The sequence below is a fragment of the Cervus elaphus genome, chromosome 4, assembly GCF_910594005.1.
Source record: "Cervus elaphus chromosome 4, mCerEla1.1, whole genome shotgun sequence".
NCBI lineage: Eukaryota > Metazoa > Chordata > Mammalia > Artiodactyla > Cervidae > Cervus > Cervus elaphus.
In genome coordinates this window covers 27005636-27136478 of record NC_057818.1, presented here as the reverse complement: position 1 = coordinate 27136478, position 130843 = coordinate 27005636, and the positions used below count along the sequence as shown (strand labels likewise).

The 130843-nt window shown below is 50.4% G+C and overlaps 4 protein-coding genes and 1 pseudogene across 9 annotated transcripts; 2 read left to right on the top strand and 3 right to left on the bottom strand.

The window, feature by feature from the left end:
- Window positions 1–4490: 4490 nt before the first annotated feature.
- USB1 (U6 snRNA biogenesis phosphodiesterase 1) lies at window positions 4491–19550 on the bottom strand. 2 transcript variants are annotated; one of them, XM_043898608.1, is made up of 7 exons: window positions 19348–19550; window positions 17959–18125; window positions 15079–15262; window positions 10521–10574; window positions 7979–8084; window positions 6659–6742; window positions 4491–5601 (listed from the first exon to the last, which is right to left on the bottom strand). In XM_043898608.1, exons 1-7 carry the CDS (start codon window positions 19443–19445, stop codon window positions 5497–5499), a joined length of 798 nt encoding a protein of 265 aa, XP_043754543.1. In that variant the 5' UTR covers window positions 19446–19550; the 3' UTR covers window positions 4491–5496. The 2 variants fall into 2 exon arrangements, with proteins under 2 accessions (XP_043754543.1, XP_043754544.1); XM_043898609.1 differs by lacking the exon at window positions 7979–8084.
- LOC122691415 lies at window positions 12258–15016 on the bottom strand (annotated as a pseudogene).
- Window positions 19551–20407: 857 nt separating the features above from the next.
- Window positions 20408–26384, top strand: ZNF319 (zinc finger protein 319). Of its 4 annotated transcripts, none has more exons than XM_043898605.1 (3): window positions 20408–20546; window positions 21293–21464; window positions 22557–26384. In XM_043898605.1, the coding sequence occupies exon 3, from the start codon at window positions 22784–22786 to the stop codon at window positions 24542–24544; it is 1761 nt and encodes a 586-aa protein (XP_043754540.1). In that variant the 5' UTR covers window positions 20408–20546; window positions 21293–21464; window positions 22557–22783; the 3' UTR covers window positions 24545–26384. The 4 variants fall into 4 exon arrangements, with proteins under 4 accessions (XP_043754540.1, XP_043754541.1, XP_043754538.1 ...); XM_043898606.1 differs by lacking the exon at window positions 21293–21464 and having other exon boundaries at window positions 20409–20546; window positions 22557–24523; window positions 24748–26384; XM_043898604.1 differs by having other exon boundaries at window positions 20411–20546; window positions 21288–21464.
- A 4627-nt stretch (window positions 26385–31011) lies between these two features.
- On the bottom strand, window positions 31012–38925 carry LOC122691778 (testis, prostate and placenta expressed). 2 transcript variants are annotated; one of them, XM_043898610.1, is made up of 8 exons: window positions 38819–38925; window positions 37799–38057; window positions 34754–34815; window positions 34357–34531; window positions 33884–33945; window positions 33598–33662; window positions 33214–33246; window positions 31012–31934 (listed from the first exon to the last, which is right to left on the bottom strand). In XM_043898610.1, the coding sequence occupies exons 2-8, from the start codon at window positions 38019–38021 to the stop codon at window positions 31904–31906; spliced, it is 651 nt and encodes a 216-aa protein (XP_043754545.1). In that variant the 5' UTR covers window positions 38022–38057; window positions 38819–38925; the 3' UTR covers window positions 31012–31903. The 2 variants fall into 2 exon arrangements, with proteins under 2 accessions (XP_043754545.1, XP_043754546.1); XM_043898611.1 differs by lacking the exon at window positions 38819–38925 and adding an exon at window positions 33784–33835 and having other exon boundaries at window positions 33598–33721; window positions 37799–38036.
- Window positions 38926–46895: 7970 nt separating this feature from the next.
- CNGB1 (cyclic nucleotide gated channel subunit beta 1) lies at window positions 46896–121065 on the top strand. Its single transcript, XM_043897555.1, has 32 exons — window positions 46896–47045; window positions 48091–48148; window positions 48455–48527; window positions 49269–49389; window positions 49495–49540; window positions 49959–49995; window positions 51525–51600; window positions 51861–51900; window positions 52264–52423; window positions 53668–53743; window positions 54925–54961; window positions 60846–61014; window positions 61912–62145; window positions 76244–76445; window positions 77110–77146; window positions 85587–85749; window positions 89248–89355; window positions 91428–91585; window positions 92673–92828; window positions 94160–94368; window positions 95395–95445; window positions 95705–95791; window positions 96201–96265; window positions 97103–97225; window positions 102596–102737; window positions 103505–103664; window positions 106081–106178; window positions 106273–106356; window positions 109309–109427; window positions 109995–110141; window positions 117248–117464; window positions 120597–121065. Exons 1-32 carry the CDS (start codon window positions 46896–46898, stop codon window positions 121056–121058), a joined length of 4065 nt encoding a protein of 1354 aa, XP_043753490.1. The 3' UTR covers window positions 121059–121065.
- Window positions 121066–130843: the final 9778 nt, after the last annotated feature.

Sequence of the window (130843 nt, the reverse complement as noted above, 5' to 3'; positions counted from 1 at the left end):
ATCCTAGGCAGGGGCATGGAAAGATCCATTTCTATCTTAAGGGATAGCTTTCCCCTCTTCTTGAGGTCTGGCCACTTGTAGACTCAAGCCCTTCTTTCTTAACAATTTCAGAAGGAGGGAACCATGATTTTGGAGCTTGCCATAGATTAAAATTTTCAGGTCCTTCTAGCTGTTTTAACTGCAGTGCCCTAAGCTTGCAATTTTCTGGAAATACCATCTTCATAATGCTGGGCTAATGCCTGGAGTCAGACAAGTTTGCATTTTGCCTGTTAATACTATTTCTCTGTAATGTGTCATGGAGCTCTGGCCTGAGGCCATTTACAAAGCTTGTGGTCAGAGCAGAGGCCGTTAGGGAGGCCAGATCCAGCCCCGGGTGCTCTTACTGGGCTGTTTCTAATTGATGGAGATGGCCATCAATTAGATGGGCAGCCACAGCTCATCTCTTTGCTGTTTACAATTTTGAATACAGGACCCCTCCCTTTTGGTGGGATGGCTTCTGGTGACTTTTCTCTTACTTCCCTCATTCTCCCTTGAGAATCAGGGTCGTCTGACACTCTTGAGAGTCTTCAGAAATGGGGTTCCCTTTGGCCTTCCAAACCAAAGGGCAGCATCCCTAGGGTCAACTGGTAGGGGGATAAGTTGACATCAGTTGGGGAATCTGGAGAGTATGCTCCCAGGACAGTCTTCAGTTCTTCAATAAATATTTCCCTTTTCATTCGGCAGATCAGGAAAATGAAAAAAAAAAAAAAAAAAAGGTTATTTATTTTTGGCTGCCCTGGGTATTCCTTGCTATGCATAGACTTTCTCTAGTTGTGGCGAGCGGTGGCTACTCTCTCTTCCTGGTGCACAGACTTCTCATTGCCGTGGCTTCTCTTGTGGGGTGTGGGCTCTCGGCACACAGGCTTTGGTAGTTGTGACACATGGGCTTATTTGCCTCATGGCATGTGGAATCTTCCTGGACCAGGGATCAAATCCAAGTCCGCCGCTGGTGAAGGACATTTTGGGGAGAAGGACAGATGTCAGAGAGAGCTGGGAGGGGGGACTTGGGCACTGTGAAGGGGTCTATGGGGTTTACTGGATCAGAAAATATTTTCCGAAAACATCGTTGAAGAACTTCAATAGTTTGAATAATTTAGCTGCTTTTTGACTTCTTCAGAGCAAGTGAAAAAAGTGGACCATCGTGCATCAGAAATTTGAGTTCTGTTTTGCCCTAGGGCTTCCCCTTAGGTAGGCTAATTTGAACAGATTCCAGGAACCCCAGGAGGGGCTGTGTTAGCTCTAGAGTTTTGGGTAAGATATCATCAGTGAAGACAGATAGTACTTGGGCCGTAGAAGCGTGTGGTCCACAGGAATATGAAGACAGTTTCAGTCAATCAATAAGCCCCCATGTTTATTTTTTTTTTAACTAATGCTTTTTAAAAAAAATTAATTAATTTGGCTGCACCGGGTCTTAGTTGTGGCAGTCAAGATCTTCCATCTTCATTCTTAGGTGTGGCATGTGGGATCTAGTTCCCTGACCAGGGATGTAACCCAGGACCCCAGCATTGGGAATGCGGAGTCTCAGCCACCGGATCCCCAGGGAAGTCCCAAGAAGCCTATGTTCTCAAACATGGTGCCTTTCCACTTACAAACAGAGAAACATGGGCTTCTAACTCAGCCTCTGTTCCTTGTTAGGGAGAGGGTTCAAGAGAACGTGACTAAAGTTTGGTCAAGCACAGAATCTTGGTCAGCCCCAACAGTGGACATTACCTGGTGTTGAACAGAGCATCTGGAGAGAAAAGAAGTCGAGGTTTGGACAAAAGGGGACAATTTCATCCATTTCCATGAACTTTTGTGCGGGGTCCCTCATTTGGGAAGTGGATTTCTAAGGTTTTCACTTTGAAATTTCCTTCTGGGAAATGTAGTGTAGTCATCAGAAATGGACAACAGGGTTGTCTCCATTTAACTGATTGCACTGCAATCTTTCATAATATTTATTCACAACTGGCAAACTAAAAAAAAAAGCTTGCTTTTAGGGGGTACCTAGTAGGGATGGGAGCCCAGGAACTGTAAGCAGTGCTGTCTGCTACATGGTCAGACAGGGCTGGTCACTTTTCTCGCTAGTGACTGGTTTCGGCCCCTACCGCTACCTCAGGGCTCCAAGGTAGGTATGTACCTGCACCCATCACAGGGGTCTGCAGTTCTGTGGCTCTGGCCAGACCCCAAGGCCTGAGGGGATCAGTGGGACTAAGCCCTGTGAACTCCGACCTTTCAGTCACCCAGTTTTTTTTTTTTTAATTGGAGTATAGTTGATTAACAGTGTCACGTTAATTTCAGGTGTATAGCAAAGTGACTCAGTTATATATATATACATCTATCTATCCTCAGTCACCCAGCTTTGAAACACCACCCACATCTTGCCTCAGTCTTTTCATCTAGCCCCTAACCCTCCCCTCCTTTTCGTCCTGGAGTCTTTTTGAATTAAATCCCAGACACCTCATTTCACAGCACAGTTTCACTCTGAGACCCTGCTGGGGTGTGACAAGTTATACAAATAGCTCTGGATCCAAAGCCAGGCCAGGGGTTCCAGCCCAGCACAAATTTACTTACTGGGCAACCTTTTTTAAACTTTTTATTTATTTACTGGGCCATCTTGAGCAGGTGATCTCTCCTTTTGGGGTCGACCTCCTTATTTGTAAAAGGCAGATTCTGGCTCAGGTAGAAGCCAAGATCCCTCGTTCAGTAAAGGAAAGGCAGGGTGGGTTGGAGGCAGGCCTGGAGCCTCTTGCCCCCAACCCCTGGCCGCCCTGCTGCGGGCCCCTCGGGGCTCCTGGTACCGAGACCGGGAATAAACAAAACAAGCTGGGGTAATTTCTCTCTTCCTTGGAAACAAAGCTGGGGTGGTCTGGAGAGGCGTGTGGAGAGAACGAAGAGTGCCAGGTGGAAGGGGGCCAAACGGGCCGGGAGATGATGATTTCCCTGCCCTGTGGGGAACATCTAAGGACACCGAGGCCAGATGTGTTGATTTTGCACCCTCCCTGGTGTGATAAAACCCCCCTCGAGAGCGTGTCTTTATTCCGAGCCAGCCTGCCGAGGGGTGGACCCCAGCTGGCTCCGGTCTCGCCTCCCGTCTCCTGAACACATCTCCTCTTATGGAAGAGCCCCAGCTGCTTCTGCACTGTCAGCGCGGCGCCGGTGATCGCAGCCTCTCCAGCGGCGCACTCAGGGTCTGGGTGCCTGCCAAGCCCTGCCGCCCGCCGCCCCTCCCCGCTCGGTGAATCTCCTGCTTCCTCCATCACCACCTCCATTCTCCCTCGAAGAGCCGGTTATTGATCTTGGCCCGTCTCTCAAAGATGCCGCACTCTAATTCCATCCTTGCACCACTTCCTCCCCCAGGGGACCTGCCGGTCAGTCAGTCCCCCTGGGTTTGTCAATAGTGATGCTACATGACATGGGGGGTGAGGGGGACCCTCCCAGGAAGAAGGAGTGCCTGAGATGGAGGCTCCAGGGCCCTGATGAGGAGGATCAGGTGGTCCATGCCCTCAACACCCGCCTTGTAAGATGCTGGTCTCTATCCTGAAATTGAAACCTGCAGGAAATTGGGTGGTTTTGCTTGCATCTCCCAGATGGGAACGGGTATTCTCTGCATCCTGTCGGCCCCACCCCCTCATGAGCATCCAGAGGGTTGGAGGAGGCTGATTCACTCAGCTGCCCAGGTCAGGGGCTGGCACGGAGCAGGTGTCAGCAAGCGCTGGCTGCACAGCTGGCTGCCAGGAAGGCTGGCCTGCATCTCCCTCTCCAGCCCGTGTGACCTCAAAAGCCAGCACACCTGACTGGCCAATCCCGGTTGAATCAGCAGCTCCATGCAGAGGGCTTGGGGAAGAAGGCACAGAATGTGATTTCCTGGGTCTCTCCAGGGTGGTGATTTGGGAGCAGGCCTCAGGAAGAGGCCAGGAGGGAGGTTCAGGAAGGAGAGTGGGAACCAGAGCCACAGGCCCCCTTCTCCCCACATCCTTCCCAGTGGAAAGGGGGTGGTCTGGGCTGGAGCAGGGAGAGCGGGCCTGGCAGGTTGCAAAGGCCAGCACTGAGGTTAGGGCCTTGTCTGACATCTCACGTGACCGCAGACAATTCATGGAACCTGCTTTTCTGGGAAAGCAGAATAATCACTCCTACCTAGTTTAATCTCCAGGGGGTTCCTGGGAGGAACAGATGGGAGGGTCCTAGAAAGGACTCCGAAAGTGTCACGAAAGTGTCACAGGAGGATCGTGTCTAGATGTCTGTGCTTATGCCTTGGTCCAGGTACCGTGCGTGCCCGCCTCTGGCAAGCAGGCCTGGCAGGCCAGGTGCCCACCCCCTGTACTGACGCATCGTCACGGCCTCTCATGGCCACCTTAAGAGGTCATAACGGAGACTCCCAAGGGTACATCCCCACCATGAAGCAGGCTAGAGAAGATGGGGGTAGAGGAAAGTCATCTTTGCACCTGGTTGAACAGAAGCAGTCCAAAACAAAGTCCAAAATAAAAACCCTAAGTTTTATTTGCTGAATATAATTTAAAACTGAAACATAAAAGTGTCTCTTCCGCCATCACTAGAAATCCAGGTGGAGCTGGAGAGAGGACTGGCCCTTGGCTCTGGTGAGGGCTCAAGGAAAACAAAAACGCCTGTGCAAGCCCTGACCCTTCCTCCGCGTGCCCCCGGAACGCCCGCCGGCCGCAGCAGGCAGCCGGAGGCGGCAGAAAGAGAGCTCTTCCTGGGGAAGGCGCCTCGGCTTCTTTGGGAAGCTGATGGGAAGCCAGAGGTCAGAGCGTTGGAGGCCTGGCTTAAAGCCATCAGTCAGGCCAAGATGAAACATCTGCTCAAGTCTCCCCAGGCACCTGGCTGGGGGTGAGTGGGAGGAAGGAATGGAGAAAACTGATGCTAAACCACAAATTAGCACCCTGGGCCTTGGCCCTGAGATGGCCTCCACTGGCATAGGAGGGGGAGAGACTAAAAATAAATAAATAAAAGCGACACTGCTTCAAGGAGCAAGCATGACAGGCCCGTGGAAGCACCCTTTGTCAGGCCTGAGCAGAGATGAGACAGGGCATGATGGCTTTGAAAAGCCCTCGTCTGGGGGCCAATGGCATCCAAATGCAGACAGCCCAAGGGGGTGTGGGGGAGCGGCCGTTTGTTGGCAGGACTACTGTGGGGGTTCTGGCTGAGTATGGGTGGGCTCACCAGGTGACCCCTATTTTTGGTTTTGTTTTGCTTTTTTGCATAACCACCACAGACCTAGAACTAGGAAGCCCAGGCTGCCCTCTACTGGTGATTTCTGGGAAAGACCACAATGCAGCAGTACCCGACCTGCAACCTGAAGGGGCCAAAAGAGAACCAGCTCCCGGAAGGCACCTGGAGCAGCTGCGCCTCCTCCGGCCAGGCCCCCCAGTGGAGGGCTGGCCGCATCCCCAGCGATCTGAGTGGGTTCTTCCGTCTCTGTTTGGCTGCAGAGGGGCCCAGGACAATGAGGACCTCTGGTGCTCACTTCAAAGGCATGGAGAAGAATTTGTTCCCAGACTTGCAGCGGATCTGCTCGGCATATGCACGCAGCAGCATCTCAGAGTCTTCAAACTCATCCACGATTCCCTTAAAAGCGGGAGCCAGGAGAGGACAGTCACGTTAAGGGGAGTCAGGGACCCAGATGGCGCTGCTAAGAAAGCCAGCCTACCGAAACCCTTCAGAGGTTAGGCTACCTTGTCTAACCAGCTCTGCTATCCTGCGAGGTCAGTGCTATCACCCCACCTTGGCAGATGAGGAAATGGATGCTCAGAGTCTTGGATCACAGAATCCAATAAAACCAGGCTTGGGACCTGGGTCTGCTGGAGCCGGAGCCCAGAGCTCCTTGCCGCCTCCAGCGTGATCAGGCCAAGAGCAGACTTGGCTACCTAATAGTGGCCCAGGGGCTGTCTTCTGCCTGCATGTGTTTCGTTTGGCTCAAACAATATTTTCTTAAAAAATACATACTGGTGGCCAACATTTGAAAATAGGGGGATTACACATTAAAAAAAAAAAAATCTAGGTTTCTGGCTTCTCTTGAAAAACAAGTGCTTGCACCACAAGGTCCACATTCCTGCACGGCAACTCCCCACCATCGCCTTTCTGCGAGGTGAGGATCAGCTCCTCTGAGGGCACTGACGGGAAAGTGGAAGTTACCCCCTGCTTATCACAAGATGAGAAAGGCTGTGAGGGTGGACGTTCTGGATACTGGGCACGTTTCACTCATTTCCAACCCCTGCCAGGCCCCTGTAAGCACCCGAGCCTTTGACCTCTGAGCGAGGGGTTGCGACTTGAGGGGAGGTCGGCAGCATCCTCTCAGATCAGTGTTCTCGGGCAGGGCCTCTCCAGTTTTAACGTGCACACAAATCCCCAGACATCTTGTTAACTTCTGACTCTTTAGGTCTGGGTTGGGGCGAGTGAGTGAGTGTCGCTAATAAGCTCCCAGGTGGTGTTCTGCCGCTGGTCTGAGACTGCGCTGAGAGGAGCAGGATGAGATGTGGGTCTCTCCAGCCAGGCCAGTTCATCTCCCAGGGATTCAGGTTTGGGGGCCTAACCCTCAGGGCTTGTCAGCCCCCGTCCCACCCCCCACCTTCCACAGCATCACTTCCGGTTCAGCATCTGCCCAGCTCTCACGCCAGGAATTCACCTGTAGTTCCTGCAGGCATGGCCCTTCCATCTGGAGACGCGCGTCACCCACGCACCAGGCCAGGCTGATGTGGAAGGAGGGGTCCTGCAGAGGAACAGCAGGGAGGCAAGCGGCCACCTGGATGCCGTGGCAGACATCACAAGAGCTCCACGACAAGAGTTGTCCCAGTATCCCTGCTGGATCCTTGTGATCCACGGAGACTAGATCCTTGGTGTTGATCCCAAGTGCCTCCACGGATAGATACAATAGCCCTGGGCTGGTCCTTGCTATGGACTGAATTGTGTGTCCCCCTCCCTCATCCCAATCCATATATTAAAGTCTTAACCCCCAAGGTGATGGTATTTGGAGAAGGGGCCCTTGGGAGATAACTGGGTTTAGCTGAGGTCATGAAGGTGGAGCCCTTGTGAGGGGGTTAGTGCCCACGTAAGAGGTGGCAGATGGCTGCTCCCTCTGTCTTTCCATCGAGTGAGGACACAATGGGAAGATGGCCATCGACAAGCCAAGAAAGGAGGCCTCACCAGAAACTGACCATGATGGCACGTTGGTTTCAGGCTTCTAGGCTCCAGAATTGTGAGAAAATAAAGATCTGTTGTTTAAGTCATCCAGTCTCTGGTATCTGGCTATGGCAGCCTGAGCTAAGACAGTCCTGTTCTCAAAGGCTCTCCTTTACATGTCATAACATTGAGTCCTTACATTTAGGACATGGAAGAGAACCCATGTCCCAGATTTAATGTTTCCTGATGTAAAACATTTCAATAGATGACATACTTTTTAAGGTGAACAAAACCCGAAATATCTAAAGTTATGATAAAACTGTAAATTAGCTCCATTCAAATTCATACTTCTATATCACAGCATGATTTTAAAAGAATATATCAAGCAAAACCACCTGCCCTTTAAAGCCATAATATTCGACTTGGGCAGGTTCAAGTTCCCCTGGAGGGCACAAGGCAAGATACAGGAAGGGATGTGAAGCTTCGACTCCACCTGGAGTGTCAATGTGACTAAAAAATACTAGGGAAAGCTACTTCTTAAAAAATACAAAGATAAGCATGGATACATCAGAATCGAAGGCATAGATCTCGTCGAGCATACTGAAGAGATAACAAGATTTGTAAGAAATGCTGGACTATGGCTGGGCAGTATCTGACCCCACATCAGACCCTCAACTCCCCAGGGGTATGGGTCCTCTGAGGGCCAGCTGAATGGACGCTTCCCCTGGGAAAGTTCTGGAGGGCTCTGCAAGGGTTTCTTTAAGGCTGGTTTTATTCCCATTAGAGATGGGTTGGTGGAGAGGAAAAAAGACGCCCCTTGATTTACCTGGTAGAAAGTGCTGAGGTCAAACTCCTTCATGACCCTGTCTACCTCTGCAACCAGGTCCAGGAAGTGGGCATGCCCTGAGGTGACCTCCAGCCCAACAAAGGTCCTGGGGGAGACAGCAGTGGAGGCAACACGGGTGTGAGACACGGCCGCTGAGGATGTAAACCAGCCGTGAGGAGGGCAGAGGATGCGACAAGGAAGCCGGGAGGTCTGGGTCATGAGCCCGGTTCACTGCCCTGCTCTCTGAGCTGGCTCTCCCATCCTCTCCTAGCTCTAACCACACACCTCCCCTCTTTCCCTAGGGTCTGAGATCCCCTGTAGGACCATCTTCATCTGCTGCTGCCAAGTCTACAGACCCGACGCTTCTGTGCCCAGGCTCACCATCATCGCTCCCAGGTGGGTCCCTTTCTCCAGGGCTTCCCTCTCTGGCACTGACTCCCTCCCAGTAGCACACTCTCGTCTTTATTCTCTTATTTATTTTTGGCCCCGCAGCACAGCATGTGGGATCTTAGTTCCCCCCACTGGAGATCAAACCCGTGCCTCCCGCAGTGGAAGTTCAGAGTCTTAACCACTGGACCGCCAGGGAATTCTGAGCACTCTCATCCTTAAAACCCCTCCTTTGAACCTGAGTTTTCAGCCAGTCCCCATTCCATCCTCAGTCAGATTTGATGTTCAGATGCTCTGTCTCCCTCCGCTGTCTCTCCCTCCTCCCCTCTCTCCCGCCCCCGCCATCTTCAGCCAGCTCCCATCAAAGCTGCCGCCCACCTCCAGGTTACTGCACTTGGTGGACACTTCTCCGGCCTCACCTTGGCCTCTCAGCAGGGTCGGACACGGCTGGTTCCTCTCTCCCTGAAACCCATTTCTTTCCTCTTGGCTCCAAGAGACCACCCACTACACGGTCCTGGTGCGACCCTGTCTCTGGCCTCCGGTTCAGCCTCCTCTGCCGCCCTCTCTTCTTCCCAGCCTCTAAATGGTCAGGGGCCGCCGAGCCCAGCCCACTTCCTCGGATCTGCTCTGTGTGCCCCTGGCCCCCACCCGGGCCCTGGTTTCAGCACCACACAGCCTGGTGGCTCCCACGTTTCCATCTCCGGCTGGCACCTCTCCTGTCTGTCTGACTGTGTATGTACCTCTTCCACCCACGGGTACCCGGGGGTATCATCAGTGGCAACATCTACTGGGAACAAAGAAAAACTGATTTTCCTCCCACTGGTGTTTCCCACCTCGGGACGTGGGACCATTTATTTACCCAGCTGTTCAAACCCCAAGTCCAGGCATCTACTTTGGTTCTTCCCCTTACTGTGCACAGATCGGACTCACTGCGGATGCTGGCTGATTCTACCTGTGGTGTGTCAGGAATGCGCCTGCTTCTTGGCCCTTGCACTGCCATCACCCTGAGTCACGACACCCTTGGCGCCTCACCTGGATGGTGACACCTGTCTCCTCTCTCTCTCCCCCTGCATCCAACCTCCTTTACATCTTGTCTCCACACGGGAGCCACAGACACGATTGGGCCAGGCCGACATTTACAAACATAAGTTGGATCACGTCTCTGTGCAGATCCCTCCAGTGGCTTCCATGACCCTGCAAACTCCTGACCTTGACCTTGAAGGCCCGGCAGGAGCTAACCCGGCCTGACTCATCTCCTCCCGCTCTCCCACTTGCTCCTGGGTTCCGCTTCATTGGCCTCCTCAAACAAGCCAGGCTCCTTCCTTCTCAGACCACCTCCTCGGCTATGTCCTCTGCTTGAAGGCTCTCTCAGCAGCATTTCCCAAGGCTCATTACTTCTCATCCTTGGGTTGCTGGCAAATGCCAGCTCCCTAGGGCCGTCCTTGGCTGCATGATCCACACTCACATCACACAGTAGTTTCTAAGAGTCTCATTTCCTTGTTCATTGGTTATCTCCCCCTGCAGAACGTGAGACCCCAAAGAGCAAGGACTGCTGACCTTTTCATTGCTGATCTGCGGTGTACAGCAAGTCCTTGGCACCAGGACGTGCTGAACCAATTTTGCAGAATGAAGGAATGAGCCGTCCTCTCAGAGGTGCTGAGAGCAGAAGGCAACTCAGTGAGTGGATCTGACAAGGAGGTTTGCTTTGAAGCCTTGTTAATAAGAATTTCTTTTGTTCATCTCATCCTTGAATGCTTTTATAAAACTCATTCAGTTCATTTGAGCCTCACAACTGCCCACTGATAGATGTGTCAGGGCACGCCTGTGACAGCTTGGAAATGACAGGTCACAGAGGTTGAAGGTATGAGCTCAACGTTAAATTGGAGACAGAGCTGGGCTGGCACCCAGGGATTTTTTGAGTCTCAGGCTTTTCCCACTAAACCAAGATGTTATTCTCTACCTCTGCTCCTCCTCTTATGCTCCCGGAGTTATTTTTCTTAATGAAAGGTTCAGATTTGGGGACAACTGCCTGGGTAGTCATAGAGCTGGTTAAAACACAAACAAACCCAAAAATGAGACAGACAAGGCCCCCTCAAGTCTTTACTGCAAAGAATCCTTTTCTGGCAACAACTTGGGGCACAGTAGGGAGACCCACCTGGTTTTCTCTTGATTGGTGTAAATCTTTACTCGGTCGGCAGTAAAGCAGAATCTGAAATTCAGAAGAAGAACCACATTTTAGGAAAAATGCTAAGAAAAAAATTTTTAGAGAAAACAGTTTATATTAAAAAAATGTCACTTTGAAAAAAAAAAAAAAATATCACTTTGAAACTACAGTTAACTCATTTCACATGTAGTACTCTCACCCTATTATACACGTGGTTAACTCAACCCTAAAATACAAGAGCTGGGCAAGACCTTAAATAATCGCTGAGTCCAGGTAACCCAGAGCTTCCTTCAGATGCTAGCAAAAATTTTACTTTATTAAGAGCAGTTGATTTTTGATAAGCAATTTGAGACTATCTCAGCTTTACTGATGGGAACTGAGAAAGACATCATCAGGTTGGTGTTAATAGATGACTTAAGGGCCAATTTTTTCCTTGCAGGTTAAAAAAAAAGACAATTCTGACCCTGGCTAAGCAACAACAGGGGGCTTCCCACATAGCTCATATGGTAAAGAAGCTGCTTGCAATGCGGGAAACCCGGGAAGGAATGGCAACCCATTCCAATATTCTTGCCTGGAAAATTCCATGGACAGAGGAGCCTAGCAGCTACAGTCCATGGGGTCGCAAAGACTCGACCACAACTGAGTGACTAACACTTTTCATTTACTTTATTCTCTAACAGAACCCACGCTATCTGTATCTGCTCTGAATCAGCAGACACATATGGTGCTGATTCTCCCGTAGCCAGGATTCACGGGGCCAGGAATCAAGGGGTGGAAATGGGAGTGGAACCACTAATATGAGTGATCCATTAGCAAAATGTTTATTTTCTGTTCCCACAACTTCATGCTCTGGTAGCCCAGAGGTCTTAGTTCCAGAGGGAGGAATGCTTCCCACAGGAGACATAGTGATTTCATTGAACTGGAAGTTGAGACTTGCCACCTTGGTGGTCCAGTGGCTAAGACTTCACACTCCCAATGCAGGGGGCCAGGGTCTGATCCCTGGTTGGGGAACTAATCCCACATGCTGCAACTAAGATATGGTATAGCCAAATATGTAATATTAAAAAAAAAAAAAGACTTGCCACCTTGGGCTCCTGCACCTTTGAATCAACAAAGAGTTCCAGTGTTGGCTGGGGTCCTTGATCCTGACTACCAAGGGGAAACTGGACTAGAACTCCATGATGGAAGTAATGCAGAGGGTGTCTGGGATACAGGAGATCTGTTAGATCTTTTAGTATTAACCATGCCTACTGACTTCAGGCCAGTGGAAAATTATACCAACCAACCCAGGCAGGACTAGTAATCGCCCAGACCCTTCAGGAATAAAGGTTTGGGTCACTACCCCAGGTAAAGAACCATAACCACCTGAGGTGCTTGCCAAAGGCAAAGGGAATAGAGAGCTAGGAGGTGGAAGGTAGCTGTAAAAATCAGCTGCGATCCTGTGACCAGTTACAGAAATGAGGACTGTAATCATCATGAGAATTTCCTTATTTTATGAACACATCTGTGAGTATAGATACAGGACACCTCGGGGACACTGTGAGTTTGGATCTAGAACACGGCAATAAAGTGAATGCTGCAATAAAGTGAGTCACAATGTTTCGGCTTCTCAGTGCATATAAAAGTTCTGTTTATACTACACTGCAGTCAACTCAGCATGCAAAGGCATTATATCTAAAGAAACAATCTACATACTTTATTTTTAAAATACTTTATTACTAAAACCTGCTAACCATCATTTGAGCTTTCAGTGAGTCATAATCTCTTTGCTGGTGGAGGGTCTTGCCTCAGTGTAGATGGTTGCTGACTGGTTAAGGTGGTGGTTGCTGAAGATGGGTGGTGATGGCAATTTCTTAGAGTAAGACAATAAGGCAAACTATGAAGTTTGCTCCATCAACCTTCTTTTCCTTCCATGAACAAGTACTCCGTAGCATGCAATGCAATGCTGTTTAGTGGCATTTTACCCACAGGAGAGCTTCTTTCAAAATTGGAATCAATCCTCTCAAACCCTGCCATAAACTTATCAACTAAGTTTATGTAATATTCTAAATCCTTTGTTGTCATTTCAACAATCTTCACAGCATCTTCATCAGGAGTAGATTCCATCTCAAGAAACCACGTTCTCTGCTCATCCATAAGAAGCAACTCCTTAGCCATTAAAGTTTTATCATGAGATGGCAGCAACTCACTCCCATTGTGAGGCTCCACTTCTAATTCTAGTTCTCTTGCTTCTTCCATCACATCTGCAGTTACTTCCTCCACTGAAGAAGTCTTGCATCCTTCGAAGTCACCCATGAGGGCTGGAATGAACTTCTTCCAAACTCCTGTGTATGTTGGTGTTTTGACCTCTTCCCATGAATCACAAATGTTCTTAATGGCATCCAGAATGGTGAATCCTTTCCAGAGGTTTTCAATTGACTTTGCCCAGATCCATCAGTGGAATCATTACCCATGGCAGCTATAACCTAAATGAAACGCATTTCTTAAATAAAACTTAAGGGTTGAAATTTACTCCCTTGATCCACGGACTGCAGAATGGATGTTATGTTAGCAACACAGAAACGACACTGACCTCATCCGTCCATCTCCATCAGAGCTCTTGGGTCTCCAGGTGCATTGTCACTGAGCAGTAATATTTTGATAGGAATCTTTTTTCTGAGCTGGGTGTCTCAACAGTGGGCTTGAAACATTCAGTAAACCAGGTTGTCAACAGATGTGCTGCCATCCAGGCTTTGTTGTTACATTAATAGAGCATCAGCAGAGTAGCTTTAGCATAATTCTTAAGGGCCCTAGGATTTTTGAAATAGCCAATGAGCTTTGGATTAAACTTAAAATCACCAGCTGTATTAGCCCCTAACGAGAGAGTCAGCCTGTTCTATGAAGCTGTGAAGCTAAGCACTGACACTCCCTTTCAGGCTATGAAAATCCTAGCTGGCATCTTCTTCCAATAGAAGGCTGTTTCATCTACACTGAAAAATCTGTTGCTTGGTGTGGCCACCTTCATTAATGATCTTAGCTAGATCTTCTGGGTAATTTGCGGCAGCATCTACACCAGCACTTGCGGCTTCATCTCACACTTTCATATTATGGAGATGGCTTCTTACTTTAAACCTCATGAACCGACCTCTGCCAGCTTCAAACTTTTCTGCAGCTTCCTCCCCTCTCTCAGCCTTCACGGAATTGAAGAGTTAAGGCCTTGCTCTAAATCAGGCTTTGGCTGAAGGGAATGCCGTGGCCAGTTTCATCATCTGTCCAGACCACTAAAATTTCTCCAGGCTCTCTTGCTTTATCATTCCTGCATTTGTTGGAGGAGCACTTTTGATTTCTTTCAAGAACTTTCCCTTTGCAGTCACAACTTGGCAAACAGGGACAAGAGGCCTAGCTTCCAGTCTCCTTCCACTTTTGACATGCCTTCCTCACTAGGCTTAATCATCTTTGGCTTTTGATTTAAAGTGAGAGACGTGTGACCCTTCCTTTCACTTGAACACTTAAGAGGCTAGCATAGGGTTATTAATTTCAACACTGTTGTATCTCAGGAAATAGGGAGGCCCAAGGAGAGGGACAGAGATGCGGGGGATGGCTGGTCGGTGGAGCAGTCAGAACATTCACATTCATCAGTTGTCTGCCCTCTTACATGGGTGTGGCTCCTGGCATCCCGAAACAATTACAATAGTAACGTCAAATATCACTATGACAAATATAAGGATAATGAGAAAGTTTGAAATATTGCAAGAATTACCAAAATATGACAGACATAAGAGTAAATGTTGGAACATGATGCTGATAGACTTGCTCAATGCAGGCTTGCCACAAACCTTCAGTTTGTTAAAAGATGCTGTATCGGTGAAACATAATAAAGCAAGGTTTGCCTGTACATATATTAAGCAAATATCTTTGTTTTCTTCTCTTACTCCCTTATCACATAATATAAGATGTAATGACTTTAGTTTAGTATTTAAGTGTTGTTAATTGGTATTCAAGTTATGGGCTTCCTAGGTGGCTCAGTGGTAAAAGAATCCACCTGCCAATGCAGGAGACATGGGTTTGATCCCTGGGTTGGGAAGATCCCCTGAAAGAGGAACAGGGGAGGACAAACTCCCCTTCCCTGCGTGAGTTGAGACATCCATCTTCTCCTACCCTCTGACATCAGCACTCCTGGTTTTCAGGCTTTCAGGCTCGTATCAGGACTTACATCACCAGTCCCCTGATTTTTTAGGACTTTGGAGTCAAACTGAATTACATGACCAGCTCTCCTGGTTCTCTCTCTGCAGATGGCAGATAGTGGACTTCTTGACCTCCATAACTGCATAAGCCAATACCTGTAATAAGTCTCTTCTTATCTACATACATCTTACGGGTTCTGTTTCATACATCAAAGTCACATGGGATGACGTGTACAGCGCATAGCTCTGGGAGATACTCAGTGCGCTAACCTCTAGGTCTGGCCTGCTTGCTGGGGTGACACCATCCCACAGGTCCATCCCCATGGGAACTTGGGACGGGAAGAGGAGCCCTGGAGGGGAAGCAGACAGAAGCATGGGACACTCACCTCTGGAAGGAGGCCACTCGGTCTTTCAGAGCCTGCACGAAGGGGAGAATCCAGTGGTGGCGCAGAACCACGCTCTGGGACAGGCTGAGGTGGAAGGCTTCCATCCTCACCAGCCGGGGGACGTATGTCTGCGCGCGGCACAGCAGTGCGTCAAGCAGGTCCAGGAACTCCTCCCCGGCCTCATCTGGAGGGGAAGAGTGGAGAGGGTGGGCCATTCTCTTAGCAGGATGGCCACATGATGGCCAGGAGCAGAGAAAGGCTAGATTTTAAACCTAAACTCTAGGTTTTAGGAGAAAGTTACTTTGAGAGCAGCCTACATCTTGTTGTTGTTTAGTCGCTAAGTCCTGTCTGACTCTTTTTGACCCCATGGACTGTAGCCCGCTAGGGTCCTCTGTCCATGGAATTTTCCAGGCAAGAATACTGGAGTGGGTTGACACTTCCTTCTCCAGGGGATCTTCCCGACCCAGGGATCCAACCTGCGTCTCGTGTACTGGCGGTGGATTCTTTACCACTGAGTCACCTGGGAAGCCCAGCCAATGTCTATGTATTCTAATCATATTTTAATATGTATTTATGGTTATAGAATACACATATAGCTTGCTTCTTGGAAGGAAAGTTATGACCAACCTAGACAGCATATTAAAAAGCAGAGACATTACTTTGCCAACAAAGGTCTATCTAGTTAAAGCTATGGTTTTTCCAGTAGTTATGTATGGATGTGAGAGCTGGACTATAAAGAAAGCTGAGGGCCAAAGAACTGATGCTTTTGAACTATGGTGTTGGAGAAGACTCTTGAGAGTCCCTTGGACTGCAAGGAGATCCAACCAATCCATCCTAAAGGAAATCAACCCTGAATATTCATTGGAAGGACTGATGTTGAAGCTGAAACTCCAATACTTAGGCCACCTGATGCAAAGAACTGACTCATTTGAAAAGACCCTGATGCTGGCAGAGATTGAAGGCAGGAGGAGAAAGGGACAAAAGAGGATGAGATGGTTGGATGGCATCATGGACTCAATGGACATGAGTTTGAGTAAGCTCCAGGAGTTGGTGATGGACAGGGAGGTCTGGTATGCTACAGTCCATGGGGTCGCAAAGAGGTGGACATGACTGAGCAACTGAACTGAACTGAACTGATACATATACATACATATGCTTTTTGAAAGGAATTTGAGTAAAAAGAGAAATATGTGACAGAGAAAGCAGGGGTCCTTTAAGTCCACATCTAAAGCAGGGGTATCCAAACCACTGTGATCACACGTGCCATTAATCAAACAAGCTTGCACACATACCTACAGTCAATGTGCATTTATTAATAAATTACAAACATGCGTTCCACTGCAAAATTATGTTATAAAATGTACACTCTGAAGAATACAAACTTAAAAAGTTGAGATAAAGAGAAATACATTAAAAAGTCTTAATGCTTTTCTTTCTAAGAGGTCACCTTGATCTCTCCCTCAGGGCACATACCCCACTTTCAAGACCACTACTCTAGAGACAAAGACTGTCAAACATGATGCTTACTTCCCTAGCTTTTCTCAGTGCTGTGCCAATGTATATATTCTATTTGTTAAAAAAGATGAGGGCATGCAGTTCTTCCCCGACCTTTCTCCATATAACACTACATGTTGGACAGCCTTCCTCTCATTACAGAAGGCAAGCTCATGATTACAGCTCCACAGTAACCCATCCTTAGATTAGAAACAGTGCATTTCTTTAATCAGACATTTATTAGACCTCTAGAATCTCCTGACAGACATGTAGAATGTTCCTAATTGTTTATAAAGACAAAGAACACAAGAAGGAGACCACTGTATGTTCACATATCTTTTTTTTAAGCCAAATATATGACTAGAGCGCCATGGTTAATAATCTGCTCACACCTGATGAGTTACTCAATTTGCCCAGATGCCCTGTGGAATGAAAGTGCCACAACTAAGCAACTTTCACTTTAGGACTTCCCTAGTGGCTCAGACAGTAAAGCGTCTGCCTACAATGCGGGAGACCTGGGTTTGATCCCTGGGTTGGGAAGATCCCCTGCAGAAGGAAATGGCAACCCACTCTAGTGGGTTTGGAAAATCCCATGGATGGAGGAGCCTGGTAGGCTACAGTCCACAGGGTTGCAAAGAGTCAGACATGACTGAGCGACTTCACTTCACTTCCTGTGGAATATGGAATATAGAGAATCATTCCCATTCTGTGGATGGGGAAATGGAGGTTCTAAGAGTTTACCTGATCTAACACAAAGTAGTAAGAGCCACCACGTACTCTGTGTATTGTGCTAAGAACTTGACATTGATTATCTCATTTAATCATCACAGAAGTCCTAGAGGTATTTTACTGTCCCCATATAGGTATTACTACCGTCCCCATTTTAGAGATGAGGAAACTGGGGCTCTGAGAACTCCAACAACTTAACTAAGGGACACCCAGAGTAGTGGGTAATGGAATGAGGTCAGATTCTGAAGCCTGGGCTTTTTCTGCCTGCCACTCACTCATTAGGGCTAGGGTGGGGTGGGACTTGAAGCCAGCACACCTATAGCCCTCTTAGAAACAAAGGACCAGCTACAGTTGCACTGTGCGATGGCCTTGACACTCTGTCCTAGACCCTCCCTTGGTCACATCCCCACAAGCAGGGAGAACAGTATACACAGGGTTAATAAAAAAAAATTTCAGGCAATGAATTCAAAACTAAAATCAAGTGTAACAGAAAAATTCCCTAGTTCTTGAAACTTGTCCTCTCTCTGTTGAGTTGATCTTTTTCTCACTACCAGTGTCAGAGGTTGAGGTTTCTGGCTTCCTCCTGGTTGGGGCCAGCCTCCTCCCAGAAGAGGCACCTTGTCGGTGTCAGCCACGTGTCTCTCAGGCATTACTTACAAGGTACGTAGACATGGGTGGCCCAGTTGCCACGCTCGTGGGGAAATGTGCGCACCCGGCCCCCGTGTTTTGCACTATCATCCACAGGCCCCTCCTCAGTGCCAGGGAACATATGCAGCACACTGTCGGGTACTGGCAACCTCTGGCTGGGAAGAGGGCTCTGGCCCCTGCAAGAGGAAAGAAAATAAGCCCAGTTAGCTTCCTACATTGTCTATGTCTGTACACACGAGGAAAGTTGTAACCCCTCGTACAGGGTGACTCTGCATGTCTTTCTCACCAGGTACCATGTGCAGCTTCTAGATAACGACAAAGCTCTTTCCCCAACACTCTTTCATTCGTGTCTCCCAACAAAGTTACGTTTTTTCCAGTAGTCATGTACAGATGTAAGAGTTGGACGTTAAAGAAGGCTGAATGCCGAAGAATTGATGCTTTCCAACTCTGGTGCTGGAGAAGACTTTTGAAAGTCCCCCGGACTGCAAGATCAAACCATCAATCCTGAAGAAAATCAACCCTGGATATACATTGGAAGGTCTAACGCTGAAGCTAAAGTTCCAATACTATGGCCACCTGATGTGAAGAGCTGATTCATTGGAAAAGACCCTAATGCTGGGAAAGATTAAGGGTGGGAGGAGAAGGGGATGAATTGGTTGGATGGCATCACCAACTCAATGGACATGAGTTTTAGCAAGCTTGGGGAGATGGTGAAGGACAGGGAAGCCTGGGGTGCTGCAGTCCATGGGGTTGCAAAGCATCGGACACGACTGAGTGAACAACGCTCCTGGAAGCAGACTTTGGAAGGAACGTGGCCCCCATGGGAAACAAAGGAGCAGGTGGCAACATGTGGAGGCCTAACTGGACAGGCCTGAGCCAGACTGACACTTCCTAGCTCTGTGGTCTTAGGCAAGTCATATGCTCTCTGGGGACCTCTGCTTCCTCATCCATAAAGTGAGATGAACCAAGGTGCTGCTTGAAAAGCACTCAGCTGGTACCAGGCCTGGCAATTAAGAACCAAAGCTCCTCCACAAAGTAGGAGACTTCCTACTTTGCTAACTGCTGAGTACCCAGTTCCCAGCCTGGCGCGGAGACAGTACTCCATGAATATTTATTAGATTAAAGAAAACACTTTCCAAATGGGGAAACAGACCTAGGGTGGTACAGTGGTGCGTGCCAGGAGACAGAGTGGGCCGGCGCCCGAGGCTGGACCCAAACCCACCCCGTTTCCTGCCTACTAACCTTGACCCAGCCAGGTAGGGGCACACCGGGGCTCTGTCTGGATCCTCCTTCCCTCTCCCCCCGCCACAACCACCCCGTGCCCCTTTTCCTTCCCTCGCGAGCAGCCCCGGACCCTCCCCAATCACCCTTCCCCAGAAAGACTTCATCGCTCCTCACCGACTGCTGCCTTCAGCCCCCGGCCGAACCCGGGCCCCGGCCTCGGTCTCATCCTCGGAGCCGCTGCTGCTGTAGCCCACGAGGGGCACCGCACTCATGAGGCACCCCCCCACCCACCTTCACGACCGCACAGAGAGGGTCGGCAGGCAATCTCACCGCACCCGGAATTCCTCTGTGCCGGAAGTGCTCTCCCGGGGGCGGGGCACGAATTAGCACCGCCTCGGGGCGGGGTGCGGGGGCGGGGCCCGGCAGGAAGGGAGCAAAGATTGTACCCACCCAGACCACGCTGCATGCCGGCTGGCCTCGCTGACACCGCTCGCTTGGAGCCTCCTGCCACGGCCATCCTCCGTTTGCCCATTTCAGAGATCGCTCTGGGTCCTGACCTCTCTGTCCGCTGCGCAGTCTGCAGCAACTCGGGACCTCCCGGCAGCCGATGGTCTCTGGGTCAGAGGTCAGAGCGCTTGACCCAGCGGAGATCCTTGCCCTAGCGGTCCGGACGGGGGTCAGAGGTCCCGGGGCCCCTTCCTCAAGCCCCGCCCAAAGTCCGAGCTCTGGGGGCCCTCCTCCCCTAAGAGCGAGCTGAACAGTCACAGGCGGGGTCCGTTCCAGAAGATCAGAGGGTCTAGGAGGGCTCTCCTCTCAGGCTCAGGGGTCGGGCCGTGGGCCGGACCCTGGGAGCTCGCTCCCTTAAGGCCGAGTAGGGTGGTTCGAAGCAGAGCGCCCTTCCTAGGTCAGCAGAGACGTGCCGGCCGAGCGACCGGAGAGCCACCCAGCGCGTCCGGCTGTCCGACCCGGCCCGGCCGCGGGGTCCCCGGCAGGGGGCGGCCTCGCTCCGTGCCGCCCGCTCCTCCCGCAGCCGCCGCCGCCCGGGCTGCCGCTCCTCCCCCGGCCCCGCCTCCCTGGCCCCCGCGCCGCCCGCCTGTCCGCCGGTCTCTGCAAGGCCATCGTTCCGTCCGCCCGCCCTCCCAGCGCTCCTCCGCCCCGGCCCCGCTATCCCGGCCGCGCACGTCGCTTCCTCGGTTCCGGCCGCCGCTAGCCCGTTCCCCGCCCCCGGGCCGGCAGCCGCCGCTACGCGAGGCCGGGGATTGGCAGCGCGCGTAGGCCGCGCTGCCGCGGATGGAGTCGGAATAAAGGGGCGGCTGAGAGAGCAGCCAGTCGCCACTCGCCCCGCGCCTGACCCCGCGGGCGGCCCGGAGCAGGTGAGCGGCGGGGCGCCCGGGGCCGCGTCTGGGGGCCACTCCCGCGCCCGCCGCACCCCTTCCCCAGCCGGCTCGGCAGTCCCCCCCCAACCCCACCTCCGGCCCGACCCGGCGGCCTCCTGAGCTCTTGGGCGGCCCAGGCCGACCTCGACACGCAGCTACCTCCCGGGCCCGGCCTGCAGCCCTGGGGCCTTTCTCGGGCCCACTCGCCCGCGGGTCCGGCGCTGGGGCCGCAGCGTCCTGGCCATTTCCCGGCGAGGGCTGACAGGAGGCAGCCCAGCTGGGCCGGCGGGCAGTGCCGGCGGGGAGGTGATCGGCTTTCATTCGGTTTCCCAAGGAAGAGGAAGGGCTGGGGTGGGGCGCAGGTGGGGGCCTCCCCTTGCCTCCCTAACCCTAGTCTCTCATCCTCTTTGCCGGGTGATCAGAGAGGCCTCCTGACCGCACCTTCCTGGAGGGGGGGCCGGAATGGGCAGCGGACCTGGGGGCCCGGGACTGGGGACCCTGGGTCTGGCAGCCATTCATGCCAGGGGAAAAAAAAAAAACAACAGTTGGGTTGGCGCAGTCTGACCTAGACCTGGCTCAGAGTAGTCCTGCTTCCCTCTTTCCTGGGGAGGCTTTGGTACCTGCTGGCTCATGCAACCTGCTGCCTCCACTCAGAGCAGCGGCTTCTTCACTTCTTTACTTCCCGGAAAGATGCTGAGGCTGACAGTTTTTAGCCTGACTCTTATGTTTCTTTGGCAGAACAGTTAGAGGCCAGGCTGGCTTGTGAAGGCATCCCCTTCCTTCTCTTTTCATCCGGAGAAAACTTACAAACTTTTCAATGTTAGAAGCAGAGGAGCTGGGAACCTGAAAGCGGGTTGCATCTGATTCTAAAAGTTCCTCCCTCTCGCTGTCATTACCTTATGCTGCCACAAAGTGGTGAGTTAGAGATTTGCCTGGGCTGGGTGGTCTTTACCTTCCATGGATTATCCAGAGTGTTACAGACTTGGAGCAAGGGAACAGGGTTGTCTCCGGAAAGGTGACAGGGATGGTTAGCATGCTACATCCCACATTGCAGAGGCAAACTCAAAATTGCTTACATTTCCTGTAGGCCTTGACACTATCATATTAACAGGATTTAAGGCTTTTTTTTTTTTTGGTGCTCTGGGAGATGACTAGCCTGGGGAACTTCTGCTGAGTAGCCGTCAAGGCTGTGTGGGTCTGTGGGTCTCATCCTCATCAGGCATTGGCTCAGGTCCCTGCAAGACCATCCCTCTTATTGTGTGAAGAGAGAACAGGCACACAGTCAGGGGGGAGGACCTGGGGACAATTGAGAGAGGTATGGGCCAGCCCCTCACAGGAGAAGTTTTCTGAGATGGGCCTCCATTCCATGCTGGTGTTTTAAATATTGATTGACTGAGGGGCCTTCAGATCTGGGAGGTCTGGCCTTTTAGATCTACAGTCTGTTCTTATGAGCAGTTGTGTCCTGGGTTGAAATTCAGGGCAGCGACAGGAGAGGAGCTGGCAGGTCTACAGGGAGGCCTCAACTAGAGCCTCTCTGCTTTTATCTATCTTCTGTATTAGGCTTCCAATAAGAAGCGTTTTGCACACATATAAAAAAAGGTTATGTTACTAAAATTCTTGTTTTATGCACCAAGGCCCTCACTGGTCAGTCTTTCCCTCCTTCTTTCCTGGGAGCATGAACAGAACTTGTGACTTCTTTGTATTGTGGGCAGATCACCCCAGACTCACTTGTGAGACAGCTAATGGAAGCGGGTTGGCAGTAAGCTGGGAGATTGGGATGCCTGGCCAAGGGATGGGGAACTGAGGATGGGTGGGTCTGGAGACAGCCACCATCCCCTTTACTGGAGGACTTGCGCTGCCAGCAACTGAAGATCTCCCAGTCCAGAGCCCCCTTCACTTCCCTGATGTGTTTTATGTCAATGTGGCGAGTGCAGGCAGATCAGGGAGAGGCCCTGGGAACAGCTGTGTGTCCCTGCCTCAAGCTCACGATTTCTTTCTTCTCTGCAGAGCCTCCCTGCCACTCCTGGCACCCTGCCCGAAGACCCCCGTCCTGTAGGCACAGCCTTGTAGTCTGTCTTGGTGAATGACTTGGACTGCCTGACCAGTCCCGCTCCGTGCCTTGTCCGAGTCCTCGTCCATCCCTGATCCTGCGCAGCTTCTCTCTCTGGTGTGGGTCACCTTAAGCAGGGAAACTGAAGCCATTACTCTCCAAACCCTGTTTCATCTTCCCAAGCATGTCGGAGAGCTGGCAGCAGCCGCCGCAGACGCAGCCGCAGCAGCCTCAGCCCCCACAGCCGCAGCACCATGCTGAACCCCCACCGGCCCTGGCGGAGCACACGCTGCCTCCAGGCACGGCTGAGAACCCCCTGGGCTGCGCGGTCTATGGCATCCTCCTGCAGCCTGAGCCGGGCCTGCAGCCCCCGCAGCACGTGCCCTTGCAGGCCGCGGGGGAGCCGGGCCCCAAGTGTGGCGTGTGTGGTCACGACCTGGCGCACCTGTCCAGCCCACATGAGCACCAGTGTCTGGCGGGCCATGACCGCTCCTTCCAGTGCACGCAGTGTCTTAAAATCTTCCACCAGGCTACCGACCTGCTGGAGCACCAGTGCGTGCAGGCCGAGCAGAAACCTTTCGTCTGCGGCGTCTGCAAGATGGGCTTCTCGCTGCTCACGTCGCTGGCGCAGCACCACAGCGCCCACAGCAGCGCCGGGGGCCTTGTGAAATGTTCCATCTGCGAGAAGACCTACAAGCCCGCCGAGGCGGCCGAGCCCGAGGCCACCGCCGCCCCCTCCCTGCCCCCGGCACCCCCGCCTCCGCCCGCCGTGGCCCCGGCGGAGTCGGCCGACAAGCCCTACAGCTGCCCCATCTGCCAGAAGCCCTTCAAGCACCTGTCGGAGCTCTCGCGGCACGAGCGCATCCACACGGGCGAGAAGCCCTACAAGTGCACGCTGTGCGACAAGAGCTTCAGCCAGTCGTCGCACCTGGTGCACCACAAGCGCACGCACAGCTCGGAGCGGCCGTACAAGTGCGCGGTGTGCGAGAAGACCTTCAAGCACCGCTCGCACCTCGTGCGCCACATGTACGCGCATTCGGGCGAGCACCACCTGTTCCGCTGCAACGTGTGCGAGCTGCACTTCAAGGAGTCGTCCGAGCTGCTGCAGCACCCATGCACGCCCAGCGGGGAGCGGCCCTTCCGCTGCGGCGAGTGCCAGAAGGCCTTCAAGCGGCCGTCGGACCTGCGGCAGCACGAGCGCACGCACAGCGCCGAGCGGCCCTTCAAGTGCGACCTGTGCCCCATGGGCTTCAAGCAGCAGTACGCGCTCATGCGGCACCGGCGCACGCACAAGGCGGAGGAGCCCTTCAAGTGCGGCCTGTGTGAGAAGGGCTTCGGGCAGCCCAGCCACCTACTCTACCACCAGCATGTGCACACCCTCGAGACCCTCTTCAAGTGCCCCGTGTGCCAGAAGGGCTTCGACCAGTCGGCCGAGCTGCTGCGGCACAAGTGCCTGCCGGGTGCGGCCGAGCGGCCCTTCAAGTGCCCCGTGTGCCACAAGGCCTACAAGCGGGCCTCGGCCCTGCAGAAGCACCAGCTGGCCCACTGCTCGGCGGCCGAGAAGCCCCTGCGCTGCACCCTGTGCGAGCGCCGCTTCTTCTCGTCCTCCGAGTTCGTGCAGCACCGCTGCGACCCGGCCCGCGAGAAGCCGCTCAAGTGCCCGGACTGCGACAAGCGCTTCAAGTACGCCTCCGACCTGCAGCGGCACCGGAGGGTGCACACGGGCGAGAAGCCCTACAAGTGTCCCAACTGCGACAAGGCCTTCAAGCAGCGCGAGCACCTCAACAAGCACCAGGGCGTGCACGCCCGCGAGCAGCAGTTCAAGTGCGTGTGGTGCGGCGAGCGCTTCCTGGACGTGGCCCTGCTACAGGAGCACAGTGCGCAGCACAGCGCCGCGGCCGCCGCGGCCGAGGGCGCCTACCAGGTAGCCGCCTGCCTGCCCTGAGTCCCGGCTGCGGCCCCGGCCCGCCCGGCCCGGCCCCCTCGCGCCCACCCCCGGACCTGGCCCTGGGCGTGAGGATGAAAGGGCACCCGGGCAGGTGGAGGGTGTGGGTGCCTGGCACCCCTGGTACCGGCCCGGAGGAGGTGGGGGTGGGGGGCAGATGGCCGTGGCTGGTCTTGATCCTGCAAACCTCTTTCCCCTTACAGGATTCGCTCTCTTGAGAGACCTCAGCCTCCCTTTTCTCAATGGAACCAGGCTGGAAGTCGAACTGGCCTCTCTCCACCCCAAGGAGGGGGTGGTGCTAGCCCAACCTTCTCAAACCTTTCAGCCTCCCTAGAGAAAGCAGATAGGTTAGGAAAGAGGAGGGTCACGGGAGGGCCTGGGCGCAGGGTGGCCCCCTTCAGGTTGCTGTTTGAGGGGGAAGGCTAACTCCAGGAGGGAATCCTGGGGCCAGGAGGGCAACCTGTGAGCCTCAGGCCCCTCTGTCCACTTCAGCTAGGGGCAGCACACCCTCCAGGGCTCTGACAGGCGAGACACAGCAGTGCTGCACACCTGTGGGCCGGGTCTGCTTGGAGAGCGATTGGCCCAGCCGGAAGGGGGGAGGCAAAGAAGTTCTTCCATGACACGCTCAGCTGGGGACAGCGCTGTCCCGGGGGAAGGAGGAAAGGCAGCCTTTGCAACGAGGGCTCATCCCAGTGTTTTGGAAGCGCCCCTCCCACCTTTGAGGCAGAGTTCCAAGCGCAGGTGGGGAATGTGCCCTCAGCCAGACAGAACTGCTGATGTGAGAAAAGGGGATTGTTAGACCCCCTGGTGCCCGGGAGGTGGAAGGGCCAAGCCCTTCATCTTCCCAGTGGATGGGAACAAGTGTCACTCGCTCACTCGAATCAAATCGTGTGAACCAAAGCCTCAAGGGCGTGGCCCTAATCAACTCACCCCAGCCCTGCCTCAGGGCCAAGACCATGCCTGGGTACCCGGGGTAGGGGAGGTGGAAGGACCGTGGGCATGCCTCTGACCCCACAGCACCCTCCCAGCCCCCGGGCACCCTCCCCCATCGGTCTGGCTGCTGGCCTGTACTCCAGGGGTCTTGTGCCGCCAAGATGCTCTGGACAGCATCCAGCTATTTCCAAGACCAGAGTGCTCTCCCTCAGGTCCTTTTAGGGTCCCCCTAGGTCTCCGGCTACCCACAGGGCTCATGGAGCCTTGGGTGTCCCGGATAGGGAGTGGGCAGGGGAAGAGGGTTGTTAAGGAAACCAGTAGGTGGATGGAGTCAGCTGTTACCACTTGATGGCTGGGGATCTTCTCAAGAAGGCCAGAAGATCTTTACTGTCAAAATCATTCTTCTGAACCCAGCTCTGCCCCTGCCCTCTCCCTAGCCCCCTCCCAGGTTGTGGGTCTTAAAAGGAGACTTTAATCAGTGCCCACCCCAAAATCCCAGAGGAGCAGGGAGACCCGCCTTGTCCCACTGTCACCTTCAGAAATCTGAGAAGCCCACGTCCACCTCCTCCTTCTGGTTTCCCTTCCGGTGCCCGCAGAGAGGGGCAGTCCTTCCCCTCGGTGCTGGCTTTAGTCACAATGCCTCAAAAGACATGGAACCCAGGCTGACAACAGTCCCAAGTGCTCATTTTCTTTTTCTTTTCTTTCATTTTGCTTTCTAAAAGCAGTTGTTATACTATTCATAACATTGTATAGTTTAATTTCATGTCATTTTGGATCTTATCTAAAAATGTGAGGATTTGAGTTTTTAAAAAGAACGACTCCATTTTAGATAGCCCCTTTTGATGTTAATATATAGTGAGTCCAATGTATGCTTTAGAAGTAAAGACATTGACCTTCACAGACCAAAGCACAGCTTCTTCTGGTCATTCTTCCACAGAGGGATGTTGGGCCATGGGGAGGGGGTGGTGTGCAGGCTGGGGGGTGCAGGCTGGGGACTGGGATCTAAGGCCGGGTTCCAATCCGGAGTCTGGAACACTCTGGTCATGTGACTTTGGGCAAGCCTTCAGTTGCCTCGTCTCTAAAATGGGGAGGTTAACCCTTGTTTGGTTCTTGTGAGAGTTAAGTGGAGTTGCATATGGAGCTTCCCCGGGGGGAAGCTGTGACGATGCTGACGGTGCCAACCACAGGACGCTTGGAACCCTCAGGCTGCAACCTCTTGGGGTTTTGCTGCAGCTGCTGTAGAGGGAGCTGGACTGAGGGACCAGCAGCTCATGGATGGTCAGAAGCTGGGGCCTGGGCCTGGTAAGCAGGAGAGCTTCCTTGGCTCTAGTGGAAAGCCAGGGCCTTCCTGGAGCAGCCTGTGGGCCCCGCCCCCAAGGATGGCCCGTTCTGGCCTCATTTCCACTCACCCTGTCACAGGCTGATCCCTTTGCATGTCCAACCCAGCCACCTCCTCAGCCTACCTGAACCCTCTCTGCCCCCATCCCTGTCCCCCAGGGAGCCAACTGCAACTCAGGCTCCTTCTGCTTCTCACAGGCAAGGGTGGAGGTGGGGAGAGGAAGGGAGAAGCAACTACTTCTGCCTGGAGTCTGAGAGCTAGTGGAGTGTGGTCAGCAGGGATCGCTGCCCTGAAGGTGGGGTGGAGGTGAGGGTAGAAAGGACCAGAAGCTGTCCCCGCTGCAGGGGACTCAAAACGCTGCAGGCTTAGTGGGGAGGCTGGAGGACCCCAGATGTGACCAGGACACCATGCTTCTCTCCGTGTGTGGCCATGGGGGACCTGCCCTTGAAAAGTTGGGTGGTTCCTTCCTCTCATTGCCTCTCAGCAATGATGCCCAGGGCCCCTTGTGTGTCTGCCAGGCTTGAATCCTGGCTTTCTTTCTAGCTGAGTGACCTTAAGCAAAGCCCACCCACCTTGCAGGAACTCCTAGGAAGCACTGGCATGTGTTTGGTGCTTTATAGCTTCAGGTTGCCCTTCCTGGACAGACGGTGATTCGCGTATGCCAGGGGCAGGAGCAGCCCTGGCAGATCTCACATAGAGGCTGTAATGACTTTTTCTTTCTTCTTTCCCCACTCCATCTCTCATGAAGCAGTGGGGCTCCCACCTGGCCCTCAGCCTCTGGACTCCAACCTGGGCCAAACCCAGGGCAGTAAATGGAGCCCTGGCCTGGGGGTTCAGGTCTTAGACCTCTGATAGCAGGTGGTCCCAGGCAGGTTCTGCTTCTCTCGGGATCTCAGTTCCATCTGAAGCAGAGGTGTTGACTCTGATCTCTGAGGCTCCTAAGAGACCTGAATCTGGGAAGGTGACGGGATCAACCTGTGGCCCCCTTTCCCCTCCCTGCCTCTCCGGGCCTCCAGTCTGCTCCCCACCTGCCTCATTCTGCTCTCTTGGTTGTAAGTGACAGAATCAGCATAAACTGGCTTAAGCAGCTGCCTTTCACTGTACCTGACCACACACAGATAACCTCTCCCACCTACCTACCCAGGAACCTCACAGTCTCCTGTGTTCCAAAACTCCATCCTTAGAGCATGGAATTTTCATGGGCAAACGGCCAGCATTATGGCTAGGGGTACAAACTAGCACTGTCTTCTTCTTTCTTAAAAAATATATTTATTTGTTTTATTTGACTTTGCTGGATCTTAGTTGTGGCATATGGCATGTAGTTCCCTGGCCAGGGATTGAACTCCGGAACCCTTGCACTGAGAGTGCAGAGTCTCAGCCACTGGACCACCAGGGAAGTCCCAGGCACTATCTTCTCTAGTCTCTGGCTTATCATTCTCTCTGCCCCAACCACTGACAGCATAGGGAGAGGGTGGTCCCTTGAGGTGAGGGGTGACATCTGGATGAGAGCCAGAGGACTAAGAGGGAGAGGCTAACATAGGGACTTCCCTGGCAGTCCTGTAGTTTGTTGCGCTTCCACTGGCTGCAGGGGTCGTGTGTTTGATCTCTGGTCGAGGATCCTGCATGCTTTATAGCTCAGCCAAAAAAAAAAAAGAGAGAAACACTAACATAAATTTCACATTTTGGGGTTAATAATACCCCCTGCATGGCTTGGCTGGGTGTACATTTTCTTGGGTCCTCAAAGTCATTGCCAGGGCAGGCTGGATCACCAGAGACAACTCTCCCAGGGAGCCCACCATCTTGCTGACTTTGTGTGGCCGGCTCTGGGCTCAGCCCCATAGCGGGGCAGTGGGAGAGGACCCCACTGTCCCAGAGTGGATCCTGTGCCCATGAACCGAGGTGGCCCTGCTGTGCTCTCGTGGTTAAGAGCACCACAGTCAGGCCTGGCTGGAGTCCTGCCTCTGCCGTTCATAAGCACCAAGGCTTTGGGAAGGTTTTTGAATCTTTCTGGGCCTTATTTTCCTCATCTGTGAAATGGAGCCAGTAACATTCTCTTCTGGGCTTAGGATGAGTCCCGTGAAATGACCCATGTGGAATGTTGGACATGTAGCAGTCACTCAGGAAAGCAGAGGACTGGGATATCCAAGGCAGAAGGGAGCCAGCCCCGCTCTCCTATCCGAGTGTCAGGGTTGTCTTTATCGCATCCCCCCCCCCCGCATCACTTTCCTATCTACCTGTTGGTTGGAGCCTCATACCATCTCCATGAGACGGGGCGGGCAGACCTGAAGATCTGCTTTATGTTGACCCTTGAGAAGTCCAGAGGCTTCCCAAAGCCAGACAGTTTGTGATGAGAGAGGCCTGGAATTGTGGGGGTGGGCCAGGTGGGCCAGGCGGGCCAGGTTGGGGATAGGCAGTGGGGCGGGCTGTCCTAGGCTCTGAACCTCACAGGCCTCCACCTCCAGCCACTGGAGCCCGGGGTGCTGGTTCCAACCTACTCTTTGCTGGCCAGGAAGCTGGGAACAATGGCCGGGACTGGTGCTGGCACCCGGGCTGGCCAGGGGAGCAGGAGAGCTCTTCACCAGCAGTGGGGGTGGGGGGCGTGGCATGCTCTCAACTCCTTGAGGGATTGGAGCCACCATTCTGCATCTTCCCATCTGTGCAGAGGCAGCTCCATAGAGAGCCTTCACCTGACCTCCCAGCCTCCAACTTCATACCTTCTCCAGAGCAGGCCCCAGATGAGGACCACAAACTGCTCAGACCTTGGGAGAGTTGCCCAGGGCCTCCCTGCCTGGGCCAGACTCGCCTGTGATAAGCTCCGCATCCCATCCTCAAGCCGGTGCATTCTTTGTTCCTTGACGGTTATGCCTCTAGGAAAAGCCTTGGCTGCTGTTGATTTTCGTAGATCTACAAAGATTCTGGCAGGAATGCCCAGTCGTCCTCACAGGGCCTTGAAAAGGAGGTCGAGGGGAGGGGTGGGGGTGGGCCAGGGCTTGTGGGATCTCCCTCTTCACTCTGTGTGCATGTCCATCCCCATTCTGGGTCTGCATTCCTGCCTTTGTTCATCTGTAAGCAGCACCAAGCACCTGCTGTTTGCCAGACCCCAAGCTGGTGCAACTGGGCACGAAGGTAGGACTTGGGATGAGAGAGTTTTGAGGTTTTCATGTATATCAAAAGATAGGGTCAAAAATGTCAAAGCTGCTGGAATACAGTACAAAATACTAGGTGCAAGAGTCTTCCCCGACCCTCCCACCACCCTCCCTCAGCCAGGACCCTTTCTCCATCCCGATGCTCCCTATTGCCAGGCCCAGGGTGAGAGTATGTGTCTTGTGTGTTACTCTGTAATAAACACAACTATTACTTTGTAGGAGTTGTTTCATTTCATCCAGGTCTTATGTTGGTTCTTGGAGGCCCAAGGACCCCTTCCTAAGTCCCAGATCCTACTGGACAGATGAGAGGGGCCAGCAAATACAGTATTTCCCAAGAGCCTACTGTGGGCCAGAGGCTACGATTTCTGTCCTCATAATCTTGGGGAAGAACTGGGGAGGAAGGGAAGACTGGGGAGAGGACTGCCTGGAAGAAAGGATGAGATTTGGGTAGGAAGAGATGGCAAAAGCATTTCATGTGGGAGGAAGGCTTTGACCAAGGGTTAGGAGGCAGGCAAGAGCCTGAGTGTTTGGAACAGCAAGGAGACTGGTGATGGAGTTTGGGCTGGGTAGTGCGTTGAGGCCCAGGGCCTGGGTTGTGGCTTGGGGTCAGGCCAGGAAGGCCTAGAGGTGAGGCCATGGAAGCTTGTCCCCAAGGCAATGGCCACAGGGAGAATTTCTAAAGTAATCTCTCTATGAGGAGCAAAGAGCCCCCTGGGACTGAGGGGACTTGAGGGCGTAGAGACAATGGCTCGGGCTCAGTGGCCTCTCTTCATCTCTGGGGATTTTTAAACCTGCAGGTGATGAGGAGGAGGTAAGTTAGGGTTTCCTAACCTCTGTGGGCACTGACTCTACTGAGAATCAAGTGAAAACAAGATTTTTCATGGAAAAAGCACGTGAGTGGACCCACGGCTTTGCACATGACTTTGGAAGGTTCGTGGATCCCTGAAGTCCCAGATCATAGTGTCAGAAGTCCTGTTCAAATACCTCGTGAGCTTGGTGGCTGCTGACCCTGATTTGGGTCTGTCGTTGCTGACTGGCCACAGGTGGGATGGTGTTTGGAAGATCCTGGAGCTAAGTGCCGAGGCTGGCTGCTCTAACCCCAGCCACGCCGAGACACTATTCTTTGACACACCCTTTGAGCAGGGTTATTCTGGACTTGGCCCAGGAAAACCCATGGCTGTGTGCAGGGCATCAGACCTCCTTTCTGTAGGTTGGTAGGCAATCAGAACTAGTCCTGAAGCTTTGTGGACAGAGCAGATAACTTTTTGTTTCTGCGGTATATTCATTGGCAATGCTCTGGGCAGAGGAAACCTTCTCTGAGTGGCCTCAGGCACCTCACCTTACTTCTACACTGTGCTGCTTCACCATGAATCGGGGCCCTCGGCCAAACCTCCAGGGCCTGATTCCACTTCTTCAAGGGGACCCAGGCCCAGGGAAGCTCCCCAGCCTATATTGGTATGGCAAGGGCTTCTGAGAGAGGGGTCTTAAGTCCCTTTTGCACCCTCTCTTTTCTCTTTTTGACTCAAATTCAGAGTCTGAGGTGGAAGGGGCTTGCCTGCAGGCCTATAAGCAGTGGACAGGGGCACAGATAGAACCTAATTCCCAGCCTGTGTTTGTACCTCATTCCCAGCTGGGGCTTGAGGCTTAGACCCTGACTCTCGCCTGGGGTCACAAGATACATCTTTCCTAGACCCCATCAGTCCTCCAGGAGCTGGCATAAGGCAGGTTAGGGTAAAGTATCATCATCCTGAGGTTCTGATCCTCCCCTAGCCTTTGCAACACACACACACACACACACACACACAGGTTGAGTGTCTCCCTGCGGAGTATAAGGTTTATTTCTACTTAGGGAGATGGGTACGGCTGCCATATACCCTTGTCCTGCTGGGGAACGTGAGTGGCACAGTTAGGCAGCCTGGGTGTCAGCCTCCTTTTCACAGATTAACGCCAGGGGGTCAGATAGTTGACACGACTGTGGAAAGAAACAGGGGTGAGATGGGGGCCTCTAGAGTGTCCTGGGGAAAAAATCAGGTTGTCCTTCTCTAGGTATTCCCCACAAAACCCACCTCCCTGCCTTCAAGGTTCTGAAAACACAGCTTCTATCCTGTCTCTTATGGCTCAAGAACCTTCACTGGCTCCCGATTTCCTTTCATATATTGTTGGCTGGTCCCTTTGATTTTCAGGCCCCACTTCCAATTTGCCTCATCCTTATCTCCTGTGAGTCTGACTCATTTTTCAATCATTTAGTGAACCTACTCAGGCAGGCATTATATAGTAGGATAAAAACAGATAGCATTCCCTTGTATGTGCAAGGGTAGATGAGAGAAGGCAAACTTTCATCAATATGGAATTATAATGCAATAGTCTGCATGCTCCAAAATAGAGAGGGATGCACAAGAGGTGATGCTCTGGAGGGGGGTGGTTTGAGTTGGAGGGGAGGAGCAGAAGGTCAGAGAAGACGTCAAGAAGGATGGGACATCTGGGTTGGGCTTTAAAGAGTAAGGAGGAGTTTTCCAAGCAGAGATGGAAGGATCATCTAGGCACTGAAACAGCACAAGCAAAGATGTGGAGTGCTCGGTTGTGTGGGAGATTTGGGTTGCCCCCAGGAGTCTGGTACTGCTGAAGTGTAGGGAATGGGACTGGAGAGGTGGGAGACAGCCAAGTTATGAAGGTGCCTGAGTATCTTGCATCCTCCTATTGGGAACACTAGTCCCAGTCCTTACCACCTTGCCTGCCTCCTGGAAGGCAGATTCTTGGCTCTTTCCATGATATTTCTTATACATTTCTTTACTCTTTCTGTCCCTGCTCTTTGCCCAGGTAACCCCCCACCCCGCTACTCCCCATCTTTGTCTTTTGTCCTGACTGGGCCAAATCGAGTGGACATGAGTTTGAGCAAACTCCGGGAGATGGTGAAGGACAGGGAAACCTGGCGTGCTGCAGTCTATGGGGTCCTCGCAAAGAGTCGGACACGACTGAGGGACTGAACAACAATGACTGCTCCCTCCACCTCCCAATAGGCTGCACTTTTGCCTGGAGAGGATCTCTCCAGGGGGAAGCCCTTCGAATCCTCCGGACATCACCCAGAAGGCTACCAATACCCCGGCACCTCCCTCGTGAGGCTCTGCGAGTGGAGAGGGATCTGAGCATCGCCTGAGCGCTGAGGCCGCCGAGCGCGGTGGGACCGGAGGCGCGGCCAGATGGGGCGGGGTCGGGCCGGGGTCATTCCTCGCCTCCTGCAGTTGGGGCCTTACCTGTAGTTGGAGCCGAAACGTCGGAAAGCATTCCTGAAATACAGGAGGGTGAGGCCGAGGCGGAGAAGAGTGACCCTCTCTGGGAACCGCCACGTCGGGAGGTGCCATCCCACCAGAATTACACTGAACCTTCACCCCACCTAAATGCCTCCACTCTGAAAGGGTGGAGTTGCTAGGGACTGGAGGACAGGATGCTCCGTTTGGTAGGAATTAAACATTTACTCATTTTGAAATTGCAATTTTCTTATGGTGTTTTGTAGTCAATCGATGCTTTCGAGGCCTCACATTTTCAAGGGCCACTTGGTATGTGCTAGTGAAAGCTGCCAAGACCCCAGCCTCCTTCCCAGGTATGGGGTCCCCCGGGGTCTGTGGGGGGTCACTTACAAGGAGTCGAATGGCAGGGGCTTCTGTCCATAGCGGTCCAGGCTTGGATTCTGGTTAAGACAGAACTGGGGCGGGCCAGAGGGATGGGGGTGTCTACTGAGGAGGGGGGACACGGGCCTCGCCCCTCGCCGACGCCCCACACAGCGCTGACTGCCGGAGATCTTAGCCTTCTGGGCTCCCGGAGACCCCAGTCCGGGTCTCTTCTCCCACACCCCGACCCCCGTGTTAGCAGCTCCTCCTCCACCCCGGCGTGCCCAGGGACCGGTCGGCGAGCAGCCCTTCCTACCCGCCAGTTCTGGGTCACCTCCGGCTTCAAGTACCGCACCGCATAGCCGCTGAAGCTCTCAACTGCGAGAAGACCGCTCGTCTCCGGCCCCACACCCGCCCTGAGCAAGCCCGCGCCGGGGCTCTTACCTGATCCCCGCCCCTAGGCCAAGCCACGCCCCGCGCCTGCTCGGGGAACCAGTCCCACCTCCGGACTTTGTTCCGCCTGCCCTCCACCTCCGCCCCATTGGCTCCCACTGCTCGGACCTGGCCCCGCCCCCCTCCCCATATAAGCCCCGCCTCCGAGCGCCTCAACCAGTCCGCGCGCAGCACCCTCTGAGTGCCGCGGCAGCTGCTGTTCCCCTGTCTTTGTCAGATTCCACCCCGGAAGCCCCCTAACTCTTCCTTGGTCAGCGCCCGGGGTCCCAGCTCTATGGACCCAGCGGCTCAGTTGTCTTTCCCGCCCTCGGGCATCCTCCGCGCGGTTAGACTGACCCTTCTTGCTCGCGCAGGGCAGCTTGAACTCTCCCGCGGAGGACACGAATCGGGACCAGTCCTCGATGGCGCGCGTGAAGCAGGGCCAGTCGACCCTGTTGATGCCCGGTGCGATGGGAGCCAGCTTTCCCTCGTGGTACCTGTTTCGGAGCCTCTGGCCGGTCTCCGTGATGTCCTGCCAGGAGGAAGGAAGTCAGGGAGCGGGGAGCACTCGAACCATCTGACCCAGGGGGCTCTCGAAGCCCCTGAAAGACATGGGAAAGGCGGGGTAGGGTCCCAGAGAGGTAGCTGAGGAAGTGAGCGGAATGGAGATCGGGACCGGAGGTGCTCGGTGCTGGGTGCACAAAGGACATTCAGGTCCTCTCTCCAGGGCAAACCAGGGACAAAGGACGCTCACCAAGCACTGCAGGGGTTTGTTGGGAACACCGAGAAGTGTGAAGTAGGCATTATCAAAGTCATCTGGAGAGAGAGAAAGGGAGAGGAGTTAGTGCAGTTATCAGAAACAGGGTCATTGCCATACATTGCCAGAGGGGATAATTAATTAATTTGCACCTATGGAGAGAAATTGGCATTATCTATCAGAACTATAAATAAGCATATCTTTTAACCCTATACTTGAATTTATCCTATTTTATATTTTGCACAACTGGGAAATGATGTGGGTATAAAGTTTACTCATTTCAGCGTTGTTTGTATTATAATAGAAACTGACTGGAAAAAACCCAAGTGTCTGTCATTAATGGACTGGCTAAATAAACCATGATGGATCCTCACTATGCCTTGATTAAAAATAAAGTTCTTGATTCAAGAACTTCCAAGGTACAGAAGAGTATATGCCATGTGCTACCTTTGTCTTTAAAGACTAAAATTGAGATGATTGGAGGCAAACAAGAATATACATTTAGGTCATCACCTAACCACGTCATCAAACAGCATCACTAATAGTGCTATTTGATGTTAGGTGCCCCCTGCCGAGCCCTCGTGGCGAATATGGCATTCAAAACTTGTGAAAGCTTTTACAATCAAGCCTCTACACCTAACTCCTGGTTTACAGAAACTAGACTATCAAGGTAAACAACACCATGAGGAAAGAACTACTCAAATTCAAGATGTAAGACTTGTCTACAACACAACTGTTTTGGATTTCTTAAGAAGTCAATACGATGAGGGAAAAATGGAAAGTGGATAGACTGGTTTTAGACTAAGGCCCAAGAGACATGACAACCAATTACAAGGCACAATCCTAGATCAAATCCTGGTTCCAAAAATTTTTTAACAGTTATGAAAGATATCTTTGGGGATAATTGGGGACATTTTAATATGGACTGAATATTGGATGTTAGGGAATTATCTTTAACTTTCCTAAATGTGATAATAGTAGGGAGTCATGTAGGAAGTTGTTTTTATCACTGGAAACTGATTGCTAAAGTGTGTGTGAGTGTGTGTGTGAGAGAGAGAGAGTGAAAATAAATACGGCAAAACATTAATTGAAGCAGGTAGAAGGTAATAAATGTTCAAAATATTAGTCTTTCAACTTTCCTCTATGTTTGAATATTTTTGTAATAAAAAAAAGTTGGAGAGGAAAAGAACAGATTTGTATTTGCCCTGGTAAAGAATGAAAGGATACATCAGGAACTCAGAGTGGTTACCCGTAAGTGAGAATGAGTGGAATGAGGAAGAGCAAGAATTTTTAAAAAGTGCATTGTTACAACATTTTGAACCTGTGGCTCCATTGCTTTGATCAAAACTTACTTGCAATAAAATGCATATCTAAATCAAGAGCTCTCCCTATAAATCTAGATTCCTGGCTTCTCCTGGGAACTAGGAGATTGGTAGAACTGTGCTGACCCTTCCCACACAGCAGTCAAGCTGCTCCCCTTTATAGAGGGGCGGGTGAGGGGGCTCCACCTCACTTTCACCCCACCCCCCAGTGCTTCCTTACCCACTTCCCATATTTGTGTTTTCCCTCTTGGCCCTGCAGGGGTCTCTGTGGGACCTCTGGAGATACCCCTATCATCTCTGACAGGCTCACTCCATCTGTCACCCGAGTCTGAACCTGGGTGTCACCTTGGGCTCCCCACTCTTGCCCCTCTACTCACACTGGTACCAAGTCCTACTCCTTTATCTCCTAAATACCTTCCAAATCCCTCCCCCATGGCCAAGACACTGTCACTACCTCCTGAAGGCTGTGGTCCCTCCCAGTGTCCTAACCACTAACCTCTCCCCCATTATCCACTTCTTGTCCCTCTCGGTCACCCCCTCCCCGACACCCCAATGCTCAGACCTCTTTCCTGAGTCTTCAGGGGTTCTTATCTACCTCCCAAGAAAGTCCAGATTGCTGAACTCAACGACAGGGCCCTCCCTGAGCTGCGTCCCCACCACCAGCCACAGCTCCTGCTGCCCCCACGACTGTGTCCTTGGGCCCAACCAAATCCCTCAAGTTCACCAACACCTTGAGCAGCTTTTCCCCTCCAGGCCTCTGTATGTGCTGCTCCCTCTAGCTAGAAGGCCTTTGTCCAAAGTACACACTCAAGTACAGACTCAAGTACAAAGCGGGCAATGAATAAATGTGTTGAAATGCCTGCATGTGGGCATCTGCGTGGCACCCCTACCTCAATGCCCAAGCTTCTCAGCCAGTGAAGAGTTCTTCCTTAGCCCCGGGTAGTCCTTAACCCCAGAGGCTTCCATGTTCCCCTCTCTTTCATGACAGGTATCTTTCTCTTCCTTTTTCAAAGGGAGAGATGACTGGGCAGAAATTATTACTGCTGTTATTATTCTTCCTCTTCCTGCACTGCTGACCTCTGCAGTTCTCTCTCCATGAATAATAACAATAACATTACTGTTGAGCACATAGTATGTGCCAGGCACTACCCTAAGGGCTTCTCATGCCTTATCTCACTTTAATCTCACAAAGTTAATCTCAAACCAGTTAATACTAAAGGAAATCAGTACTGAATATTCATTGGAAGGACTGATGCTGAAGTTGAAGCTCCAATACTTTGGCCACCTGATATGAAGACATCACTCATTGGAAAATATCCTGATGCTGGGAAAGACTGAAGGCAAAGGAGAAGGGGTAGCCAATGATGAGATGGTTAGATGGCATCACCAACTCAGTGAACAAGAATTTGAACAAACTCCAGGAGGTAGTGGAGGACCCCCATGGGGTTGTAAAGAGTCATTCCTGACTTAGCGACTGAACAACAGCAATCTCCCAATAGCCCTGAGAGGCCACCCTGTTAGCATTCCCATTTTACTGATAGGGAAGCAGAGGCTCAGACCCGGAGGATTCTCAGGCAAGGAGGAGCAGAGCTGGGACTAGTCCCTCTAACCCTTTTATCGGCCACTCCTGGCTTCTCCCTCTGAGATCTCTCTCCTCCAAACCATCCGCACCTTCCCCTAAGGCCCTGAGGGACCACCAACAGCGACCAGGTGGCCCAACCTTTGCGGCAGTAGGTGGTGGACTGGCAGTGCTCATCGGAAAGGCAGGCCTTGACAGAGTCCATGTCCATGCGGCGCAGACTGGGCAGGGCTGGGTGGTAGAGCTGCTGCTTCACGCCGGCCAGCTGGTTGCGCCTCCGGGGCATGGGCAGTAGGATGGCCGGGGACGCGTACACGTGGGTGGAGCCGTCCTCCCAGGGCACCAGGTCAATGATGCGGGCCATGGCTGGGTGGTGGAGACACCTGCAGCAGACACCCTTCTGTGTGGGAACACAACCTTGGCCAGTGCTGACTTGTCATCCAACAGGTATTGAGCACCTACTGTGAGCCAGGAGCTGTGGTGGGATCAGGGACACTCAGAACACACACACACACACACACACACACACACACGGATATACACACATTCACAGAGCATGTGCTAAGGGCTCTGGCAGAGGTCCGTACAGGAGGGGGTGTGTGTGGGGAGACTGGGGCTGGGGCTTTCAGGGAATTGTCTAAAAGAGATGCCATTTGTGTCTATTCAGCAATAATGAGCAGGAAGCAACAGCAGCAAGTGGGTTCAGAAGTGGGCTCCGCCTGCCTCTGGGTAATTAATTATGGATTTCTGGCATTAGCTCAGGTACCTGGCATTTACTCAGCATTCTACAGGGAGACATGGAGACGTTTTAAATAAGGGGAGAAACATAATGGATATGAACTAGAAAAAAATATGGCTGGTTCTCCAGTGCTCCCTTTTAAAAAGCATATATTCCCAGAGCCTTTGAGTCGTTTAAACTTCAGTGAGAATTTATTGAGTCCAGTTGCTTCCTTTCTGACCCTAATGGGTGGTGAGAGATGGAGGCGGGCAACAGGGAGGTGGGTAGGAGGAGAGAGGGCCTTTCATGGGGAGAGGGCATGACGACTGGATGGGGAAGCTGCCCCAGGCGCTGGGCTTTTGAAGGGAGGGCAGGGAATGGGAGCAGTGAGAGGAGGGGGAGGGCGGACCCCTTGCCCCCCATCCACCTCTGCAGTACCTCACCTGCAGGCCACCAGTCCCAGGTGCACAGGCTTATAGAGATTTTCTCCTCCTTTGCCCGCTCAATGGGGAAGAGAAGTAGAGAGATGGGCCGGGCCCCAGTGCCTTATGAGACAGGAGAATAAAGGGACATTCTGCAGAGACAATGCCCACTGCAGGCTCATTGTGAGGGCACTGGCTCCTTGGCAACCCTGGCAATCACAGGCTCCGAGGAGAAGAGCCTGCTGCCCCCTTGGGTCCTTGCACTGGCCCCCTTGTTTGGCCTTCCTGAAGGTTTCTGTCTCTGGGGCTCACACAGGATGGGAATGTTGAGAAAATCAGACAAGGAGCTGGGGTTTCCTGGGGGTAACCATGATAGGGCTGGCCAGGGCAGGCTGTGTGGCCTTAGACTAGTTACTGTCTCTCTCTGGGCCTCAAAGTTCCCATCTGTGTTAGGCAAGGGTCCTGGGACCTGTCAAGAGGGGTATCTGAACTGGCAGGGTGTTTCTATCCTCGCAGACCTCAGGGAAGAGGGCGCTGCCCTGCCTGCCAGTCCTTGAGGCTCCAGAGGTGGAGATTAGTGATTGCCAGGATCCAGGGTCAGCATAAGGGGATCAGTGAGATTGGTGGCCTCAGCACAACAGGGATTAGCAGGTGATACTCCACGGCCAGACCCCTGTAGGCCTGCAGCTTCCCTCCCACCTTCCCAAAGTGAGGTCATTAGGGCCTAAGCCAAGCACCTTGAAGTGTTCAGAACCACTGAGGGAGATCCCTGGCAGTCCAGTGGTTACAACTCAGCGCTTTCACTGCTGTGGCCCTGGGTTCAGTCTCTGGTTGTGGGATTAAGATCTTTGCAGATTACATAGTGCAGCCAAAAAAAAAAAAAAAAAAAAAAAACCACTGGAGGGGGGAAACCCTTCCACGCCCATGAGAAAACCCTGTGGAGACGCTAACTTATTTGCATATCTTGGCATGTGCTTTGCATACACCTGTCCACTTGCTGAGCCTAATGGACCATGGGACCCCTGCTGTGAGATTCCTGTAGGATTTGGCTCCCTAGCTCCTCCTCCTCTAGTGTAGTGTTCCATCCAGCCCCCGAGCAGCATCTCCAAGTCCCACCCCTTAGAGAAAAATTGCCTAGGGTTGACTTCATTCACCACCTCATTGAAAAATTTTCACTCTTTTAAAGTTAAAAATATAACAAAATCCAGGGACTTCCCTGACGGTCCAGTCGTTAAGACTCTGTGCTTCCAATGCGAGGGGTGTGGGTTCAGTCCCTGGTTGGGGAGCTAAGATCCTGCATGCCTCACAGCCAAAAAAAAAACATAAAAAAAAAAAAAAGAAACAATACTCTAACAAATTCAATAAAGACTTTAAAAATGGTCCACATCAAAAAAAAAAATCTTAAAAAATAACAAAATCGAAAAAATGCTTAAATATGTAATATAACTCATAATTACTGGACTTCCCTGGTGGCTCAGAGGGTAAAGCATCTGCCTGAAATGTGGGAGACCCGGGTTTGCTCCCTGGGTCAGGAAGATCCCCTGGAGAAGGACATGGCAACCCACTCCAGTATTCTTGCCTGGGAAATCCCATGGAATGAGGAGCCTGGCGGGTTACAGTCCACCGGGTCGCAGAGAGTCGGACACAGCTGAAAAAGTGAGACTCCTTGTAACCACCAGTCAGGTCAAGACAGGGGTACTACTTGGCAAAACAATGTAGCAGTATCTTAGAACATGAAACATAAATTCACCATGAGTGTGTGTGTGTGCTAAGTCACTTCAGTCATGTCTGACTCTTTGCGACCCTGTGGACTGTAGCCCTCCAGTTTCCTCACCCATGGGATTCTCCCGGCAAGAATACTGGAGTGTGTTGCCATTTCCTTCTCCAGGGGATCTTCCCGACCCAGGGATTGAACCCTTTGTCTCTTGCATCTCCTGTATTAGCAGGCGGGTTCTTTACCATTAGCACCACCTGGGAAGCCTTAAATTTACCATATGACCCTGAAATTCTACCCCTAAGAATTTTCCCAGGAGAAATGAAAATATATGTCCACACAAAGGCTTGCATGCAGATATTCATAGCAGCGTTAATTATAATAGCCAAAATATGGAAACAAGTTGATTCATGGATAGATAGACTGTGGTATATCTATGGAATATAGATATAGCCATGGAGTTCTCTTGGGAATGAAAAAGATAAGAATTATGGATACATGCCACAATGTGAATGACCATCAAAACATTATATTAAATGAAAGAAACCAGATACAAAAACACTCCACATATCATACAGTCCATCTGTATTTAATGTTTAGAAAATGCACATCTTTAGAGACAAGACTAGTTGCCTGGGCCTGGGTGTGGGAATGGGGAGTGACTAATGAGCATGAAGGATCTTACTGGGGGTGATGGAAATGTTCTGAAGTAGATTTGTTTTTGAAAGCAGATGTGGTATTGTCCAGTCAATTTACTAAAAGTTATTGAGCTGTACACTTAAAATGGGTGAATTTTATGGCATACAAATAATACTATGATAATGTTGTATTAAAAATTGATGTCAGCTAAAGAAAACACTTTAGAGCGCTGCCAGCCCCTAGGAGCTTCCACAGCACCTTTTCCAATCCCACCTCCTAAAAGAGGTAACCAGTCTGCTGGCTGAGCGGTATAACCACTGCTTTTCTTTTTTTCATTCCTAAGATTTTTTCCAATGTGGGCCATTTTTAAAGTCTTTATTGAATTTGTTACAATATTGCTTCTGTTTTATGTTTTTTGGCCCCAAGGCATGTGGATTCTTAGTTCCCCCACCAGGGATCAAACCCACACCCCCTGCGTTGGAAGGTGAAGTCTTAACCACTGGACTACCAGGGAAGACCCCCTCCACTTCTCTTTGTAGTTTCACTACCTACATTTGCAGCCATACAGACAAGACAGGCTGATAATGCTCTTTTTTGAGCTTTGTATACACAAACCATTGGGATCTTTTGAGTCTGGCTTTTTTCTGTGTATAAGTATCAGAGAGTCATCCAATGAGGGTGTGGCTGAGCCCCATTACTCTGCAGCCAGGCCCACCTGACTCTGCCCACTGCCCAGGCGTCCTGCTCCAGGTTGCCCAGCCTGGGGGCACAGCTCAGCCTTGGCTCACATGGAGGTCCCAGGAGACCACTCCTCTTCCCAGCACACTCACCTGTCTTGGCTGCAGCACGCTCCACTTCTTAGTCCTCCCCCTCCCTCCCCAGCGGCTCCTTCAGTTTCCGTCCCAGCCCCTCCTCCTTCTCCCCAAATCACACCATGCCAGTCATCATCTTTGGTCCTTCTCTTCTTTACATTGGATTCAATCAGTCCTACAGCTTTAACCGTCATTTATAAGGTGAGCTGATGCCTCCAAAATTTCTATCTCCAGGCGTCTGGCTCTCCTAAACTCTAACCCACTCCCATCGCCCCCCCACCCCTACCACCGCTGCAACACACACACACCTCTTGCTACCCACTGCACATTTCCACTCAGATGTCTCTCAGACATTGTAACCAAGTGGAGCTCATGACTTTCCCCCCAAACTCTTGCCAAGCTGAACACCCTCAACACCTCCCTCTTCCTTCCCCTCCCCTTTTCTCTCCCTCACCACCCTAGTCCAAGCCTCATCGTCTCTGCCCTGGCCTCCATTGAGCAGAGGTGAGGGCAGGTGTCACCGATGATACAGGCTATCACTTGGGCACCCAGGCAGAGCAGGAGAGCTGGCCCTTCCTAGCAGGTGTCTGGCTGGAGATACCTGGGGGGGGAGCGCTGATCCCCAGCAGCTGGGCGTATTGACGAAGCATGACAGGGACCACCTTGAGCTCTGCCATTGGTGTCCAACCGTGCTGACAGAAAGAGCATTCTCTGATACCAGCTGCCTTGCGGGTAAGTTGCATATCCAAGTTTTAGCAGAAGAAGGAGAGCCCACGGGTCATCCAGTCACAAAGTGCCTTGCTCCTCCACCACCTCCCGACTAGTTTCTTGCTTCCACACCTGCCCACCAGATAGCAGCCTCACAGATTGTGTCCAGCCCCTGTTCTAAACTGAACCATGTGGGCTTCCATGGGCCATCAGCTAAAACCCAAGCTTCTGATTGTGGCTTACAGGCCCTACCTGATCTGTTCCGGAGCTCATCTCCCACCACTCTCCCCTGCCCCCACTAAGCCCCCGGTTCCACTTTGTCCCTCAGGTGCATCCAAGCTCATTTCAGCCTCAAGACCTTTATTTACCCTTCCAGTGTCCTCTGCCTGGAACATCATTCACTTAAATCTTACATCTTAGCTCAAATATTTGCCTCTGCATAGAGGCACTTATGCCCACCCCCAGATCTTTATCACCTCATACACGTTTCTGCTCTGTGTGTTTCTTTCATGGCGCTCAGCATATCTGCAATATTTTCAAACTCATCGTTACTCTTTTTTATTTCTGAATCCTTCATTGGCATAGAAGCTCTGTGAGGGCAGGTCCAATTTCTGTCTTTCTCAGTGTGCTGAGGCTGGCATGCTGCCTGGCACATAGGCAAGGTTGAGAAATGTTGTAGATGATCGAGTCAAGTCCCCTGCTGTTCAGTCTCTAAGTCATGTCTGATTCTCTGCAAGTCTGTGGACTGCAGTATGCCAGGCTCCTCTGTCTTCCATTATCTCCTGGAGCTTGCTCAAACTCATGTCCATTGAGTCGGTGATGCCATCCAACCATCTCATCTTCTTTCACCCTCTTCTCCTCTTGCCTTCAATCTTTCCCAGCATCAGGGTCTTTTCCAATGAGTGAGCTCTTCCCATCAGGTGGCCAAAGTATTGGAGTTTCAGCTTCAGCATCATTCCTTCCAATGAATATTCAGGGTTGATTTCTTTAGGATTGACTGGTTTGACCCCCCTGCAGTACAAGGGCTTCTCAAGAGTCTTCTCCAGCACAATTTGAAAGCATCAGTTTTTCAGTGTTCAGCCTTCTTTATGGTCCAGCTCTCACATCCATACATGACTACAGGAAAAACCATAGCTTTGACTCTACAGAGCTTTGTCAGCAAAGTGATGTCTCTGCTTTTTAAGTCCCCTGCCTTTTGCTAAACAGCCCACTGCCCTGCCCCCCACCCAGGTCCTGTCACCTCACTGAACCCCTTTGCACTGGGTCTCTGTCCCTCTCCCCTTCTCCCCTGAGATCACCATCTCCCCTCTAGGGTCTGACTTCAGTTCAGGAGGCCGGCTTGAATGCAGTCAGTCATCAGTCCTTGGAACCTCCCTAAAGGCCCAGCCCTGGGACTACAGCCATTCTGGTGGATCCCAGGGCAGGGGGTGCTGAGACCCTGCCCAAGCTGCAGAAGATTCTGGGACAGAAAGACTCTGCTTGAGTCCCTGCGTTGGGACTAGAGAGCTGGGATGTGCCTGCTGCCACTGCTGACTGAGAGTTGATGAGCCCCTGTCACCTTGAGGAGTCTCCCAGGATTCCCTGGGGGCTCTAAGCAGTTATTCTCGCACCATCACTAGATGGGTTTGTCAAAGTCTGTGGGGAATCACGATGTCCCAACCAGGGTCGCGTGGGGCTCGTTCCCTGAGGCCCAGATACCTGCTGGCCCCTGGGGGATTGCTGACAGCTCCCTTGGCATCGATCCCCTCTCTTCCACCACCACCTCCCCACCCTCTCTAGCATCTCCTAATCCTTTGCACACGGCCCTGCTGCTGCCAATTAATCCCCGCTGTGTCTGAGAGGCCAGCCGAGAGAAGCAGGAAGAAGGCAAGTCCTGGCTGGTGGACGGCATCCGAGCAGGTAACTCAGGGTGAGGTGGCGGCTCCGTGGGACCCCTGATGGGACCCCTTACATGATCTTCTCCCAGCAAGGCGTTTAGACATGGAGAATCTGGCAAGGCTGGAAACCTGAGGCTTCTGTTTTTCCCTGTGAGGCTCAACCTTAGTGAATCTCCAAGGCAGCTTGTGAAATACGGATTCCAGGTCCTGCAGAGTGTTTAGAGGGGCCTAAGAATCTGCATCCCCCCAGCTTCCCTGGAAGATTGTGAAAGTCTGGTGGTCCAGGTACCATTGTTGCTCTGAGTACCACTCCCAGGCCCCCTTCCTGCCTATGCCTCCCTCATCAATGTGGAATCAGCAGCAACAGGGCAAAAAGACGGGTGGGACCTGCACGTCTTTCTATCCAGAAGGAAATGGCTGGGAAAAGATGGAAAATTGGAGTGGGGAAAGCTCCCCTCATCATTTCCAAAAGGTTCAGAAACACAAACCAGAATTGCTGCCTGCTGGGAAATGGCTCGTAGGACTGGGGTGCAGAAGCAGCCAATCCTGGGCAAATGTCAGCACTTCCAGGTAGATGTAGGACACTTGGATTCAGGCCAGACTGAGCGTAAGCTCAGCTGGGTCACTTACTGGCTGTGTTACTTTGGGCAGGTCTCCTGACCTCTCTGTGCCTCCATTTCCTTAGCTATAAAGCAGTGATGAAGAAATGCTTATTTTCCTGAGGCTGAGGAGGAGGTGGAGGTGAGAGCAAGGATGAAGTGATCGTGGCTTTTGGAGCTGTCTGTGCCTGGCTGGGGTGGTGAAATCTGCCATCCTAAACATGCCATGTGGGGCTCTGCCCACCTTGGAAATCAGTGTTGACACCCCCACACCCAACAAGGAAAGGGAAGACCAGAGATGTCGTGTCTGGCCCAGGTTCACATTGTGGGCAGCTGAGCCAGGGATCTGACCCCCTCACTAAGAGCTGTGTCCCAAACCACAGATTCACTTAGGAGGAGTTGGGCTGCTAATGCCAGAGTGGAGACAGAAGTCGGGGCTGTGAGCAGAAGGGCAGGCCATGTGGAACTGGGCTTTGGGGCAGGGATCCTGGGCCTGTGATTGCCCTCTGCAGCCCTAGACCCGGGTCCCTGGCAGTGTAAGGACAGAGAAGCACTTTACTAATAACTTGGCTGCCCGTGGCCAGGGGAAGGAGGACATACCACGCCAGCATGGCCTCAAAAAGGCCCTATAAGGGCTGGCAGTTTGCATATATTGATCTGTGTGATACTCGCTGCGCCGGGCCGTCCTGCAGGGGTGTAATCACAAGGTCAGGGCTGCCCATTCCCTAAAGATATGTGAAGCCAGAATCTGAACCCATGTAAGGTAGCTATCACAGTAAACCATGAAAAAGGGAGCCTGTTATTTTATCTTAAAAACTTCTAAATCACAAAAATGCGTTAATTTTTATACTATATTAAGCAAAAAAGTTATTTTCCATTCATATGCTGCTCATCATGTATTTTAAAAAATTTATAATGGGGTTATGCTGAACATGATAAACTAAAATTAGCATTTTTGCTTGACATCCAATAATAGTCACAGCCAACATTTATTAAGCTCTCATCATGTGCCAGTCACTCTTCTCATCAGTTTGTTTTATCCTCACAATTATCTCCACAAGATAGCTACTATTAACATCCTCATTTCACAGACAAGCAAACTGAGGTATAGAGCATTTACTCAATTTGCTCATGACTGGAGTCTGGAGCATGTAGGTCTTTCCATGTTAGTTCAAAAAGATCTACTTAGAATCAATGGCTCCATGATATTCCATTATTGGATATTTATTTAGCCTGTGCTCTGCTTACAGATGAACAATTAGGTACTTCCCAATAACCAGTCTCCTACAGACTGCCCTGGTGGCTCAGCAGTAAAGAATCTGCCTGCGATGCAGGAGACACGGGTTCAATCCTTGGGTTGGGAAGATGCCCTGGAGAAGGACATGGCTACCCACTCCAGTATTCTTTCCTGGGAAATCCTGTGGACAGAGGAGCCTGGTGGGTTGCAGTTCATGGACTCACCAAAGAGTCAGATATGACTTAAGTGAATAAACAACACACGGATGGATATGTGGATGTTTTTCCTCTTTTTCTCTAACACTATCATGACCCACCTCTTTACACACATATGTTTGTGGGCTTGAATGTTTCTATAAGGAAAATACCTGGACGGATAATTGCAAAAATGTTTTTTAAAGATGGTGAAAGAAAAGGGAAACATGTAACTCACAAAAGCAGCCCATGAAAGGTGGGAGCAACCGTGAGCACTCAGGGGATACCTAAGGACTTTTGTCCCCTACAGGTGTCAGGATGTTGGGCTGGGTCCAGAGGGTGCTGCCTCAGCCCCCAGGGACACCTCAGAAGACCAAGCAAGAGGAGGAGGGGGCAGAACCAGAGCCAGAGTTGGAGCCGAAGCCTGAAACAGCCCCCGAGGAGACTGAGCTAGAGGAAGTGTCCCTGGTAAGAACTGAAGAGCCAGGAAGGTCACGCTGGCCTCGCTGCTCAGAGAATCCCCAGCTTGGGTCAGTTTCCCCCACTCAGCTTCCACAACAGAGAAAGTTGCGGCCAAAAGGAAACATGGGTGTCGGGAGTCTCCTGGTTCTGTAAACAGCCAGATAGTAAACATTTTAAACTTTGTAGGTCACACTATCTCTGTTAATTACTCAACTCGGCCACTGCAGTGTGAGAACAGCCATGGACAACATGTAAATGAATGAACATGGTGTCTGTGTTCCAATAAAACTTTATTTGCAAAAGCTAGCACTAGGCTGGATTTGGCCCACTGACCATTGTTTTCTAACCTCTAGAGTCTAAAACAGAGCTAATCAAAGTAGCCAGGCCCTGAACTGTTTGTTGCCAGTCCAGGAGGAGACCAGGAGCTTGCTAGAGATAAATCTACTATGTATTAAGCACACTGCTTAGTTCAGCTGGTATTGTTGTGCAGTACGACTTTCTCCTTAAAGGAAGCAGTGTGTTGATATACTATCTGCTGCAAACATCTTAAACATTGTGGACCAGTAACAGTTTACAGACTGCCACTGGTTCCTGGTCCACGCTTGGGACAGCTCTAGATTTATATACATATTTTGTGCACCTGTGCATGTATGCACATCTGTGTGTGTATTCGTGTGTTAATAGACCTGAAATGTGTTCATGAGTGCATATTTGTGTGTCAGTGCCAAACCACAAGTATATTTGTATATGCCTATATATGTGTGTATGTATGTTTATGTGACTGGGCATATACATGTGCGCGTGTACAAACAAATATTTGTGTCTGGGTCTATATGCAAATATAAGTGTGTGTATACTTGAGTGGGGCAGCTTTCTGGGAAACACTCTGTCTCCCAGGTGGGAGGTGAGGCCCTAGGATTTCAGAGGCCACTGCGAGAACAGACCTGTTTGGTCTTGTGGGGGCTTGGTCATGGGTGGGTCAAGGGCTGGCTCCGCCTGTACCAGGGCTGGCATCACTGGGGGCTCACATGGCCCTGTTTGAACCCTCCAGCCACCGGAGGAGCCCTGCGTTGAGAAGGAAGTGGCTGCGGCTACTCTTGGCTCTCAAGGTGAGCGCTGGAAGCCCTGGCTGGTGGGTGGGGGGAAGGAGGGGAGGGAGAAGGGCTGTATCCTCCACTTAGAGCCCTACAGTAGCCCATGAGGCTGGCAGACCCATTTCACAGATGAAGAAACTGAGGCTCAGGGAAGCTAAGGGCAGACTCCTGGGGACTTTCTAGCTGAGCTGAGCTGGGACTGCAGGCTTCCAACTCCCTCAGGGTTCTCCCCTCTCCTCTGCCTCTGACTTGACCTCCCCAGCAGGGTAGAAACGGGTCTCTGAGAGGGTCCAGTCCTAAAGTCAGAGGGACTCTTTCCAGGAACCCAGGAGACTGCTCTCACTCCGCCCACATCCCTCCAGGCCCAGGTCTCTGTGGCTCCCGAAGCTAACAGGTACTGCAGCACCCTCCCCTCTCCTCAGGGCCAGCCCCCACCCAAGCCAGGGAGGGGGCTTGGGGGCTCTCCTTAGGAATTGGCTGAGGGGAGCCTCAGGCAGAGGAGGGGGCTCTCCTGGGCCAAATTGACCATATGACCAAGAGAAATGGAGGCTGGGGACCAGAGATTTCTCAGTGCTTGGGTGAAATGCAGGTTTGGTGCGGCCAGAGCTTCTGATTTTCCCCATGAAGACAGAAATCCAGACTTTCCCATGAAATCTCCCCAAAAGGTCACATTTAGACCCTGGGTGGTTGCCCCAGTGAGCATGTCTGTGGCGGGGTTGGCCTCAGACAGTGAGTCTGTGATTCTGTTTAGGCTGACAAGCCTCTGGTCACAAGGAGACACCCCACAGGAAACCCTCAACCCTTCTAGAACACAAGACACGAGCCAGGTGCAGGAGGGGCCCCCTGGAGCCAGGCTAACTGGGCACAAGGATAACTGGCTGATGTCTTACTGAGTGTCTCAGTGGGGTGGGCTTCGAATGGCACGGGGCAGGCCTGACGTCGGCAAGCATTGGTGCTCCCCCCATTTTCCAGAGAGGGACACGAGACTCTAGGAGGGAGTTGATGTGTCTGAAGAGTCGCAGTGGGAGATAGAGGCTTGGGGCTCAAACCAAGTTCTTTAGGATGCTGTGGACTGCCATGCTGACCAGGGAGGGGCTGGGGACGTTGAGCGCAGGCCGGTCTCTCTGTCCCTCAGCGGTCCCAGAGGCTGGGTGCTGACCTGGCTCAGGAAGGGCGTGGAGAAGGTTGTCCCGCAGCCCGTCTGCAGCAGCAGGCCCGCCCAGAACACTGCTGCGGGCTTGGAGAGGCCAGATCAGGTACTACTGGGGCTGGGAGCTGGGGTGGGTCAGGTGGGGAAAGGGTGGGAGGGAGGCCAGCTCACCTGTATCCTCTGCCCACGTCCGTCTGTCTGTCTGTCTCAGCAGGCAGGAGCACAGATCCTCGGACAGTGCGACACTGGGGGCTCCGGTAAGGACAGGAAGTCAGATGGCATTATAGTGGTGGGTTCAGAGGCTAGGACTAGGCTAGGACTTCCTAGTGGCTCAGTGGTAAGGAGTCCGCCTGCCAATGCAGGAAATGCAGGTTCAATCCCTGGGTTGGAAAGATCCCCTGAAGAAGGAAATGGTAATCCACTCCAGTATTCTTGCCTGGAGAATTTCACGGACAGAGGAGCCTGGCGGGCTACAGTCCATGGAATCATAAAGAATCAGACATGACTGAGCAACTGAGCACTTAGGGGCTGCTGGGTTGGGCCCAGCTCTAGGGGAAGAGTCCATGGGGCCAGAGCTCATCTGTCTCAGGCCTGGTTCAAACCTGGGTTTGAGTTGGGTTGACCGGAGGCTCTGGGCAGGCCTCTTGCTGCTGACAGGCTTCTTTTCTTTTTCAGATGAACCCAGTGAACCCCCCAGGGCCGAAGACCCCGGGTGAGTCCCTGTCCCCGAGCCCCATCTGTAGTGTATGTGGTGGGCTCAGCATGCCCAGAGCCCAGGGTCCACCACTACCTCTATGTGTGACCTTAGACATGCCTCTTGGCTCTTCTGGACCTCACTTTTCTCATCCACAAAATGGGAATGATGGGCCCTGTGCTGCTCATAGTTTTTTGTGTTCATTACTGGGAGATCCTTGGATAGGGGCCACTTTCTGAGGACGGGGAGAAGGCATGGGTGAGCTGCTTAGGGGTGGGCCTTGTGTAGGTGGGTGCCACATGGAGGTGGGTGTCCAGAGGCAGGGTCTGGGCCACCATGGGAGACACTAGGGTGCCCAGCTGGCCTCACAGCTGGCCACAGCTTCTGACTTCACAGGGTGCTTCCCTGGCGGCTCAGACAGTAAAGAATCTGCCTGCAATGCAGACCTGGGTTCGGTCCCTGGGTCGGGAAGATCCCCTGGAGAAGAAGACAGCCCACTCCAGTATTCTTGCCTGGAGAATCCCATGGACAGAGTAGCCTGGTGGGCTACAGTCCATGGGGTCACCAAGAGTTGGACACGACTGAGCGACTGACATTCTTGTTCCACTTGCTCTGACTTCTCAGAACTGACTGAGAGGGTAGCAGGCTGGGTGGTGACTGTGGCAAATGGGGGAGCCCATGTCCCTCTCCTGGGAGGGGCCTCACTGAGCTCCACCTGCCTGTGCCTTGTTAGACTGTCGGGTCCTTGAACTCAGGCGTGTTTGTCTAGGTCACTGCCAAACCCCTAGTGACCAGCACAGTGCCTGCCGTACAAAGGCGGCTCAGCCCAGAAGAGATGAATGAATGAATATACAATCACACATACCATTCATTTATTCATTCATTGCTCCCACTTGCTCTCTGTTTCTTTTGTCCCCTGGAGGCTGCCTAGGTCATGGGTCCCCAGGGTTACTCTGGAGACTTGTGAGACCAGTAAATCCATTAAGGATGAAGGCACCCAGAGGACTTGCCAGCTTTCTTCTGGGCCACACCTGGGAGATAGGTTCCCCTGGGAGCATGGAGCTTCCCTGAAGAGAGTGGGGCTGCCTGGAAGCTAGATGGATCTGGGGACCCAATGTTTATCCCAGAGCCAGCTACGTAATTGGTGGGGCCCACTGCAAAATGAAAATGCAGGATTAAGATGGTGACAATACAGCATTAAACTAAACATGAGCCTTTCTAAGTTTGGGCCCTGTGTGACCACACTGTTCAGATACCCATGAAGCCAGACTTCTCTGTGCTAGTCACAGGGAGCACCCCACCACCCCAAAGCTGCATTCAGGTCCGCAAGCAGCCCCAGCTCTCATCTGCTGTCCAGGAGGCCAAGGCAGGGCCTATGGTTCCAGAGCCTTGTCCAGCCTTGGGTCAGAATTTCAGGTTGGCGGAAGTCCCCCTACCACTGGAAGCCCTTTAAGAGTATGCAGTCCCAGGTCCCCACTGTGCGGAACGGGAGCCGGGGAAGGGCTGATCTCTTGAGTTTGCTCAGCTGACCGCTGTCCCCTGTGCAGGCCCGGGCCCTGGCTGCTCCGGTGGTTCGAGCAGAATCTGGAGAAAATGCTGCCTCAGCCCCCGAAAATCTCTGAGGTGAGTTGAAGAAAAGGGAGAGCAGGCAGCTGACTACTCAGGAAGGGCCTACTACTCCAGCAAGTGGTCCTCACCCCTGGGACCCATGGCGGGTCCCTCCCGGGAGGTCCTTAGTAGGGAGGAGGGGCTGCAAGAGGGGATGCAGGAGGGGTGAAGGGTGGAGGGGAAGGGTGAGGCGGGGGGAATGGTGGGCGGGGCTGGCCGGGGCCTGAGCGCACCGGGCCTCTTCCTCCGTGACGTCATTTCCTGTTTTGACCCAGGGCTGGAGTGATGAGCGTACAGATGCTCCCTTGGGTCCAGGTACGGGGAAGGAACCTGGGGAGGGGCTGCCTGGGATGGTCACAGACTGGGCTGGGGGTAGAAATGGGGCTCCAAGGATGCTCGGGAAGGGGTTCAGCTTGCAGGGAACTGGCTGTTGTGGGAACCCTGAAACCCTTTCCCCAGTCCAGGCTGGGAAGCCAGGGACAGCCTCCTGAAGGCCCAGACAAGTCCCTGCACCTCAGCTCCATGTCTGTCTGAGGATGGGGCAGTTAGGGTGGTCCCGAAGGGCTCCCCACTCAGTCACATTGGCACCTCGAATCTGGATCCCATGCCCTTAGGGGTTGCATGGAGCCCCACCATGTCCCCCTTATCTCCCCCGCCCCCCCCCGCCCTGTTACTTAGAGGCCCCAGGACCCGCCTCGGAGATCAAGCCCGAGCCGCAGGTCCAGGAGAGCCCCTCCCTGCCCGCTCCTGGCCCCCCGGAGCCTGAGGAAGAACCGACCCCAGAGCCCCAGCCCAGTATTCAAGACTCCTCCCTGCCGCCCCCACAGGACTCTGCCAGGTGAGCCCCTCAAACACCTCTGCTCCTACAGGCAGCAGGCTCAGTGCCTGGCCCCAGCCCAGTACCGCAGCCCCCCCCCCCCCCCCCCCCCCCCCGCCCAAAACGAGTGTTTTGAATTAGAAAAGTAACACATGCACCTGGGAGAAAATTCCAACGGGTTTGCAGCCCCTCCCTGGGCAATCACATCAGCAGCTTCTTCTGCTACTGCTAAGTCACTTCAGTCGTGTCCGACTCTGTGTGACCCCATCCCTGGGATTCTCCAGGCAAGAACACTGTAGTGGGTTGCCATTTCCTTCTCCAATGCATAAAAGTGAAAAGTGAAAGTGAAGTCGCTCAGTCATGTTGGACTCTTCGCAACCCCACGGACTGCAGCCTACCAGGCTCCTCCGTCCATGGGATTTTCCAGGCAAGAGTACTGGAGTGGGGTGCCATTGCCTTCTCAGGCAGCTTCTCCTGCTTCTGCACAATTCAGACATGCAGATGAACTCGGAGAACATTTCTCCTTCAAACATACATACCCGGTAGCAGCACACTCTAGCAGACTCTAGCAGTAGATTCCAGTTCATCTCACTTTTTTTTTTTAACCTAAAGATGTATCTTAGAGGTGGTTTTTACACATAAAGGTCAGTTCCACTCTTTCAGCGGCTGTATACTACTTCATTATACCCATGTACCAGCTTTTATTTAACCATTCGGTGGACATTTAGGTGGGTTTCCACTCTTGCGACAGTTAATATACTTCTACAGGCATCATCATGTTCATATGCAAGTGAATCAGAGGAAATGGAGTTGTTAGCTCAAAGGATAGACACATTTAAAATCAGGATAGCTACTTTCCTGGTGGTCCAGTAGTTAAGACTCCGCTCTTCCAATGCAGGGGACACGGGTTCGATCTCTGGTTGGGAAATTAAGATCCCTGATGCCACGTGGCCAAAAAAAATAAAATCAAGATAGGTACTGCTAAGTGCTCCCACCCTGGCAGTGTGTGAGGGGCTGGAAATGAATCTTAGAGATGGGATGGAGGGTAGCGGGGGACTGAGTTACTTGCTGGGGTCTGAACAATCACCAAAGGCTCACCTGGGGAGGCCAGGGATGGGGCAGTGGTGTTCAGGGCTGGGCACTTGGGTTCTGGTCCATCTTCTGGCAGGTTGCTACCTGCCTTGGGGAGGGGTCTGACTCTGGCCTCAGTCTTTCTGTGAGTTCTCCTGCCTGGACATGGCCCCTTCTCTCTCTCCCTCTTGCAGGTTGATGGCCTGGATCCTACACAGGCTAGAGATGGCCCTGCCACAGCCAGTGATCCGTGGGAAGGGTGGGGAGCAGGTGGGTGCTGTCTGGGGGAGTAGGGATCCTGGGTAGTGGTGGTGGGAGGGTCCTGGGAGCTCAGACAAGGGTGAGATGGTCCCTGGTGGGGGAGGGCACAGATGGATGAAGGGAGCCTGCAACCGGAACTCAGCCCCCCCAGCCTGCCTGTCTGCATGGCTTATGTCTGTTCCACACACACACACACTCTGGTCACTGTGAGCACGGTGACCGCCTGCCAGGTGGTCACAGTCAGTGGGGAGGTGCTTCCATGGGGAGAGCAGAGAGGATGTGGGGTGCAGAGGAGGAGCCTCTTAGGAGCATCACAGAGGACTTCCTAGTAGAGGTGGCCTGCAAGCTGAGACCTGAAGGAGGAGTAAGGAGAAGGTGGGTGAAAGTGAAGGGGGTGGTGTAGGAAGGGCCCTTTAGGCAGAAGGTCAGTATGCGCAAAGGCCCAGAGACAAGAGAGGCCCAGAATGTTCTAGGAAGACGTGGGGCTCGTGGGAAGCCAGTGGGCCCCATGTGCATTTCTGATGACCCAGAGCTCCCACATGGGTTGGAGGGGTGAGAAGGGCACCCTGCCTTTCCCTCTCCAAGAACCTGCCACCTGGCCTTTCTCGCTTGGACACAATTGGACATTTTCATCTAAGCACCTGGAATGGAAGGCCTGGGTGGTAGTCCCCCTGTAGTGGAAGGTGGACAGGAAGCTTCAGGACTGCTTCCCTGCCGGCTGACCCCTCAGGCTCCATGTTCACACACCTTCTGTGGGCAGCAGAGGAAGAAACAGCTTTGGAGCTCCCCAAGAGGAGGAAAGGGGGGTGTCCAGCAGCAGGAATGATGAGTGGGTGAAGATGTACTGGCTGAGTGGGGGTCTCTGAGGATGGGCTGGCGGGGAGAGGCCTGCATGCAGATGGAGCCTTGAGAGAACCCTCAGGGGAGGATGGGAGAGGGTTTTCATGCATAGAGAACCAGAGAGAGAGCAACCAAGGCCGGTGCTCACCTGGGCAAGGGAGCTGAGGTGGGACCAGGCAAGTGGTGAGCTGGTAGGGGAATGGCTAGAGCAGCAGGCCACTCTGAGGGGGAGGGAGTGTCCTGGGCGCTATGAGGAGGTCCTCTTAGCCCTGTGTGCCAGGAGGGCTGACTGAAGCAGGAAGGCCGGTGAGGAGCCCACAGAAAGTGTTTCCCTGTTTCTCCCCATACAGGAGTCTGACGCCCCAGTGACATGTGACGTGCAGACCAGTAAGTGACATCTTAGTGGGTCCTTGTGTGCATCTCTGTGGGGGTTGTTTGGTCTGAGTGTGCGTGGGACAGGCAAGGACATGGGGATGGCTGGGGCAACCAGTCTCCAGACCTGGATCTGGGAGAGCCCACACTCTGCAGGCCACACTTCAGGTCAGCCTGGCCAGGTAGCCAGAGCCTGGCCCAGAATCAGATGGTGGTTGGAGACCCCCTCCTGGGGACCAGGGAGCCGAGGGGATGGGCACATAGGCAGGAACCTGGCCTGCCTGCCAGCTTCTATCCAGAAAAAATAATTCTGAGATGAGTCTCCCTTCCTGCGACGAAGCCCTGGGGAGAGTGTCCCATGGTCCCCTGGGCTAGTAGGTTTGGCTCAGCAGAGTCCCTGGTTATGGGGTGAAAGGAGAGAGATGGGCTTTCTCTGGGTGTACTGGACACCTTGAGCTGGGAAGGCATCCCCTTGCCTGTGGGGAGTATGTATTGCTTTTTATCTCAGCCCTGTAGGAGGACTGGGGCCAGGAGGGGAGGGCTGAGATCCAAAATCTGCTCTTCCTTCATGTCATGGCCTCTGGAAAGGCATGTGTCATATGGGGCACCCACACATCCATTCATTCGTCCATTCATTCGTTCATAAATGTTCACAGAGGGCTGCTGTGTGCCAGACCTGTGATGAGAGCTGGAGGTGAGCGGAGCAGAGTTCAGGCCCAGGGCAGTCGCCCTCTTTTACCCTGGACACAGGCCCTCGGAATGTGGGCCCTGGGTGTCCCAGAGCTGCCTGCCCCAGCGCCACGATGGTGGCCTTTATGACCCACTCCAGTGTTCTTGCCTGGAGGATCCCATGGACAGAGGAGCTGGCGGGCTACAGTCCGTGGGGTCACACAGAGTTGGACACGTCTGAAGCGACTTAGCACACAGGATCACTCCAACACAGGGCGGCAGGCACAGGCTGGCTGACTGTGGCGCTCAGGCACGGGAGGCGATGGGGTTTGTATAATCGTGGTGGTGTCGTGAAGGGGAGGCTCAGAGCAGGCTTCACTCAGTCTAGAGCTCACGGCCACCCTAAAGGGTGCAGAGCAGGGCTGCCCACGGCTATTGGGGTGGGCAGAAGGGCAGAGATGTGCCCAAGGTCACAGAGCAGTTGTCATGGAGCAGTGACTAGAATCCCCTGGGCCCAGCATCAGCTGCTCAGCCCGGCCAAGGTTAGAGGACCGGAAGCCCTTCCCTGGAACAGAGACCCACCCCCTCCACCCCAAGGGGCCACTGAGAGATCTGAGGATGGACCCCCCCACCCCCGCCCACCCCGAACCTGCTCCCTGCTCCTCTGAAAGCCAGCTGCAGGCAGGACTTCACTGTGTGCCTGGAGCATGTGGGTCATGAATGAAACCAGGGTGTGTCAGTTTCCTTGGGTCGCCATAACAAAGGCCAGAAATGGATACCCTCAAATGGCAGAAATGTATTCTCTCTCAGTTCAGGAGGCTGGAAGTATAAAATCAAAGTGTTGGTAGGGTCGGCCCTGGGACTCTGAGGTGGGCACTGTGCCGCACCTCTCTCCTGGCTCCAGTGACTGCTGGCCATCCTTGATGCCCCTTGGCGTCTAGCTGCCCTCCAAGCGCTGCCTTTTCTGTGTCCGCCAAACCTCCCTCTCATGTCTTCCATAAGGAGGTGTCATTGGGTTTGGGTCCCTCCCATTCTAAATCGAGCATCACTTCACCCTGAGATCTTTAACTAGTGACACCTGCAAAAACTCATTTCCAAATAAGGTTCCATTCACAGGTAACAGGGGTTAGGACTGGGATATAGTTTCTTGGGGCGAACACTGTTCAGATAAGGGCGACCCCTCCCCTGCCCGGTCCCCCAGCTCCCCCCCCATCCTTTCGCTCATTCACTCCCTCTGCCTGTCCACCCTGCCACCCACTCTTCTGTCTTCTCCTTTGTTTCAGGGGTGGTGGCAGCTGGAAGCCTCTGAAACAAAAGGGAAGGGAGCCTGGGAGAGCGCAGATGGACACATGGACAGATGGATGGAAGGAAAGAAGGGTGCCCTGAAGAGAAGACCTGCTGGGGAGGGGAATGAGGTGGCCACTGAACTCCCCACCCTCCTTGAACCCCCTACTGCTCCCCCCCCACCCCAATCCCAGGCAGGGTGATGGGGAGCCAGTCCCAGAACTGCCTCTCAGAGACTAAGGCTGCCCTTTTCCACCAAAGCAAAGGGAAGGCCAGCCTGGCAGCCTGTAGGGTTTAGGCTGGACAGCGGGAGGACCTCCCACCAGAAGGCTGCAGGGATGCCTACGGGCATGGCTTTGAAAGGACACCCACACAGTTCTCAGGACGGTGCCTGACACAGTGCCCCCACGGGACACAGTTTTTCCCAGAAGAGGATCTCCTTAGGCTTGGCCATGTTCTCCCCCTCCAAAATTTGGGGACCACTAGTGGATGACATCACATGCTTTAACTGACATTAAAAAGCATATGGTAGTACATCAAACCTGTGATTGCATGATGTTCCTGCTCCGGGTAAGGCTAAAGGGAGTACTTAGGTTTGAGACGTGGGTGAATTAATATGGCCCGCATATTGGGGTTGTCGGAAGGAGTCAGCCAGGGGTCCTGAGCCAGTTGCCCTGGGTCCCAGCTGACCCACAAGATGTCTTTGTTTGGGGCAAGGAGGATTTTAAACATTGGCATTAGTTGTCAACATTGAAAAATCAGGTGACTTGGCATAGAAAAACCTGGCTTCTCTTGATAACTGGGAAGATCGGGCTGTCATGGTCCCATGCTGTGCGTTGGGGACTGTCTGAGTGGCAGCTGCCACCTGAGAGCAGGTGGTACCCTCCACTCTCATCTCCCCAGCTACACAGGCCTTTGAGTTTTGAGACCCCTGAGGTCTCAGACTGGCAGCGAGGGGAGGGCAAGCTGGTAGAGGGAACAGGGTGAACATATGCTTGGCGGTGAGAGTGTACCGGGAGAGGGCTGGGCACTTCAGCTAATCTGGAGCCCAGAGCCCTTAATGCAGAAGGTAAAACTGGAAAAGTCGGGCCTGATGTCAGGGGACTAGGCTCTAGGCGACGGGGAGCCGTTGCAGGTGGTTGAGCAGGGCGGTGACTTCGCAGAGATGACTCTGAGGCTAAGCACACATCAGGGGCAGAGAAGGCCACTGAAGCAGGGGTTCTTGAACTTCAGGTTACATCTGGGGGTGGCTATGAAGAATGTCCCACCCCCAGACCTTCCAATTTAAAGAGTGTGGGAGCCTGATAATCTTCACTTTGAAGAAGCACCCACTTGCTCAGATGATTCTGATGATGGTATAGTGGAGAAGGACCACACTTTGAGAAATACCCAGTTAGTGAGGAGTTAGTGCTTCAGGGGCTAGAAGATGCGGGTCTGGGCCAGTGAGAGACAGAGGGAGCGGGTGTCATGACCCAGGCCTGCCAGGGAGGATGGGGGTTTTAAGGCCAGGCCAGGGCTTTGCCAGCAAACCAGGGACTGGGAAGAGGCCTTGGCCTAGAGTCCGTGCCCCTGGCTCCCTCTCGGCTGGTCCTAGAAGCAGCAGCTCCCTCCCTGTATGGGGCTATCAACCTGCTGCTACTGGAGTTAGAACCCCATTTGGCTGCCCTGAAGACCGCCCTAGGCTGGGAGGATACTGCGCAGGAAGGGGTGTGCCCTGAGGCACTCCAGGGTGAAGTTTAAGCCCCGGATGGAGCAGCAGTTTCCATGTTAGTTTGAGCATCCATAGTGCCTCTTGGCCGCATCTGTGACCTGGGCGCCTGGATGGACCCTGGAAAAGCCGGAAGAGCTGAGAGTCAGATACCTGCAGAGAGGGTCCCATAAACAGCTCCAGGGACAGGAGGGCCCCGCCCCAGGATCGGTTCCCCCTGCCTGCCCTTTCTGACTGGTGATCTCAGGCACCATCCTCTTCTTTGGCTATAAAATGGGGACAGGCCTGGCACAGAGATGAAAGGAGGAAATGCTTATAAAATGCCTACTCACTAATTAGTACCTGTAAAGAAAGGGTTAGCGAGAGGGAAAGCAGGGATGTGAGCAAGGATGGCATCCACCGCCTGTCATGGAGTGCCTGCCAGTGCCGGGGAGGTGCTTCTGGGGCACGCTTGTCACCTAGGATAGCACCTAGGAGATGAGTCAGGGGACCTGGCACTGCCTCTGGCATCCTGTGTGGCCTTGGACAAGTCACTCAGCCTCTCTGGTCTATAACATCGGGAGAGGACTGTTCTTACCCTGCAGGGTTGCTGTGAAGGCTCATGAGCTCACAGGTCAGGGGATATTCTGGCCCCTGGGTGGCCGCTGGGTGTCAAGCAGAACTTGCACCCCCAAGGGGTGGTCCAGACGAAGACCCCACACCAAGGCTGGGTGACAGCATAGAAGCAAGCGCCTGTGACCTGTATGTCCCACCACTGGATTCAGGGCCACAGTTGGAGGATCTTCCCTGGCCAAAATCCAGGGTGCTTAGAGGGATAGGGGAGACAGGACTGTAGCCCACGATGTGGTGGGATGCTTCCTTGGAGGGCACACGGGCGCCTCCTCTGTGAGGCAGGATAACATCCGTACCTGGAAGACAGGAGGCAGGCGTGGGGAGGGAGAACTCTTGGAAGGCAGAATGCCTCTGAGCCTGGCATGAGGGAAACACCCTAAAAGAAAGCCTTAACCTGCGTCTCAGTTTGCTCATCTGTAAAATGGGGAATAAAACATAAAAGAGGGAAAATAAAACGGGGATAATAGTTATTCCCACTTCAAAAGGTTGATGTGAGGGTTAATTGAGTTAATCCGTGTAAGTCACTTAGTACAGGGCCTGGCACATAGTAAATGCTCAATAAGTGTAGCTGGTACTATTGTTATTATTCTACACTATGAACAATAACTCCCAGAGTCAAAGGAGAAGACTTGAGGCCAGCTTCTACTTAAAGTCACCATTAGTAATTCACACCTGGCTTCAGGCCCACCAAGATCCCTGGAGCTTTTGGGAACCACCTGCTGCCAGGTAATCTTTCTCCTATCTGGGGGGTGGGCTCAAGCTCCCGATGAACCTCCCTTGCACCCTCTTCTGCCATGCTCACAGCCCCACTTTCTTTGCCAGGGACCAGAGTCCACAGAGAAATGTTGAAAGTGAGACCACTTCCATGAGAAAGTCAAGTTCCCTTGGAGGTGGAGCCTCCAGGCCAAGAGAAAGTCTTTCTAGACTCCCAGAGGCAGGTTCTGAGATTATGGGCACAATGTATGCTGTCAGTGGGGGTGGCATCTGGAGAACAGGTGGTGAACAAGCTCTCTCTCTAACCCTCGGGGCATTCCAGGCCATTGCTCCTGGATACAGCAGGTGGAGTTTGAGCATGGGTCTCATGGGTCACCTGCGACGCTGTGTTTGGAAGCATCGTTTCTGTACAGACCTCCAAGAGGGAGGCCCTGCTGAGAAACAAAAACTAACTGTAATTGAAAAGTGAGCGTCAGTTGTTCGGTTGTGTCCCACTCTTTGTGACCCAATGGACTGTAGCCCGCCAGGTTCCTCATTCCATGAGATTCTCCAGGCAAGAATACTGGAGTGGGTTGCCCTTCCCTTCTCCAGGTGAGATCTTCCTGACCCAAGGATCGAACCTGGGTCTCCTGCACTGCAGGCAGATTCTTTACCATCCGAGCTGCCAGAGAAGCCTTGTCTCAAAAGGAAAAAGAGAGGGGGAGGTAATGGAAGGAGACAGGGTGAATTATCATGGGCTTCAGCCCACCACTTTAGCACTGGCCTGGTTGTCAATAGTCCCGGTGATAGCATGCTGTTTCCACTGCTTGGCTGAGAACTGGCGCGTGGCTGGTGATGAGCAAGGCTCCCTGTGTGGTCCCTGGAACTCAGAGGCCCAGGCCCACTCTCCCCCATACCCTGTGTCCCCTGTAGTCAGCATCCTCCCTGGAGAGCAAGAGGAGTCGGATCTCATCCTAGAAGAGGTTGACTCTCACTGGGAGGAAGATGAACACCAGGAGGGCAGCATCAGCACCGGCTCGCGGATCTCAGAGGCAGCTCCAGCTGATGAAGAGAAGGGCGAGGTGGTGGAGCAGATGCCCAGGTGGGAGCCAGAGAAGGCCCTGAAAAAAAGATTGTCTGGGAAGATAACAGGCATATGGTATGGAATCCCCAAGGTACAAAAGGGCAGAGAGCAGGGACCAAGCCTACCTTCTCCTCCTTCTCCTTCCCACCAGATACACATCTTTCTCCGCCTGGGCACAATAGCTGCCAAGGTTCTTCTGTAACTTTCCAGGGCCTATCTGAGCATATGTGATTGTGGATTCCCTTCATTTTTTACACAAAAGATAGCGTATCACATCCATCGACCTTATTACATTCGTTCAACATTGTACTTTGAGATCTTTCCACATTGAGTACATGGAGATCATACTCATTTTTTTCAACAACTACATAGAATTTCATTGTATGGATATGCCATACTGTACTTAACTTGTCCACTATTAATGGCCATTTTTATTATTTTAAATAATTCTGCCACAGGCACTCTTGTTACATGTCCCTGAATGTGCACGTGTGTATATCTGCAGGATACATTTCCAGAAGGGAGTTGCAGGGTCATCGAGGAAGGGAGTGTGTAACCATGGTAGTGATGGCCAGGTCACCCTGCGCAAGGACAGAAGCTTCTCCATTCAGTCCCTTTGGAGTCTTAGCCGCTCAAGTCAGGAGGCCTCAGGTCCACAGGTCCATGACCTATATTGCAAAGATGGGGAAACTGAGGACCAGGGAGGGTGAGGGGTGACCTAAGGTCGGCACCAGGGCGGTTGGGGGCCAGGACAGGCCTCTCATGCAGGGAGGGAGCCTTCATTGCTAGAGAGAGGCCAGGGCTCCCCATGTGCAGTCTTGGGGTTATAGGACATCCTGCTGAGAACTGGGGTAGGAAGTGGACTTGGGGTGCAGCTAAAAGTGACCTCACCTCTTGCCTCTGACCTCAACTCAGGGAGCTGCCTCGGATTCAAGAGGAAAAAGAAGAGGAGGAGGAAGAGAAGGAAGACGGAGAGGAGGAAGAAGAGGAAGGCAGAGAGAAAGAGGAGGAAGAAGGCGAAGAAAAAGAGGAGGAGGAAGGCAGAGAGAAAGAGGAAGAAGAAGGTGGAGAGAAAGAGGAAGAAGAAGGCAGAGAGAAAGAGGAGGTGGAAGGCAGAGAGGAGGAGGAAGACGAAGAGGAGGAGCAGGAGTAAGACACTAGTGCGCCTGGCTTAGGGATGACCCAGGGAAGCGCTGCCATGGCTTTTGGGGTGGGAATGCTTTCTGCCTCTCACGGGAGCGCCTCCCTTTGTTCTGTGCTGTGTTCTGTACCGCTGAGCACTGATCAGAGAGGCTAGGGGACTGCTGGGAGACACCCACTGGGCTCCTAATGACCTTGGGATTCACAATACCCAACACTCAACAACCACCCCCACCCCACCCACCCCTATATGTGCAAACAAATGTAGAATGCACCTCCACAAGAAGGGGGTTTGGGGGAGAGGATCCTGAACCATGCGAGCCAGACAGAAGGGCAGTTGGAGAGATGGATGTACATGGAGGTGATGCGCAGATGGCTGGATGCCTGAGTGGGGTTCGGGGTTAAGAGGCTGGACCGGAGATGTAAAGGTAGGTGTCTGGTCTTGTAGATGGAATTGAAAGTGGGGCTAGAGGAGGTGCCCGGGGAGTGAGTATGGATGAAGGAGAGACCCAAAGGCCAGATCGGAGTTCAGGAGGAACCAGAAAGGACCAAGGAGGAGGAGAGGGAGATGAGAAGAGTGTGGGACCTGGAGGCCCAGTTGGAAAGTGTTTCAAGGAGGTGGAAGTGAACTGCGGCCTCACGAGTAGCCTGCGTGGCCCAGGAAGAGTGACAGTGTAACTTGAAGTGGGGGGAGATGATCCTTCAGAGGTGCCAGATTGTGAAGGCCTTGAACTTAACTTCCTGGGAGCAACAGGGAGCCATGGAAGGTTTGTGAGCAGGGGAGTGACACAGGCTGGCAGCTGCATTGTGCAGAGATTGAAGCAGGAGGAGCATTGAGGTGGCTGGGTGATTTAATCTCTCCCCTTGATCAGACCGGGTGATGTAGTCTTTCCCCTTGATTCACCCCCCTGGCATTATTCCCTGTCCCTGTCGTTTTGCCCTCTGTGGTACCCCTTGGCCCACACCCTACCTCCCTGTCCCTTTGGCCATGGCCTAAGGCAAGATAGCACTGCAAGTGTTAGGAACCCAAGCTTTGCTTCTCTCACCAGAGTGACCTGGGTGAGCAGCAGGTGGACATAGATCTTCTGCCTCTACATCTGTAAAATGGGAGGTCTGGCAGTGGGGATAATAGCCCCTGCTGAGTGGTCAGAGGGCCGGCTAAGAACAGATGCAGTAGGTGTGGAGTATGTGGTCCATCAAAAACCACCAACCTTTTCATCTCTACTAAGGGTCACTTTTAGTCTCAGTCAGGAAACAGTTAAATCATGAGACCACATAGGATTTGGGAGCTAGAAGCCTGCTTAGTCTCATCTGCTTTGAGTCCACGCTTGCCCGGTTCACATATAATCTTTCTGTCCTTAGCAGGAGGCCACATAACTACTTGCTTGCCTCCAATAATGGGGAGCTCACAACCTCTCAAAGGCTATCCATTCCATCCACACATACCTCTGACTTAGGAAATTATTTCTTCTGCCAAAACTAAGAGTGCTTCCTTTTGGCTTCTGTAACCTGGTCCTAATTCTTCCCTCTAGGCCCCCCCCCCCCCCACCAGAGCCAGGATGCTCTCACTATCCGGTGAGTGCCCCTCCCTAAGTGAAGACCTTAGGTGCTGCCTGGGTCTTCACTAGTACAGCCCTATCTGCTCTCTTCTTTCCACTTGCCTCTGGGTATAGTGCAGAGCTCTGAGCTGTTCTGCCATCAAATCCTCATCCCAACACACAGGCCTACACATCCCTTTATATGCCATGGCTCTTAAACTAAAACATCACTTGAAGGCCAGGGAGCCGATGCACCCAGGCACACGTACTAACTACACATAAGTTCTCTGCCTAATACACATGGGCTCTCCACACATATCTGTGCTGTGCATACACACCTGCACACAGACACAGACGTGCTGGGTTATGTGCACACTTACGTGTTGTCAGGGCACTTACACCCACACAGCCTGCAGACATGCACAAGTAACACAGGCACAGGTGCACTCACCTGCGTGGATCCACACTATACACAAGCACACGCATACAATTACCTGCAAACACTGCCAGGCACGTACCTGATCACACACATATTTGCCCAGAACTTCAAACTCAGGGAACTTTGGGGCTTAGGGCCCAAGTAGGGACAAGGGTCTTGTGATGACAGAGTGGCTGATCCCAGGCACAATGCCAGAGGGTGTCAGGCGTGGGACAGGCGGCTGGGCTGTCGCCGGCTGGGGAAGGATGCTCTTGCCAGCTCTGTGGAGACACAGGGGTTACTGATGACGCACAGGCCCTGGTAACGGGCAGATGGTCGCCTAGCGACCTGATCTCTGCTGGCAACAGCTCGGCTTTTCCTAGCAACCACAGCCTTTTGGTCCCCACCTGGTCTCCCTGGGGGCGTTTCTACAGAGTTCCCTGCACATCCCCTCAATCTGATTAGAAGCAGGAAGGATTGGAGGCTCATCCACCACTCAGGTCACACTGGCTCTGGAGTTTGCATTGCAGACTCGGGGCTAGGCCGGGGCTCCCCAATTCTCCACTGGCACGCACCGACCCGGGGCTTGGGATGAATGTCATTGCCCCCAGCTGAGCTCCTGCATCATGGGCGTTCCTGTTGGCAAAGACAGCAAGACCCAAGTAGGTGCCCGATTCTCCCTAAGGGCTCCCCTCCTTCATTCTTTTGGGGTTGAGGGATGCTGGGCGAAGAGTCTACAGTGAGGCCCTTAAGCTGGGGACACGGCCTGCTTTGTGACTTGAGGGAGGAGCAGTGGACTGGTAAACTCTTGCCAGAGGCTGTAGCTGCTACTTCCCACATCTTTAACTCAGAGAGCTGGGACCTCTGCGTTCCCTGCCTCAGGCAGTCTGTCTGAGCCTCTGTTTGCAAATCCTAGGAATTTGGGAGCTTTCCAGAAGTTCATGGCCTGCTGCTTCTGGGCAGGTCAGGAGGGGGCCTTCGCAGGCAGTGGGAATACTCCCAATCAGGGGCAATAAGATTTTTGGGTACATGGCTCCCCAAACAGCCCCTGGTGAGGCTGACAGGGCCACCGTAGGGCCTGTTATGGTGTCTCCATAGCTGGAGATGTTTGTGTAAGATGTTCTTCCATCTCCGTAGGTGATTCATAGTTCACCGCCTCCTCTGGGATTAATAATAACTACGACAGGAACAGTCTTAATAATAGCTGTCATTTGATGAGCACTTGTGTTCTCTGCCACATGCTGTGCCAGGGCTCCTTCTGCTAATCCCATTTAACAGATGAGAGAACTGAGGCCCAGAGATAGCAACCCACACGTCCAGGGTGCCATGGCAGCGAGCGCAGAGCTGGGATTGTGTCCCAGGTCAGGCTGGGCTCCTAAGCAGACATCTGGTACTGCAGACAAGAAACGGTTCAACTTACCTATGTTTAGAGATGGAGAATCCAGATGACTCTGGACAGGGGGAGGGTTTTTGACTTTTCTCTTAGCTTCTCACTGGCACTTCTAACCTCACTCAAATAAGCCAGGCTGGGACTTCTCTGGCAATCCAGTGATTAGGACTCTGTGCTTCCAATGCAGGGTTATGGGTCTGATCTCTGGTCAGGGAACTAAGAGCCCACATCCCAAGCAGTGTGGCAAAAAAAAAAAAAGGCCAGGCTGTATGGTAGAGGCTGAACAAGTCCTACCCATTTGACAGATAAGCAAATGGAGGCTTCCCAGGGACTTACTTTCCATACCTGATTCTAGAATGAGCAAGACCCCAGGAAGTCTCCGACTGGGACTGTGGGAAGTTCATTTCCTGGGCCTCGGTGCCCTGAGAAACGAGGAGGCCACCGCATCTGTTTCAGGGAAGGGGAGTCAGGTCAGCTGCTTGCAGCACCAGCCAATCCCCTGCCTGGGCAGGGCCTTCTCTGTTAGGCTTGAGGGCATGGTTTCTGTAATGCTTTTAGAAGCCCTCCAAGAACATGGGATTCCCAAGTGGTGCTAGTGGTAAAGAGCCCGCCTGCCAGAGCAGGAGATGTAAGAGATACAGCTTTGATCCCTGAGGCGGGAAGATCCCCTGGAGGAGGGCGTACCAACCCACCCCAGTATTCTTGCCTGGAGAATCCCAAGGACAGGGGAGCCTGGCGGGCTACAGTCCATGGGGTCAGGAAGTGCAGACACAACTGAAGCGACTTAGCATGCAAAGAACATTTTAATTTCTTTCAAAAGTAGACCCAACTAATAAAAACAAATGGGAAAAAAAAAAAAAAAAAGAAAGCACTGCCCCCCCCCCCCCCGCAAAAACAAACAAAAAAAACAAAAGCAGACCCAACAAATGAACTTTAAGATGGAAGAGAATATTTTAAATATAGTATTAACATGTTAATCTTCATATGAATGCAGTCACAAAATAGAATTGTAAATATTTATTTATTTGACTGCAGGAGGTCTTAGTCACAGCACATGGGATCTTGTTCCCTGACAAGGGTTTGAACCTGGCCCCCCCACATTGGAAGTACAGAGTCTCAGCCACTGAACCACCAGGGAAGTCCACAAAATAGAATTTTAAAAACATATTTATGTTTAATTTAAAAATGAAACTAGATATTGAAATAAATTTGATACTTAAAAAAAAAAACAAAACCATATTTATGAAGGAAGGGGCCCATGAAGGCTGATGTGCCAAGCCCTGTGAAAGTCATAATATGCCCTTTTCATTAAGAAAATCTGTTTCTTCCTGGGCAGGATAGAGTCTGACAACTTAGGCCCCTCACAATGGAAATATGTATACAATGAAGAGAAAGAAAATGAGTTGGGTGCTTTAATCCTCCAGACACTCACCTCACTCATCCACATCACCTGGGGCTGTGCAGACACTCAGAGACCAGCAGTAGAGTATGAAGGACTTGGCACTGGGGTCAGATATGCCCATCTTCTATCCAGATTCACCTGGTACATGCTGTGTGACCTTGGCCAGGCAATCTGACCTCTCTGAGCCTCTGATTACTAAGCTCAAATGGGATCGATCGCAGCTGGGCTCATTTGGGTGAGGATTTGGTGGGACACTGTGTGTGCTAAGTGCTTGACCCCATGCCTGGCACTCGGCCCTTGGGAACTGCTGTGACAACATGTTTGCTGGCTGATTCCTTCTCCCAGGCTGCTGTCTCCAAACCAACTGGGCCCCATCTCCTTACCCACCTCAGAGGCTGGGACTTTCCCCTTTGGGTAGAGGATAGGGGATCAAGGTTTTCTGGGCAGCAGATGCTAAAGAGCATCCTCTGTCAGCCCCTCGGTGACAGTGGTCCATGGTGTGGGTTGAGGCTGTTAGGAGGCTGGATCTAATTCTAACCACAAAAACCACATTAGCCCTTGGTCCCAAGTCATCATTTTTTTTTTTCATTTATTTTTATTGGTTGGAGGCTAATTACTTTACAATATTGCAGTGGGTTTTGTCATACATTGACATGAATCAGCCATGGAGTTACATGTATTCCCCATCCCGATCCCCCCTCCCACCTCCCTCTCCACCCGATTCCTCTGGGTCTTCCCAGTGCACCAGGCCCGAGCACTTGTCTCATGCATCCAACCTGGGCTGGTGATCTGTTTCACTATAGATAATATATGTGTTTCGATGCTGTTCTCTTGAAACATCCCACCCTCGCCTTCTCCCACAGAGTCCAAAAGTCTGTTCTGTACATCTGTGTCTCTTTTTCTGTTTTGCATATAGGGTTATCATTACCATCTTTCTAAATCCCATATATATGTGTTAGTATGCTGTAATGTTCTTTATCTTTCTGGCTTACTTCACTCTGTATAATGGGCTCCAGTTTCATCCATCTCATTAGAACTGATTCAAATGAATTCTTTTTAACATCTGAGTAATATTCCATGGTGTATATGTACCACAGCTTCCTTATCCATTCGTCTGCGGATGAGCATCTAGGTTGCTTCCATGTCCTGGCTATTATAAACAGTGCTGTGATGAACATTGGGGTGCACGTGTCTCTTTCAGATCTGGTTTCCTTGGTGTGTATGCCCAGAAGTGGTATTGCTGGGTCGTATGGCAGTTCTATTTCCAGTTTTTTAAGAAATCTCCACACTGTTCTCCATAGTGGCTGTACTAGTTTGCATTCCCACCAACAGTGTAAGAGGGTTCCCTTTTCTCCGCACCCTCTCCAGCATTTATTGCTTGTAGACTTTTGGATAGCAGCCATCCTGACTGGTGTGTAATGGTACCTCATTGTGGTTTTGATTTGCATTTCTCTGATAATGAGTGATGTTGAGCATCTTTTCATGTGTTTGTTAGCCATCTGTATGTCTTCTTTGGAGAAATGTCTGTTTAGTTCTTTGGACCATTTTTTGATTGGGTCATTTATTTTTCTGGAATTGAGCTTCAGGAGTGGCTTGTATATTTTTGAGATTAATCCTTTGTCTGTTGCTTCATTTGCTATTATTTTCTCCCAATCTGAGGGCTGTCTTTTCACCTTACTTATAGTTTCCTTTGTTGTGTAAAAGCTTTTAAGTTTCATTAGATCCCATTTGTTTATTTTTGCTTTTATTTCCAATATTCTGGGAGGTGGGTCATAGAGGATCCTGCTGTGATTTATGTCGGAGAGTGTTTTGCCTATGTTCTCCTCTAGAAGTTTTATAGTTTCTGTTCTTACATTTAGATCTTTAATCCATTTTGAGTTTATTTTTGTGTATTGTGTTAGAAAGTGTTCTAGTTTCATTCTTTTACAAGTGGTTGACCAGTTTTCCCAGCACCACTTGTTAAAGAGGTTGTCTTTTCTCCATTGTATATCCTTGCCTCCTTTGTCGAAGATAAGGTGTCCATAGGTTCGTGGATTTATCTCTGGGCTTTCTATTCTGTTCCATTGATCTATATTTCTGTCTTTGTGCCAGTACCATACTGTCTTGATGACTGTGGCTTTGTAGTAGAGTCTGAAGTCAGGCAGGTTGATTCCTCCAGTTCCATTCTTCTTTCTCAAGATTACTTTGGCTATTCGAGGTTTTTTGTATTTCCATACAAATTGTGAAATTATTTGTTCTAGTTCTGGGAAAAATACCATTGGTAGCTTGATAGGGATTGCATTGAATTTATAGATTGCTTTGGGTAGTATAGCCATTTTGACAATATAGATTCTTCCAATCCATGAACAAGGTATATTTCTCCATCTGTTTGTGTCCTCTTTGATTTCTTTCATCAGTGTTTTATAGTTTTCTATGTATAGGTCTTTTGTTTCTTTGGGTAGATGTACTCCTAAGTATTTTATTCTTTTTGTTGCAATGGTGAATGGTATTGTTTCCTTAATTTCTCTTTCTGTTTTCTCATTGTTAGTGTATAGGAATGCAAGGGATTTCTGTGTGTTAGTTTTATATCCTGAAACTTTACTATATTCGTTGATTAGCTCTAGTGATTTTCTGGTAGAGTCTTTAGGGTTTTCTATGTAGAGGATCATGTCATCTGCAAACAGCGAGAGTTTCACTTCTTCTTTTCCTATCTGGATTCCTTTTACTTCTTATTCTGCCCTGATTGCTGTGGCCAAAACTTCCAAAACTATGTTGAATAGTAGTGGTGAGAGTGGGCACCCTTGTCTTGTTCCTGATTTCAGGGGAAATGCTTTCAATTTTTCACCATTGAGGGTAATGCTTGCTGTGGGTTTGTCATATATAGCTTTTATTATGTTGAGGTATGTTCCTTCTATTCCTGCTTTCTGGAGAGTTTTAATCATAAATGGGTGTTGAATTTTGTCAAAGGCTTTCTCTGCATCTATTGAGATAATCATATGGTTTTTATCTTTCAATTTGTTAATGTGGTGTATTACATTGATTGATTTGTGGATATTAAAGAATCCTTGCATTCCTGGGATAAAGCCCACTTGGTCATGGTGTATGATTTTTTCAATATGCTGTTGGATTCTGTTTGCTAGAATTTTGTTAAGGATTTTTGCATCTGTGTTCATCAGTGATATTGGCCTGTAGTTTTCTTTTTTTGTGGCATCTTTGTCTGGTTTTGTAATTAGGGTGATGGTGGCCTCATAGAATGAGTTTGGAAGTTTACCTTCTGCAATTTTCTGGAAGAGTTTGAGTAAGATAGGTGTTAGCTCTTCTCTAAATTTTTGGTAGAATTCAGCTGTGAAGCCATCTGGTCCTAGGCTTTTGTTTGCTGGAAGATTTCTGATTACAGTTTCGATTTCCTTGCTTGTGATGGGTCTGTTAAGATCTTCTATTTCTTCCTGGTTCAGTTTTGGAAAGTTATACTTTTCTAAGAATTTGTCCATTTCTTCCAAGTTGTCCATTTTATTGGCATATAGTTGCTGATAATAGTCTCTTATGATCCTTTGTATTTCAGTGTTGTCTGTTGTGATCTCTCCATTTTCATTTCTAATTTTGTTAATTTGGTTCTTCTCTCTTTGTTTCTTAATGAGTCTTGCTAATGGTTTGTCAATTTTGTTTATTTTTTCAAAAAACCAGCTTTTAGCTTTGTTGATTTTTGCTATGGTCTCTTTAGTTTCTTTTGCATTTATTTCTGCCCTAATTTTTAAGATTTCTTTCCTTCTACTAACCCTGGGGTTCTTCATTTCTTCCTTCTCTAATTGCTTTAGGTGTAGAGTTAGGTTATTTATTTGACTTTTTTCTTGTTTCTTGATGTAAGCCTGTAATGCTATGAACCTTCCCCTTAGCACTGCTTTTACAGTGTCCCATAGGTTTTGGGTTGTTGTGTTTTCATTTTCATTCATTTCTATGCATATTTTGATTTCTTTTTTGATTACTTCTATGATATGTTGGTTATTCAGAAGCGTGTTATTTAGCCTCCATATGTTTGAATTTTTAACAATTTTTTTTCCTGTAATTGAGATCTAATCTTACTGCACTGTGGTCAGAAAAGATGACTGGAATGATTTCAATTTTTTTGAATTTTCCAAGGCTAGATTTATGGCCCAGGATGTGATCTATTCTGGAGAAGGTTCCATGTGCACTTGAGAAAAAGGTGAAATTGATTGTTTTGGGGTGAAATGTCCTATAGATATCAATTAGGTCTAGCTGGTCCATTGTGTCTTTTTTTTGGTTTGTTTGTTTTTGCATTGTGTCTTTTAAAGTTTGTGTTTCCTTGTTAATTTTCTGTTTAGTTGATCTATCCATAGTTGTGAGTGGGGTATTAAAGTCTCTCACTATTATTGTGTTACTATTAATTTCCCCTTTCATACTCGTTAGCGTTTGCCTTACCTATTGCGGTGCTCCTATGTTGGGTGCATATATATTTATAATTATTATATCTTCTTGGATTGATCCTTTGATCATTATGTAGTGTCCTTCTTTGTCTCTTTTCACATCCTTTATTTGAAAGTCTATTTTATCTGATATGAGTATCGCGACTCCTGCTTTCTTTTGTTCTCCGTTTGCGTGAAATATTTTTTCCAGCCCTTCACTTTTAGTCTGTATGTGTCTCTTGTTTTGAGGTGGGTCTCTTGTAGACAGTATATATAGGGGTCTTGTTTTTGTATCCATTCAGCCAGTCTTTGTCTTTTGGTTGGGGCATTCAACCCATTTACATTTAAGGTAATTATTGATAGGTGTGGTCCCGTTGCCATTTACTTTGTTGTTTTGGGTTCACGTTTATACAACATTTCTGCATTTCCTGTCTAGAGAAGATCCTTTAGCATTTGTTGAAGAGCTGGTTTGGTGGTGCTGAATTCTCTCAGCTTTTGCTTGTCTGTAAAGCTTTTGAATTCTCCTTCATATCTGAATGAGATCCTTGCTGGGTACAGTAATCTAGGTTGTAGGTTATTCTCTTTCATTACTTTAAGTATGTCCTGCCATTCCCTTCTGGCCTGGAGGGTTTCTATTGATAGATCAGCTGTTATCCTTATGGGAATCCCTTTGTGTGTTATTTGTTATTTCTCCCTCGCTGCTTTTAATATTTGTTCTTTGTATTTGATCTTTGTTAATTTGATTAATATGTGTCTTGGGGTGTTTCGCTTTGGGTTTATCCTGTTTGGGACTCTCTGGGTTTCTTGGACTTGGATGGCTATTTCCTTCCCCATTTTAGGGAAGTTTTCAGCTATTATCTCCTCAAGTATTTTCTCATGGCCTTTCTTTTTGTCTTCTTCTTCTGGGACTCCTATGATTCGAATGTTGGGGCATTTCACATTGTCCCAGAGGTCCCTGAGGTTGTCCTCATTTCTTTTGATTCTTTTTTCTTTTTTCCTCTCTGCTTCATTTATTTCCACCATTTTAACTTCTACCTCACTTATCCTATCTTCTGTCTCCGTTATTCTACTCTTGGTTCCCTCCAGAGTGTTTTTGATCTCATTTATTGCATTATTCATTTTTAATTGACTCTTTTTTATTTCTTCTAGGTCTTTATTAAACATTTCTTGCATCTTCTCAATCTTTGTCTCCAGGCTATTTATCTGTAACTCCATTTTGTTTTCAAGATTTTGGATCATTTTTATTATCATTATTCTAAATTCTTTTTCAGGTAGATTTCCTATCTCCTCCTCTTTTGTTTGACTTGGTGGGCATTTTTCATGTTCCTTTACCTGTTGGGTATTTCTCTGCCTTTTCATCTTGTTTAGATTGCTGTGTCTGGAGTGGGCTTTCTGTATTCTGGAGGTCTGTGGTTCCTTTTTATTGTGGAGGTTTCACCCAGTGGGTGGGGTTGGATGATTGGCTTGTCACGGTTTCCTGGTTAGGGAAGCTTGTGTCAGTGTTCTGGTGCGTGGAACTAGATTTCTCTTTCTGGAGTGCAATGGAGTGCCCAGTAATGAGTTTTGAGATGGGTGTATGTGTTAGGTGTGACTTTGGGCAGCCTGTATGTTGACGCTCAGGGCTATGTTCCTGCGTTGCTGGAGAATTTGCGTGGTATGTCTTGCTCTGAAACTTACTGGCTCTTGGGTGGTGGTTGGTTTCAGTGTAGGTATGGAGGCTTTTGGACGGTCTCTTATTACTTAATGTTCCATGTAGTCAGGAGTTTTCTGGTGTTCTCAGGTTTTGGGCTTAAGTCTCCTGCCTCTGGATTTCAGTTTTATTCTTCCAGTAGTCTCAAGACTTCTCCAACTATACAGCACTGATAATAAAACCTCTAGATTAATGGTGAAAAGATTCTCTGCCGTGAGGGACACCCAGAGAGGTTCACAGAGTTACATGAAAAAGAGGGGAGGGAGGAGGGAGATAGAGATGGCCAGGAGGAGAAAACAGGGGACTCAAGAGGAGAGAGACAGATCTACAGTTGTCTGTTCTCAGAGTGTTCTCCATAGCCCAGACACCCACAGAGATTCACAGAATAGGATTGGGAAGAGAAGGGGGAGGGAGGAAATAGAGGTGATCTGAGGGAGAAAATGGAGAGTCAAAAGTGGGAGAGAGTAATCAACACACTCCTGAGTAAAAATGGGAACTGAATATTGTATTCTTAAATGTCCAAAATTTATATCACATACTGAAAAACAAAGATTAAAAATCTAGAGTAGAGGTTAGACTCTTAAAAATACAATATTAAAAACAAAAACACAAAAAATTTTAGAAATATATATGAAGTTCAGTTTAAAAATAGGGCTTCTCTCTTTTTTTTTGCAAGGTTATAGTGAAATGAAAATGAAAATTAAGAAGTAGTAGAGGAGTAATAGGGGATTTTAAAAGAAAATAAGAGAAAAAGAAAAAAGAAAAGAAAAACAAGAGAAAAAAAATTTTTCCTAATTAAAAAAATCGTAAAAATCTATGAAAATGAAAGTTAAGGAGTAATGGGGGAGTAATAGGGAATTTTACAAGAAAATAAAAGAGAAAAAATAAGAAAAGAAAAAAAATTTTTTTAATTAAAAAAAAAGTAAAAATATATCTAGGAATTTCTCTGGAGCTGTTGCGGTCAGTGTGGGTTTGGTTCAGTTTCAGATAGCTCCTCGTTCCAGCTTACACTTCTCGATATCTATAGGCCCCTTCCGGTGTAGTCGGTGTTATCTACAGGGGTTTTAATCTGTTGCACCGGTCCCTTCTGAAGCGGTTCCCTTTGTTTATTTGGCTTCCGTTTGCTGGTCTCTTCAGTGCCCAATTTCCGCCCTGGCACAGGCGGGCGGAGGTGGTCTCTTATTCAGGTTGCTGGTTCCGTCGCGCTGCGGGGAGGGGCTGGCGCTGCTTTCCCCGTCTACGCTGCTCAGGGTCCTGGCTGCTCTATATGGAGTGTGCCCTGCGCTGCGCGCGCGGTTCCAGCCCTCAGGTGTTCCACAAAAGCGCGGACTCGGCTGCGCCTGCGTTTTGTGCCTTCTCCGCCCAAGCAGCTCAGGCAGCCAGGAGCTTCACGGGCGCACTCTCCCCGGGTGCGGCGCGCCTTCTCCCCTCCGCGGCCCCAGCCCCAGTCCCCGCCCACGCCAGTCGGGTGCCTGTGCCTTGTGTCTCGCCATGACCCTCCCGGCGGATGTCGACCATCCAGAATCTCAGGAAGTCTTTGGTTAGAAACTGGAGGCCTGTTTGCAGTGCGGTAGGGGATGCGGTCTTTGGGGCCGAGCCTGCCCCTTTCCCCTCCCCCCTGCCTCCTGCCTCCGGTGGGGCTGGGCCGGTCCGCAGCCGTCTAGCTCCTCTGGACTTGCTCGGTCCCTTTGTTCTGTGAACGGCTGGCAGTGTGTTTGGGCCGGTTAATTTTCTCTCTCTCTTTTGCTGTCCCACAGTTTAAGTTGGTAACTCACAAAAGCTCCCTCCAATTGCCCACAGGGCACTCAGGCCCGGTCCTTACCCTAAGCAATGCCGCCCGCTCCTCTCCGTTCATTCCCCACTTGCTGGTGGCGGATGCGGGCGTCTAGGGTACTTTTCTGCTGGGAGTTGCTTTTAGGCACATAATCTGTGGATTTTATTAATTTTTCCCCTCCCAGTTAGGTTGCCCTCCGAGATTTAAAAACTTCCCCCAGACCCGCCAGTGCGAGGGTTTCCTGGTACTTGGAAACTTCCTCTATTAAGACTCCCTTCCCGAGATGGATCTCCGTCCCTAGCTCTTTTGTCTCTCTTTTTATCTTTTATATTTTGTCCTACCTCCTTTCGAAGACAATGGGCTGCTTTTCTGGGCGCCTGATGACCTCAGCTAGCGATCAGAAGTTGTTTTGTGAAGTTTGCTCTGCGTTCAATTGTTCTTTCGATGAATTTGTAGGAGAGAAAGTGGTCTCCCCGTCCTATTCCTCTGCCATCTTGGCCCCCCCCACCCAAGTCATCATTTTAATCCAGAGATTGTACACAGGCATGTCAGGGCCCAGTTTAGCCTGGAGACAGGCTCTTTGAGATATTGACATATTAATATAGATGTCAATATAGATCATACAGTTTAATATAGATATTAGTTTGGATTAATTATCAGCCTCTAAAGATGGGGAGATCCCACTTTTCAAAGATGTACTTCAGTCTTTTCCTGAAAATCAGCAGATGTGGCTGCGGGACACCCATTCCAAGCAGAATGGGGTTGCTGATTCAGATGGGCAGGGGTTCTCTGATTTGCCATATTCTCCTCTGCTCCCTATAGTCTCACCCTGGCCCCCTGTCACTCATGTATGCCTTTGCCTGGGCCAGGGGCCCCTGAAACCTTCAGCAGTTGCAGTGTGGCTCCGACCTCATGGCATGCAAAAAAATCAGGGTGTATGTCTGAGTTTTGTGTGATGTGGGACAACATGCTGTGTGATTTTGGTCAGGCCAGTTGACCTCTCTGGGCTTCGCTTTTCTCATACTTCCTTCTCTGCCTCCATCTTCAAGGTTGCCTGGAGACTCTAAGAGGGGAAATGCTGGGCATAGATTTTGAACACCATACAGTGCCTGTTAGTCTCCCCCGCCGCAGAGGATGTTTCCTCAACACCGTGCTCCAGCATTTTCTTTGCACATGCTGTTCCTGTTTCCTGGACACCATTCCCCACCTATTTCCAACTCACAGGCCACATCCTCTGGGAAGCCCTCCTTCCTAGCAGAATTGTGGCTGTGCCCTTCACAGCCGCTTGCTCCAGCACATGATGCACGCAGACTGTGAGATTGTTAACAGGACGTGGTATCTGCCGCCTGCCCAGTGCTGGGAGCTTCAAGAGGCCGAGGACCGATCATTAGGCATCTTTGTGCCCCGGCCTCCAGCACAAGAGCCTGGCAGTCAGCACAGCTCGGAAAACATTTCATATCCCTAACCCCAGACCTTGCCTCCTGCCCCCTCACAGTCACAGTGTCCTGCTGGATAGTTATCTGGTGGCACAGAGTGAGGAGGACCAGAGTGAAGAAAGTGAAACCCAGGAGCAGAGTGAAGTGGGCGGAGTCCAGGAGCAGAGTGAAGTGGGCGGAGCCCAGGAGCAGAGTGAAGTGGGCGGAGCCCAGGAGCAGAGTGAAGTGGGTGGAACCCAGGACCAGAGCACCTCACACCAGGTATGGAGCAGCGCCAGGCCTCGTGCCCCGGCTACCTTGGAGGCCTGGGCCAAAGTCAGTGGAAGGTTATGGGGCCATGTCCGCTTTGTTTATGGGGGGTGAGGGTTCAGCTGATGAGATGCCCATCGAATAGAGAAGAGTGGGGTGGTAGTTGCTATAAGGCCCTGCTTGTGTCAGGGATCAGATGGCGTCAAGAAGGGCCTTGGCGACATGGCCGTGAGTGGGCAGCAGTGGTCCTGGACTCCAGTCCTCATGTGGCTATGTGACCCTAGGTAAGACCCTACCCTGGGCCTCAGTGGTCACATCTGTAAAATGGGGCTAAAAACCCCTCTCCAGAGTTTTGTACACGGCTGTGGGCTGTGAAATGTGGTGCCAGGCGGAGAGTGCCGTGGGGGCTGCTCTAGTTGCTTTGTCTCCACATGCAGAGGGTTGTCTGATAATTTCCCCTCATGATAAGTGACAGGTCCAGGTGTTGGGGCCTGGGGCGCCTGTGTGTGCTGGTTGCTGCAGAAGTTGGGCTGAAGGTGTGACCAGCGGGCAGGGTAAGGAGTAGACTTGGGCCCATGAAGATGCTTGAGGGCAGATCCCCCAACACTGGCTGGGCTGGACCAGGGCAGGGATGGTTGGATGGTCACCACTTCAGTTTCCTCTTTATCTTTTGCAGGAGCTGCAAGAAGAGGCCTTGGCCGACAGCTCAGGAGGTAGGTGTGCAGTGGGGGTGGGGTTGCATAAGAATGTCTGGGCTTCTTTCAGGCTGGGGGCAGCCGGGGCACAGGGGCAAGCCCTCCCCCTCTGCCTCTCAACTCCTTCCCCTCCCTAACTCATCCCATCCTCAGGCAAAACCCATTTTCTGCATCTTAGGGCCACATAATCAGAGTCTGATGATGTATTTCAAAGGCCCCAAGGGAATTGCCTTGAGGCCCAGCCCCCCACCTTCCCCCCACCCCTACCCCACCTGGACTCCAGGTGTGTGCGTGCTTACTCAGTCCTGTGTGACTCTGCAACCCCATGGACTGTATCCCACCAGGCTCGTCTGTCCATGGGAGTCTCCAGCCAAGAATACTGGAGCAGGTTGCCATTTCCTACTCCAGGGGATCTTCCTGACCCAGGGATCTAACCCATATCTCTTGCGTCTCCTGCATTGACAGGCGGGTTCCCACTGCACCACTGGGAAACCCCAGGACCCCAGGAGGCCTAGGGAAACCCTACTCCCAGCTAATCCCTCCTGCCAGCCTCTTCACTGGTTCCACAACTCTCTAGGCTACAGACCAGTGAGAGTTTGGCTCAAATGTATCATACCTGAATGAAAACTAGGAGGAGAGCTTGCTAAAAGCGTGTCCTAGACTGTGTCTTTTGAGTTTTTCCTTACTGCTGAGATCTTTGGTACAAGTCTGGTCATTTGTCACTCCGACCCCTAATCCTGAGAACTTCAGGGATGACAGGCCAGAGTCTAGGGGAGTGAGGCCAACTGGACACTGAACCCAGGCCTTGCAAACCTCCACAATCCTCAAGGCACTAGTAGTGCTCCAGATGCCCTGGGAGACAGACCATTTTATAGATGAGAAAACTGAGGCTCTGTGTGGGCAGCAAGGACATAGACCTTCATGTCACTCCTGGCTCCCCCCCTTCCTTTCTGTGTGGCCTGGAGCCAGTCTGTGACCTCTCAACTGTGGCTTTCAAGTCAAGAAGAGGGGGAGTAACAATACCTACCTCACTGGGTTGTTGGGCAGAGTGGGGATGACCATGCATCCCTGGCCCTGAAGGAAGAGACCATAATTGGGGTGATGAGCCTGTTTTCCAGGCAGCCAGTGTTGGCGATGGGATGGACCCAGGTGTCTTAACCCCAGGTGTCCTGAGTCTGCTTCCCACCTGGTCTTTGAAAAAATCCTTTGTTAACTTTAACCCAAATCTACTGGAAACCCACTAAGTCTGCACCCCACAAAGATGAACAAGACCGGGATCAGGGGGTGCAAACTAGGGCTCCATGGGGCTGGTTCCACGCCCTTCCCCAGGGCATTTGGAAGCAGGTGGCCTGGGAATCACACTTTGAGAAACACTGAGGCATGGCCTTCTGTCTGCCGCCACTTGAAAGTGTGGCTCTCAAATCAGCAGCTTTGGTGTCACCTGGGAGCTGCTTTAAATGCAGAATCCCAGGCCCCACACCAACCAGCTGAAGCAGAAACTGCACTATCACAAGATCCCTGGAGATCTCTCTGCACATTTGTGTTTGAGAGGCAATGGCCTTGAGTCGTGGTTCTCATGACTGCAATTGGAATCATTTGGGGGAGATTTAAAAAAATCCTGGTGTCAGTCTTCACCTCAGACCATTAAATCAGAATCTCTGGGGGTGGGCCTGGGCATCAGGCATTGCCAGGCCTCCCTAGGCAATTCCAATATGCAGCCTATTTGGGGAACCAGGGACCTAGGAAAAGTTATTGTGTCTGGTTGGAAGTGAAATTAATTGAGCTCCAGGGTTTCTTTAGGATGGAAAATCCTACCGGACTAAGAATGTTTGAGTGTTAGCCTAAGAGCCTGAGGAGTCCTAGGTTCTTTGATTCTAAAGTAGGAAATGCTATGATGGTTGGTTAAGGAGAGAAAGTGCCAGAACTGGGTGGTGCTCAGGGCTGTCTCTCAGAGCTGTGGGTGGACCAGCCACATGACTGGTGTTGCCCTCCAGGGATGATAGTGATGCTTCAGACTCTGGGTGCACTGCTGAAAGGGCAGGTGGGCACTGGGCTGGGTCTGTATTGGCACTGGTGGGGAAGAGCCCCACCTTCTCTGCCTCTCCCAACTCTTTGCTCCTCATTGCAGTCCCCAGGGTCCTGCCTCTGCCTGAGGCCCCCTGGCCTCAGCACTATGGCTAAGCCAGGCCGGGACATGGAGCTGAATCACCTAGTCCAGGACCAGTCGCCTGGGCAAGTGACCCCCAGGCTTGCCCCCCCAAACCTGGTGGAGCACCTCCCCAATGTGCCCAGCTACCGCCCTCCCATCACCCGCATCCCTGTCCTCATCTCCCGGAGGACAAACTTGTCCAACTCCAGCTTCGTCAAGGAGACCAGGAGCTCAATCCGTCGTCTAGGTAGCGTGAAACTGCCCGCCCAGCATGCTGGTGTCTGTGTTGTGTGTTTCTGCATGGCTTGGGCTGATTTCTGCATGGGTGTTGTGGTCGTGGTGTGGGACTGCTATCTGGGCTCCTGGAAAACCACCCCTTCTTCCTCTGCTGACCAATGCCTTCATCTTGCTTTGTGGTGATTTAAGGCATAATAGTCCCCTTCTCTCTGTGCCTAAAATTCCACAATTAACAATTCATTTTTTGGGGGTTAAACGTGGCATTTTGCAGATCATCAGTTTTTATATGGGTTAGTCACTCATACCCTAGTTTAAACAAGTCATTCAGATCTCCAGGCCAATGAAGAGGCTTGGATCAAGGAGCTGGGTCCGGGGGTGGAGAATAATCAGAGGGAAATGGACCAGGAGACGAGGTGAAGGTCCACTGCAGACAGAATCTACTGACCTTGAGAGTTTGCTGGGAGCTGGACTTTCTGAGGACTGTGGCTGTCTGCCCAGCAAATTCTCTTTCAGGAAAGGAGAGGCCCCCAGGTGTTGACAGGCAGACCCAGAGGAGAGGCATCCCCAGGGGCCAGTGCAGAGAGAGAGCCTGTCTGGACCCATTTATTTGTGACAGGTGGCCCACAGTGGCCTTCGGGCTCCTGCTGTTTGCTGCCTGCTGACAAAGAGCTGGGGGACATATTGGTGCCTCGCGGCGAACCCCTGTCACTTTGAGTCTGCCTTGACTCAAACCAGACCTGCCCGTTTTGCCTTTAATTCATTTGTTTTTGGATGGCACTGGGCAAGGTTGTCTGCGATGTCCGCAGGCAGGTTAAGCTGGACATTTCATGAGAAGAGATCCACTCTTATTCTCCCCTCCTCCTGGCTTGAGGTGGACACAGAATGGGGGTGAAGTGGAGTAAGATCACCTGGCCAGGTGACCCCGGGGATTAGTTGGTTAGCAGAGAGCGCGTAACCCCTGAGGTTGGGGGTGGTGGTGGCTCGGGGATGGCTCAGGGCTGTCTCTCAGAGCTCTTGGGCAGACCAACCTCATGACCGGTGATGTTCTCCACATGAGCTACTGGGGATGACACACCAAGCCCAGTCTTCCAGGCCAGCCCTAAATCTATTCACTCCAAAGGGTCCCCCATGTCCCCCACCCTTACATCACTTCTTGATTTTTGTATATCCTGCATCAGCTTTGCTGGAAGAGGGCGTGACAGCCCACTCTAGTATTCCTGCCTGGAGAATCCCGTGGACAGAGGAGCCTGGCAGGCTACAGTCCATAGGATCACAAAACGTCAGACACAACTACAGTGACTTAGCATGCATGCATGCAAGCATGTACCAACTCTGTGCTTATTTGCTTATTCACTTTTTCATTCAATTCAGTGTATTTAAATAGGAAGCTTTACATTATAATTCAAATGGAAAACCAGCCCGGCCTGCCATAAATAGAAGGGCATTAATAGAAATAACCACAAAGATATGGGGAACTAGGTCGTGTTGGTAATTTCTAGTGAGGTGGGAGCCTGCTGAAGGCTCATAGCTGAGTCTGCAGAAGGGAACCCGGACATGTCTGGGAGGCGTTGAGGCCATAGCAGCACTAACCTGAGGTTTCCTCTGCCCACGCTGCCTCTGGAAAGGGAGGAATGGTCTCATTCTGTGTCATCCTTTGTCTTGGCTGTGCCATCTAAAATCATCGTGTGCCTTCTCTGGTCCCTGGGAGCCCCATGCTTTGAGAAACAGCCGCAGTGACACATTGGGACGGTGGTCTGAACCAACTGTGATCGACACATGATGATTTTAGATGCTGTGGTCGAGGCAATGACAGCATGCAGTGACAAGATTATTTCCATTTCAGTGGTTCTGCTTGGCACAGAAGTCTGTGTGTAGGCTGGTCACCAACCTCAGGGTGGGCTGAGAGTTTTAGCTCTGGAGCCAGGATGCCTGGGTCCAAATCTGGGCTCTGCTACAGGTTTCTTAACCTCTCTGCTTGAGTTTCCTTCTCCACAAGATGGGGACAATGATAACAATGACCTCATAGAGTGGCTGGGAATGATGAAAGGGTTTATATATACATATAAATAAAGCACTTAGAGTTTAGTGAAACAAATGCCTAGTAGGCACATAGGAAGTGCTTAACAGTAAATATTATTATTCTCTAAACCAATTTAAACATACAATATTATTCTTTGTATTCTTAATCACAGATTCTTATTCTATAAATCAGTATAATATAAACAAATGTGATTTCTGTCTTGAGTTCCTACTCTGTCAAACTGGCAGGAAATGAAACATTGGGTTTGGGAGGTCCCCCTACCTTTGAGAGTGACTGAGTTTATAGGGTCTTATGCAGGGTGAGGTAGGGGTGAGGGGACCACATGGTCCCTCCCAGGCTCCCTAAGACAGCCTCATGGATGCTGAGGCCACCGTGTTTTTTGCTGCCAGGGGGCCACGCCGGAGGCACCCGGGGCCCTGAGCATTTTTGAGAAGCTGCCTTAGTCCTGGCTGCCTCCATGCCCCCAGCCCACTTCCAGCTTCCCTCTCCCGAGGTCTGGGGGAAGCCGGGGGAGGTCCCTGCCACCCTGTGGTTCTCTCTTGCTTTGCACAGCCTGGGGCATCTCTGGTGAGTCTAGCAAAAGTCCTGCTCATCCTCTTTTCCTGAGGGCTTAGGGTTAGTACAACAAATGCTCCAGAGTCTTGAGGTCTGCTTGTGTTCCCTCCACCAACCTTCATAATGTGCTGGCTTTTCCCATGTGGCCATTAAAAAAAAGCTCACATATCCAAATGTTTCAAAACACGCCCCTCCACATTTTGGGGGTGTGCATCTGCCTTGCTGGTACCCAGACCTGCACCTGGCTACTATTGCGTGGTTTGGCCCAGGTGTAGTGGGGAGTAGGGGCACCCTACCAGCCCTTTAGCATCCGAGTTCTGCCTAGGGGCAGACCTATCCCCACAGTCCCTGGGAAGGGTAATGAAGCCCAAAACAGGGACACACCCAGGCTCCCCAGGGAGGATCTGATTCTCAGGATGCGAAGCCTCTCAGGTCAGGAGAGGAGCTGAGGGGATTATTTTTGGGGGCTCTTGGCAGATGCAAAAATAAGGAAATACCAAATGTCACAGGGGTAACACACATTATAAAAACAATCTGTCACTCTTGATTGTAGGAAGCTTTCAAATGTCTCCATTCGAGGCCCTTCAAGAGTGTGAGGCCCTGAAGAGGTAAAATTGTCACTACATGCAGATGACATGATACTATACATAGGAAACCCTGAGGACTCCACGCAAACACTACTAGACCTAATAAATGAATTTATCAAGGTAGCAGGATTCAAGATTAATATTAAAAAATCAGTTGCAACACTTTATAATAACAATGAAACATCATCAGAAAAGGAATGTAAAAAAAAAAAGAAACCCTTTTAAAATAGCACCAAAAAAAAAAAGGACTTACCTGGTGGTGCAGTGGTTAAGAATCTGCCTGCCAAAGTAGGGGACACGGGTTTGATCCCTGGTTTGGGAGGATTCCACATGCCTCAGAGCAACTAAACCTGTGCGCTGCCACTACTGAACCTGCATGTTGCAACTCCTGAAGAACATGCTCTAAAACAAGAGAAGCCACTGCAATGAGAAGCCCACGCATTGCAACTAGAGAGTATCTCCTGCTTGCCACAGCTAGAGAAAATCCTGCACCCAGCAGCAAAGACCCAGTGCAACCAAAAACAAATAATTAATTAAAAAAATAAAACAACCTAGGAATAAACCTGACCAAAGAGGTGAAAGACTAATATGCTGAAAACTGTAAAATGTTAGTAAAGCAAATTAAAGAGGATTCAAAGAAATGGAATGATATCCCATTCCCTTCGAAGAGGATTGCAAGGATTAATATTGTTAAAATGGCAATTTTATCCAAAGCAATGTGCAAATTTAGTATGATACCTATCAAAATACCCAAGACATTTTTCACAGAACTAGAACAAATAATCCAAAAATTTTTATAAGAACTATTGAAGACCCAGAATTGCCAAAGCAATCCTGTGAGGCGGCCTAGGGATGGGAGCCATGGAGCAACAGGCGTAACTCTCCCAGACTTCAGATAATACTACAAAGCTACAGTAACATCAAAACAGTGTTGTAAGGGTATAAAAATGGACATGTGGATCTATGGAACAGTGAAAATAGAGTCTAGAAATAAACCCATACACCTATGACCAATTAATCTCTAACAAAGGAGGCAAGAATATAAAATGGGTAAAAGACAGTCTCTTCAGCAAGTGGTGCTGGGAAAGTTACCTGTATGTAAATCAGTGAAGTTAGAACATACCCTCATACCATATACAAAAATAAACTTAAAATGGCTTGAAGACTTAAACCTAAGACATGACGTGTAAAACTCCTAGAAGAGAGCATAGGCAAAACATTCTCTGACACAAATCATACCAAATCTTTCTTGGTTCAGTCTCCCAAGGCAATAGAAATAAAAAACAAAAATAAATAAATGGGGCCTAATCAAACTTTTACGAGCTTTTGCACAGCAGAGGAAATAATGAAAAAGGAAGAAAGAAAGAAAAAACAGCCTATGGAATGGGAGAAAGTATTTGCAAATGAGTTGATGGACAAGGGCTTAGTCTCCAAAATATACAAACAGTTCATACAACCACCAACAGAACAGCCCAATTGAAAAATGGGCAAAAGACATTAATAGGCATTTCTTCAAAGAAGACATACAGATGACCAGTAAGCCCATGAAAACTCAACAGCATTGATTATTAGAGAAATGCAAATCAAAACTAGAAGGTACCACCTCACACTGATCAGAATGACCATCATGAAAAAGTCTATAAATAAATGTTGGAGAGGGTGTGAAGAAAAGGGAACCCTCCTACACCGTTGGTAGGAATGTAAGTTGGTACAGCCACTGTGGAGAACAGTGCAGAGGTTCCTCAGAAAACTAAAAATAGAATTACCATATGATGCAGAAATCCCACTCCTGGTCATATACCTGGACAAAGCTATAATTCAGAAGATACATGCACCCCTATTTAGTAGCAGGACTATTTACAATAGTCAAAACATGAAAACAGCTAAATGCCTGTTGACAGATGAATAAAGATGTGGTACATGTATAACTGGAATACTACTCAGCCACAAAAGAATGAAATCATGCCATTTGCAGCAGCATGGATGCAATTAGAGATTATCATACTAAATGAAGTAAGTCAGAAAGAGGAAGGCAAATATCATATGCAGTCAGTATATGTGGAATCTAAAATGTGGTGCAAATGAACCTATCTCAAAACAGAAACAGACTCTCAGATGTAGAGAACAGATTTCTGGTTGCCTTTGGGGAGGGAGATAGAAGAGGGAAGGACTGTAAGTGTGGGATTGGATATAAAATATTATATATAGGGTGGATAAACAACAAGTTCTGCTGTATAGCACAGGGAACTAGATTCAACATCCTGTGATAAACTGTAATGGAAAAGAACATGAAAGAATACATGTGTGTAACTGAGTCACTTTGCTTACAGCAGAGGTTGGCACAACATTGTAAATCAACTATGCTTTAATAAAAGATTTTAAAAAAATGAGGTCTTTACCCCCATGTCTGCTGCCCCCACTGGCCTGGGAGAGTCTCATCATTCCTACCTTGGGATGGGGAAACTGAGGCCCAGGGAGAGGAAGCAGCTGAGCCAGACTGCACCAGGCCAGACCCTAGGACTCAGTGCCCCCCAGGCAGGCCCCCCAAGCCCTTTCTCAGTTCTGCCACCCCACTCCCCACCCCAGGGCCTTGCTGCTTCTCCAGCCCAGGGAAACCAGGCTGGGCTCCGGGCTGTGTCCGGGAGCTCCTATGACGTCATGGCTGCTCCTGTAGCTCCTGGGTCAGGGGCCGCCAGGGCCATGGCCCTCAGAGGGCCCTGGACACTGCATCGTTGTGTCCCCTGCATGGAGCTCTCCTCTGGGCCCTGTTTGGAGGCAAGGCTGCCACGGGCCCCTCCACGCACACTCTCTGTGGCTTCCCCGGAGAACACAGCGAGGCTCCGGGGACCTGGCTCCTCTCTGACGCTGTGTCCTCCTTCCCCTCCCCAGTACCTGCCACGGAAGAGCACCCAGAAGTGCAGGTGGAAGACGCTGATGCTGACAGTCGCCCCCTCATCGCGGAGGAGAGCCCACCCTCTCCCGTGCAGCTGCCCCTGTCTCCTGCCAAATCTGACACCCTTGCGGTCCCAGGATCGGCCACAGGGAGCCTCAGGTCGCCTTCTATGCTTCTCTTGGATGTTTTGTAGCACTGTGCCATCTATGCACTTGGTAGGAGAGGACACTGGGGCCAGAGAGGGGAAGAAACTGGCCCAAGGTCACTCAGTGAGATGCTGTCAGCATGGGGCCCAGGGGCCCATCCCTTTCCGGGTCTCCTAATTCCTGGTTTCAGGCTCTAGAAAGAGGTCCCCTGAGGAAGCCCTGTCCAGAATACCCTTGATTGTATGGTTTGAAGGGGGTAATAGATGTGACAGGGCTAATGTTATTGTTAGAAATGACAGTGGGAATACCAAAGAACTCTAGATACAATAACCATCCCTCAGCCCACCACCCTAGGTTAGGTTGTGGTTTTATTTTTCTGCCCTCTTTTCCATACCTCACTTGTGGGCCCAGGCTTCTGAGTGGTTTTAATTGAAGGTATGATTGGATCACATCTCGTCTGAGACCACATCTTATTTATTGAGCCATTTTCCATATTGCCAGGCTGTCACTGTGATGCTGTGTTGACATCTTCCAGCGCCACATGTCAGCACAGACGTAACAGTCCTCGCCTGTTAAATCCTGTCCACCGTGGTGCTGTGGCCGTCTCTCTGGTCTTCTGCCCTCTGTCCTCGGGCTCCTTCTCGAACGTGAAATTCCTGCTCAGGGTTGCACACACTGTTATGCTTCTTGAGATAAGTTTTTAGTTGCTGCATGGTTAGAGGTGGTTTTGGACAACCTGAGCTGGGTATCTGAGAACCTTCCTGTATAGAGCTATAGGCAGGCTGTGAGGAGCAGTACTGTCCTTTGTGAATGGTTATTTAAGCTAAAGAAGAGCCACCAGTGCCTTTCCTTTGCTGGCTGGATTGAGAGATGGTTCTTTTTTCTTCATTAATTCTTGTTCTCATCCATGAGCTTTTGAGTAATTTCTCAGCTGAAGTCAGACGCCTGCTGGGATAGAAATGGCTGGATGTGATCAACAGAAGGTTCCTAGATTTTAATGTGGAGAAGAGAGGCATAATCTCACCTGGCCTCAGAACACAGCTCACAGACACATCAGTCCTCGTGGTTAATTCATTGAATCATATACAGAGTATAGATGGCAGAAGATAAGGCACTACCGTGACTGTAGACATCTGGTCTACCTCCCTCTAGTCCCTTTATTAGGGTGGAGAAACTGTACAGGTTGGGTTAGAGATGGATACTGGGGAGCAGGGAGGGGACTAAGGTCACATGGGGCTAGAATCCAAGCTCCTACCTTTTGCTTATGAGCTGGGTCTCTGAGGTTCCTCTGGTTATCATTCATTTGCAAACATTTTTTGAACATCTTTATGGGCCAGCCTCTGCTCTAGGTGCTATAGACGCATCAGGGAGAAGCCTGTCCTAATAGAGCTGATATTCTAGTGCGGTGGAGATAGTGAACAAGTAATTACACAAGACTCTTCCAGGGAGTTGCTAAGCAGAACATGACTGTGAGAAACTGGAGAAGCCTCAGCCTGAGCTTGCCCCCAAGAAGGAATTCTGACGCCTGACATAAGAGACCGATGGGGATGTCTATGGTCAGGGATGGAATGAACACGGGGCAATTGATGGGAGCAGAGAAGCCACCCAAACAGAGGGGTAGAGGGGAGCATGTGGGCAAGGCCCTTCTCACAGCGCAAAGCTGTGGTTTGGAGTGAATCCCAGGTCACCACTTACCAGATGTGAGGCTTAAAGCAAGTCATTCGATCTTCCTAGGCCCCCATCTTTCCATGAGAAGACGGGGATGAAACATTCCCTGTACCTTAGGAATGTGAAAATTCAACCAACTCCTGTAAGTGAAGTGCTTAGCACAGGGCTAGGCCCTGGGCAGTGCTGGGGGAACAGAGCTTCTGACTGACATCCGCTCTCTGGACTCTCTCCAGGCCCTCAGAAGGCTGGGGGCAGGAGGGCTGAATTTAAGTCCTAGCTCTGAGTTTTCTGCCCCAGTCTTCTTGTGTGCAGGCATCCTTTTTTTCAGTATTTATTTATTTACTTGGCTATCAGGCAGTTCAGTCCCTCAGTCGTGTCTGACTCTCTGCGACCCCATGGACTGCAGCACACCAGGCTTCCCTGTCCATCACCAACTCCTGGAGCTTCCTCAAACTCATGTCCGTCGAGTCGGTGATGCCATCCAACCATCTCATCCGCTGTTGTCCCCTTCTCCTTCCACCTTCAGTTTTCCCCGGCATCAGGGTCTTTTCCCTGATGACTATTTGGCTATGCCAGGTCTTAGTTGTGGCATGTGGGATGTAGCACCCTGACCAGGGATCGAACCCAGGTCCCCTGCATTGGGAGTGCAGAGTTTTAGCCACTGGACCACCAGGGAAGTCCCCCTGCAGGCCTCCTTTTAATTAGAGTGTAAAAGAGGCAAACCCATCAGCTTTGCCATTTTAGTTGAGTTGGCAAAAGATAACAGGGTAATTCCAGAGTCTTCTGGAATAAAGCAAATGCTACACATCCCTCTGACTGTATCCCTCTAGAAGCCCTAATGGTGGAATCCTGAGTCACGGTGCTGGGGAATGGTAGGAGTACCACACGTATTCAAATCTAGACACCGTCAGCCAAGACACCAGTAGTTCCAAATGCAACACTGGGGGACTTGGACTGAATGGTGGGGACCCAGGATAATTTAGTCTTCATCCTTCAGGTAGGGAAGAGGGAGCTCTGGGAGGGGATGGGGCTTGTTCCAGGTCATACCACGTGTAGGAGACCAGACTCCATGGCCTGTGGATGTCAGTTTTTCCAATCAGGGACACATCTGTTAAGGGAGGGAAGCTGAGCTTCTAGGAAAGTTAACAGGATGGAATGTGAGCCCTCACACCTTATTGGAGGCTAGAACGGTGGTGTGATGGAGAAAGAGGTGGGGGTGGACTGGGGAGCTCGGTGCCGTCAGACTGGGCGGTGGGGGGAGAAGGATGTTTAAAATGAGACCTGACTGAGTGATAAGCACCTGCAATGCGGGAGACCTGGGTTTGATCCCTGGGTTGGGAAGATCCCCTGAGGAGGGCATGGCAACCCACTCAAGTATTCTTGCTGGAGAATCCCCATGGACAGAGGTGCCTGGGGACTACAGTAGTCCATGGGGTCTCAAAGAGGCGGACACGACTAAGCAACTAAGCACAGCACACACAGTCCCATTTTACAGAGGGGAAAGCTGAGGCCATTCAGAGAGTTTAAGTAACTTGCCAAGGTCACAGACTGGGAAGAAGCAGGGCTGGGGAGCAAACTTGGGTTTACCTGATACTGAGTCAGTGCTGTTACTTTTATGTGAGGCCGCTGAACGGATGCAGAGACTAAGGTCCAGAGGTCGGCTGTGTCCCCTCTTCTCCCTTTTTGTTTCCCTGCAGCCAAGCGCGGACCCTTGGGCAGCACCATCCTCTGCCCCCACCTCCCACCCAGGATTTGCTCTGGGTGATCTGCAGGGCGCCAAGTTGGCTCCCCGCTTGTGGCTCCTGCCTCCCTGAAGTCCCTTTCCATGTCTGTATTCTTGCAGGAAGAGGCTGCCTTCCCAAGATGATGAGGCTGAAGAGCTCAAGATGTTGTCACCGGCTGCATCCCCCGTGGTCGCCTGGTCGGACCCCACCAGCCCACAGGGCACTGAGTAAGTGAGGGCCGCCTCTGGGGTCTCAGGGAGTCAGAAGTCTGGGTGGGGATGGGCAAGCAAAGGGAGGTGAGCTGGGGAGAGCATGGATGTTTTTAGAACACTCTGCCTGAAGGCAGACTGTGCCAGTGGTTTCCAAGCAGTAAGGGAGGGCTGGGTCCCCTGCCCTGGCTGCTTCTGGCTGGCCCAGCAGTTGTGCAAAATCTGGTCTGCAGAATGGGCCTGGGCTCTGGGCCTCCTGTGTCCTGAACCACGGAGAGTGGACCTGGGGAAGCCAGGTGTTTATAAGCTTCTCAGGTGATTCCAATGCAGCTGGTCCATGGAACAATGTTTAAAGGCCACTGTGAGGGCATCAGGGCCTGTGTCTCTGACATCTGACCGTCTCAAGGGCTGGGCCAGTGGGAGATGTTTTCCTGAAGGGTCTATGTAGGCTAGTGACAGTGAATCCCCCAGCCCTGGGCTTTGGCCTGGGCATCTCACCTCCTCCCCAGCCACGCTTCTGGAGTGACCTCAGGAAACCATGGCCTTTCCTTCCAGTCTTTTTATTCTGCCTGTAATTTTATGGAGTTTATGCTTAGCCCTATCGTGGAAAGTTCAGAAAAGCCAAAGAAGCAGGAAAAAACCCCAAACCTCACCTATCATCCAGTGATTCCTTTTAGTTACAGTGGAGTCTCATCTTATGCAATAGGATCAGGGTGGGGTTAGGGTTCATATGAGAAGATAAGGCAGAAATCATGTAGAATAATAAAAATTCCCTTGGGGGAAAAAGCTCTTAAGGTAGTCAGCATGGAGCCCTAGGTATTCCCTCAGTAGGTTAAGATGCTATAGCAAATAAGACCTCAGTGTTTCAGTTCCTTAAGGAACAAGATGTCTCTTGTCAGAGGTGTCACCAGATGCGTATTTCAGGGTCAGTGCACGACTGTGCTCTCTGCGGTCATTTAAGGACCCAGCCAACAGTGGCTCTGCCATCTTTCTGTGGCTTTCAAGATCTCCCTGGTCAGACTGGAAAGGGAGCGTGCCAGGCTGCTCTTCCATGAGGAGGCCTGGAGTTGTGCATGGCTTGTGCACAGAAGAAAGCTGACATGGCCACACCTGGGCATCGGGGCCCCTGGCTGGGTGGTTACTGCTCCCCAAAGTGGGTGAGCAGTTCATGTCTCCTCCACCCCCGGCGCCATCTCTCACTACGACCCCACACTGCTCGTCTCCAGCTCAGCTGAGCACAAGAGGAGTAGCTGGCTTGAGTTTCAGTGCCTCAGTGTATGAAAGAAACAACAGATCTGTAAACACCAGTGTCACCGTCAGCTCAGCGAGAGGATCACAGGCCACTCCGCAGGAAACATGGAGCTAGGCTGATTCACACGGCCTCCCATCTCAACTCACCCAGGGCTCTGGACCCACGCTGAGCGGACTGTCAGGCAGACTCTCATTCATTCTGTCTGTCTATGTCTGTCTCTCTTGATGCAAGTTCATACATTTTAAAGTCCTATAAGTTAAAAGGATTTATAATGTATCTGTAATGGTTTTTTAATTTTAATTGAATTAAACTAATTATTTTGCCCATGCTGCATGGCTTGTGGGATCTTATCTCCCTGACCAGGGATCAAACCCACGACCTTGGCAGTGAGTGCTCAGAGTCCTAACCACTGGACCGCCAGGGAATTCCCTGCATTGTTTTTTTAATCAGCTATTTCCTAAACCTCAAAAAGTAGCCCCTATCCCCTCTCTGATTGGTCCTATATCTCATGTGAAGCCCAAACTGAGTCTAATGGCCTTGAATTGAGTTCCAAGAGGTGCCCCCTAAATCACAAGTGGGATCCAAAGTTTTTCAGAATTGCCCATCTGAATCAGAGCCTGCATGGTACATTTCCTAAAATCTGGGTATCCCGGTGCAATTCCCAGGCTGAATTTCCTCCCAGGAGATATTAGGGTGGGTTTGATGTTTTGATGTCAAGAGGGAGACTGGGGCAGGATTGACCCCCTCAGGCGAGGTGGGATACAGATTCTGCCCTTGCTTGGGGGTGCAGGGGTCCCTCCCTACACAGTCCACTCAGCTCTGGGTGCTGTTTCCACAGTGATCAGGACCGTGCAACCTCCACAGCCAGCCAGAACAGTGCCATCATCAATGACCGGCTCCAGGAGCTGGTGAAGCTTTTCAAGGAGCGGACAGAGAAGGTGAAGGAGAAGCTCATTGACCCTGATGTCACCTCCGATGAGGAGAGTCCCAAGCCCTGTGAGTCCAGAACTGGTAATGGTCTACCAGACCTGGGGTGCAGTGGGACCCCTGGAACCCTCTTTCAACTCATGGGGAGGGTGGCCCCAAGAAAATGGTGGAGGTGCTTGAGAGAAGTGCAGATCTCCACTCTCTGGAATTTGAGATCCTTTATGTACAGGTTTAGCTACGTGTTCAGGGGAGGAAAGAAGGTCAGAGTTCTGGCCGATGATCCAGTTGTACTTAGCTCTGCCTCCCAGAGGGCAGGTTCCCTGGTTGACCCTCTGCCCCCTTCCTGCTGGCAGAGGTAGGTGGTCCACCCTGGGACGTATGTTATGGTCTTAGACTCAGATGGTATCCATAACCCACTCTGGAACCACACAGTCTTAGTTTTCAAAGGCCTTGGTTACAATATTTATTTGGAAGTTTTCTCCTTTCAGAGTGCCAGGACGAAATAAGAACCACGCTGTCTTGCCAGGGAGGTTTTCTAGGTTTTTCCAAAGGAGGGCTGTGCCTTTGAACTCAAAATATTGACAATGAACCTAGCAGAGCCTGACTTCATAATCTTAAAGCTAGAAACATAGCCATATTGAACCTTTAAGAGCCAATCTCTAGTTCACCAACAAACATCTCCATAGACGCACAGGAAGGCTGTGATCCCATTCAGTGTCTTGTTTTAGAGACAAAGGAACTGAGATTCCTGTGCTGAAAAACCTAGGGCAATGTTTTCCTGATTCCTGGGGGTGGAAGTTCTGGGTACTAATGTCCCCCCACCTCCAGAGAGAACCAGGGTGTCCAAACACAGACACACAAGCAGACACTCAACTGAAACACCCAGCTTGCCCAGAAACACTTCATTTTAGGCAGCTGCTGAGCAGTGGTCCCCTATTGGTAGTAGGTAAGCATTTCAGAGCAGGGGCTCAGACTGCTATTTAAGAGGATCTGTGGGGTTTGCTGCAGGAGAACACACAGACCTTGTGGCTGGTTGTGGAGAGCTGCCAGGGTCCCCTCAGCTCCAGCTCCAGTGTCTGCAGTTGGGGACCTTGTCTTTGCATCCTCGGCCTGAGCCCTGGGGCTCGGTCAGAGGGTCACCAGTGTCATCCCACAGCCCCAGCCAAAAAAGCCCCAGAGCCGGCCCCGGAAGTGAAGCCAGCTGAAGCGGGACAGGCAGAGGAGGAACACTACTGTGAGATGCTCTGCTGCAAGTTCAAACGCCGCCCCTGGAAGAAGTACCAGTTTCCCCAGAGCATTGACCCGCTGACCAGTGAGTCCTGGGAGGGCAGTGGGCGTGACCACCACGTCATGGAGGGGGTGGGGCAGGGCAGGGGTGGGGCGGCGGGGAGGGGCCCAAACAAACAAGTCCCTGGACTAGGAAGGAATACAGCACCCATCTTAACAGGCAAGGAAACTAAGGCACAGAGGAGTTAACTGGCCTAAAGACACAACTAGTCAGCAGCAGACTCAGGACTCCTGACTCTTGGCCAAGTCTTTTTTCTACTCTGCCCTTACTGGCTCCTTTCCCAGATCTGCTGCTCTGAGCAGAGGAGAAAAAGTCTTCCAAGATCTCAAGTGAAGTGCCTCTCACTTGCCTTTTAGCTCATTTTATATTCTTCAGGAATAACAAACCTTCATATATGCACAGCACTTTACAAAGGGTTTCCCTGCATTTTCTTTCTTTCTTTTTTAAAATCTGACTTCTCCTGTGACTTCTCTGAGGAGGACAGAACAGGGACCAGAGAGGGACTTTCCCAGGGTCACACAAGAAGTCATTGATGGGCAGGACTCCAAGCCTGGTGTCCACAGGTCCTTTAAAATGCCCAGGTGGGGGGAATTCCCTTTGGGTCCAATGGTTAGGACTCTGCACATTCACTGCAGGGGGCACTGGTTCAGTCCCCGTTCAGGGAACTAAGATCCCACAAACTGCTAGATGTGGCCAAAAAATAAAAGTAAATAAATAAAAAGTGCCCACGTGACCTACAGTATCCATCCCTCCATGCACCTGTCCGTGTATCCATCTGTCCATTTTCTATGCATTGTTCACTACTGTGTATTTAGGAAGGCAGGAAATACATTTTTGGAAAAAATTCAACCAGAGTGAGATCAAAAGTGTTTTCTGTTAGCTGTCTATGAACTAATAATGACCTCACGTCCCCTACTGAGATTACTCAGTTTGTTAGGGCCTAGCTGTGATTTATTTTTATATCAAAGATAGTTTTTTATGCTCCCCCTCGACCAGGCTTCCCTGGTGGCTCAGTATGTAAAGAAACCGCCTGCAATGCAGGAGACCCAGGTTCAATCCCTGGGTCAGGAAGATCCCCTGGAGAAGGGAATGGCAACCTACTCCAGTATTCTTGTCTGGAGAATCCCATGGACAGAGGAGCCTGGTAGCCTATAGTAGTCTGTGGCGTCCCAAAGAATTGGACACGCCTGAATGACTAACACTTTCACTTTCCCTCAAGAAGGGCCACATTTAGAGCTGGTAAGAAAGTGCAGACTGATAAGTGGAAGTAAGAAAGCCCCATCCCGATTGCACGGCGAGGCGAGGGGCCCTTCTCCAGCTGAGGTTCCAGCACCTTCCCTCCCCCACCCCTGCAGACCTGATGTACATCTTGTGGCTGTTCTTCGTGGTGCTGGCCTGGAACTGGAACTGCTGGCTGATTCCCGTGCGCTGGGCCTTCCCCTATCAGACGCCGAACAACATCCACCTCTGGCTGCTGATGGATTACCTGTGCGACCTCATCTACCTCTTGGACATCACCGTGTTCCAGATGCGCCTGCAGTTTGTCAGAGGCGGGGACATCATTGTGAGTCACAGCCGGGTTGGGGAGTGTGGCTGGGGGCAGACCCTGCCACCAGAGCCCCTGATGCTGGGACGGACAAGAAGCTAAATGAACTGGGAAATCTCAGGACATCCACTCGTGCCTATTCAACAGCATGGTTGTTTGTTTCACACATCTTTGATACATTCGAATTACACACATCTTTGTTTGTGGGGAAAACGGTTCCTGGACCACCTGATAGAATTAGAGATGAAGAAGTAGTCCAGAGAATGGTCTCTAGAGTAGGCAGACCTGGTTCAAATTTTGGCTGTATGAGAACTAACTGTGTCACCTCTCAGAGCCTCAGTTTCCTCATCTGTAAAGTGGGGATAGTAATTGTTCTTACCTCTTACCATTGCTGTGAGGCTCCATGGAGGTGATGTATGCAGAGTGCTCAGCACAGGTAACTGCTGACATTCAACATTTCCTGGGGGTGGCGGTGGGGCGGGGTCCTGCATAAAGTACACTCCTCAGACCAGCTGGGGAGTCCATGTTCTGGTGCACTTTCTGGGGAGGAAACCAGAATCCTGACTGTGATGTGGCAAAGTCCCCATCTCCTTGTATAGGTCATTTTTCAAAATTCCATGCGGGTGGAGCTGGGTCTCCTCTGTGTGCAGACAAGTTGAGGTTGAGCTTCTAAAATAATACACAGGAAGAATTCCCTGGGCAACCTCTTTCCTGGTCTGATCAGAGCAGTGAATAAGGTTGCAAATGATCCAGGTGAGGCTAACGTGCTGAGAGAGTAAAGTCAGCGTCCCCACTTTCCATCCAAGAAGCCGGAATCAAGCTGAGTGACCTTGGATGACACACCCCCACTCCACCTTGGGGAGCTCGATCTCCCCATCTGTAGGCTTTCATCAGGCTCCGCTGGTCCATTCAGTGGCTCTGCACCCATGGGGCTGTTATTTGGATAGGAAGATGGAGGTTGGGTGGGAATTTACATCACTGCTCCTATGGGGTCAGGGGGAAGCTCTCAGGCCATTTCACAGTCATTATTCCATTTCATTCCAGACGGACAAAAAGGAGATGCGCAACAATTACCTGAAATCTCAGCGCTTTAAGGTGTGTGCCAGAGGTCTCAGGAGGCTGTGTCTCTGGGGGCCCTGGGTGTTTTGAGGCCAGTGTGACGTGGCTTCCCCCATAGGACCAGCATGGGCTGGGGCTTGTTGGTGGGATACCTGCTGCCCTAGTTTTAGCCCCTCCGCGGGCATCCTGACCTCGCCTTTCCATTGAAGGTGGAGACCCCCGCCACCAACCCCATCCCACAGCCCTGGGAATTACACTCTGTTTTATACACTGTGGTGTCCTGCTGGCATTTCAGATGGACATGCTCTGCCTCTTGCCCTTGGACTTACTCTACTTGAAATTCGGTGTGAATCCCCTCCTGCGCTTGCCCCGCTGTTTGAAGGTGAGACGCGTGGGCTTCCCCATCCAAGTCCTCCAGCTCCTCTGGTGCTCTGCCCTGGTGCCAACATCTTGATGCCTGGTCTAAGCAGCACTGGTGAGGCATCAGGAAAGGGTGGCTGCAAGGAATTATGGGAAATTCCTTATGATTGTAAGTGCTTCTTCGCTGTGCTATGTATTAGGTATTGTTCTGGAGGCTTTACAAGTGCTTACTGCTCAATTCCATGAGGTGAGGGTTATTAGTACTAGCAACAACTAATGGTGACGCAGGAGTCGGGCCACACGTTCAGATCCATCCTGGCTCCCCCTCCCACTGAGGGGCTGCAGAAAGAACCCTCAGTCCTGGCAGCTGTGGGGAGTGGGTGGGGAGGGGAGGGCAGTGGGCCACCCTGATGCCTTGCTCTTCCTCCCAGTATATGGCCTTCTTTGAGTTTAACAACCGCCTGGAATCCATCCTCAGCAAAGCCTACGTTTACAGGTGAGACCCCCCACGCATGCACACACATGTCCCAGGATATTTGCAGCAAGAACAGAGCAAGACATTCTCTATCCCATCCCTTCCCCTTTCAGCATCCCCCGGCTCCCAGGCTCCCTAGCCACTACCAGCCGCCGGAAGCCAGGCCTCTTCCTCATCCTTCTTTGAAGGGATGTTTGTTTTTTAAAGATCCAGGAATGTCCCATTTCCCGCAATTGTGAGGAGGGCACATGCAGGTTGACGTGTGTGGCTCCCCTGCATATCCAGGGAGCTGGGCCTCAATTTGGTTTCAGCTCAGGAAACTGACCCCCCAAACACTCAAACATGGGTGGTGGGCTGTAGGGACACAGGGGGCCATCTTGCAGATGCCCAGGCTTGGAACACAGGACAAGCCAGGCCACGCTGGAGAACAGGGCTCTTCTTGATATTTCTCAGGGACAGCGCTTCTCAGCATGCATGTCCTTTCTTGGCGCCCCGCCCTGGCACCCGCCCAATGCATTCCCCCCTCAGCTCCTCCACTTCCCCAGAATTGTCTGCACAGGTAGCTCTGTGCTACTTCTGGGCCCCAGTCTTGACAACTTCCTGTTGGAGCATCACCATTCCTAGCCAGCACAGTCTCAGTAGAGCAGCCAGTAGGCCCCGTAGTATAGCCACTGGTTCCCACGGGCCAGGCGCCCATCGCACCAGGCAGCTGGGCAGGGCCTTGCGGCTCCGACACGGGGATCCCTGCGGGTGCTGGGGAGGGTGAGGACTCGCCTGTTCCCTGCAGTCCCCACCCCTGGGCTGAGATGCCATTGCCAGCTTTTCAACTGCTGCGTTCGTGCCTTCCTTCTTCTGCAGGGTTATCAGGACCACAGCCTACCTGCTCTACAGTTTACATCTGAACTCATGTCTGTATTACTGGGCTTCGGCCTATGAGGGCCTCGGCGCCACTCACTGGGTTTATGATGGCGTGGGAAACAGGTGAGCCGCAGTCTTCCTCCTGTGTCTTAATAATTCGTGGCGCCAAGACCCCTAGAGAGGAGTCCCGCTGCCGCCATGTTGCCGGGTCACCTCGTTCCCAAGGAATCAGTGGCAGCCCACAGTGGGCACTTGGTCAGCTGTGGTGACGGAGGCAGAGGAAGAGTTCAGGCCCAAGGGGCTGCGAGTCCCCTCAGGCAGGCCCTGCCTCCCCCTGGGCTGTGCCCGCACGTGATGCAAAACGCTCTCCATCCAACTCGTCAACACTTTGACCTCCTCCTTACACTTGCTTCTAGCTGATGCGAGAACAGGTGATCACTCGCATCCAAGGTAGCTTCTTAAAAAAAAAAAAAAAGGTTTATTTCCTTTTGGTAGTGCTGGGTCTTCATTGCTGCACATGGGCTTTCTCTGGTTGCGGTGAGTCAGGGGCTACTTTCTAGTCACGGTGAGCAGGCCTCTCATTGTGCTGGCTTCTCTTGTTTCGGAGCACAGGCTCTAGGCACGCAGGCTTAGTTACTCTGTAGCATGTGGGACTTTCCTGGTTCAGGGATCAAACCCAGGTCCCCTGCATTTGTAGGCAGATTTTTAACCACTGGACTAGCAGGGAAGTCCCAAGGTGGCTTTTTTATAGAGTGGCTGTTGGTCCAGAATGTCCCCTTCTCAGGCCAAATGCCTCAGTACTTGGCCACAGTGACCTGTCACCTGAGATGGGCCTGTGGCCTGAGGGGAGCTCACCGAGAGAGTCTGAGGGTCCAGGGCAGTCCAGCAGGCAGGAGGGGGAACCTGACATCCGCTGTGGGGTGCTGTGTGTTGGGGGTGGGATCAGGGCCCAACACCCTGAAACCACCACTGACCCTGACCCTGTTCCCCTTGGCTGAACCCACCCACAGCCGTGGTCCAGAGGCCATGACTAGACCATTGATTCATTCACTCACTCACTCACTCTTTCATTCATTCATCCCCTCACAAGGGGGCAGAGAGAGGACTCAAAGGCCTTCTGTGCAAAGGGAAGAACAGAAGCTATTCATTAAATCTTGCTCTGTGACTTTGGGTAAGGCCCTTACCCTTTCTGAGACTCAGTTTTCTCATCTATAAAATGGGGGTGGGATCACACAGATTTCTCATGAGAAATAAATAAATTAGTGTGTGTAACACATCTAGCCCGTGCCTGGACAGGAGTCAGTGATCCCACTTCCTAGCTATGGTCTTTCTTAAGGGGAAGCCAGCACACTGGGAACCTAACCTAGGTTCCTAACCTAACAAACCCCCCTTGAAATCAGAACTGAATTTTGGGAGCATGCTGACTTCTAAGGAGAAGCTTCCTAACTGTCCTTAAATTCTCAGAGGGGTTCATATGCCACCTGGCTAAGAAGTCATTTCCCAGGGCAGGGCCTGGCACCCATCCCAGGCAGGCCTGCAAGGAATGGCAGGCAGAGTGGGGAAGACAGGGCTAGCCCTCTGGGACTTCTTGTGCAGTGGAGAGGCACACTTTCCTGGCAGCATTACCCTTTCCAAATAAAATCCTAAAGGGAAACCCAAGATATGCAAAAGCACAACTAGTGAAGGAGAATTCCTCTAAAAATCCAATATCATTCATAATAATAACTTTCAAAATAGTGAGCATTTCTTGAATGCCTGCTATAGTCCAGGGGGCGTAAGGACCTAAGCTCCTATATATTTGGTTTCTTCATCCTGCTTTGCATTGGCCAGGTCTGGGGCAATATGCAGGGGTCCCCACAGGTCTACTGGCATGGAATACTCAAGAGACCGCTAAGATGTGCCATCCATGTCAGTAGCTGTCTTCTCTAGTCAGGAAGGGCTTCAGCGAAAGCCAGAGCTATATGGATCACTCATCTTCATTCTGCTGGTGGCCCAGCAGCACCCAGCACCCAAGCAGTGCCCAATTCAGTCCCCCTAAAGGGCACTTGATTTTCTTAATTCTCAAGAAAATTAGAGATACCAAGGGAACATTTCATGCAAAGATGGGCACAATAAAGGATAGAAATGGTATGGACCTCACAGAAGCACAAGATATTAAGAAGAGGTGGCAAGAATACACAGAAGAACTGTACAAAAAAGATCTTCATGACCCAGATAACCACAATAGTGTGATCACTCACCTAAAACCAGACATCCTGGAATGCAAAGTCAAGTGGGCCTTAGGAAGCATCACTACGAACAAAGCTAGTGGAGGTGATGGAATTCCAGCTGAGCTGTTTCAAACCCTAAAAGATGATGCTGTGGAAGTGCTGCACTCAATATGCCAGCAAATTTGGAAAACTCAGCAGTGGCCACAGGAATGGAAAAAGTCAGTTTTCATTTCAAAGACGGGCAAGGCCAAAGAATGTTCAAACTACCTCACAATTGCACTCATCTCACACACTAGCAATGTAATGCTCAAAATTCTCCAAGCCAGGCTTCAACAGTACGTGAACCATGAACTTCCAGATGTTCAAGCTGGATTTAGAAAAGGCAGAGGAACCAGAGATCAAATTGCCAACATCTGTTAGATCACAGAAAAGGCGAGAGAATTCCGGAAAAACTTCTGCTTTATTGATTACGCCAAAGCCTTTGACTGTGTAGGTCACAACAAACTGTGGAAAATTCTTCAAGAGATGGGAATACCAGACCACCTTACCTGCCTCCTGAGAAATCTGTATGCAGGTCAAGAAGCAATAGTTAGAACCAGACATGGAACAACAGACTGGTTCCAAATTGAGAAAGGAGTACGTCAAAGTGGTATATTGTCACCCTGCTTATTTAACTTACATGCAGAGTACATCATGCAAAATGCTGGGCTGGATGAAGCACAAGCTGGAATCAAGATTTCCGGGAGAAATATCAATAAACTCAGATACGCAGATGACACCACCCTTATGGCAGAAAGTGAAGAACTAAAGAGCCTCTTGATGAAAGTGAAAGAGGAAAGTTTAAAAGCTGACTTAAAACTCAACATTCAAAAAACTAAGGTCATGGCATCTGGTTCCATCACTTCATGGCAAATAGATGGGGAAACAATGGAAATAGTGACAGACTATTTTCTTGGGCTCCAAAATCACTGCAGATGGTGACTACAGCCATGAAATTAAGACGCTTGCTCCTTGGAGGAAAAACTATGACCAACCTAGACAGCATATTAAAAAGTAGAGATATTACTTTAATAACAAAGGTCTGTCTAGTCAAAGCTATGGATTTTCCAGTAGTCATGTATCGATGTGAGAGGTGGACTATAGAGAAAGATGAGCATCAAATAATTGATGCTTTTGAACTGTGGTGTTGGAGAAGACTCTTGAGAGTCCCTTGGGCTGCAAGGAGATAAAACCTGTCAATCCTAAGGGAAACCAGTCCTGAATATTCATTGGAAGGACTGATGTTGAAGCTGAAGCTCCAACACTTTGGCCACCTGATTCGAAGAACTGACTCATTGGAAAAGACCCTGATGCTGGGAAAGATTGAAGGTGGGAGGAGAAGGGGAGGACAGAGGATGAGATGGTTGGATGGCATCACCGACTCAATGGACATGAGTTTAAGCAAGCTCCAGGAGTTGGTGATGGACAGGGAAGCCTGGCATGCTGCAGTCCATGGGGTCACAGAATTGGACACGACTGAGCCACTGAACCGAACTGAACTGAAAGGCTGCTTAGCATGCCCCCTGGTGGCCAGAACTGGTATGATGGGGGATTGACAGGGCAGACCTATATGGGTGTATTTTCTTGGACCAGGTGTTAATGAGGGGCTGGGAGGCCTAGAGAGAGCCCTGCCCTAGGCCTCACAGCTATTCAGAGGCCAAGACCCCCACTGCCCAACTCCCCCAAAACCTCTGCTTCTCCACCCATCCCCCAGTAGTCATTGCACATTGACATGCCTACCCCCACTAGATACTGCACTTCGTGAGGTCACAGGCCAGTCTATTGTTCTCCACTGCCGGAACCAGTGACAGGGAAGGTGCTGACAGCTGACGCTTCCCGAGGGCCCACCATGGGCCAGGTGCTCTTTTCACCTCACGTCATCCTCATGATTGCCCTGTGAAGGATGGTCTATGGCCGTGCCCCTTTCAAAAAAGGACACTGTGGCTTGGCGAGATGGGTTACTTAATGCAGTTAGAAAGTTGCAGGGCTGGGTTTGAGCCCGGGCAGTCCTCTCCAGAGCCCATGATCTAACCACAATACCGCATAAATAGCTGGTGAACAGAGCCCAGGGGAGGACCAGTTTGGGATCAATCTCGGACCAGATGATTGGCCAGTCGAATGATGTTCTCCATTTCCCGGTGAAGCAGGGACCCTGGCAGCATGGATGTATCAGGACACTGGGGACAGGGCAGGCTCTGGGCAGTTCCTGTGCCCTGGTAGGACGACAGGAAGTACAGGAAAGCCTGCTGAGAATGCCCTGAGTTTAGGCCCTGGTGACCTCAACCTTGCTGACCCCTGGAAAGGCATCGTCTGAAGGTCTGAACATAAGCACCTTGGTAATTAAATCCGTTTAAATAGCTATAAAGGTTTTACTTCTGTATCGATTAAGTTACTATAAAAGCTTAGGTTTATTTTTGTAGGACTTAATGGCTAGGAATTAGAACAGTGAGGCTGCTCTGTTGGAATAATGCAAACTTGCCATTATTAATAAACATGCAAACCTTTGAAACTCAAAAAATAGCGAGGGAGGGACTTTTGCTACTTTGTGATGATGACACAAGCTTGGGCATTTCGTATACCTTGTGCCACACAGCAGGACCCCATCAGCCACCTCCCTTCCTAATGGCTCATGCGCCTGTGTCAAGGGGTTACTGATGACAGCTTAAGAGAGAAGGCAACACCTGTTTTCCAGCCCCAGCCCTGGAACTTGCCAGCTGGTGACCATGGGTGTTCCCTTTCCTTTGTGGCCCACAGTTTGACTATCTGGTTAGTGGACAGGAGAGGGGGAGGGTCAGAAAAGGTGACCCTCGAGATATCTTCCAATTTTGAGCTTGTTCTTGAACCTCATGATGGGAGAGCAGAGACTGTGGGCTTTGAAAACATATGGAGGAAAACTGAAGGAGCCCAGGCATCAGGAGCCAGAAAACCCTGGTTTATTCTGCCAAGTCTTCCAAGCAATCTGTGGAAGCCTCAGTTTCCACATCTGTAAATGGGGATGACAGCATGTCTCTACAGGGTCGGGGCAGAGTCACGACCAAACCACACAGCACCTGCAAACATGCTCTGTACGCTGCAGAGGGCTCTGCGGTTGGGAGAGGGTTCCCCCTGCCCCCCCTTTTTTTTGCACTCCTGAGCTATAAAGCTTTTTCTCTCTTGTACAATGTACATATATTCAAGTCAGATTGCCCAGGATCCACAGGCTGAGTCTGTGATGACTGAGGTCCCATTCCTCTTCTCTCTGCAGTTACATTCGCTGTTACTACTGGGCTGTGAAGACCCTCATCACCATCGGCGGCCTGCCCGACCCCAGGACGCTCTTTGAAATTGTCTTCCAGGGTCTAAACTATTTCACGGGCGTCTTCGCTTTCTCCGTGATGATCGGACAGGTAGCTGGGCCACTAGTCTGTCCTGACCCACCTGCCTGCAGGGCCCCTCTTCCTCCCGCTGCTGCCAGAAACGTCACCATCTGTGCCCATTCCTTTCAGACCAAGCCCAGGAAAGAGCACTGGGTGGAGAGGCAGGAGCCTGGAGCTCTGAGACCTGCGGGGTGAAGGGGTGGTGATGGAGGTGTAGGTCCCGCTTTCTCTCTGAAGGTTCTTCTCGTTTGAAATATCAGCCTCTGGGGGTATCTGGAGAGCTAGGCCCAGTGGCTTCCTGCAGAGGCTGAGGATTTGGGCTGTTGGCCTGGAGAGAAGCCCTTGGTGGATTCTAACGTGCGGGGCCCTGGCGTGCGGCTCACCTTGTTGTAGTGCATGAGGTGACCACCAGGAGTCCTCAGTGTTACCCTTGAGGGGCTCTGCCCCAAGGAGCAGAGCACCTGCTTCCCATTTCCTCCCGCGGGTGGTCAAAGTGGCCTCTGAGGGGTCACGTCCGTACCAGGATCGGCCCAGCCCAGCGAGACCTGCCCTCCTTGTGTGGCCCCAGAGACCTAAGCCCACCTGAAGGGCCAGCAGCCTCGCTCCTCCACGTCTACCCTGCGTCAGTGAAACCTCTAAGTGTGGACATGGGTTTCCCTCTCTCCTGATCTCCTACCAGCCCGGCAAGCGTGCACCCGGGGGCCTGTGTTACATTAATGTGCCCACAACCCATGTCCCCGAAGCCCCGCCCCACTTTGACCCAGTGGCTTCCCTGACCACCACCCCTCGACCCCCAGATGAGAGACGTAGTGGGGGCCGCCACCGCGGGACAGACCTACTACCGCAGCTGCATGGACAGCACCGTGAAGTACATGAACTTCTACAAGATCCCCAAGTCCGTGCAGAACCGGGTCAAGACCTGGTACGAGTACACCTGGCACTCCCAAGGCATGCTGGGTAAGGCCGCGCCCCTCCTCCCCACCCAGCCCCACCCCCAGGGCCCCGCCCTCCAGGGCCCCGCCCTCCTGGGCCCCGCCCCGGTCCTCTGTCCCCGAGCCCCTGAGCATGGGGGTCTGTCTGGGCTGCGGCCCCAACATGTAAGTGAGATGCCTGGGGAGGCCGTGGGAGGTGCCCAAGCTACGTCATGAAGAGGCCCCCTGAAGACCTGAGGGGCTTGTCTTCTGAATGCCCTCCTCCACCTTGAATTGCATCTTCATTCAAAGATGGAAGTGCAGTTGGAACCAAGAAGGGAAGAAGACTGTCTCTGTCTCTCTCACCTTTCTTGCTCTCCATATACAAGAAGTCGCTAAGTCGTGTCTGACTCTTTTGTGACCCCATGGACTGTAGCCTGCCAGGTTCCTCCATCTGTGGGATTTTTCAGGCAAGAATACTAGAATGTGTTACCATTTCCTTCTCCAGGGCATCTTCCTGACCCAGGGTTTGAACCCAGGTCTCCTGCATTGCAGGTAGATTCTTTACCACTGAGCCATCAGAGAAGCCCCGTATACATATACATCCATACATACAATATATATTTTGTAAATTTTTAAAAATTTCTTTTCAGATCCTTTTCCATTATATCTTATTACAATGTATTTTATAATTTTTTGTCATGCTTTGCTTCTGAAATTGGCTAAAACAACACATGTTCATTCACTATGGTTCAGCTTTCTTGTTAGTGATGAGGTATGCTCAGTAATTCTTGCAAAGTGGGAGAATCTTACCCATAAATTGTTTCCAAATATAGTGAAGTTCTTAGGGATTCTGAATGGAATCCTTAAGGAAATTTGACATGCTAATTATATGTTAATTGACTCCCCCCCACCCCCGCCCCGTTTCCTTTTTATCTTTATGCTAAGTTGCTTCAGTCGTGTTGGACTCTTTGTGAACCTATGGACTACAGCCCTCCAGGCTCCTCTGTCAATGGGATTCGCCAGGCAAAAATACTGGAGTGGGTTGCCATGCCCTTTTCCAAGAGATCTTCTTGATCCAGGGATCGAACCTGCATCTTTTGTGTCTTCTGCATTGGCAGGGGAATTTCTTTACCACTAACACCACCTGAGTTAGTAATTTTGTTTTTGTGCTTCCCAGGTGGCCCTAGTATGAAAGCATCTGTCTGTATGCTTTCCACTTAAATTTACAGTATTCTTGTCTGTAAAATCCCATGGGCAGAGGAGCCTGGTGGGCTACAGTCCACGGGGTCACAAAGAGTCAGGTACAATTGAGCGCACATACACACATTTTTGTTTTCAGAGCCTAGCTGTCAGTTTGGAAGGCTCTCAAAAGCTTATGGGCCACTGGCACAGTGCCCTAAGAGTCCCCCAAGGCCCTGAGCAAATGAAAGGGCTCCCCTTCACCTCCACGGGGTTCAGTCTGGTCTCAAAGAAGCCACACTTGAGGCCTACAGTCTCCTGAGCTGGGGTTGTTGGCAAGTCTGTGGACAATGCACTTAACCATAGCTTCCAAGGCATGTTCACTTCCACTGCCTCATTCCATCCCAGTAACAGCCTTGTGACTTCAATATCATTGGTCCTTTTCACAGGGGCACATGTTAGGACCAGAGAGGGCTCTGACCTGCCCAGGGTTGCACAGACCCAGCACTTGAGCCCTAAGCCAATGTACAGTGGGCAGAGCATGGGACTGGGGTCCCGGGTGCATCTCTGTCTCCAGTTACCAACCTTTACTCTGTGCCAGGCTCTCCACTGTGTACCATGGACGCCATGGTGGACAGACATCCTGCTCTCACAGGATAGGTTCTGAAGTCACTGGGCCTGGGTGGGGCCCTGATTCCATCCCCCAGGCTGCGTGGCTGTGGGCAAGTCACTGCCCTCCTGAGTTGTCCTTCCTTTGTCTGTGAGGTGGGTTTTGGTAGTGGGCACCTCTTGGGCTGCTGGGAGAAGTTAATGAAATCATCCTGGTAAAGCACTCTGTAAAACAGTGCTTGGCACACAGTACATCCTCCACGTACTTTAGTTCTTGCAAATGCCATTCTTATAATGTAAGTGGAGAAGACAGACCGTCGGCGAACAACTGCAGTAAAGGGTGTGATACGTGCTATGGGACAGGGACTGATAACGTAATAGATGGGTGGGAGGATGTCAAGGGAAGGCTTCCTGGAGGAGGTGACGTGAGTGCTGGGTCCTGAAGCATGAGTAGGGATTAGCCAGGAAAGCAGAGGGGGTTGTTCCCAGCAGAGGGAACAGCATGGGCAAAGGCCTGGAGGCAGAGAGCATACCCTCCCAATCTGGAGTGATTCCGAGTGCTAGAGGAATGGCACATCCAGGGGCCCAGCCAGTGCAGTGTGGACCTGGCGCTGTGTGTGTGAAGGAGGGGCCTGGCTGTGCCTCTGACCCTTGCAAGGTCTCATTCTCAGATGAATCAGAACTGATGGTGCAGCTTCCAGACAAGATGCGGCTGGACCTCGCCATTGACGTGAACTATGACATCGTCAGCAAAGTGGCACTCTTCCAGGTACGGCCTGCCCAGTGCCCCACCCTCAGGACTCTGGAAGGCCCCGAGCCCATGCCTTCCTCTAAATGGCTCCTTCCGCTCCTCTCGGGGCCAGGGCTGTGACCGGCAGATGATCTTTGACATGCTGAAGAGGCTGCGCTCTGTCGTCTACCTGCCCAATGACTACGTGTGTAAGAAGGTGAGTGGCTGGGGCAGCCGCAAGGCAGTCTGGGGTTCACAGCCCCTGCCCATTGGAGCTGGGCTGGAGGGGGCCCCTGGGAAGGTGGTGAGGTTTGCAGGTGTGGGCAGAGCAGAATTGCTGGGAGGGGAGGCAGGTGGCAAGCTGACCCCAGGGCTCCCGGCTTGTTTGGCAGAAGGAGCTCCGGGCACAAGCTCAGATGTGTCTCAGCCTGGCTCCCTCCTCAGGGGACCATGGGGACCAGGATGAGGAACCCCACTTTACAGAAGAGGAAAGTGAGGAGCCAAAAGAGGGTCAGGTCTTGACTGTGTACATGAAACTGCTTCCAGGGTCTTGGTCTTCCTGTCAGGAAAATGGGGCTGGACAAGGGGAGGGATAGGTCAGAGGTTGCAAACTGATGGTCCTTGCCAAGGAGCCAGCCCACAATGTTTCATGGGTTGTTTCCTCCCCACACACCCAGTTTAATCTAAAAATGAAGCTTTGAATTAGTCTCCAACCTGTAAAAAATGGGAAGGTTTCTGGAATTCCCTGGTGGTCCAGTGGTTAGCATGCGGTATTTCCACTGCCGTGACCCAGGTTCAATCCTTGGTTGGGGAACTAGGATCCTGTCAGCTATGCAGTACAGCCAAAAAAAAAAAAAAAAAAAAAGGAAGGTTTCACATAAAAATCCAGATTTCTGGCTGAAAACAGAAAACTGGCCAGCACTGAGCCCCACTTTCCCAAATAGCAAGAGTCCTCTGGAGTGGAGAAGGGAATGGCTCTGAAGAGATGCCCCATGCCCCACCACTCCCGACTGCCCTACCGGCTCACTTCTCTCCTTTCCATCACCCACCTGATCCTGGGGAGCATATGGATTTGCATCCCAGGGCTAGACAGTCTCTAAGGCCCCTTCTGCTCCCGTTTTTTGGGATTTAAGGTGAGACTGAGGTCACTTGGTGACTGAGTGGTCAGGGTCGGGGAGCAGGGACCAGATTTCAGAGCTGTTAATAAGGCTTAGTGTGTGAACGGGGGTGGAAATCCTGCCCAAGAACCCCCTGTAAGACTCAGAAACCCCCAGCCCCAGAAGGGCCCCGACTCCAGGTTGTATGCTGCACAACAGTGTACAGTTGGAAGCAAAGAGCTGAAGGAAGAGGGACACGGATGCTGTCAATGGCTGAGAATTCAAAGCTGCAGCCTTCACGGCCAGGAGAGGTTTGGGAGCAATAGTGATTTGTCTGACACTGGGGTCACTTCCTCGCTGTGCAGCCTTGGGGAAGTGGCTTGCCCTCTCTGAGTCTGACTCTTTTCATAGGTAAAGTAGGGATATTAATAGTATCTCCCTCATGGGGTGGTTGTGAGAATTAAAACATATGAGCATATGGAGTCTGGCACCATGGCCAGCAGAGTTGGTGCCATTGCTGTAGCTAGTATCCTTGTGGGTAATGAAGACTTGACTTTGGATGAGAAAGAGAGAATCAGATTGTTGGGGAGTTTGCTGCGGAAGCTGAACACTTGGTGAACATGTGTGAATGGCGCCCTCTGCTGACAGGTTTTGTTCTGTGACAATCTCGCTGAGACACACCTAGGCCCCCCCTGGGCTGCTTAGTGAGATGAGGGTGAGTGCTTTGGACACCTCACATTTCAGTCCCTTGTCAAATTGGACTCTGAAACAGGGGAAGGAGACTTTTTTGTTGTTGTTGTTAAGAAGGCCATGCATGTGTGAGATGCCCAAGAAACATTTGTCAAATGAATCAAAAGCAAAGCTCCTTACCTGTCCTTGGTCTGTCTCTCCTTAAACACGCCAGGTATGACCAATAGGTAGCTGGCCAGGGTGCCGGCCTGTGAGGGCATGAGGATTAGAAGGTGCTTGGCAGACTGGCTATTTCTGATTGTAGTCTGAAGCAAGTCATTCATTCATTCCTTTGGTTTAATTTGGGAGTAAGACCAAATTGTATCAGTCTGCTAGGGCTGCCATAACAAAGTACCACAGACACAATGGCTTAAACGACAGAAACGCATTGACTCACAATTCTGGAGGCCAGAAGTCCAAGGTCCAAGCGTCAGGGGGGTAGGTGCCTCCTGAGAACAGTGAGCGAAGGATCTGCTCCAGGCTTCTCTCCTCGACTTGTACCTGACTGTCTCCTCCCTGTGTCTCTTCACACCACCTTCCCTGTACGCCTGACTTTGTACCCAAAGGCCCCTTTATAAGGACACCAGTCCTATTGGGTTAGGGGCTCCCCCAACTCCAGCATGATCTCATCTTCACTTAATTCTTTACATCTCTGATGATCCTTTTTCCAGATAAGGTCACATTCTGAGGAGCTGGGTGCTAGGACTTCAACATACGGATTTGCAGGGGCACTTAGTTCAACTCATAACAACCGTGAGCGCTGGATGGCCTGGGTTCAAATCCCGGCTCTGCTTTGCTGAACTCTGTGACCTTGGGCAGAGTTCCCACCGCAGAGGGCTGTTGAGGACTCAGTGGTCCCAGCCACATGAAACATTAGAGCAGCACCTGGCACGGAGAAGTGATAGACAAGTGCTGGCCATTCTCATTCATGCTGTCATTCCCAAGTCGGTTAGCAAATGCCTCCCAAGCACCTGATAGGATGTGGGGGAGTCACAGGTATCAGCCGATTGTGTGAACAGTGTGGGCTTTTCCGTGCCTCGGGGCCCTCATGGTATGCACAGTTGGGAATCTGCCAAATACTCCTACACCTGGGCCTCCTTATCTAGCACTTTCCATCATACCGCTAAGTCCCTACCATAATCCTGTTAGGCAGGCTGGCAGGGTGGGGGTGGTCACTCTCCCCAGTCCACAGATGGAGAGACTGAGGCCCCCGAGGGGAACCACATGCCAAGCCAGCAGAAGGGCTGGTCCCCCATGCTGTGCCACCAGCATCCGGTCCCAGCCCCGCTGCTTCTGTGGTCGCCTTTGGTGATGACAGGGGGACCGCCCCTTCTCTGTTTCAGGGGGAGATAGGCCGGGAAATGTACATCATCCAGGCGGGGCAGGTGCAGGTCTTGGGTGGCCCGGATGGGAAATCCGTGCTGGTGACGCTGAAGGCTGGATCTGTGTTCGGAGAAATAAGGTCAGAGCGGGGTGAGACGAGGGGACCCGGGCAAAGGCTGGGGAAGGGGGTGTGACCCGTGGCCGGGGACCACATCCTCAAGGGCCCTCTGGTGGGTTTGAGGAAACCACGGTGCGGGCTGTACCGGCACTTGCTGACATGTGAGAGAGGTGGGACTGATACCGACCAGGGTGTGGAAATTGATGGGAGGTCAGAGAAGAAATTCAGGCAAGGCTTTGTTGAGGCCCTGGTCACACAGGAGGGAGAAAGAACGAGCAAAAGTTTCCCTTGCTCACTTGTTGCCTAAGGTGGGGTGGGGGGGTGAGCTGGTTTCTTATATGGGCTCAAGGTAGGGGTGTGTCCAGGGGTTGGGCCAGAGGGGTGGCTAGGGTGTCAAGGAGCAGACGTTTGTCCAGGTGCAAGCGTTGCAGCCCTGCAGTAAAGGGCCCCAGGTCCCAGCCTGTCTCAGGCCCAGCTCTCACCCACCTGAGGCCATCATGGTGCTCCAGGCAGGGGTGAAAATGAAGGTGCTGATGTGATCAAAACCACACCTCGAAGGGCCTCACCTCCCTCTCGTCTCTGCCCCAGCTTGCTGGCTGTTGGGGGCGGGAACCGGCGCACAGCTAACGTGGTGGCCCATGGGTTTACCAACCTCTTCATTCTGGATAAGAAGGACCTGAATGAAATTCTTGTGCATTATCCTGAGTCTCAGAAGTTGCTCCGCAAGAAGGCCAGGTACATTTTTTTTTTTAATTAAAAAAAATCCATATAGACTTTAATGTGCATTTTTCTTAAGGACTCAGACTTTCTTTTACATAACCGTAGTACCTTCCTAAAAACTAGGAAATTGGAGATTGAAACAATACTGTTATCTCACCTCTAATCCATAGTCTAATTTTGCTAATTGTTCCAAGAGGGTCTTTTATAGCTTTTCTTTTCTTCTTTTCTATTCCTGGATCCCCTTTGCATGACGTTGCCATGTTAGTCTCCTTTGATCTGGGACCAGAGTCCCAGATCTTTATTGATCTTTAAGATCTTTATTGATCTTAACATCTCTGAAGAGGACAGGCCAGTTATTTTGCAGAATACCCCTCCATTAAGTTTTTTTGAAAAGATACATTTATTTATTTCTGGCTGTGCTGGGTCTTCATTGCTACACACATGCTTTCTCTAGTTGTGGCCAGCAGGGGCTTCTCCCTAGGTGCAGTGCTCAGGCTTCTCGTTGCAGTGGCTTCTCTAGAACGTGAGCTAGAGTGCTGGCTCAGTAGTTGTGGCACACAGGCTTAGTTGCTCAATGGCATGTGGACCAGGGATTGAACCCATATCCCCTGCACTGGCAGGCAGACTCCTTACCACTGAGCCGCCAGGGAAGTCCCCTCCATTTAAGTTTACGTGATGTTAATATTTTCTCATCATTATCTTCAGGTTCTGCGTTTGAGGCAGAAATTGCTGAGAAGTGATGTTGTGTCCTTCTCAGTACAGCATATCGAGAGGCACGCTGCTGCTTTCTCACTATACTGATGATTTTTACCCTGATCACTGGTTAAATAATTAGTAAGTAATGAGGAAGAAGTCAAGACGATTTAGATTTCCTGTTCCTCATCTTGCTTTCACTCACTACTTTCAGCCTCCAATGAAGGTTCCTTGCAATGATTGCCATGATGGTTGCAAATGGTGATTTTCTATCTCCATCATGCCTGCTACATTTATTAACTAGTGTCCTACTATATGGAAGAACTTTCTTTTCTTTCCCATTTGTTTATTCATTTATCTATTTATAGAGATACAGATTTGCTTTATTCCATGAATACCCTGTTACAATCATGGTTTTGATGCTCCAGTTCCAGACTGGCCACTGGACACCTCTGCAGGCTGGGTGTAGTGAACTTCTGTTACGTCCCTGTTATATTTTAGCACTTTTTTGCTTATAGGCATAATAAGTTGCCTTAGATTCATCTTACACTTTCCCTGCTGCATCCCTGGAAATGGTCATTTCTCCAAGGAGGCTTGATTCCTTTTAGAAGGGAATGGTTTTCGGAAACTAAGGTCTGAATACTCCCTGGTAGCTCAGCTGGTAAAGAGTCTGCCTGCAATGCAGGGGACACTGGTTTGATTCCTGGGTTGGGAAGATCCCCTGGAGAAGGGATAGGCTACCCACTCCCATATTCTTGGGCTTCCCTCATGACTCAGCTGGTATAGAATCTGTCTGCAATGCTGGAGACCTGGGTGTGATCCCTGGGTTGGGAAGATCCCCTAGAGAAGGGAACAGCTACCCACTCCAGTATTCTGGCCTGGAGAATTCCATGGACTGTATAGTCCATGGGGTCACAAAGAGTCAGACGTGACTGAGTGACTTTCACTCACTCACTCACTCATTGCTACTGGGTTGCTACTAGGCCTTCACAGTGGATAGAGCTGGGAAATATACCCACATGTGCAGCTGGAAAAGGTACCCACATGTACATTTGTGTGTATAAATGCAAATATATACGTATATGCACATCATATACATAAACATCAACATCTGTTTTTTTGTCTGTGTCTATCTATGTCTCTATTTCCATCTAACAATTTCAATCCAGTATCACAGAGTTCATTCTAATCTCCTTTTCCAGATTTGTAAATTTCTTTCTCAACACTGAGAAATTTGAGTCCCTTTATCCTCATTACATTTATTCATTTGTTCTGTCCTACAGTATAATGTAGTACCAGAATTCCTATCCCACACTATTGGAAAGAAGAAAGCCTTAAGTAGAGAGTAGTTCCTTCTGTCTTTAGCCTGAGTACCTATGATATACATGTTGTATTCAGTTGTTCGAATTGATTCTCTGTTTTCTTGCCTTTACTGTGGTTGTTCTGTTCATTTGAAGTACAGCTAGGTTCACACATTTCATTTTTCATTCCGTTTTAGTGTTTCCCCACTTTTTGTTGATTTTATATGTTTGGAATATGTAGAACGTTAACATGGCAGAAGTCTACAAAACAGTGCACTCAGAGTCCCAAGTACCCCCACTTGTTGCCACCCACCCTCTATAGGAGCCTAATCTCATTAGTTTCTGCTTTTTAATTCCTGTGTTTCTTTTTGCAAAAATAGGAAGATCGTGACCATTTTGTTACTTCCCTGTCTTACACAAAGGGTAGCATACTGTAGATTCTCTTTTGCACTTGACTTTTTTCATGTGACAATAAATCCAAGAAAACATTCTCTATTAGTCTACAGACAACTTCCTTGTTCCTTTTGACAACTGCAAAACATTCCTATGAATGGGCATGTAGGCTGGTTCCAATATTTTGCAGTTATAGATAGTACTGCAGTGAATAAGCTCATGCATCTGTACTTTGTGTTGTTGGGGGATTGGGAGTTTTGGTTTTTTTATTTTTATTTTTGGCTGTGCTGTGCAGCTTGTGGGATCTTAAGTTTCCCAGCCTGGGACTGAACCCTGCCCCCGGCAGTGAAAGCCTGGCATCCTAACCACAGGACTGCTAGGAATCCCCTGGAATAGGTAAGAAAATCAGTTGTTTTGCTTTCAAACCCATAAGATCAGGTTTTAAATTGAGCAACGGATGCAGCTTGATGTGGTAGAAAAGCAGACGGGAGAGCGATGGGATTCAAAGGCTGTCTGTGCGCAGTACTGGCTGCGTGACCTCGGAAAAGCTACCTTTCTTTCTGATCTCAGTTTCTCCACTGGAAAACAAGGGTGATCCCTTTGTTGTGGAGCCAATTAAATAAAAACAGTGTGTGTGAATGTCTCCAGCAGGGGGCCCAGCACACAAGGGAGCTCAATATATGTTAATAATAATGATGGTTCCTCTTTATCCATTAAATTCTCTCTGTAATTTTCCGTGGGATAATATCTTTTTAACCCACCTATCTGGCATTTCCTCCCATACCTTTTAACATATATTCATATTTTCCATTTCAGTCACCATGAATAAACTACACCGAGAATGATCATGATCGAGGGAAAAAACTCACCAGTATCCATTCATACAGCACAATAATTTATTGAGCTGATATGTCGAGGCCCTGGGGACACAGCAGAGACCAAACAAAGCTTACGTTCTAGCCGGGGAGACCAGCAGTGGAGAAATGAGTGACTGTGTGATATGTCAGCTGGAGATAAAGGCCATAAGGAAATATAAAGCCTCCTGAGGAGACAGAGGTGATGGAGGGAGCTATGTGCGATAAGTTGGTCAGGAAGAGTCATTCTAAGGACATGGCACCTCAGCGGAGACCAGCCCAGAGTGAAGGAGTGAGCTGCCTGCAGGGACAAGCATGCCAAGCAGAGGGAACAGCATGTGTGAAGGTTCAGAGGAGGCACAGACTTGGTGTTTCACAGAGACCAGCAACAAAATGAGCATAGGTTGTTATGGGATGGGAGGAGTGGAAGGGGTGAGATTGGGTAGGGCCTTATAGGGGAAGTCTCACATATAGCTTTAGTTTTTAGTCTGAGGGAGACGGGAGCTCTGCAGGGTTTTACACTGCAGAGGAACTTTCTGTGACTTAAGTTTTTAATGAAATCCCTTTGGCAGCTCCCAGATGAGTGGAAGCAGTGTCAACCTTAGAGCATAATACAGACAAGGCGCTGGGGTCTCCCGGGGAAGGAAGCTGCTCCGTAACTCATCTTACCTGGCTGCTCACAGAGCAGCCACTGGGCCCTTCCAATGGCTGGTTACCTGAGCTTCCGCGAAAGAAACAGGAAATAGAAATAAAGTCAATTAACATATAAGTAGCATATTCAAATTTTGCCAAGTCTGCCTGCTTCACCCTACTCTCCTGAGAGAGAGTCAACCCTCATTATTCATGGCTTCTGTATTTTCAATTCACCTACTCACTAAAATTTATTCATAACCCCCAAATCAATACTCAAAGGCTTATAGGGACATTCGCAGATGCGTGCCCAGTGGCAAAAATTTGAGTCACTGGAAGTGCACTTTCCAACTAAATTGAAGAAGGTGACACTCTGCCTTCCTATTTCAGCTCAGATTGGAAACAAGTGTCTCTCTGTGGTTCACTTTGTACCACGTTTTTCACATTTTTGTGAATTTTGTTCGTGGTTCACTATTAAAATGGCCCCAGGTGCAGTGCTAAAGTGAGGCCTCGTGATTCCATGTATAGGCCTGAGTCACAGAGCCACACGTTCATTGTAAATGAATCAACAATATTAAATAAGATGTCTTTAAAACAGACACCACACACACACACAAGACAAGGTTAGAAAATGATCAGTTGATGAAAATGTTGTGTTGAGAGGCTCACAGTAACCAAATCCTGTATTTTCCCGAAAAGCCATTGCTCAGTAGTCACTAATTCCGTGTCTGCAGACGCTTGACAGAGTTTAACCACTGCGGATAATGAGAACTGACTTTAAGTCTGAGAACGGGCCCCAGGTCCCCCTCCCCTTCCCTTCCTGCCCCCCTGCAAGAGGAGCATGGCTCAGAAAAGCCATACTTAGAGCTGTTACCCCATCCCTCCACCTGGCTTAGGTGTGGGTTTGGGGGTCCCACAGAGGCCTCACTCCTGGCTGTGCCTGCAGTGTGCTGGCCAGAGGCAACCAGAGGAAGGAGGAGGAAGGCCACCTCCAGAGGGGGCAGTGACACGGCTCTTCAGAGGCTGCTTCTCTGGACAGGCAAGCTTCAGGAGAGAGGCGGGGGGTCACAGATGAGCTCTGCCCACCCAAGGAGAGACGGGGCTGAGAACCACAGGGCCTGGGGGTGTCTGAGTTGGTGAGAGCCCCGCCTGGGATTCTGTCCAAGCTGCCCACTTTACAGATGGGGGACCCAAGGCCCCAAAGATGTGAGATGCTCCGTTCTCTGACCTGGCCACTCCAAGAAACGAGGCAAAAAGGTCTCATCCATGCCTCTCTCTCCAGGGGTGAATTATACAGTAATTATAGTGAAACGCGTGTCAGCTGAAAATGAGGATAAATTTCCTTAATCTGGAAATGTCCCAGAAGTCAGCTCAGTGTTTCAAAACAGAGACAGCCATTAGCAATCAGCAAAGGTCCCATAGCTGCTGCCTCCATGTCATTTGAGCACCACGCTGAGCCTTCCCACGGACGGCCGTGCTGTGAATTATGGACTCAGATAACACAGGTGACAGCGCCAGGCCTGGAAGAGGTCCCTCATGATTATTGTGTTTGTGGCCTCCCGGGGGAGCCCCAGCTAGACAATGCAAGTCTTGGGCAATTAATATCAATATGCACAATTTAAATCCATTGCGTCTGATTAGATAAGCAGCTAGTAATGGCCTCATTTTTAAACAAGTTTTGCTGGGACCCTGATGAATGAATTTGCCAATTAGTTGCCGAGGCCGGCTAGATTACAGGCCAAGCTCGTTTGTTCTTGAGCCAAACCACTCACCACGTGTCAGTAGCATGAACAGTTCCTTAGAAAAGGCCAGGGCTCTCTCTGATGGAACATTCTCTCCTTATTTAGAGAAGCAGAGTGGTATATTGCATTGAGATCTGGGTTGTAGTTCTGTCTCTGCCACCTCTTACAACCTTGGACATGTCACTCATTTCATACTGAGCCTCAGTTTCCCCAGCTCTTTTAGGTACAATAATCCCTCTGGCCAGCACACTGCAGGCACAGCCAGGAGCAAGGCCCCTGTGGGGTCCCCAAACCCACACCTAACCCATGGAGTATTGTCACAGAGTATTGTCAGCATCCAAGAAAATAATAAACGTGATATTCCTTTGTAATCATTAAGACATGGGGTGCTGGGGTCAAAGGCATGGGTTTGAATTCCAACTCTGCTACTTCCCGGCTGTGTGGCCTTGGGAAAATTACTCACCCTCTCTGGGCTTCCATATTCTCATTTGAAATGAGGGAGAATAATAGGACCTTCGTGTGAGGATTAGTGCAAGGATTACTCTGACAAAGAACAGAGAGCAGATCAGTTATCTGTTGTGGCATAACAATGTTACCATAGGTGGAGTGGCTTAAAATCACGCATATTTATCATCTCAGAGTTTCTAGGGGTCGGAAGTCTGGGGACAGCTTAGGTGCGTCCAGTACAAGGCAGTCATCAAGATGTGGGCCCGAGCTGGGTCTTATCTCAAGTCTCAACTGGGGAAGGATCTTCCAAGGTCCCACAGTCGTTGATTGAATTCAGTTCCTCGTGGCTGTGGGGCTGGGGGCAGCTTCAGTCACTGGCCAGTGGCCACGCTCAGGTTTCGGTCTCCCCCAGCATGACTGCTTACTTCATCAAAGCCAGCAGGGGAAGGAGTCTTGCAGGACGGAGGCCGCAATCCTATGTGGCTTACATTCACAAAAACGACATTTGAGCTCCCTGGTTGTATTCCATTGATTGAAAGCAAGTCACATGTCCCACCACACTCAAAGGAAGGGGGTCACACAGAGGTGTAAACACCAGGAAAGGGGATCATGGGGATCACCAAAGAATGCCTGCCTGTAAAGGTCTGAGCACACAGCCTGACACATATAGACCCTCCGTGTGGATGATGGTCATGGTGATGATGATAAAATGACAATAAAGCCAAAGAAGGAGTAGCAAGAAGCTCAGGCTCTTTTTCCTCTGGGCATCCTGTTTCCGATTCCATATATTAAAGTATCCTGCATCATTTTCTGTGTAACCTCAGAAAAGTCACTCAGCCCCTCTGAGCCTCAGTAAGACCCCAATCATTATGACTGTTCTGATCGTTCAGTGAGATGTGATGTCCCAAGCAGCACTGTGCTGGGCTCAGAAAAGGACCTCAAACTGTCAGCCAAACCAGCCTGCATCACACAACTCAGCTAAAGGGCTCTGCCCAAATGAGTGAGGCTTCGTTCTCTCCCAGAGCTTGCCGGTGATGTTAGCGGATGCTGCTTTCTTTCAGGCGAATGCTGAGAAATAACAACAAGCCCAAGGAGAAGAGTGTGCTTATTCTCCCTCCGCGGGCGGGCACCCCCAAGCTCTTCAATGCCGCCCTGGCCGCAGCAGGAAAGATGGGTGCCAAGGGAGGCAAAGGCGGCAAGCTTGCCCTCCTCAGGGCTCGACTCAAGGAGCTGGCCGCGCTGGAGGCGGCCGCCAGACAGCAGCAGTTGCTGGAACAGGTAATGCAGTTGGAGACCCAGCCACCTGGGTCATTTTAACCACGTGCTAGGGAAAAGGCCTCAGGACCCAGGCGTTCCATTGTAGGGACTATTTTTCCTTCTTTCTATCAGTCTGGATTCATTTGGTTGCAAGTGGCAGAAATGCAACTGACAGTGCAAGCTCAAATTAGCTTGAGAAAACAGGGAATTTGCTGGAGCAGGTCACTGAAAGGTTCAGGCAAGCCTGGATCTACAAGTTCAAATGATGCCAATAGGATGAGATCTGCCATTCTGTCACCTCTGCTTCCCTGGCCGGTGGCTCCATTCCCAGGCAGGGCCCCAGGGGCTTAACATGACAGCCCCTAATGTTACATCCTCCTGGCTGAGCAACTGCCACAGAAAGTACCTCTTTCCCAGTAGTCCCAACAAGAAGTCCCAGGGTTCATAGTCATTGGACAGAATTGAGTCACATGTCAATTCCTGAGGTGTGAAGCACCAATGTGGTCTCTGGTGAGGACCAGCTCATGTGCCCACCCATGGACTCAGAGTGGGGAGGGGCTGGGGTGAGGAGTGTTCCCCCAAATGGAAGTTCGGGTGCTGCTGCAGAGGTAGGAGCAGTGGGTGTGGGCAGGGAATGTCCCTCCCCAGACAACAGAGATGGTCTCATATCTAATGTTGTGTCTATGACAATTTAAAAGATTTGAAAGGAAAAACCAAGGCAACAGGCCTGGTGCCAACGGTCCCCACCCCCTAAGTCTAAAGGGAATTTTAAAATTAGTTCTGGGACTTTTTTCTGTGACTAATGCCAAGAATGCCAATTAGAATGATTGCACTAATTATGGTTGTTCATAACTGTCCTTTAGGAAGGCTGCTGGGAAAGGGGGGGGATGGGGTTAGGCAGAAGCTCAGTGGTGGGGATGGGGAGCGGACGGCAGTCTACATGACAGAATTCAAAGGAGCCTGGTGAACTTGTCTCAGTCCAGGCTGGTGTCAGAGTCCAGGAGACCTGTTCAGAGGTCATTTGACAGCAGGAGTCAGGGAATGACACCCAAGTCACCTAGGGTTCCAAGACATTCTCCAGATACATCCACCAAACTCTACACCTAATGCAACTAGAGAAGGAAGAAATGAAGAACCCCAGGGTTAGTAGAAGGAAAGAAATCTTAAAAATTAGGGCAGAAATAAATGCAAAAGAAACAAAAGAGACCATAGCAAAAATCAACAAAGCTGAAAGTTGGTTTTTTGAAAAGGTAAATAAAATTGACAAACCGTTAGCCAGACTCATCAACAAACAAAGGGAGAAGAACCACATCAACAAAATTAGAAATGAAAATGGAGAGATCACAACAGACAACTCTGAAATACAAAGGATCATAAGAGACTACTACCAGCAGCTCTATGCCAATAAAATGGACAACTTGGAAGAAATGGACAAATTCTCAGACTGAGGAGAGATGTGACTGTCTGGCTCACAAACTGTTAAGGGCAAGGTTGAGCTGGTTTTTAAACTTGGGCTCTTAGGTGCTGGCTGGTGTGTGGAGCTGAGTAAACGGGCGCTCTGATAGTGTTCTCAGCACAGTGAAAGGTTTTATCTGAAATGGATCAGCAATTTGTTGCTTCTAAGTGTTAGCTCTTCACCCAGGCAGCTTGAAGATGTGCATTCAATTTGCATACAGGTGCTCATAAAAGGCAGTTTTAGAACAACCCGGGCAGAAGGGCGGAGTGCAAGGAACTCTTAAACAGCAGCCTAAAGACACAGGTCCAAACCCTGGCTCTGTCACCCTGTGTCCTGGGGAAGCTCCTCCAGGACATCCTGGGACCCAGGTTACTCCTGGCTGTCCCACGGGGTGGCAGAGATGAAGCAGGATATCTTGGATACTTGTATAAAAGCATGTTCAACAAGGTGAAACATTTGATCAACCTTCCCATGATCCTTCTGGCTCCGTTCACAGCAGGATGCTTCAAGAAGATCCCACGAGGGGCCCCACGAGGCATCCTGCCCTGGAAGTGTGTTGTCAGGGTTTGAGGGTGGTGAGGTGAAACAGGCATTCCAAAACATGCAGAAACAGCAAGACGGGGAGCTGCAGGTCCCAGAACTGCCTTGCTATCCAGGAGCTTCTTGGGTAACCCCACCTTTACCCAGTTCCCTTCCTCCAGCACCCTCTGACTTGAGTACACTTCAGGGGCTCGCTAGTCTCCATAATAAGCACACTGACTGCTCTCATGTGAAACTCCCTAAGAACCACCGGGCCTTCTCCTCTGGGGGCTGTTCCCTCCCCAGCTTCCTCCCACTCCCAGATGGGGTCAGACAGCAGGAGGGGCCATGGGTATCCACAAAGGCTTGGATTTTCACCCACTTCCCTAATTATACCCATAGGAACCTGGGTCCCTAGAACCCCGCAGGGTGGAGACTGGACGTACCCACCAAGTCCACAAACACAGGGGCTCAGTTCAGCCCAACGCCAGTGGCGCCCAGCCCATTCTTCCCTGGGGGTCTCAACCTGAGAGACCCTCCGAGAAATGGGCAGGCCACAACTGCTTCTGCTCTCACAGCCTTTACCTTATATTTATTTATCTCTTGCTCTCTCTCTCTCTTGTTTTTTTTGACTGCACCCTCTGGTTTGTGGGATCTTAGTTCCCCGACCAGGAATTGAACTCAGCCCTGGCAAGGGAAGTGCAGAGTGCTGACCATTGGACCACCAGGGAATTCTCAGCCTTTACCTTATTTGCTTAGAGTTTTTCTCATACTCCAGCGAACACACATCCAGGCTAGCTGGGCGGGGCAGGCCGGCTAAGCTTTGCAGAGGCCTTGGCGGCGGTACCTCCTGGTCACAGCCTCTCTCTCCTCCCTCATTTCAGTGCGGGGCCCTGCCGTTGAACCCACATTCTCACTCAGGCTTCCAGCCCTACAGCTCCACAGACACCTAAATATCCCAAAGACCTTCACCAAACCCTACCCAGACTTTGAATCCTTAAACTTCCCCACAATATATGTTTCTACCAAATAAGCCTGACGCAGCGCCGTCCAATGTTACAACTGTTAGATTTCACCTGCAGGGTGCCATCGTCCTCTCAGGGGTCCGAGGATGAGGAAAGTGTCCGAGACCCCTCCAAGACCCCTCTGCCTCACTAGTCACTCTTTCTGGATTCCAGGCCAAGAGCTCGGAAGATGCCGCCCTGGGACAGACGGGATCGGCCGCCCCAGAACAGCACCCGGCTCCAGAGCCGCCGGCCCCAGAGGCTCCAGCCCCAGAGGCCCCCGCCCCACAGCCGCCGGCCCCAGAGCCCCTGGCCCCAGAGGCCCCCGCCCCACAGCCGCCGGCCCCAGAGCCCCCGGCCCCAGAGCCCCCGGCCCCAGAGGCCCCTGCCCCAGAGGCCCCGGCCCCGCGCTCTCCACCACCTGCCTCCCAGGAGAGGCTGGATGGAGACGAGGAGGCCGCGGCGCGGCCAGAGGAGCACTCGGTGCGGATCCGCGTGAGCCCGGGCCCGGATCCCAGCGAACAGATCCCGTTGGTGGAGATCCCTGAGGAGCAGGAGGAGAAGGAGAAAAAGGAGGAGGAGACAGAAGAAAAGGAAGACGGGGAGGAGGCGAGGAAGGAGAAGGAGGAGGAGTGAGCGGCAGTTATGCGCTACCCACGCCCCCAGCCCCCGCAGGTGCGCGCTCCCCACCACCCGGCGCCCCGCCTCGCGGCCCCGCCCCCCCCGTCCCCCCTGCACCCCGCACCCTCCGCTCCCAAAGGCCAAGACGCTGGTCCGCGGTGGTGGCCTCAAGTGCTCGGCCGGTGGTCCTGATCTGACATCAGTTTCTCCATCTCCCGGGGCTGGTCTTGAAATTAACAGACTTCATAGTGTCTGTGCCGGGTGAGTTCCCACCGTCACTAGAGAACCCTGCCTCCTCTGCACCTGTAATTATATTTAAGAACAAAATACTTTTCTGTAGGGCTTCAATACATGGGAAGCCTTGTTGGAGAAACAAAGCGTTGTTGAATGTTTGGATTTTCCCCTTAGGAATTTGTCTTCCCCTCATTTCAAGAACAGAAAACATTTCTGGCAGAAGTGGGAGACAGCTCTGCTGTTCCTTTGACAAGTGGAGATTGCACGCGCATCTGATGGTGGTCTGGTGCTGTCTCTGCTGGGCAGTCACATGAGGAACACCGTGCTCCTTAGGGCAGTTAGTACTTACCTTCCGCAGACTATATCCCACTGTGCCCAGTGATGCTGTTTTCTTAGAATAGATATGATGGAAATGGTTTACTGGCAAGAAGCTCTGAGTGTTTCTGAGCATCCACTCTGCCAGTTAGCTAATCCTCTTCATCAGGGATTAACCCATTACTTGTTTTTGACACCCTTGCTGTAGAGATGATGATGTGTGCTAAGTCACTTCAGTTGTGTCTGACTCTTTGCGACCCCGTGGACCACAGCCTGCCAGGTTTCTCTGTCTGTGGGATTCTCCAGGCAAGAATACTGGAGTGGGTTACCATGCCCTCCTCCCAGGGATCATCTTTCCGACCCAGGGATCAAACCCAAGTCGTTTATGTCTCCTGCATTGGCACATAGGTTCTTTACCACTAGCGCCACCTGGGAAGCCCTCAGAGATAATGGTAGCAATTTCCACTAAGCCTAGAAGGTAGAGTCTCGTGACTAACACCACTGAAATTTCTGGGCTTTCTCCAGAACAAGTCATGTTGCTTTTATAATGAAAAAAGGAAAAAGAGTCATTCAGTCAAATGAATATTTATTGAGAGGATTATATTTGCATACCACATGGCTCTTTGGGGGGTGTGGGTGATTATAAACAAAACTAGTATCGGGCCATTTGTTCCCATCAGCAACAATGAATACAGAAGACCTGGCATTCCAATAGGTCCTGCCCATTTCATATAAAATTACAGAAACCTGGTGAACTACAGAAGGGGCCTTTGAAGGCTGGCAAAGTTGTGTTCTTAATCCATTCAAATGAAAGCAGAGCATTCATTTCCCCTGTGAAGAGTAAACAGTATGGGAATTCCCAGACTGGCCTAAGTATTGCTAAACCCCAGGGTAACAAACAGATTTGCCTAGTCCCTGTTGTATCATGTGATCTTAGTAATCATTCTATTGAATATAGTGATGAGCAGTGTTATTAACTGACCTTTCAAAAAACTTTTATTTTTAAAGGTAATAACCTATTTGCTAAGTCACTTCAGTCGTGTCCAACTCCCTGTGACCCCATGGACTGTAGCCCACCAGGCTCCTCTGTCCATGGGATTCCCCAGGCAAGAATACTGGAGTGGATTGCCATGCCTTCCTCCAAGGGATTTTCCCAACCCAGGGATCGAACCCATGTCTCATTATGTTTCCTGCATTGGAAGGCAGGTTCTTTACCACTAGAGCTACCTGGGAAGCCAATAACATATTTACATATGTACCAAGGATAGTTATTAAAAATTCTCCCTCCTACCCCAGATTTCCAACTGCCTTGGTCCCCTTCCTGGAAGCAACCATGATGATCAGTTTCTTGTTTATTCTTTCAGAGATATTTTTAAGCTTGCACAAGGAAATTTGTAAATTCACTCTGATTTCCTTCCTTCCCTCCCTACCCCCCTCCAAATGGTAACAGACTAGAGCTGCTGTTATTTTTCACTTGATTTATTTTGGAGATTGTTTCCTATCAGAACATAAAGGGCTTGCTTATTTTTTCTGGACTGCAATCTAGCCCATTGTATGGATGTACCGTAACACTTAGGGGCTTCCCCTGTGACTCAGCAGTCAAGAATCCGCCTGAAATGCAGGTGAGGAGGAGACGCAGGTTTGATCCCTGGATTGGGAAGTTCCCCTGGAGGAGGGCATGGCAACCCACTGCAGTATTCTTGCCTGGAGAATCCCATGGACTGAAGAGCCTGGCGGGCTACAATCCATGGGGTTGCAAAGAGTCGGACATGACTGAAGAGGTACACGCACTGTAACGCTTAACCTCTCTCCCATTAATGGCCATTTGCATTGTTTCCAGTCATATGCTGTTAAAAGTAATGCTGCAGTTAAAAATACTGTACAGATATCATTTCACTGGTAAATACTTTTTAAATTGGAGAAGTCTGGAGGCTTGGGCTAATTTTTTCTTTACCATCCCCATTCCTCTTTATCATATTTGGACTATATATTCTATGACCCAAGCATAGAGAATGCATCCATCTTAGCAAGTATTTCAGATATATCAATCAGCTTATTGCCTTTCAGTAGATGGCAAAAAGTTTCAAAGACACTTTCACTGTGATCTTCTACTTACTAAGGAATCTTTGTTATATAAATGTACTTATTCTTTTAGATATCATCCCTTGAGTATATACTGCTTATTATATAAAGCGAGAGATTTTTGAGGTTTCCAAGAATTGTCCTGGAAAGAAAATTGATTTTGAAATGAGATCAGCAGTGTCTTAATTTCACTGAGAAATCTCATAAAACTTGATACTTTCACAAACTTTGGATATTAGATAAATTGAGTTTGAGGCTGACCTTATTCTCCAAATAGAATGAGATGGGCTGATTGCCAAGATATGGATGATACAGATCAGGAATACTATTATTCTGCAGCTGAAACAGGACTTCTACTTATATGTGTTGTCTCTACTAATTTAAAATGTTTCAACATTTCCTGCATTTTGGTAGAAAATGAACATCAAGTTATTTTTTTAACTGCATAAATATTTTAAATAAAATGAAAACCAAGAAGCTGTTTGCAGTTTCATTATCCAAATGTATTCGGCTCCCTGGAATATTTTCATTCATTTTCTTAGTAAACATGAATACTGTGTTTGCACTCTGGCTTTTATCCTATTATAATGCATTTTAATTAAAAGTATTTAGACAAATGTTCCTGGCTTGTGGATTCATTTCAGAAACTGACCAAGTATGACAGACATTTTTATGAGAAAAATGAAGTTTATTTTCCAGCTCAGTCTCCCTAGTTGATCTCCTGTGGCCATCCTTGGGGCTATAATCCATCCTGTATTTCTGTTGCTGGACTGATATCCCTTATGAAACCGCCCCTAGTAGTTAGAGTCCCTCAGAAACAGCCCTTTTATGTCCAGTCTTACACAGCCCACTCCTTACAATTTCCCCAACCTCATTAGATGTGTTCTAATGCTGACACTTCAGAGAGCTGACACGCATGAATTCTGGATTTACACTGCCTAGCTTCCAATCCCGGCTTGACCGTGTACCTCTCTGAGCCCCAGTAACCTCATGGAGATAATACATTGCACTGCACAGGGCCACTGAGACGATCAAATAATAAACTGGCATGGTCAAGTCTGCATGGGCACAAGAAATAAAGCCGAAGTGCCACCCCGCCCCCCTTGCCCAGCCACAGTTGGAATAGATTAGAAGCCCGCTCAGAACTCTGTATTCTCTGAATTCTGCCACTGCCTGTGATTATTACACATGCCGAAGGGGCATGATCACCTCTTTCTTTGCTCTTTAACTAATAGTTTGTACAACAGCCTGGATATATGTGAATTATAACAATACCAAGCACAGCTTTGCCCACCATCCCTGAATATCTTTAACCCAATCTCTTACATAAACAGACCCAACCAAGGCTGATTCTCTTGGGATGGTCTCTCCGTTCTGGGCTACACCCAGGGCAGGCCTCATGGGTACATGACCCATGCGGTCACACGTGGACCTGTGCTTGTCACCATGTTTAAATTCTTAATAATTTGTAAACCAGAGGGCTCACATTTTTATTTGTACTGGGCTCCACAAATTATGTAGGCTGTCCTGCCATCTGAAAAGACCAGTGGAGAGGGAGGTAGAGCTGTGTCTCTTCTGTACTCAGCTTCCTGCTTCTTCTTCCTGCTTCCCTTTCAAAAGCTTACCTTTCAGTCATGTTTCCTGACTCAAGCAGGATGACCCAGACTAGGCCCATTGACTCTTACCTGGGAATCTGAATCTTGAGGGCTATTGCCCCATCCTCCTTGCTAGCAGAATCCTGATTTAGTTTTGGGCAGCAACATGCCCAGCCCCAGGGGATGAAGCCCCCAGTGTAAGCCAATCATTGCTCTTCAGACCCCTTATGCCAGACACTCACTCTCCCAGCTCTCCCTGCGGCTGGAGGTGCTCATTGGACCCAAACCTAACCAATGAGTATACAGGGAAGGATGATGGGCGGGCGCCCTAATAAAGGAACCCCACCCTGTGCTTTGGTCCCTCTTTCTTCCTTGCAATGCCGATCAGTTCAGTTCAGAAAATTCTGAAAGAGATGGGAATACCAGGCCACCTTACCTGCCTCTTAAGAAATCTGTATGCAGATCAGGAAGCAACAGTTAGAACTGGGCATGGAACAACAGACTGGTTCCAAATAGGAAAATGAGTACATCAAGGCTGTATATTGTCACCATGCTTATTTAACTTATATGCAGAGTACATCATGAGAAATGCTGAACTGGATGAAGCACAAGCTGGAATCAAGATTGCTGGGAGAAATATCAGTAACCTCAGATAAGCAGATGACACCACCCTTATGGCAGAAAGTGAAGAACTAAAGAGCCTCTTGATGAAAGTGAAAGGAGAGTGAAAAAGTTGGCTTAAATCTCAATATCCAGAAAACAAAGATCATGGCATCCAGCCCCATAAATTCATGGCAAATAGATGGAGAAACAGTGGAAACGTGGCAGACTTAATTTTTTGGGCTCCAAAATCATGCACATGGTGACTGCAGCCATGAAATAAAAAGACTCTTACTCCTTGGAAGAAAAGTTGTGAGCAACCTAGACAACATATTAAAAAGCAGAGACATTACTTTGCCAACAAAGATCCGTCTAGTCAAGGCTATAGGTTTTCCAGTAGTCATGTATGGATGTAAGAGTTGGACTATAAAGAAAACTGAGTGCCAAAGAATTAATTGATCCTTTTGAACTGTGGTGTTGGAGAAGACTCTTGAGAGTCCCTTGGACTGCAAGGAGATCCATTCTAAAGGAAATCAGTCCTGAATGTTCATTGGAAGGACTGATGTTGAAGCTGAAACTCCCAATACTTTGGGCACCTGATGCGAAGAGCTGACTCATTTGAAAAGACCCTGATGTTTGGAAAGATTGAAGGAAGGAGGAGAAGGGGATGACAGAGGATGAGATGGTTGGATGGCATCACTAACTCGATGGACATGAGTTTGAGTAAACTCCGGGAGTTGGTGATGGACAGGGAGGCCTGGCGTGCTGCAGTCCATGGGGTCCCAAAGAGTCGGACACGACTGAGTGACTGAACTGAACTGAACTGAACCCCATGCTTTGGTCCCTCTTTCTTCCTTGCAGTGCTGATGGGGAGAATCTATTTGGAGATGCAACAGACATCTTGTGACTGAAGAGTCCAAGAATAAGAAGAATCAGAGGTGCAAACTGTGACATGCTGGTGTTGCCAGATCAACTCTGAAATCACTTATCTCTAGAATACTTGTTATATGAGATCATGACATACCTTTGTTATTTAAGTTGTGATCTCTGTTACCAGAAGTTGAAAGCATCCTGATAGAGGAGCAATGGAATGGAGGGAGAAAGAGAGAAAACAGGAGCAGATGTATCACAACTTCGGTACTATGACCTCACCAATCATTTACTCCCATTGCTGAGATTCCTTCCCCACCCCCCCAACCAGTTTTATTGAGAAATAATTGACAACATGACTGTATAAGTGTAAGGAATGATAATTAGATCTACATATATTTTTAAGTGATCACCACAATAAGTTCAGCTAACATGCATTTTCTCATGTAGATACAATTTAAAAAAGAGGAAATTCGGATTTACTCTCTTAACTTTCCTATGTATCATACAATAGTGTTAGTCCTAGTCATTGCATTGTACATTACGTCCCTAGTACCTGTTTATTTTATAACTGGATGTTTGTACTTTTTTGACCACTTACCTCCAATTTCACACCCCTCCCCACCCAATTCTGCCTCTGGTAACTACAAATCTGATCTCTTTCTTTCAAGAGGTTTGTTTTCTTATCTGTTTTTTGAGATTTCATGTGTAAGTGAGAGCTTACAGTATTTGTCTTTCTCTGACATTTCATTTCGCATAATGCCTTCAGAGGCCACCTGTGTTGTGGTCGGATTTCCTTGTTTTTTTATGGTTGAATAATATTCCACAGTATTATATGGAATATATATATCATATTTATCACACAATTTTTTAAATTAAAAGATACTTTATTGCTAAAAAGTCAAAACAATTGCAAACCATCAAAGGTCATTGATCACAAATTACCATAATAAATATAATAATAAAAGTTTGAAATATTGCAAGGATTACCAGAATGTAACAGAGACATGAAGTGAGCAAATGTAGCTGGAAAACAGTGCTGATAGATTTGCTTGATGAAGGGTCACCACAAAACCTCAATTTGTGTATAGCACAAGTTTTTATCCATTCATCCATTGATGGATACTTAAGATTGTTCAGGTTCTTATTACTCCCTGGTGTGGTCTTCAGCTTTTCCTGAGTGACAAGAGCTACCTTGGCGTATTTTGAATACATTTATCTTTGGTTTAGGAACTTGCCACGTGGCGCTAGTGGTAAGGAATCCGCCTGCAGGAGACACAAGAGATGCAGCTTCGACCTCTGAGTTGGGAAGATCCCCTGGAGGAGGAAATGGCAACCCGCTCCAGTATTCTTGCCTGGAGAATCCCATGGATAGAAGAGCCTAGCGGGCTACAGTCCATAGGGTCACACAGAGTTGAACACAACTGAAGCAACTTAGCATGCATGCACAGGTAACTCAGTGGTAAAGAATCTGCTTGCCAAGCAGAAGACAGTTCAATCCCTGGGTTGGGAAGATCCCCTGGAGAAGAAAATGGCAACCCACTCTTATATTCTTGCTTGGAATATCCCATACAGAGGAGCCTGGCGAGCTACAGTCCATGGGGTCACAAAAAGTTGGACATGAGTTAACTAAAACAACAACAAATAATAATAAGTACTTGGCTCCCACTTATTCCAGGCCTCCCCTCTGGCCAGGGATCAGCAGTCCTACACTTGTAGTTGGACATGCCACAGGTAAGGCATTTTTCTGTGCTTTGAAAAAAAAAAAGGAAGGAGGTCATTATCCCCCTCCCTTCCTGAAACTCTCCTTGGAAAACTTAAGTGGGCTTGAAACTTAACTCCAACCATTTTGTATATAAAAAGTCTTTCCTAGAGCTAGATAGCCCTTAGTGTCTGCTTCTACTGTCTAATACAGTCTCCAAGTTTTGGGACTTCTCCATTTTGAAGTAAATACCTGAGGAGAAGGCCCTGGTGTCTTCTGACACCTAGGGGCTGAACTTTGGTGTCTGGGTCCAACTAGAGCTCTTTGGCCTCTCCCTGAGATAAGAAGAACTTGATCATCCTTTCAGAGGAGGGCAATTAACTAGACAAATGGCTACAGATCTAATTATCCTGGTATGTGAAGAGTCTCAGGAGTCAGGGCTTTTCCTGGAGCCCTGAGAAATTCAGAGTAGCTTTATCTCCCTTGGGCTTCCCTGGTGGCTCAGAGGTTAAAGCGTCTGCTTGCAACGTGGGGGACCTGGGTTCAATCCCTGGATCGGGAAGATCCCCTGCAGAAGGAAATGGCAACCCACTCCAGTATTCTTGCCTGGAGAATCCCATGGACGGAGGAGCCTGGTGGGCTACAGTCCACAGGGTGGAGAAGAGCCAGACACGACTGAGCGACTTCACTTCACTTCACTTATTTCCCTACGCGTGTGTGTGTGTGTGTGCTAGGTCACTTCGGTTGTGTCCGACTCTTCGTGACCCCATGGACTATAGTCTGCCAGGCTCCTCTGTCCCTGAGATTCTCCAGGCAAGAGTACTGGAGTGGGCTGCCAGGCCCTCCTCCAGGGGATCTTCCTGATCCAGAGATCGAACCCAAATCTCTTTTATCTCCTACAGCGGCAGGCAAGTTCTTTACCACTGAGCCATCAGGGAAGCCCCCATAGTCTCTATAAAAACGTGCATGTGGACTGGGGTAGTCAAGCCCACCTTTCACACCTCCAGATTCCTGAAACTCAAAGTGTTTCGCTCCTTTAAGAAAGGGAAAAAAGAACTTGAAGGGTTCCCAGACAGTCCAAATGAATAATTCCTATCCTACTGAAAGCTTCCATGTTATCAGCCTAAAGTATGTGAAAGGTTTTAAAATCAGATTGACCTGAATTCCATGGAGGATACTATATTAAATGATTTGGAGGCAAATTTGTAAAACAAACAACTAGGAAACAACCCACTAGGAAAGAAAGTTGCCAGGAAGGAGTAAGAGCTGCAAAAGTTTGTACCCAAAAGTAACACTTGGCATTCCATCAGAATCTAAATTTACTTAAAAGAACAGGCTGAGGATGTTGTTTTGTTCAGTGCTAAGTCATGTTTAACTCTTTGCAACCCCATGGACTGCAGCACACCAGGCTCCCCTGTCCTTCACCATCTCCTGGAATTTGCTCAGAATTATGTCCGTTGAGTCAGTGGTGCCATCCAACCATCTCATCCTCTGCCACTCCCTTCTCCTTCTGCCTTCAATCTTTCCCAGCATCAGGGTCTTTTCCAATGAGTGGGCTCTTTGCATCATGTAGTCAAAGTATTGGAGCTTCAGCTTCAGCATCAGTCCTTCCAATGAATATTCAGGGTTGATTTCCTTTAGGATGGACTGGTTTGATCTCCTTACAGTCCAAGGGACTCTCAAGAGTCTTCTCCATCACCACAGTTCAATACTATGTTAAATGACTGGGCAAACTTGAAAACAAAACAAAAACAAAACAGCACTCACCAGGAAAGAAAGTGACCAGGAAGCAGTAAGAGCCACAAAAGTTTGTACTAAAAATAGTACTTTGTATTCTATCAGAATCTAAATTTACTTAAAAGGATAGACCTGAGGATGTAGGTAGATCCTTTTTAATATTACTCCTTTGGATCACTACATGATGACTGTGGAAAAGAAATTTTTGAAGACTAAAAAAGGAGATTAGAAACTTTGCATGATTCAGATTTGAGTTATTCATTTCAGTCTAGGGTAGTTCTTCCAGATATGAGTAATAGCCCTGAAAACAAGAAACTGAAATAAATAATAATGCTTGTTGAATCAGCATTTCTCAGACGTGGTTAGAAGGAAGTCTAAGGGCACCACCCCTCACACACCTTTAATGGCAGAACCCTAACAATATCTGCATGAGACTGCCAATATGAAAAAAAAAAGGGGGTATTTCTCTTAATTTGTCGGCTAATGATATGATGTTGAATGACACAACTAACAAACCACCGGAAGCAATGTATTACTTGGAGATTTGGAGTTGTTCTACTCAGGGATTTCTTGTTACTATTGAAGAACATCAAACAGAAGAGACAATTTACTCTTTTGGAAAAAGAGAACAAAATAAGGAAGTGGTCAGCTATAGAAAATGTATG

Bases quoted from the DNA above. Each gene is read 5' to 3' on its own strand.
- USB1 (XM_043898608.1), bottom strand. From the start codon at position 19,445: ATGAGTGCGGTGCCCCTCGTGGGCTACAGCAGCAGCGGCTCCGAGGAT. The intron at 15,263-17,958 runs GTAAGTAATGCC...CTTCCCCTCCAG, and splicing joins CACCCATGTCTACGTACCTT to ATGAGGCCGGGGAGGAGTTC. The intron at 6,743-7,978 runs GTAAATCAAGGG...GTTCCTCTGCAG, and splicing joins ACCTCAGCACTTTCTACCAG to GACCCCTCCTTCCACATCAG.
- ZNF319 (XM_043898605.1), top strand. From the start codon at position 22,784: ATGTCGGAGAGCTGGCAGCAGCCGCCGCAGACGCAGCCGCAGCAGCCT.
- LOC122691778 (XM_043898611.1), bottom strand. From the start codon at position 38,021: ATGGCCCGCATCATTGACCTGGTGCCCTGGGAGGACGGCTCCACCCAC. The intron at 34,816-37,798 runs GTTGGGCCACCT...CTCTCTCTCCAG, and splicing joins CACCACCTACTGCCGCAAAG to ATGACTTTGATAATGCCTAC. The intron at 33,836-33,883 runs GTAGGAAGGGCT...GCCGGGGTGGAG, and splicing joins AGGTGACCCAGAACTGGCGG to GAGGAGCTGCTAACACGGGG.
- CNGB1 (XM_043897555.1), top strand. From the start codon at position 46,896: ATGTTGGGCTGGGTCCAGAGGGTGCTGCCTCAGCCCCCAGGGACACCT. The intron at 48,528-49,268 runs GTACTGCAGCAC...TCTGTCCCTCAG, and splicing joins GTGGCTCCCGAAGCTAACAG to CGGTCCCAGAGGCTGGGTGC. The intron at 51,601-51,860 runs GTGAGTTGAAGA...GTTTTGACCCAG, and splicing joins AGCCCCCGAAAATCTCTGAG to GGCTGGAGTGATGAGCGTAC.